General features: G+C 36.8%; 1 protein-coding gene and 2 pseudogenes across 2 annotated transcripts; 1 reads left to right on the forward strand and 2 right to left on the reverse strand.

Annotated features, from left to right (window-relative positions):
- Positions 1-4: 4 nt before the first annotated feature.
- On the reverse strand, positions 5-2,466 carry LOC107542274 (keratin, type I cytoskeletal 19 pseudogene; annotated as a pseudogene).
- A 10,824-nt stretch (positions 2,467-13,290) lies between these two features.
- ORC5 (origin recognition complex subunit 5) lies at positions 13,291-91,323 on the forward strand. 2 transcript variants are annotated; one of them, XM_016219587.2, is made up of 14 exons: positions 13,291-13,382; positions 15,895-15,987; positions 19,667-19,867; positions 23,559-23,633; positions 26,560-26,671; positions 32,039-32,169; positions 41,264-41,312; positions 41,395-41,485; positions 47,660-47,712; positions 49,347-49,459; positions 50,429-50,476; positions 63,630-63,740; positions 81,781-81,893; positions 90,535-91,323. In XM_016219587.2, the coding sequence occupies exons 1-14, from the start codon at positions 13,311-13,313 to the stop codon at positions 90,578-90,580; spliced, it is 1,308 nt and encodes a 435-aa protein (XP_016075073.2). In that variant the 5' UTR covers positions 13,291-13,310; the 3' UTR covers positions 90,581-91,323. The 2 variants fall into 2 exon arrangements, with proteins under 2 accessions (XP_016075073.2, XP_016075074.2); XM_016219588.2 differs by lacking the exons at positions 63,630-63,740; positions 81,781-81,893; positions 90,535-91,323 and adding an exon at positions 53,501-53,749.
- Positions 91,324-109,859: 18,536 nt separating this feature from the next.
- LOC107542291 (phosphoserine aminotransferase pseudogene) lies at positions 109,860-110,963 on the reverse strand (annotated as a pseudogene).
- Between the last annotated feature and the right edge of the window lie 33,216 nt (positions 110,964-144,179).

The following is a 144,179-nucleotide window of genomic DNA, read 5'->3' on the forward strand; positions in this document are numbered from 1 at the left end:
GGATTCAGCCAGTCTTGGTGGTGAGCAGGTTGTAGAAGACATCCTGGCCCTTGAGCAGGCTGCTGTAGATGGCGATCTCCTGCTCCAGCCACATCTTGAGTCCATGAGCTGCCTGTACTCCAGGTTCTGCAGCTTGATGTCAGCAAGAACATCACTCAGCTGGGCTTCGATACGGCTGATCAGTGCCTGTATCTATGCCAGTGGGGGTCCAAAGTGAGCCCCTGTTTCTGCCAGCGTGCCTTCCATGGCAGCTTTCATGCTGAGCTGAGATTGCAGCTCTATCTCCAGACCTTGGAGGGTGCTGTGCAGGTCAGTGACCTCCTTCTTCCTAATCTGCAGTTGCTCCATGTGGCCAACAAGCTTCCAGTTCAGCTCCTCATTCGAGCTAGTGAACCAGGCTTCAGCATCCTTCCAGTTCTTCTTGGCCATGACCTCATATTGCCTTCTCATGTCACGCAGGATCTTGGCTAGGTAAATGCTGGGAGCAGAATCCACCTCCATGCTGACCTGGCCACCTACCTGGCCCCTCAGAGAACTGATTTCCTTCGTTTGGTTCTTCTCCAGGTAGGCCAGCTCCTCCATCAGGCATTCAATCTGCATCTCCAGACCGGCTCTGGCCTGGGTAAGCTCATCCAGCACCCTGCTCAGGCCACTGGTGTCAGCCTCCATGCTCAGGCACAGGGTCTGCTCCATACTTGGTTAGGAAGTCATTGGCAGCAACAGGGGCATTGTCCATCTGCAGGATAACCTTGCAGTTCTCAATGGTGGCACCAAGAATCTTGTCCCGCAGGTCCTTGATGGTCTGGTAGTAGTGGCTGTATTCACGGGCTGGTTGGCCCTGCTTCTGGTACCAGTCTCGTATCTTCACCTCTAGGTCACCCTTAGCCACCTCCATGGTGCACACCTTCTCCAGGTAGGAGGCCAGGTGGTGGATGAGGTTCTGCATGGTTACCTTCTCAGCAGGAGTCTCTCTGATTTTCCTAAATATTTGACTGCAACCTTCTGACCTAATGTTTCATTTTTCTCTCATCATTTAACTTGGAATTATTGAAAACTAACCTGCCTTTTTTGTGAGCCTTGCAATTACAAACTGCAGCTGGATGACATAATATACACTTCAGAGAAATCGCCACAACAGCTCACCCTTAATCTCAGTGACTGATGCTGTATAAGCCATGCCAATAGTTTACCTGAGTGTCTGGTGATCTCATCAGAGACATTTCAAACTACAAAAGATGATTCCAGTTTTACATCTAGAAATCTTCTCAACTGACACTCTTACAAACTCAAAAATTGGTTTATAATTTGATTTTCTTTTGTTTTCATAGACATACCTCTTATTAAATACCTGATGGTATGGAATTTAACCTGTACAATCAGCCATTTGGCCCATTCTACTGCTCAAGCTCTAAGACTCCACAGACCATCTTAGAGTCCTAGGCACTTGTGTTCTTAGACAACAGGATTGGTTTAGATTATTTGTTAGCTGAGTAAGGAGGTGTTTGTGCAGTGGCCAACTCATCATGTTGCATTTATATAAACACTTCTGCAGAAGTTGAAACCCACTTAGATAAAATTAGACAGGAAGCCACCTATCTCCAAAAGTCTCTGACAAACAACCAAGTTTGACCTACTCCATGATCTTTTCAGTTGGCTTCCCCAAGGCATTGAGTCCTTCTTCCCCAATGTGGGTTACAAATTTTCCTGCTTATCTCTTTTCTAATATGCATTATAGAGATGTTTAAGCTGCTCACCCTCTGTTGTTCAATATGTCTTTTTCCCCAGGACTGGGTTCAAATATCTCCTTTTAAAACATAATCCTAACATTGGGGAACTCTTATAGCTAGGAGCAAAGCAATTGCATTCATCCTGCTGATATACATCCCTGATCAGCAGGAAGCAGCCACCAAACTCCAAACTTTCTTCGCAGTGATCATTATGATAGTTATTATCATGGTTCAGGTCCTACAGGGCACAATGACAAAAGTTAGTTTTTATTTTTTATCTCATTCTAAGTTACAGGTGTCCTGTCTTGCTGCTTCCTCCACTGTTACTGTGGTCTCTGCTTGCAAATTTACCCAGAATGCCTGCTCTAAGGCTTAGGGACCATCACAGAAGGAAGAGGTGGGCATGTGAGATTGTAAGTGCACAATAGGAGGAGAAATCTGACTTCATCGTGAAGTTAATCCACCATCTTAACTGAACCTGGACCCCATTGCCCTATTTCTCTCAAGATAGAGGAATGAACGACAAAAGTGAGGGATTTGGAACTGCAGACCATCTCAAACTGGTCCTATCCTATTTTCTAATATGATATTGAATTGCTTTTAAAAGACAACAGACTAAAACCTCAAGTCATGCAGCCAAAACATGCACAGAGGAGAGAGCTTTGACGTCCAGCTGTACCTGAAACCAAAGTCTTGCCCCTTCCCCACTCCCACCAACAGAACCATAGGACCAGGACATGACTAGAACTTGAACACAGGAACCCTCTCTGAAGTGAACTGTCCATTGTCCAGGAAGATCAGCTCTGAAGTCTCTTACCATATTTTACCACAAATGGTCAAGTTCCAAAGCTCTCCAATCGAAACCTGCCAGCACTTCCACATACCAGCCTGTTCTCCCTAACCCTTTAAAACTTGCCCTGAACTCTGGGTGAGAGAGACAGACTTGAGCCTTGCCTCCTTTCTTTTTGCCAGTTGACTTCACAGTAAAAGCTTTTCATTTTTCAAAACCCAGTGCCATAGTATTGGCTTCTATGCACTTTGGGGAGCAAGCCCAAAATGTCTTAAGCCTTTGGAAGAAAGGCAGCAAACACTGTCACTTTCAGGGTACATGTGAAAAGCTGTAGAGCTGAGAGAAGGGTAAAAGGAAAAAACCCTCTACTCCAAGGGTCAGAGCAGGAAATACTCTCCCACACAAGATCTCTCAAAGACACACTGCCGAGTTTATCTTCAATGGAGAGGAGGACAGGTTTACTGAGGAAAATCCAATTCTGAAGTTCAGGGCCTGCCTAAGACTAAAGCAGGACAGGACAGCAAAGAACATTCCCCACACTCTAATTAGAGAGGCAAAAATATGGAAAGAGACCACCTCTGAATTACAGGTACCCAGGAAAGGCCAAAAGTTGAGGATGCAGCAAGAATATTGAAAACAACAACAACCAAACAAAAACCCAAAACAAAACCTAAATGATGTCTTAGTCCATTCAGGCTGCTATAATAAAGACCACTGACTGGGTACATTATAAACAACATTTTTTCCTTGCAGTTCTGGAAGCCAGAATGTCCAAGATCAAGGCACCAGCATAGTCGAGTTCTCATAAGGGCTCTCTTCCTGGTTCATAGCTGGCATCTTTTTGCTGTAGCCTCACACAGTAAAAGGCACTTGGGATCTCTGTGGGACTCATAAGAGCACATCTTATCCAGAGGGCTCCACCCTCATGACTAATAGCTCCTAAAGGCCCCACCCTCCTAATACAATCCTATTGGACATTAGGATTTCAACATGTGAATCTTGGGAAAACATAAACATTCAGATCATAGGACTCAGTTTTCAAATATATAAGCATAAAGCTTTTAAATAGTATTTTCCTTGTAATTTTAGCTGTATATTTATTTATGTAAACTTCCCCACTCATTATTAATACCTTTCTGGTCCACTTTGTCACTTTTTTCAAGACTAAACTTTTGGATGTATTGATTCTCCTACTCAATATGTTATTTCATACATTTCTGTTTTTATCTTTATTTCTATTCCTTCTGCCCTTTGGGTTCATTCTTGCTACTTAAGTTTTACTATTTAAGTTGGACTCAGCATTAATTTCTAGATTTTAAGGCTCCATTTCCCTCTTAATACTGCTGCTTACACTGCATTCCACAGATTTCGATATTTACTATTTTTGTTCTTAAATAACTCAGTATTAAATATTTCTAAAAATCTCATTTCTTATTTAACTTATTTAAAAGCATGTTTTCAAATTCTCAAACTTATGGATATTTTTTATCTTTTAATTGCTGACATCAGTTTTGATCACATTGCAATGAGAATACCATCTTTATGAGGCCAATCCTTTAAAATTTGTTAGGTTTTGCTTTATTCCCTGGTACCTGTTGGTCGACTTAAGTAAATGTGCTGCACATGCTTACAAAGGTTAATTCTCTATATTATTTGTTGCATGGCTTTGCCTGGTAAGTCAAGCTTGTTGTTTTCCAAACCTCCTATATCCTTACAATTTTTGTGTGCTTAACCTAACAATAATTTAGAGATTCTGTTGAAGTCACCTGCTTTGGTAGTGTACTTATCAACTTTTCCTTGAATTTCCACCATTTTTTTGCATTTTATATTTTGATGTAACTTTAATAGAGTTGTTCTATACGTTGATGCATTAAAAAATTGCTGTACTTCAGGGTATATTGTATAATGACTCTCACTCTTAAAATCTATGTGACAAATATCCTTTTTAATCACTTCAATATCCCTGAATTTTTTCCAAGCATATTATGAAAACTCATATGAAAATCAATATGAGTACCAATTAGTAGATATATAAAGTCAGAAAGATCAGAATAAATGCTAATAAACAGGTGGTGTATTAGTTTTCTGTTGCTGCTGTAACAAATCACCACAGAGTTAGTGGCTTAAAAACAACACAATTTTTTTTCTTATAGTTCCGGAGGTCAGAAGTCTGAAATGAGTCTCACTGGGCTAAAATCAAGTCTTTACCAGGGCTGCATTCCTTTCTGAAGGCTGTAAGAGACAATCCATTTCCTTCCTCTTTCCAGTTTCTACAGGTTGCCTGCATTTCTTGGCTCATGTCTACCCACTTCCAGGCCAACAATGCCTCAGGCCAAACCATTTTCACAGTCACTCTCTGGTTCTCCTCTTTCTGCCTCCCTCTTCCACTAATAATGACCTATGTGATTATACTGGGCCAATATGGATAATACAGTTTCATCTCCCCATCTAAATGTCAGCTGGTAACTTTCATTCCATCTGCAACCTGAATTCCCCTTTTCCATGTTATCTAACATATTCACAGGTCCTGGAATTAGGTTGTGGCTATCTTTGGGAAGCAATTATTCTACTTATCATGGGTGGTAAATAGAAGAAGGGAAAAAGTTGGACATCGTGCTTAGATTGAATTAAAGAGAGATTTATAATAAAGTTAGAGAAAGTGCAAAAATAATATAGCAACCTGCCTAAGTATGACATGCTCTTAAATCTACTTCATGTTTTCTCCTAATATAAATATGTGAATATAGGTAATTGTTATTTATTCACTATTTATATGTTATTAAATATATTTATTTTGGAAAAAAATATTTGGTTTATTTTCAGATAATACTCTAAACAGTGTCCTCATCTATCTAGGGTGCCTTTCACAAATGTCTAATATGGTACTAAGGATGCATTACCTAATTTCTAAAGACCATGCTGGCTCTTCACATTCAAATTTCCTTGTCAGTAGATGGCCAAAGGACCTAAAGGTAACTTCACTTCAGATCAAACTGCCTGGACTTTAACCCAATTTTACTTATTTACATGTTTATTTTTTGCACAACCTTTTTTTACTTTCTTTTAGGTTTGGGGTAGTCCTCAAAGTGGCTATGACTGTGATAATCAGGCTGCTGAATAAGGATGGGATGCCACAATTAAAGACACAGAAAGCAATCATCCTTGCAACTAAAACTAAGACTCTTTGGGATTTTTTGGTAGTTTACTTAATCAGTAATGTTTCCATTTCATTAGACAGATATGTTTAAACACCTACTCTGTGCCAGAGCTCATGCCAGTCACTTGGGATAAGTAAAGTCATTAATTCAATAAATATTTATTGAGTGCCTGCTTTTGCAGAAACTGAAACTTTTCTCGGTTATTTAAATTCTTAAGACTGTTTACATTTTAATGTGGGAGACTGACAATAAACAAGGAAAATATATGGATGATGATAAGTACTATGAACCAAAATAAAGAAAAAAAATAGGAATGGCGCATAGCAGAGAGAGACTTAAAGTGAAGGCCTCTTTAATAAGATGATATTTGTGTAGAGATATGAAGGAGTTGAGTGAGTCAGCCATATGAATAAGGTTCAGAAAAAGATTCCAGGAGGAACAGTAAGTGCAGAGTCACAAAACCTGGAGAATGCCCAGCATTTTCCAGATAAAGCAATGAGGCCAATGCAGTTGAAGAGAAGTGAGTTTAAGGAAAAGAAGCAGATGTTCAGGTGAGGGTGGTAAGGTGTGAAGTGGGGAGCCGGTTCTATAATGTCTTATACATTTCAAGGATCTGGGAGGGAGGGGAGACAGAAGGATTTGAGCAGGGGGTGGAAATAGAATTATTTTCATAAAATTAGATTACCTTGCTAAAATAAAATCTTCTTGAAGTTTTCCATGTATTTTGTGGCTTACCTTTAGTTTCTATGATGCTATGACTAAGTTCCACAACTTTTACTTGAGATTTTCTTTCAGCTTGATTTTTTTCTTGTCCATCCCGCCTTCCCCCAATTTTAAAATTAAATTTATTGGGGCAACATCAGCTAATGAATAAATTTCAGGTGTACAACTTTATGACATATGATTACTTTTTAAACAATTAATTTTTACTTTATTAGTCTTGGGATGCCAGCACATCACAATGTATATCAGACTTTCAAAATGGCATTTAAAACCAATTAACCTGAGAAAGATGGCAGCAGACTGAGTGGAAGCTATACTTACACTCTCCTGGGATCAAACTGGAATTACAAGTAAAATAGAGAAAAACCATCCTGAATAATCAACTACAACTAAAGACTAGCTGGAGAGCACCCTCATAACCAAGGACCTAAAGCAGAGATTGCACAGAGACTGGTAGGAAGTATGGAGGCACCAGAGGGCTGGCTGGGCTCCCACAGGCAGCCGCTGAGGTCTGGAGAGATAGCTCAGCTGTGGGGGTTCCCACTGAGAACTCTGGGATCTAAATCCCAGGTTGGGCTCCCCAGTCAAGAGCACCAGAACTGAGAAAGGTGCCCACATAACATCTGGCTGTGAAAAGCAGCAGGGTTTCTGTCTGCCAAGGAGATATGGCTAGAAATGCAGGCACCCTCTTAAAGAGCCAATGCACAAAGTTTCAGGTGCAGTTACTGACTTTGGGCTCTAGCAGAGGGAGGGCAGAATGGACTGGAACTGTGTGAGGAGAATCTAGGGTTGTGGGCTCTGGAGACAGAGCTCAGAGGGCACCCCTCTGGATTCCTGTGCTGAGTCATTCCTGTATACTACAGATGACATCTTTCTCAGGCAGACATTTTGCTGATTTTGCCTAGGGGGGAAACAACTGCCTCACCCTGCTGGAAAACCTCTCACCCTACCCTAAGGAGTTTCTAGAGCCTGAGGCTCATTAAGAGAATCAGATTAAGCAGCCTGCAGGCAGAGGCAGGCCTCAGAGTGCTTTGAGTCTTTGCCTGACCTGCTTCTGGACCCGGGCCTTTGAATAGCAGACTTTGGTGTGTGTCTTGGTCCTGTCCAACCACATTCAGCCCCAACAGAGAAGACCTTAAGCTGAGGGTTGTTGATAGCTCCAAACAGGGTATGCAAGGACAGTCACAAACTGCGTCTGATATCAGCCTGCACCAGACAGCCTCCAAAAAGACTGAGAGTCCTAGCAGATCTACCTAATACATAGAAATAAACCCAAACAGACAGCCAAAGTGGGGAGACCAAAAAACAAGCTCCAAATGAAAGAACAAGAGAAGTCTCCAGAAAAAGAGCTAAATGAAATGGAGATAAGCAATCTATCAGATACAGAATTCAGAATACTGATTGTAATGATGCTAAACAACATGAAAAAAAGATATGGAAACTATGAAGGAAATTAAGAATGACAGAGCATAAATAAAGAATACATTGGAAGGAATAAACAGCAGATTAGAGGAAGCTGAGGATTGGATCAGCAAATTAGAATACAGGGTAGGAAAAATCACTCAATCAGAGATCTAAAAAGAAAAAAACAATTAAAACACAGGACAGTTTAAGGGAGCTGTGGGACAACATGAAACATAACACTATTTGCATCACAAGAGTGCCAGAGGAGGTTGAAAGTAAGCAAGGGCTAGAGAACCTGTTTGAAGAAATAATCGCAGAGAACTTCCCTAACCTGGTCAAGGAAAAAGTCACACAAGTTCAGGAGGCACAGAGAGTCCCAAGCAATAAGAATCCAAAGAGGCCCAAGCCCAGACCCATCATAATTAAAATGCCAAACATTCAAGACAAAGAGAGAATCTTAAAGGCAGCAAGAGAAAAGCAATCTGTTGCCTACAAAGGAGCTCCCATAAAGCTGTCAGCTGACTTCTCAGAAACTCTACAGGTCAGAAGGCAATGGCATGAAGTATTCAAAGCAATGCAAAACAAGGATCTGAAACCAAGAGTACTCTATCTAGCAAGGCTGTCATCCAAAATAGGTGGTGAAATAAAGAGCTTCCCAGACCAAAAAAAAAAAAAGGCTAAAAGAGTTTATCACCACCAAACCAGCACTGCAGGAAATATTAAAGGAACTGCTATAATTAGAAGTAAAAAGAGAGAGAGAGACATAGGCATAAAGAATTAAAATGGTAATAGATAAGTATCAATCAATAATAACCTTAAATGTAAAACAAGCCTCTACAAGTTCAAGAAGATTGAAATCATATCAAGCATCTCTGATCACAATGGTATGAAATTAGAAATCAACTACAGTAAAAACACTCAAAAACATTCAACACATGGGGGCTAAATAGCATGTTATTAAACAATGAATAAGATAAACAATGAATAAGATAAACAATGAACCAATAAGATCAAAGAAGAAATCAAAAACTTCCTGGAAACAAATGAAAATGAACCACACAACAAAGCAAAATCTACAGGACACAGAGGAAGCAATCCTAAGAGGAAAGTTCATAGCACTACAGGCCTACCTCAAAAAGCAAGAAAAAATTTTAATAAACTATCTAACCCTACAACTTAAAGAATTAGAAAGCTCCCCTGTAAAGCCATCCAGACCAGGGCTTCTGTTTGCTGGGAGTTTTTTTTATTACTGCTTCAATTTCATCAGTTATTAGCCTATTCAGGTTTTCTGATTCTTCCTGATTCAGTTTTACATGATCTCACTCATATGTGGAATCTAATAAACAAGACAGACTGAAGAACAAAATAGATCCAGAGACATAGAATCATGGAACAGACTGATGAATCTCAGTGGGAAGGCAGGGGTGGGGAGAGATTAATCAAAGAATTTATATGCACATATGCATAACCCATGGACACAGACAATGGTGTGGTAAAGGCCTGGAGGGGGGCAGATGCGGGGATGGAGGGCACCAATGGGGAAAAAAGGGGGGATACCTGTAATACTTTCAACAATAAAGGTAAATAAGTAAAAAATAATAAATAAAACCAATTAACCTGAAAGCACATTTTATCACCCTATATTTTAGGACTAAAGCTTCTATGTTTGTTTGGCAAACAAATCATTAAGTTAAAAACTAGAGGATAAGTAACAAAATATTAAAAGAGCACAGAGATTTTGTTGATAGCATTAAAAATATAGTAAAACTCAGTTTCACTTATTTTTTTTGGCTCTTAAACACTACTACAAATTGAGCTTGTTTTGTAAAATAAAATTTTCTTTTTATATTTAATTAATGTTTTAATTTTAAAACATCAAAATTGTGGTTAAAGATTCTTTTAACACATAAATACTGTACTTATTTGCTCCCTGTTTACATATTTATAAATTTGGCAATTTTCAGGACCCTTTAGAACATCCCTACTGCATAACTATTGGTGATCCATGGCTTGTGATGTATTTACTTTTTCTTTTCTATAGGAAACCATTCCTGCAATATTGTTCTTATATTCTTTAAACTAGGGCCATATGTACTGTGAGAATTCTGGGTTTATAAAATTAATTTTGATAAGTAGAAAGTCTAGTGAAATAATCTACTTGTAACTGTAGGTACTGACTTTTTCTTCAACTAAAACTTGAATTTTAATACAGCAGGCCAAACAATAGCTATTAAATGTGCTGTAGGGGATTTCAAGGAGCTTCTTAATATTGGGGTGTTTCTTGAGGATACATTCTTTCTATGAAAAATAATTATAGCACTGGAGCACCAAACATTACCTCATTTACTATTACATTTTTTAAAGGATTATTTGCAGGCTTAGCATTTAACAAATATATATTCTCTGTGGGTAGTCTAAACCAGCACTGGCTCAACTACCTATACAGAGGTGACTTCTGTATCTCCTTCTCTAGGTCAATCTTTCTAGCTCCAGATCTTAGGTTTACTCAACTTCTTTACTTGGTTATCCTGAAGACGCTTCAAATTTAATATAACAAACTCACTTTGGTCATAAAAGTAAAACTAAATTTAACCCATCAAGATAAAACTAAATCAATAAACCTCATTATTTTTTATTTAATTACTGGCAAACCTAAAATCACCTAAGTCAGAAACCTAAATGCTGTTCTCATTGGCTCACCCCTCCATCTCATTTAAGCTGTCACTGAATCTATGAAATGTATTTCTGAATTTCTCTGGATTGAGCCCCTTCCCAGTATGGTGTAATGGAAAGACTAAGGGCTTTGGGAGCCCACCATACCTAGGTTTAAGTATATAGTAATTGTGAGATTTTGAATACATTATTTAACCTTGGCTAGTTTTTCCATTTGCTAAACAAGAATAATACTCTATTATAATAGTTAAGGTTTAAATGAGATAATATATCCATCACAGTGCCTGCCACATTATGTTTAATAAACTTTAATTGCCATTCTCTTTTGCCCCTATTCCTAGCAATTTTCAACCAGTATACCACAGAACACTGGTGTGCTGCAAGAAAAATTTAAAACATGCAATACCTGGCCTTGGTCTGGTAGTTCAGTTGACTGGAGCATCGTCCCCATATGCTAATGTTGAGGGTTCAATCTCTGGTCAGGGCGCATACGAGAAGCAACCAATGAATGCATCAATAAATGGAACAGCAAACTGATGTGTGTTCCCCCCCATCCTTTTCTTCCTCTCTCTCTAAAATCAATCAATAAATTAAAAAAGCTTTTTTTTTTTTTGGAACATGCAATACCTGAATATTTAGTCAGGAGCACTGACCTCTTTTCCCTTAGATTGTTAAATTAAAAAATGATGACAACCCAACAAAAGGTGTCTGGTGTGAATGAATCAAAATTAAACCTATGTTTTTGTCACATCGGTCAGCAAAATATATATTTTTTGGTGTGCCACAGAATTTTAGTAATTAGCTTATGAGTGCCATGAGATGAAAAAGGTAAGAAAATCGCTGGTTTAAGCCATTATTGTTTGAACACTGCAATAGTCTTTTTAACAAGTCAAATTGATTTTAGAGAGGAAGGGAGAGGGGGAGAGAGAGAGAGAGAGAGAGAGAGAGAGAGAGAGAGAGAGAGAGAGAGAGAAACATCTATTTGTTGTTCCACTTATTTATACATTCATTGGGTGACTCTTTTAAGTGCCCTTCTGGGGGATTGAACCCACAACCTTGGTGTATCTGGACTATGCTCTAACCAACTGAGTTACCCAGCTGGAGTCCTGCCTAAAATATTTCATTGGCTCCTTGTGGCCTCCAAAGACATAGTCCTTTTAGCATAACATAAATTGTTCCCAACCTGACCTCCTGCGACTCACTAGTTTTTTTCTAGTCCCTGATATGGGATTGCCTGTTTGCTCCCTTTTGTCTTTTTCTTGTGTTTTTGCTCTTTTGCTTAGAATTTCTTTGGTGGTCTCACAGGTGAACCTTTTCTCTTTAGATGCAGTTTCTTGGTTTCCTCCTCTGGGAAACTTTCTTAAATCTGTCCAGGCATAAGGCACTTCCTTTCAGGTCAACAATTATTTATTGTCTGATTATTATGGATGTACCAGGAACTACAGTATATACTGAAAATGGAGCTATGAAGACAGGGTTTCCTGCTCTAATAAAGCATCTGGAGAGGGAGACCAACATTTAGATGATTAGTTATACTTTTGTTAAATGCTATAAAGATGTAGTGCTATAAAAACGTTTAACAGTCTTAAGAGGGTGGGTAAGAGCTAGCTTCCCTTAGGAAGAGATATTGAAAGATTTGATGGTCCTATTGTACCGTTTATCATTCTCTCAAAATATTTAGGCAACTGTATTTAAATTATTGCTTTAAATATATAATAAGAAATTCTAATATATTATAAGAATTCTAATATATTATAAGAAAATCATGATTATGAAAAGATCCTGTGGGTCATTAGAAACGCAAGAATCTGATCATGATGTCCACAATTTAAATCTAGGTATACCAGACACTAAGCATATAATCTTTTACTTCTAGCAATAACTCAGCTAGTGCTGTTATTATTCATGTTTTATAAATAACCAAGTTGAGATTCAAAATGAATGGTTCAGTGATTCTTCCAAGTTCTCTGTTCAGAAGTCATCAAGTAGCCCCATCCCAGGGGTTTCAGGAGCCCAAGTCCTCTTTTCACTACACACTTGTCTAATTGTTTATCTTCCCAGAATCTTCTAGTGTCTGGTTTCTGGCAGGCGTTCCAAGCATACATGCATGAGAAAGCCTTATGCTAAAGGTTGCAATATTTTCACTTGTTGCCTTCACCAACCTACACGAGGACTTCCTCCCTTAGGGAGAGGCGCTCCAAGATCTGGTTTCAGGCTTGCACCAAGACTAGCAATTCCAAGTTGCTCAATCCCATTACACTCTCTCTTTTACCACCCGCCCAGGATAACACTAATTTCCCACACCCTTCTCAAGGAAAAAAATCCGAGTCTGTCTTGCCCATGCCCCTTTACGGGTGCGGGCCTCCGCTCCACGCCGGCCTAACATTCCTCCAGGTCTAAAGTTCCCGGGTAATCAAAATTTCTAAACTTGGGACCTCAAGCAGGGAAAATCGAAGCCAGGGTTTCGCGGATCATTGGGAGCCCACAGAGCCCCCTTAGCTCTTTCAGTCCTATCGCTGTAGGGCCATCCTCGCGCCCTCTCGGCATTTGGGTGGCAAAGGCTGCGGATGGAGATGCCCAACCCGAAGCTGCAGCCTGGGCAAAAACCCTCCCTCAGGAAAGCTCTCAGAGAACCGTACCTCACCCATTGAGACTAAGGCGGGGCAAAGCTACGCGTGCGCGCTGACGTCACGCCGACGCACGTCCGCGCTGGCCCCACCCACAACCCGCCGCCGGGTTTCCGGCGGGAGCGGGCGGTGATGTGGAGGTGAAGCTGCTGCTTGCTTCGTGAGACTAGCTGGCCGGGGGCTGCGCCGTCCCCTGGTAGCCGCCAGAATGCCTCACTTGGAAAACGTGGTGCTTTGTCGCGAGTCCCAAGTGTCCACGTTGCAGTCACTATTTGGAGAGGTATTGTGGCCAAACTATCTTTTCCAAATCCCGAGGCAAACGTGTCTGTGGTCTTGCGATGTGTTCTTTTTTTTTCTTGTGTGGGTTGAGCATCTTTTGCGTTGAGGTAGGGAGCGTTGTACCGTCTATCCTACTTCACCCAAAGTAACTCGTGTTAGTCCCTTTAAAAGACCACTGCACCGGAAGCACCGGCCTGCACCGCAGGATGTTGGCACCGGACGTGTTCGTTTGCACGCGCCACACATTTGAAATGGTGTTAACCCAAGGTAGCCAGGCATCAGTTGCTTCTTATCTTCCCCAACTCAACAAGATTTTATACAGCAGGAGTGTTTGCAGATGTAACTTCGCACAATTTAGTGAGGTAGTTGGTGTAAGTCCAGTGTGGATCGGTGGTGGTTTTCAAGGTGTGGATAGGAGAGGGCCAAAGCAGTGCTTCAGGTTTGAAAATTAAGCGGCTTTTCCAGAATTGTGAAAGCCCTGAAGAAGTCTAGTCCACACTTCTAGACTCGCAGTTCAGATGCTGTTGGAGAGAAGAGGTTAAGGGTCTTCTTTGGATGGACACCCATAGGAGAGTCCTTTACATAGGCAGTAGGTAGCATTCACCAATTCAAAACTTATTTTTTATTATATTCTCACCTTTGGGGGAGGCCTTTTGATTCCTACACAGTATTTAGACTTGGAATTAATCAGACTTGGATCTTCTCTGTAAGGAGAGTAAATGAGAGTTTAGAGTTATGCTCATTATTTCACCCCCCTCCCCACTCCCCATTTTCTGGTTTGCCTGCTTAAGTCCTTTAAGTACTTTCATCCCTGGAAATGTTGGATGACAGTCTGAGGTTTAGTCATAATGCTTTCAGTTACAGTTAGCCATATTATCACTGAGCCGTTTTTTGGGTTATTCCCTATGCATTCCTTCCCTGGAGTTGATAAAACCAGGTCACTCCAGCCAGAAGTGTTCCTCCTGAAAGAGAAATATTGGCAAATAGAGATTAGCAGTGTCAACATGGTATGGACCACAGAAAGGGTTTTGTCCTTTACTCTTACTGCAAATCATGTTTAACAATATTAATACCACTTTTCCGCAAGGTGCTGTGCACGTGGGACATACAAAAAACTAGTTCATATGTTTAAGCAGATTTATTTATTTGTTCAACAACAAATATTACTGAGCACCTTCTCTGTGTCAGGCATTGTGCCAGATTCTGGTTTATTGCAGTTTATGTTAGGGAGTTCTGTGAAGGTGAAAGGTTAAATAACAACGCAAAAGTTCAATTTAATTCTAGGGAACAATAGGAAAGATGTTATGAGGTGGGATATTATTAAGCACCAAATAGCGGATGCAGACAAGTGTGGCAGGATTCCAGAAATGGAGAGTTTTAGTGTAGCTTGAAAAAATTTGCTGAAGAATGTCTTGAACTTTAAAGAATTAAAGGTGAAATATAGTATTTGTTTAGCGAGATGTTCAGCAAGTATGCGTTTAATTCTTGGGACAGAATTTTTGAGCCAGTTAATTTACAAGATTGTTACATACATTTTCAAAAATGGATTAGTGTATTAAAACATTAATTTTTAGTTTATTTAGAAATTATTTTCCTGTATAAATCTTGATTTCCAATATGTGTTGCAAAAGGAAATGTATAACTTAGTGGCCAGAATGTAATAAATGTTTATGACTATTATTGTAGTGGTATTTGATAATCATAGAGACTCTACTTTCTCATGAAAATTGCATCATTTAATTTTCTTGTAATTATTTTTAAAATGTATATCATCTCACTAGACTATGAACTCTTCCAAAGCAGATTTTGGCTTTAACTGATATTTATACTCTTCATTGCATCATTGTTTTCAGCATTTAATAGGTGTCTAATAAATGTTCATTACGTGACTGAAGCATATTTGTAGTATTGCTTTTTGCTAGGCAGCTGACTCTTAATGTACTGCAGAAGAATCTTGAAATTGATGCCCTGGCTGGGTGGCTCAGTTGGTTGGGCATTGTCCTATGCCCCCATAGGTGGCAGGTTTGATTCCTGGTTACGGCACATGCCCAGATTTCGGGATGATCCCAAGTTAGGGGCATGCAGGAGGCAGCCAATTGATGTTTCTCTCCCTCTCCTTTTCTCTTTCTCTAAAAGTCAGTTAAAAAAAAGATAAAAATGGATTATGGTCAAATTATCCTTGAAAAGTCTCTTAAATTGCCTATAAAATCTCCTTTGAAAATATAACAGTTTGTATATATAACCTGTACAATAATATAAAAGTGTGGGTATATATACTATATAATATATAAGCCAAGTATAATTTTTCAGAAATTTTAATTTCTTATCAGAGAAAGTGCTTAAGACTTGAATTCAAGTAAATTCAAAGTGTGGTGATGACGCCACTCTATACTCATTGTTAAAATAATGTGGATTGAATATTTTACTTTACCATATAAAACTTTCTTGCATGTTAATAAATATTTATTTTCTCTTTTGTATGTACAGACTGACAATCATCTTTTCTCCCCTAGAGACATCATTTCAGCCTTCCATCCATTTTTATTTATGGACATACTGCCAGTGGAAAGACCTATGTCACAAAAACTTTGTTGAAAACTTTAGAGGTAAGAATAACCCCAAGCTCAGTATTAATTGATTTGTGTTCAGAGTCCTAGAAATGGAAGGGATCTGGGAGATTATTTAGTCCCGTTTACCTTTCTCTGAAGGAATATCATCTACATAAAACATTTCTGACCAACTTTTGTTTGAATACCTTCAAAGACTATAAACTTCAGAAAGGATTGTTAGATAACTTGAGCCTTTATGTTAGAAAGTTATTTTTTATTTCATTGGCTGATAATATTTGGGAAGAACACATATGATGATAAATTCTTCACAAAATATTAAAATCTTTTTCTTTTACTTTTTTTTTAAAATTTATCTTTATTGTTGAAAGTATTACAGGTGTCCCATTTTTCCCCCCCAGTTGACCCCCTCCACCTCACTCCCACCCCTGCTCCAGGCCTTTACCCCATTATTGTGTGTGTCTATGGGTTATGCATATATGCATATAACTTCTTTGGTTAATCTCTTCCCACCCTCCACCCCCTTCCCCCTTCCCCCTTCCCCCTTCCCCCTTCCCCCTTCCCCCTTCCCTCTTCCCTCTTCCCTCTACCCCCTGAAATATGATCGTCTCTTGCATGTGTCAATGTCTCTGGACCTATTTAGTTTGTCAGATTCTTTTGTTCATTAGCTTCTTCTTAAAGAAGATCCTTCAACATTTCCTGTAGTGCTGGTCTGGTGGTGATGAACTCCTTTAGCTTTTCCTTGTCTGAGAAGCTCTTTATCTGACCTTCACTTCTAAATGATAGCTTTGCTGGATAGAGTCATCTTGGTTGTAGAAAATCTTTTTCTTTTCCATTGTTGTATTTATAATATTTATACTGATAATCCTGAAGCTCCACAGATACAAAACTGACTATCTCATCTTTACCCTGCCTTTCTTCCAATATTGCCTATCAGAGTGAATGGTGTCAATATTCACATAGTTGTCAGAACTTTCTCTTTACTCCTCTCTCATCCTTGCTCTTCCAGTAAATGGAACCAGTAAACATGTTCTACTCATTCTGCATTATTAATATCTTGACTTCATGTACCTTTAATCATAGTCATTGGTAATCAGCTTCATTTACCATTGTTTCTTCCATGTATTTCTGCAACAATCTCAGTGCAATCTGTCTTTCACCCCATACCAGTTCATGAAAATCTCACTTAAGATCATTAGGAAAATATTTAAGTGCTTTGTCTGATATATAAGACCCCAGATAAGCAGATTCAGTTTATTTTTCATAATCTCTAAGAATTTGGACTGGAGAGTCAGGCAGACTCATGTTCTTCTTCTGGATTTACCACTTAATGCTTTCCCTATCTGAAAATGGGCCAATAGTGACAACATTTGGAATTGTTGTGAGAATTAAATAAGTTAATACATGAAAAGTGCTTAGTATGGTACTTAGTATGTAATAAGCACTCAATGAAGGTTAGCTGCTATTATTAATGACTATTTCCACACCGTATGTCATGTTCTGGGCCAGGATGAGCAAACTTTTTCTTAAGGGCCAGATAGTAAATATTTTAGGCTTGTAGACCATATAGTTTCTATCACAATTACTCAACTCTGCCTTAGTGTGAAAGTAGTTGTGGACAATATCTATCTGAAGAGGTATGGCTGTGTTCTAATACAATTTTATCAAAACATGGCCAGCCTGTAGGCTGTATAGTTTCATTTTCCCAATCCTAAGCTCTAGCTCTGAGGGTGCACCTTTTATTTAGCATACTAAATTACTTATAGTTCCTGCTCTGACTTTCAGGCCTTGGCACATAATGCTCCCTTTGCTTGGAATAGCTTCCCTGTATTCACTTGCTCGCCTCTATTATGCTGTTGCTTGGCAAATGTTTATGTATTTTGCTAGATTTTCTTGTACTTATACCTTGGGAAGCCAGTCTTGACTCTCTAAGGCAGGGGTGGGGAGCCTTTTTTCTGCCAAGGCCCATTTGGATATTTATAACATCATTCTCAGGCCATACAAAATTGCCAGCTCAAAAATTAGCTATGAAAAAAGCTCCTAGATTTATTGAATTTCAAGTCCTGCCTGTTGTTGCTTTGGCAGGGCCAGACCAAATGATTTTGAGGGCCATATATGGCCCTCGGGCTGGATGTTCCCCACCCTTGCTCTAGTGTGTGTTAGATTCTCCTCTGTTGTGCAACCTAAGCATTTTGTGCTTAATTCTGTCATAATACTTAGCCCTTTTAGCTGTTTCATTGTATTTGTGTTTTGCTGGCTCAAGACTGAGTTTCTTGAGATTATCCTCATCACAAAGCACAGTGTTTGACACATATCAACTTGTGAAATTTAACCTTTGATCCCTAAAAACACCTGTGCATTTTAACAGTGTGGATGCCTGGCATTCATACCAGACTCACATCTGAGTGTACAAGATCCTGGATCAGGCATTTGCACTTAAGAACCCTGAGTATGAAGTGTCCATATATATATTTACATAAAAGCGTGAAAACTGAATAAGGAAGTTATATAGTTAAGGCATATATTTCACTTTTTAACATTATAATTTTTGCTGCTATTTAATCATTGTAATTAAATAATGACTATTAGTACTTCTGATACAAGTACACAAAGAGACCCTTAGAATATGCTGCCATGAAAGGTCATGCATAGTACACAGATGGTCATAAGCAAGACACTTATTCAGAATGGAGCGCTTGTGGCTTCTAGTTCATAAAGGAATGGGAATAAAGGAAGTCAGCAAATGATGGTAAAACTGTGCCTAAGTAAATATAATGTAGCCTTAGTTTCACCATTACTCAGAGAAAGAAAAGCGCCCTTATTGGGTGAGATTTATAGGATATCACTAAAAATAGTTATAAGTTCCATTGCTTGTGCCAGTGCTACAAGTTGTCTTCCTCTGAATGATCAGTACTGCTTTTGTTATTTCATCATGAAAATCTGTATTTGTGAGCAAGCCTTTTGTTTCCTTGTTAATTTAGGAATTACCTCCATTTTGATAGTTATCTAAATAAAGAGCTAGTTCTCAATCCTCATAGGAGGATTACTATGGTGTCTAACTCTTACATTTCTTTTTTTGATCTAGGTTCATTCATCATTAAGGACATAAAATTCTAAACGTGAAATTTCTACTAAGAATTTTAACATTCAAATGTGCTTGGGTTTCCTTATAAGAATTTTTTAGAGGAAAATACAAGTTTGCTTTGAATCCCTGTAGGAAACAAATGTCAAACTCAAATAATTGAAATGAGTTTAATGAAGAAACTATTTTACAAGGGTTGAAGAAATGTTAAGGGAACCAATAAGGGATGGTGAAGCAGTGATAGCCTTTACCTCTCCCAGACCTGAACAGGCCACAGGAGGGAGTTGCTATCAAACTCCCACAAGAACTGTAGCCTTTGACTAACGGCTACGCACCTGGGGCTGTGGCCTTTGGTGGGGCTGGAAATCAAGGAAATAAATATTCAACTTCTCTCTCTTACTACTCTCCTTTAGTCTCCTGCTGGTTCTTCCCATCGGCTGAATCCAGTCAGTGCCAAAAAATAAGAGAGAGTCTGGGTGATACAGTGTGTAATGTTCAGACTTCTGGGACACAGAGCAGGTTGGAAGATTGTGGGGTATAGGTTTAAAAGGGCAAATGGGAAATATCTAGCAGAGTTACACTTGTGTATGTATGTGTTTTTTTCTACTTACACTTTTTTTTTGTTTTTGTTTTTAGCTCCCACATGTCTTTGTGAATTGTGTTGAATGCTTTACCTTGAGGCTGCTTTTGGAACAAATTTTAAATAAGTTGAATCATCTTAGTTCTTCAGAGGATGGATGTTCTACTCAGATAACCTGTGACACATTTAATGATTTCGTTCGCTTGTTTAAACAAGTAACCGAAGCCAAAAGTCTCAAGGATCAGACAGTATATATTGTAAGTATTTAATTTCATATATTATCTCTTATTTGAAAACTGGTTTGTTTATTAGCTCATTTTCCATATATTTGTTTTGAGTCATATACAAATTTGTTTTAAGTCTCATATGCAGTGCTCTATGCAAAGTGCTTTGGGATACAAAAATGTTGTAGGTGTATTTCTTATCCAAAGGAAATTTTGGTTTAATAGAAGAGTTATGACATATAAACTGACATATGACTATATGCAGAATGTGATCTAATAACCATGAGATACAAAGTACTGACTTAGGCATATTTGGTTTAGCTTCAGGAGGTGATAACATTTGAGACAGACCGAAAAGAATGATTAGAGTGTTAATAGGATGAAACTGAGGAAGAGGGATTTCATTTGGAGGAATTATATAAGCAAATGCATACAGATGGGAATGAATGTCAAATAGTCTAGTTTTAGTGGGTTATAAGTTTGAAGGGAGAAAAAGGAAGACTAGAAAGGTAGGTGGTGGAAGATCGTTATTTCATTTTTCTAGTTAGTGAGAGAAGATAGTGACAATTTTAGAGCAACAAATGTGCTTTAGGAAGATTACTCTGAAGGCATATTGAATAGGTGGGTTGGAGGGGGTGAATGAGCGAAGGCCAGAAGAATGGTTTTGAGGCGTTTGTAGCTGTTTACATTAGAGGAAATTTGGGCCTGGACTAGAGTTGGGCATGATATGCAGAAAGGAATAAATGGAAGAGACAGCAAAAGGTCAAACTTGTCAATTGTATATGGGTTAGGTTTGTGGGGAAGGATGAATCAACTAATTTTTGGTTGGCTAAGTTTAAATTGTAGTTGTTACATCAATGTGAAAATCACCAGCAGATAGCTAAAAATGTAGAGTGTTTTACATTAGTGAATTTTTTATAATACTTTAACCTTTTTAAGAAAATGATTGTCTATGGAATTGGAATTGAATGGAGTATTCCAAGCAAAGAGGTTTATATGAGAGTACAAAGATTAGAGCGTGCCTTGTATATTCAAAGAATATCAGGGAGGTCATTGAAGCTGGAATAGTTTAAGTAAAGGGGACAGTGGTAATGTTGAGAATCAATGGAAGATTGCAAGGATAGAAGCATGTAGACTAGTGTTATGGATTGATTTGTTTCCTCCAGAAATTCATACATTGAAGTTCTAACTCCTGATACCTCAGAATATGACCTTTTTTGGAAATGGGGTCATTGCAATTCTAATTATTTAAGATGAAGTCATACTAAAGTAGTTTGGACCCCTAATTCAATATGATTGGTGTCCTTATAAAAAGGAAGTATGGAGACAGACGTGCACGTGGAAGAATGCCATGTAAAGATTGGATTTATGCTGCCATAAGCCAAGGGACTAGCAGAAGCTAGGAGATAGGCCTAGAACAGATTTTTTTCTCTAGCACTTCAGAGGAAGCACAGCCCTACCAACACCTAGATCTTGGACTTCTAGCTTCCAGAAATGTGGAACAATAAATTTCTGTTGTTTAAACCATGCTATTTTGGTGCTTCGTTATGGTAGCCCAGGAAACCAGTACAATTAGTTAATGAGGTATTTTAATAATCTAGGGAAGATATCATATTGGCTTAGACCAGCTTAGTAGCAATGGAGGTGGTAAGAAGCGGTCTGGATATATTTGAAGGTAAAGTTGACAGAATTTTCTGATAGGTTGAGTGTGGAGGAGGGAAAGAAATCAGGATGATTCAGAAGTTTGTGTGCACCTGAAAGGATGGAGTTGTCAGTATCTAAATGGAGAAAACTATAGCAAGTGGGGTCTTTCTGTGGGGAAAAGAGTAACCAGGAATTTGGTTTGCAGCATGGTAAGTCCTACAGAGATGTTGAATTGGCACTTGGACATTTGAGTTTGAGGCCAAGGGAGGTCCAATGTGGAGATGGTTTTTTTGAATTATGAACATAGAGGAGATGATGAAGAAAAAACAAGGAGATAGAAGAAGTCAGTGGTGTACCAAGAAAGGTTGGGAGAATGCAGTGTTCTAGAAGTCTTGCTAAGCTGCCTTTTCCTGGCCATTTGGCTAGAGAGAGCAGACTTTTGGGGCTTTTTTGGTCTATGCTTGTTGGCCTTTCTGTGTTACGGCTTCTTCAGCTCTACATCTGGGATATGTGAGGCGATCAAGACAACTTAGGCAGTTTACTGTCTGACATGAGTTGCCATTCCTCTGATCTGAAGTCCCTAGCTGGTCTGCTTACTTCTCTTCACCTTTCAGAACCCTGCTTCTTTTATATATAATAGTCAAGATTTTTAGTTTCACTTGGGAGAAAGAGTAGGAAAAAGTACATTTATTCCATCTTTTCGGAAGCAGAAGTCTTTTTTTTTTTTTTTTTTTTAATGCAAGTGCATAGTGAAGAATACAGCAACTGTTAGTACAGTTTGGCATCATTACCATTTTGAATTATGCTAAAGAGGCTCTAGTTTAACTTACTCTTGCTTTTGCACCACCAGTGCAAACGTCAACATGGTGAAAAAGGCAAATCATATTTTAATATTACTATGAAAATAATTTTAACCTTGCCAACCTCCCTCCCCAGGGGGCCACAGATCACCCTTCAAAAACAGTTGGTCTTTCCCTGAGGTAGGGTAGGAGGCAAGATCATTGGTGGAGAGGAATTTAAGGAACATCCACCATATCAGAAGAGGGTCATTCATGTAGGTTTGAAATATCAAAAAATATATAGGAATTTTATTAGAGAAGCGATAGAAACTGTAATATTTGAGAATGAGGAGGAATGACTGCAGAATATGTGAATGACTTCAGCAAGTAGAATTTCAAATGGGTGACATCCTCAAACAGGTTTTTAAAAAATTTTTAACTTTTTTTAATGGAAATTTTAAACATATAAAAAGAATAGTATAGTGTACCCAAATGAATCCATTACTAACATGTGGCCAGACTTTTGGGTCATCTGTACCCCATTCATTGTTCCCTGAGTCACATCATGTGATCCATTAAAATATATGTATGTACTGCATCTATCCTATATATCTCCTATATTATGTATATCATATATATGTTATTCTTAAAACTATGTACCTGTACTGTATCTCTATAGTATATGTACTATATATCTCTAAAAGATAAGTACCTTTTTAAAAAAACACAGTCCTAATAGCATTATCTTAACACTGAACAAAAATTTTATCTTTTTTAGCATGATCCTTTATCCAGTTAAATAAACAGAGTTTAGCATGCAGTTAAACTTCAAGCAAGAAGAGTTGTACATGATGAGATTCAGAATTTTCTGTGTCTTTCTCTCAGGTCAGAAAGAGCTGTAATTTTTGTTCACGGTAGACATGTTTCTTTTATCAAATGGAAGAGAAGAATGCACATGGTCGTATTTCTTAGAAACCTAAGAAAATGTCCTTAGAGCACCTTATATCATTATCTTTTTAATAGTATACCTGTAAAATAAACCTTTTTAATGGAGCTCAAAGTCACTCATTTTCTACTTAGAAATTTGAGTTAAAACATGTCATAAATAGTCCCTTTTTAACTTATTTGACCTATTTAAAATGTCTTCCACAAATGTAAATAGCAATTAAAAAATTAGTTTTTCTTTTTAACATGGAATGTTCAATTCTTGAATTGTACATTATTAATATTTATAATATTTGTAAATGTTTTGTAAAGGGCTTTGCAAATTTATATTGATGCCGCTTTTCTTTTTTTATAAGGTTCTAGACAAAGCAGAGTATCTAAGAGATATGGAAGCAAATATTTTGCCTGGGTTTCTTAGGTTGCAAGAATTGGTAAGTAATGAATGAGAGTTTTTTCCCTATGGCCTAATCAATAGATTGTGTTGTCAACTTTTTTCCTTTTGCCAATTTGATAGGTGAGAAATGACACACATCTTAATATATTAATTTGCATTTCTCTATTATGAGTGAAATTAGCATTTTTTCAAAGTTAAAGCAATTTGTGATTTGATAACAGTTCAATTTTAGCTTTTTATTTATAATTGTAAGTGACTAACCCTGCTTTCTAGTGAAAGATTTTAGGTATTTGCTAGAATAAATGGCAGTGGGCTAGACTTTGAACTTCCTGCAAAAATTTAAAAATTTTCTTTTCAGTAATTTAAGAAAATAATGATATGCCAATTCTGGATCATTTCAAATTCTATATATGGTCACTGTGTCAGAACCAGCTTTGTATTTTAATTTACAATTGTGTTGGCATTGAATGGTATTCGTACTACTCTTATTGTCATGACCTGGGAAAAGAGCATGCATCTTTCTTCATGTGTGTATGTGTCAGGTGAAAGCCAAGTATTATTACTGCAAAAACAGGGTTTTACAGTAGTTTAAATAAAGAAATTGGTGAGAGAATTCATTGTTCACCAATATCAGTTGGTATAGGAATGCTAAACTCAAAATAACTGTGGCTGTTTCTTATTAGAGTCATGTTCACAAAGCGAGCAAAGATTTTGTTTGAGCAAAGTATTGTTCATCATATTCAGTTATTATTAATTTAAATTTTTTTGGTTTTCTAATTTTTCATGAACTTATAAATTTATGTTGGTTTTATAATTTCCTAAGTGCTTTGAGAATAAATAATTTATATTTACCTGGTTTTATGGCTGTATTATTTAAGTATTAAGTAACATTATAATAAATTTAAGGATATTTAGGGATAGTGCTTAGAGTATTTCCAACTTTGAAAAGTTAAACACATTGCTCAAATTTGAGAAACTGCTAGAAGTTCAAAGAGGCTTTCCACGTGCCACTGAAACATTATGTGCCTAAGGCCGACTCCTAAAATTCACTTTTAGTGATAATTTTCTAGGGATAATATGGAAAGGACTGGAGGAGATTAAGTATAGTTCTTGGTGGCTTATCTTGGAAATTTTCTGTCACGGTCCAGCCTCTTGCAGTTTGATTAGCTCTTGGCGTTTTACTACTGAGATCAGGAATCCATCTTGTTTGAGCAATGTCTCCTCCTCTCTTTTATTATTTTGTTGTGTTTGCGTGTCCACGTCCAATATTTCCCATTGCTTTGGTCTAGAACTCCCTGTAAGGAATCCAGAGGGCATTACTGCTATCCTCTTGCCCTTCCAGGGTAGCTTGCCCCATTTTTTCCTGTCATGTCCAGTAATGGTGATTATGCGTCCCTTCACAGTAGTTAGGTGTTTTACTTTTGTTTTAGTCTTAATTAGGGAAACTGAAGAAAATTAAAAGATGTACAGTAATATTCATTCTACCAGGAAAGAGAATTGTTGTCTCACATTTCTGAATACCTGCCTGATTTTTTTTTAAATGTATTTCATTTAAGAGAAATATAGCAAAAGCATTTTCCATTTTTTATATTAAATATTTATGTGAGTAAAATGAAGTTTAAATTATGATGGTTGCTGTATATTGCAGTACTTTCAGATGAACAGATGAGAACATTACCAACTTAAAATCCTTTCAGACTGACAAATACATTTTTTTAATCTCTCAGTATTTTTAACTGATTTTATAAAATGCTTTTGAAGAATCATATCTTAAAACAAAAACAACTCAATGATTTGAATCAAAATTGTGTTTAGAGCATACTTTTTTACCCCTATAGAAATAAATTCAAGGATTCTTAAAAATTAATGAATCTATAAGACAAAAAAGCATTTGAAAGTAAAAATATTTTTCTTTCATAAAGATGCTATATTTTTTGTCAGCCAAAAGAATTTTTTCTAACTAATGAAAAGTGGAATATAAGATTATATATAAGCTAGGAATCAATAAATATTAAATTACCATCAAAGTACAGTATAATTTATGAGATAGGGCTCTAAGAATAGTTATAGAACAAAACAGCTTTCACTTTTTAGTTTTAATTATGGAAACTGAAGAAAATTAAAAGATGCGCAGTGATCTCCACTCTACCAGAAAAGAATTCTTGTTGAAGCTGCTTGTCAACTTGGGAGATGTCAAAAAGGATATGGGAAAAATTAAAATTTGTGTTGAGAATGCAGAGGTATCTATAGATAAATTCTAACTAGCATGCATAGGGCATTTGTGGCCACTCTGTAGAAAGATAACATACATGGTGGGCTGTTCTCTTAATGTTCTTTTTCTATACTAATTATAATTTCTAAATATACTTCAAAAGATCTCTGTTTACTTAACATTGGTATTTTAGATCATACTTGTTTGTGTTTTTAATGTATATGCAAAGTCAATTTTACTTAATAATTTGTGTGAAAATACCCTTTAAAAAAACTTAAGTTTTTCTAACAGTAATAATGTGGTTACATAATATGGCTTAATCTGTTTTTCTTCAACTCATATTTCTTTTTTTCTGGGTTGTTGTAGCCATTTTCATAGTGAGATGTTAAGTTTTGCCTTTTTTGTTTATTAATTGAAAGCTAATGATTTCTTTGAAAATGCCTATAAAAAGGTTTTGTCTTAATTATTTATGCAAATGTGTTTCTTAAATTCTATAAGTTGTAGCTTCATGGGTAACTGAAATGCTGATTAACCTAGAAGTTTTATGGAAATTCCAAGTAATTATGTATGAAAATATACAAGTGGATGAACTCCTTGATTAGGTTTTCTAAGTGTGGCATATTAACATGCAAATAATTTGTTATATGTTGGAACTTGGCTCAATTTACTTGAAAGTAAAATTCAAATGAAATTACTGCCCTGATTAAGATTTTTAAATGCAAAGTTACTTTTATTTCTTTTTCTTTTACAGACTGACAGAAATGTGACTGTTATCTTTCTCAGTGAAATTATTTGGGAAAAATTTCGTCCAAATACAGGATGCTTTGAGCCATTTGTCTTGTATTTCCCTGATTATAGCATAGGTAAATTTTAAAACATTATTTTGACAAGTGATATTCAATATAATAGTCTGTGGAAGATTAAGCTAGCATGTTCAGATGGGAATACTCTCATGTCTTAATCTGTTAAAGTTTACGTCCAATTTAAAATAAAATATTGCTTATGTTTCTACATTTATAGAGGTTTTATTTTGGAACTCTGAGGGGTTATTCTTGTGTAATTACTACAATTTTTTGAATAAGCACTTCTCACATATTTGTGCTAATGGTTTGTTTTCACATTTTTTAGCTAGTACGTTCAAATGTAAGTATTGCAGTTGTAACACCCATACAAATAAGAATCAGACTAGGTTGCAAAGCACGTTAAACTGAAATCTTTACTTACCATGAACTTAGCTTAAGTACTATGTAAGATGTATTTTTGATTTTGTAAATCTCATTTTTTATTATTGTAACTCTTAGAGTACCAATTACTAGCCCTTGTGTTTCTCTTTTTTTTTTGTTGGCTTGTCTTTAATCTTAAATTTTATAGATCTTGATGGTTTTATTTTTGGATAAAAACAAAAGCTTTTTGTGTTCCTGAATAGTTTTGTAGATTAATATTGGGATGTCACTATACAAATATGATACTTCTGATTCACAGAGTATAACTGTGAAGCATAAGATTGTTAGTAGGCTTTGAAAAAAATTATCATTCCTTGACCTTGGCCTCATTAACACTATCCTTCTGACCTAATCAGCTGTAAATATTCGTCGTTAAGATCAACACCTTTTTGCCTATTTTCACAAGAACAGCAATCAAAAAACACCTTCTGCGTTAACTAATTAACTGAGATTTTTAACAAAGAACCCAAGAATAGATGATTGGAGCCCTTATTTTAAATAGCTTCTCTTTCTTTTTTTTCTTTCTTCATTGCTTTTTAGAGAGAGTGGAAGAGAGAGAGAGAGAGAGACCCAGAAATATCGATGTGAGAGACATGTCGTTTGGTTGCCTTCCGCACACGCCCTGACTGGGCTGGGGATCAAGCCTGCAACTGGGTATATGCCCTTGGCCAGAATCAAACCTGGGACCCTTCAGTCTTCGGGCCAACTCTCTGACCATAGAGCAAACCGGCTGGGGCTCAATAGCTTCTCTTTCATGAAAATCACAAAATAAGAAGAGGAAACAGGTAGGAAGAAAAGAACAAATCAAAGGATCTCATTAAAAAGTTTTATTTGTACCTATGTCATTATTGTTTGAAGTTACATTTTTTCATGACCCGTTTTAGGCTTCAGTATTGAAAAATTACTTAGAATATTTAAGAAGATTATAAAAAATGCTGATTTTGTACATCTTAGTGAAGTTGGATTAAAGTGTGGTATGAATTATAGAATTTGATTAAAATTTTAAAAAGTAAAAAGATACAAAGCAGCATAGGTAGAGATAATTTAAATAACTAAAGTGATCTTGCCAATTTTATCGATTTTATTTTGAGAGAGGGAGGGAGGGAGGGAGATGGAAACACTGGCGAGAAACATCATCCTCAGCTCCTCCTGCACGCCCCCTACTGGGGATCAAGCCTGCAATCCGGGCATATACCCTGACCAGAAATCGAACTGGTAACCTCTTGGTTCCTGGGTTGATGCTCAACCACTGAGTTGCGCTGGCAGGGCAATCTTGTCAATTTTAAGAGAGTGTTGTAAGCTAATAGATTTTTGAAAAGTATATCATAATGGAGCTAAATTTAATCTGATCATTAAATTCAAGTTCCTTTTACTTTTGAAAATTTTTTTTCTTTAAGCAAAAATACCATAATCACACAAAAAGGCATTCAGAAAGGAAGCATTAATTGATAAGCCAAATTAGGGTTAGAATAAGTAAGCATGGAACCAGGGCAAGAAGATAATCTTAGTGACTAAGTCATCTAACTGTAATTTGGTACATATGTCATCTTTAGGAATACGGTGTCTGATACTGAGGATACCCCCTCCACTCAGCAGTGACACTAGGGGCAAAATTTGGAATTCTTGCTTTCTGGTCTCTGCTACAGGAAGATTGCTTGTGTTTTGGAAATGCATTTTTTTTCTTCAGGCTGATTATAATGCAGTTGATCAGGTTTTTGGTTTAGTTATTGTATCAGTTAGGATAAGTTATGCTTAATAATAACAATCTGAAAATCTCAGTGACATAATTTTCTGTCTCACCACCTTTGTGCTATTGTCCTACATTTTAATTCTACATTTATTATAAACTTCATAATACTTTATTATTTGGGCTTTAAAGAAATAAAAAGACAAGAAAAAATATCTTTTGTTGTTTATTCTACTTGAGATTTGTTGAACTTCTTGGATATATGAACGTAGAGTTTCATCAACTTAGGAAATTTTTCAGCTGTTATTTCTTCAAAAACTTAACCACCCCTTCCCCTTTTTCTGGGACTACACTATATGTATGTTAGACCGCTTGATATAGTCCAACTGAATTTCTTTTTTTGTAATATATATTTTTTTCTCTGTGTTTTATTTGGGATAGTTTTTCTTTTTGTCTTTAAAAGTTAATTTACCTTTTTTTTTTCTATAAGTGTCTAATCTGCAGTTAATCCCATTCATTCTTTTCATGCCTCATTATGCTTTATTTTCCTTCATACCCTTGAGCATATGAGCATATTTATAATAGTTATTTTAATGCTCTTATCTATTAATTCTGTTACCTCTTTTATTTTGGGTTTGTTTCTGTTGACTAATTTTTCTCTATTATGGGTATCCATTATACTTCTTCATGTGTTTCGCAATGTTTGATTGAATTATATATATATTATATTTTTGTTTTTACATGTTGGACTTTTTTCTGGTAAGGATTTAAATTACTTGAAGCTATCTATATTGGATCCTTTCAAGGCTCTTTCTAAGCTTTTTTGGAGATAGCCTCTAGAGTAGCCTTTATTCCATTACTAATTTTAGTTCTACTTTTAAGGCACAGCCCTCTGGGATCTCTTCTGAATGCTCATGCATTCAACAGAGTTTCTCCATTCTGACTAGTGGCAACATGAATGATTCACATGTGTGAACTCTGGGAACTGTTTGACTTATAGCTCTCCAATATCGTTTTTCCCTAGAAGTTGTTCTTGTTTTTAGGGGGTTTTACTCTGTTCATATACGGATTGGTATTAAACTAAGACTCAAGGGGAACCCCTATGCAGATTTCTGTAGCTCTTTCTTACATAGCTCTCTTATGTACTCTGCCCTGCAAATTCTAGCTGCCTTAGCTCCCTCTACTCTCATCTCTGTCTCTTTAACCCTGACATTAATGGATTCCTTTTGAAACTCTAAAATTACTTCTAGTTAGAAAACCTGGCAGATGGTAGGATTCATCTTATTTCTCATTAGGTATCACAACTCTGTACTCTATACTGTTATATGATGTCTGAAAATAGTTGTTTTCTATATTTTGTCTAGTATCTAGTTATTTATTACAGGATACTATTTTTGGATCCTCTTACTCTGTCATGACTAGAAGCAGAAGTTTCTCTCCTAGTTAGAAATGGTGGTTTAATGAGTACTAGTTCATACATCAGTAGTGAAATTTAACTTAAGACACCAGAAGACCAGTCAAATGTTTTTTCCTTTCCTTTACTTACTACCTGTTAGTATACTGTTTTTAGCTTCCTGTTGGAGATGGGTTATTTTTTAATAAGTTTGAGTAATCCTAGACTATTAAGCTGACATGGCTTACTTAATGTAGAGTTGTATTCTGAGATTTTGTCTGTAGCCTTTAACTGAGCTGGTTTACTTTTACAGCAATACAGTAAGATTTCTAATTCTTGTAAGACTTTCATCAGGACTGAAATGGGCCAATGGTAACATCTAATCAGCTTTCACATGTGGCACTAAGGGTCACCAGTAAGGAGTATCTAGATAGAGATGTTATGGAGGAGCTCAGGAGTACAGTCTGAGCTGGAGACTTGTTTTCCAATTTTCCTCATCCATGAACTTATACACCATCTTTTTTGCCAATATATTTTCATCTATCTGACCATTTATCCCTTCCTTCCTGCCTTTTCTCCTTCCCTCCTTCCTTTCATCTATCCAGTTATATGGAAACTTTTATATAAAAATATCTTTATCCAAGTTTTAAGGTACCCTTGGACATTTTCTGTCTATCAAATGTTTTCTCATGCATAGTTTAAAAAAAGCTTAGTGACATTAGATTTAAATTTTGCTATTAGAATATAAAAATACATAGACTCCAAAGTCAAATTTTGGCCTTTGTGTATTTTTTTCAGTAGTTGTGTCATAAAAATGCAAATAAAGTAACAGTCTTCCACCTGGAACCTGTTCATGATTATATTCTAAGCCTGAAACTAGGCTTTGGAAAAAAATTTTTTTAGATCAACTGCCCTGTTTAAAAGATCCCCTGAATATAGCTATTTCTAAATTTCTGTTTATGAATATCTATTGATAGTCCATGTACGTTATTTGATCTTGCACCTATATCTAACTCATTGTTAGGAACAAGAGAATTAGAGTGGTTAAAGTCAGGAGCTGTTGGTAAATGGCATAGTAGCCATGATAAAAATGTTCATTTAATCAGAATATTAAACAAAAGGAAATTGATATCATCAGAACATCCTATAAGAATTTTTACTTGTAAGTATTGCAAAAGTCTTAAACCTTGTAGAACTATGTTTAAAGTATCAGTCATATTCAAAGAGCTCTTAACTGAAAAGTGTAAAGAAACCATTGCACCAAGAAGTCAGAGGGAATTGCAATAAGGAATTAATTCATTACTGTAACTGGGAAATTTTGAATAATAGGTGGTGGTTTTTTCTTTTAACTGTGGTTCTACAATATGATATTTCTAGCAACATTAAATGTAAGTTTAGGACTCTAAATTTATGATACTGTATAAAGACTTTAAGATAAAAGAGAAATTAAGATACCAAGATTGTAGGAAGAAAACATTTTATCAAAAGGGGAATGACAAAGTAAGTATGACCATTTTCATTAAAATATTTATGAATTCACAAAAACTGAGCATTTTCCAGTTTGGTGGTAGTACCCCTTGTTTATGTAGTGCCTCTTCTTGTTTTTACAAGTTGATATAGTTAGTAGGCAGAATAATAAAATAGAATCTGTATTATTTTTTGTCTGTGATATTGATTTTGCCAGTTCTTGAAATTTTCTTTAGATGTCATTGTTTAATATTTGTCTTAAGCAACATTTAGTAATTTTTTTAGAACACTAGATTTATAATTGTTTTTACCTCAGTTTCAAAATTTGTATTACTTTTAAAATCTTGTAGTAGTTTTATTCTTTTATTATTGGTATTTTAAACCTTTGTTATAAAATGCTAGAAGATATAAGTAGGGTGCTGTATTAATCATTCTACATTCATTTGTGTCCTGGGAACAGGGAACCTTCAAAAGATCCTGTCCCATGATCATCCTCCAGAGTATTCAGCTGATTTTTATGCTGCTTACATTAATATTCTTCTTGGAGTTTTCTATACTGTCTGCAGGGATTTGAAAGAGCTCAGACATCTGGTGAGTGAGCATTTTGCTTTAAAAAAATGTACACCTTTTCATATTTTTCCATGTAGAAATGGTGTGTGACAGGCTGGAAGCTGAAAATTTATTCTGGAAATTTTTATTTGGCCCTTTGAGGCCAATACACCATAAGATGGAAGAAATCTGTGGGTTAGTACAAATTTTGACCTGCTTAGAAAAACTTGCATTTATCTTTAGTTAGGTCTTTTCCCTCATCCTTGGAAGTATTTTCCCCTCTTCTTTCTTTTTTTTTCTAATTACAGAAAATGTAGAATCAAATGTTAAAATCAAAATGAAGAGTAACAGAAAGATGTAAAAACTTAACAAAGAATTTCACATCTCTTTGATAAATTTGTAAGAAATATCTTTCAGGTTTTATGTATATAGTGATAGTGGCCTGGGATCTAGATAAACTTGAGAATGGTCAGAAGCTTTAATTTCAGGTCTTTCATTAGCCATTGATCTTGAGTTACTAATCTATATAAAATATTACTTTTATCATTTATAGAAAAGATTACTTAAATATTTTTAAATATTAGAACAGCTGTTTATATTTCACAGACAGTTTGGAAAATGATCATATTTAATTTTTTTCTTTGACCTTTTTACTATAATTGTGGAGATGTGAAAGAAAGGAGGTAAGAATGTCTGGTTTCCCTTTTAGAAACCTTCCATTAATAAAAAATCTTCTCTCCATGTAACAGAAAATAATAATATATCTAAGGCAGGAAAACAGTTACTTTTAAAGTGACAAATTCTATATCTCTTAGCACATTTTCTTTGCTTTGCTGTTTTTGTGTTTTGTTTTGTTTTTGCTCTGAAAAGTATTACTCAGAGGGATTCAGTGTGTGTTTGAGACAGTGTTAGGAGATAACCAAGTAAAACTTGTGTTTACATTTAGTACCTTTCAGAAATTTTAGATTTTAGGCCTTTTCTGATTTAGATGTAGATACAAGCATCTTCTGAGTAAGGAACAAACAAAAGACAACTTGTTCTAATTCAAGCTCATCAGTAACATCTCTCCAGACTTTGAATGTCTTGGATCCCTGGCACCCAAGGGAAGTGACAGCAGAGGGGTTTACAGAGAGGAGAGAAATCTCCCTCGGTGGGATAGAGTTGGGAGCAAATATTCATCCTCTGTCTGTCCTGGGAAATAACTTGCAGGTACTGTGGTTACTGCTCCTTAGCACTGATGTTCTTGAATCCGATGGGAATCTGTGCTGGTAGCCATTTAAAACTACATTATACAAGAAGGAAGAATTATTTAGGGGAACTATTTCTAGGGAAAAAAGTATAAGAGGAGAAAATATGTATATTTAAATATGGTATTTTATAAAGTCCTTTGGGTTTCACTGAGGAATGATTTTGTTTAGGGATAAGGTTATAGCTATTTTTTGTTATTGTTACATCCTGTTTCTAAACTTGATCTTCAAATATGGTCTAAGGCTTTATTACTGTTATTGATACTAATAAATATAAAAAATGGTATTTAAGCATTGGAGAAGAAAATAACATGGTGTTCTTATTTCCTCCATATGTAGAACGTAGAATACAGATTTATTTTCCTTTTTTTCTTTCAAATGGATGTTATTTGTTTCAAAGTTTGCAAGTGGCATATTTCTTGACAGTTTAATAAATCACCTGCCAAAGATTCCTTTCAGTCATCTTTTATATGTGTGTGCTTTTAAATTTGCTTTAAGCATTGGTATTTCTTTAAGTATTATATTTTGGAGGCTAGCTCTGTAGGTAGCTCAAGACAAGAAAAATAAAAGTACTACTTTGAGTATTCATTTAGGTTTGTCTTCTCTGACATTCCATGTTATTCCTAAAAAATAGTAGTTATAATTTTTAAAAAGTTCAGTTGAAGAAGTTATTTTAATACTCCTATAAATGCCAACCACAGAATAATTTGTTTTCTAAATTTTAGTTTTGCATATTTTTTAAAACATGTCACATATTAAAATTATTGTATTTCAAACTTTTTATCCCCAAATATAATTTTCTTAGAAATTATTCAATAAAATGGTTTAGCTAGAGCTTAGCAGCCTTTTAGAGTGCAGTTCCAAGTTTCTGGTGCCTGTTTTTTTGTTGTTGTTGTTGATTTGTTTGGCCTTGTGGCCAGTGGTGGTGGCTAGTGACATAGTGACAAAGAAGAGGGTGCCAAATAATTGAAGTATATATGGTAGACTGAGCAGAGGACTTAATATTAAAACACCTTAGCTTACTGCTTACCAGCTGTGTTATGTTGGGTATGATACTTCATTTTCTGTACTTTAGTTTCCTCATTTCTGAAGTGGAACTAAGAATTCATACCTCAGGTGGTTTCTATGAATGTAAAATGAGATGCTCTGTATTAAAGTGCATATAAACAAAATCTATAAAGATGTTAGGTGACATTACTGATTGCACAGTCATTTGACTAAGTATTTTAAAATACAAATAATTTCTGAGAGGATCATTGATATTTGGTGAATTATTTTAATAAAATAATATAGCTGCTTTTTATAGCCAAGACCCACCATTTCCTGGGGTTTTGATTTCATTTTTGAGCGTGGGGCTAGTTAGATGGGCCCCTGGATGTTAGAAGAGCGGGAGAAGTGGGTACTAGGCAGCAGGACTGAAGGAGCTGGCACAGAGAAGCTTTTTAAAGTACAGATAGACTTCTGATGCCTCACTCATAACTTAGTTATCTCACATGAACTGACCAACCAAGGTAATCTCTGACTACTTCAAAAGGTATCATGACATTCTCAGATCTGAAATTCTTTCATGTTTTTTTAAACAATATTTTTTGATGAGGAAGAGATTGTTCTGAAATGGTTGTAAATCTGTCCTTCATCTACCAGTGGATTCATAAAGACAGTATACACTAATGTGTTTCTGTACATATTAGTTATTTTTGCTTATTTACCATGTGATTGTTTGGTAGGAAAAAATGGTCCCTGAAGACTAAATGAAAGATTATAAAATTTTGTGAATTAAGAATCATAGTGTCTGGCTCCATAGCATATGTTCACAAGCATTATACTATACTGCCTCTTAAATAAGATCTAGCCTTTATTTTATTTTATTTTTATTTTTTTAAAATTTATCTTTATTGATTTCAGAGAGAGGAAGGGAGAGGGAGCGAGAGGGAGAAACATCATTGAAGAGAGAGTTGTTATTGATCAGCTACCTCCTGCATACCCCCAACTGGGGATCGAGCCCACAGCCTGGGCATGTGCCTCTACCTGGAATCGAACTGTGATCTCCTGGGTTGTACATTGATGCTCAACTGCTGAGCCACACCCAGCCAGGCAGACCCGGCCTTTATTGAGTGTTTACTGTGTGCTGGGTACTGTTGTAAACCTCTTACCATTATTAGTTCAATTAATTTTTTTTTTTTTTTTTAATTTATTGTTGAGAGTATTACAGGTGTCCCATTTCCCTCCACCAATTGACCCCCTCCACTTCGTTCCCACCCCCTCCTCAGGCCTTCACCCCGTTATTAACTGTGTCTATGGGTTATGCATATATGCATATAACTTCTTTGGTTAATCTCTTCCCACCCTCCACCCCCCTTCCCTCTTTCCTCTGAGATATGACTGTCTGTTGCATGTGCCAATGTCTCTGGATCTATTTAGTTTGTCAGATTCTTTTGTTCATTAGCTTCTTCTTAAAGAAGACCCTTCAACTTTTCCTGTAGTGCTGGTCTGGTGGCGATGAACTCCTTTAGCTTTTTCTTATCTGTGAAGCTCCTTATCTGACCTTCAATTCCAAATGATAGCTTTTCTGGGTAGAGCAATCTTGGTTGTAGTTCCATGTTTTTCATCACTTTGAATAGTTCTTGCCACTCCCTCTGGCCTGCAAGGTTTCTGTTGAGAAATCAGCTGACAGTCATATGGGTGCTCCCTTGTAGGTAACTAACTGCTTTTCTCTTGCTGCTTTGAAGAGTCTCTCTTTGTCTTTAACCTTTGGCATTTTAATTATATGTGTCTTGCTATGGGCCTCTTTCGGTTCCTCTTGTTGGGGACCATCTGTACTTCCTTGACTTGTAAGTCTGTTTCTTTCCCCAGGTAGGGGAAGTTTTCTGTCATTCCTTCAAATAGGTTTTCAATTTCTTGGTCTCTTTCTTCCCCTTCTGGTTCCCAATAATGTGAATGTTGGGCCTCTTGAAGTTGTCCCAGAGGCTCCTAATACTATCTTCATATTTCTGGATTCTTTTTTTTGTTTGCTCTTCTAGTTGGGTGTTTTTTGTTTCCTCTTGTTTCAAATTGCTGATTTGCTTCTCAGCGTCCTCTACTCTACTGTTGATTCCCTGTAAATTATTCTTCATTTCAGTTTGTGTACCCTTCATTTCAAATTGCTACTTTATTATGTTATCGATTTTCTCTTATTTCCCTAATAGTCAGCTTAAACATCCTTATAAACAAAATTCTGAACTCTATCTGTTAGCTTGCTTGGATCTATTTCATTTAGTTCCTCTTCTAGAGATTTCTTCTGTTCTTTCTTTTGTGACATGTTTCTTTGCCTCCACATTTTGGCTGCTTCCAGGTATTTGTATGTATTAGGTAGAGCTGCTATGTCTCCTGGAATTTGTAGAGTGGCTTTGTGTAGTAGGTGTCCTGTAGGGTCCAGTGGATCAGCCTCCCCAGTCACCTGAGCTGGGCCTTGTAGGTGCTCCCCTGTGTGGGCTGAGTGCCCAGTCCTGTTGTAGTTGAACCTTGGTTGCTGTTGGGCGTTACTGGGAGGAATTGAGCCCCCAGCCAATGGGCCGTGAGGACCAGCTGCAACTACAGCCAAAGAGCTGCTGTGCTGGAGACACCCCTGTGGAGCAGGATTTACTTTAGTGGGGCTTTGAGTGTGTCACTTGTGGATGTGGTAGGGTTGTAATCCAGCGTGGTGGAGTCTGACCACCAGGTGCACTGTCTCTGGGGCCTCCCGGGAGTTGCAAAGTCAGCCTCTGCCAGTGCCTTGCCCAGGGCCCCCCAGCATGAGCTACACAGCAATCCGTAGTTGGCTGCTACTTGTGCTGGGCTTGGAGGAGCCCAGGAGAGGCCAAGCTATGAACCAATGCAGGCTGCCACTAGTGCCAGGCCTGGGGCCGCTTATCAAGATGTATGCTGAGGCCAGCTGCTGCATGTTTTAGAGATTTTAGGAAAATCCTAAGCGTGAGGCTCGAGAGGCCACTTGCATAGAAAAGCCACTGGAAATGGCCAGGATGAGCTTGCAGGTAGGGAGGGGTGGGGCCTCCGGGAATCACCGGGTCAGGGTGAAAGGTGTGAGTCATGTGCTGGAGATTCAAATATGGCGCCTGCCTTCGGGCTCTGTGGGAGGAGGGCTCATGAAAGGAGCAATGGCCTCTGCCAGCTCTTCTGCCTTGGAGAAAGCTGCCCCTCCACCTCTTGCCCCAATCTCAGGCAGCTTAGTTCCTCCCCAAGTGTCCCAGGTTCCTTTCAAGCTGCTGCCCGGCGCTGGGGCTCAATACGGAGTGTGTCTGAGTGAGTCCATGCGTGGGACCTTTAATAGGAAAGCCTGGGACTCCCACACCCTCCAGGACCCTCAACGACAGTCCCCCCCTGGTTTCCACAGCTGGAAGTTGTGGGGATTTCTCTTCCCGGCCCTCTAGCCCTGGGCTGGGGGACTGATGTGGGGCTGGGACCCCTCACCTCTCTGGGAAACATCCGCCGCTGAGATATCCCTCCCGGGTTTAAACTGCAGCACCGGGTGTGGGTCCGCGGCGGAGTCTCCTTGATTCAGTCCGGATTTCCCACGTCTCTGCCCCTCCTACCGGTCTCGGTTCTTCTTCAGTTCCCTGGTTGTAGGACTTCTGTTCAGCTATATTTCAGGAGGTTCTGAGTGATGGTGGTTCTGTATTTTAGTTGTAATTTTGATGTGTTTGCGGGAGGCGGTGTTACCGCCTATGCGGTAACCTATGCTGTTACCTATGCTGCCACCTTGTTTCCTCCTCTGTTTTTTTCATATCATTCTGGCTTTGGGATTAAGACAGCAATATCAAGGTGGTTCTCATCTAATCATGGATTCCTTAAAAAAGGCGAGTTTTCTCAGGCTGATCAAAGAAATGGAAATCAGAGATTTAAAGCATAATTTAACTTCTCTATAAAATGGGGATAATAATAATGTCTACTTAATGGCATTATTTGGAGAATTAAATAAGTTAATGCATATAGAACACTTAGAATAGTAATACCTGGCACATAGTAAGGCCTCATTGCTTGATGAAAATTTCTATAAATTAATGTTAATGTAAAAGTTCTCAGTTCTGATTTTTGTCCTCCTAATGTTTTGAAATAAAATGTAGGTATTCTAAGAAAGGCAAGGCAGTTTAGAAATTACTTTTACTTGGTCATGGAATATGTTTTTATATTTATACTTCATTGTATATATTAATTTTCTATTGCTGCAAAATAAATTACCACAGATTTAGTGGCTTAAAACACATTTATTATTATGATTTAATTAATTTATTTTTTAATCTTCTCCAAGGATATTTTTTCCATTGCTTTTCAGAGAGAATGGAAGGGGGAGAGAGAGAGAGAGGGAGAAAGAAAGAGAGAGAGAGAGATAGACAGACGGACAGACACACACACATCAATTGGTTGTCTCCTGCACTCCCCCACATTGGGGTCAGGGATCAAGCCTGCAACTGAGGTATGTATCCTTGGCCAGAATCAAACCCAGTACCTTTCAGTCTGAGAACCGGCGCACTAACCACTGAGCAAACTGGCTAGGGCAAAAACACATTATTAGCTCAAAGTTCTGTAGGTCAGAAATCCAGGTACTGTGTTGCTGGCTTCTCTGCTCAGGATATCAAAAGGCTAAAATTAAAGTTTTGGCTGAACTGCATTCTCGTCCCGAGGATCTGGGGAAAAACCACTTCCAAGCTCATTCAGATTGTTGACAGAATTGAGTTCCTCTTAGTTGTAACAATGAAGTCTGAAGTTCCCCTGTTAGCTCTCAGCCAGCAGTCTCTCTCAGGCCTCCTAGAGATCACCCACATCCTTTGCCACATGGCCCTCTCCATCTACCAGCCAGCAAGGGCATTTTGAATTCAGAGAAACTTTGCTTTTAAAGGGCTCATGTGATTAGGTCAGACTTACCTGATCATCTCCTTATTTTAACTCTCCCATAAATAGTATGGTTTTAGGGACCTCAATTCCATCTACAAAATTCCTTCATAGCAGTGCCTAAATTAGTGTTTGATTGAATAACGGAGAAGATGTGTGTACACTTGGGGCCAGGAGTCTTGGGGTGTATCTTACAATTCTGCTTATTACAATGTACATGTATCAGATTATTTTCTAATAAATCATTTCAAATACAATAGTGAGGGCTTTCTGAAAATCTCACTAAGGGGGAATTGGAAAAGCTCCCAAATTGCCTCTCCTATCTTGTGACAACCTACTCAGTATTCATCATAGATTGTTTTGCTTCTTAAAGTAATGCAAGTTTTTCTTTGCTATATAAGCGAAATACAGGTATACCTTGGAGATAATGCAGGTTGGTTTCTAGATCACCGCAATTAAGTATTGCAGTAAAGCAAATATCGCAATAAAGGAAGTTGTAACATTTTTGCTGGCAGAGGGTCTTGCCTTCAGTTTGTAAAAAAACACAACACCTGTGAAGTGCAATAAAACTAGGGATGTCTGTATTTTCTGTCTCACCTGAATAAGGCTTTGATAACATGGCATCCTTATTGGTTTAGAAGTAAATTCCCACAACATCTCACAGATCCACAATCATAAATTCAGGCAATGGGATCTGTGCCTGTAGGCAAATTATATTTTGCTTCTGTTCCTTCAACTGACAAATGGGTATAATGAAAGTTCAAGTGTCAGGAATGAGATAACAGATGGCTATAATTAGCTCTTGATGATTATGCTCCTTTTGTTACTATTATGAGTACTAGTATTCCCTGAGCACTTGGTCATTTCTTAATAAAGTTATGCCTATCCTCCCCCTCCCCCAATTACATTAATGAGACTAGTTAAGAGTAAATTATACACTTAAATGGTAAGGAATAATGGGAAATATATGGGAGAATGTACAGTGTTTTTTACAAATTGAAGGCAAGACCCTCTGCCAGCAAAAATGTTACAACTTATAAAAAAATCATCTAAAAATTATTTCTGCTTGGGCTTTTGAATTATTTTTGTGATTTTTATTAGTACCCTTTATATTTTCATTCTTTGGGTAGTTGGGAGGGCAGTTTAAAATACCAGTGGGCTTGAATTTAGATTTCATTGTAAATAACCCCAATACAATTAAGTGGGAATTTGCTTATATTTGAGGATTAGTATAGGACAAATGGGCATAACATTGGAGAGCATATTTGAATGTTAATAGCCAAAATTATGAAAAGTATTTTGTATTTGACAAATATTTTGTTTTTAAAATTCCACTTTTTAGTAAGGACTAGCTTTTATAGGTGTACTTAAATATAGAGACTGTGTTTGGACAACTACATGTTCTCAATTTGCTTAAACTACCTTTCAGTAGAATTCATGGAAAACAACTAAGTAATTATGATTAATTAGTGCTTCTCAGACTTTAGAATACATAGAATTCCTAGTGAGATTGTTAAAACATAGATTCCTGGGTTTCATCCTCAGGATTTTGATCAAGTATGCCTGGGATGGTGCTAAGAACTTGGATTTATAACAATCTCAGGCAGTGCTCCCAGTTGAAGTTGTTTGAGTTGTACTGCACTGGGTGATGTTTAATTTATGAGAATGATCAGACCTTGGAAAGCAAAAGGTTAATTCTTTATGCTGGGGGTATTTCATCTGTGTTTTATGGTCCTTTGTGATGTAATTATGACCTATGTCATAATTTGTAATTGTGCTTTATTGTATTACTTTATATCTAGGGGCTACTACATTAGGCAGGATTTGGCCAATTAAGGAGTATTTTACATATTATTTTACTACCATTATTGATATTTGCTGTTTTATTATTGTAGTAATAAGCTATAATAACATTTTACTTTAGCAATTAAATCAAAATAAGATTACTTGAATAGTAATAAAAATTTTACCTGAAAAATAATTTCTAATTGTGGTAGATAACTACGTTTTTTGTTTGTTTACAGGCAGTACTTAATTTTCCTAAATATTGTGAACCTGTGGTTAAAGGAGAAGGTAACTATGTAATTTTATTTATTAACTTTAAAAAAAAATTGTAAGCTCTAAATTATTGAAATTTTTTTCCCCTTTGAGGTAGCAAGTGAACGTGATACTCGCAAACTCTGGAGAAATATTGAACCTCATTTGAAGAAAGCTATGCAGACTGTTTATCTCAGGGAAATATCAAGGTAATTTTTTATTTAGTATGTATACTTATATCTTTATTTGGAATATATACTAAAGTATACAAGTTTTCCTTTACCTTCTTCACACTGGGAAAAAACTCTGGAGGTCTGAATTACTTCTTGTTGTTTTGGGAAGGACAGACAATTTTTAATTGTATGTTACACAGTTTCAAATAAGGTATATATCTAATGGTTGAAAAACGTAAAAAATCTGGATAGCTACAGGAAAATCAGTTTTAACTTTTAAAAATATATTTATGTGAGATATTTGAATGGTATCATGAAAATTTGATTATTAAAGGAATATGTAAATCAAGTCATAAGTCTACATGTGTCTTTTATTAGAATTTCATAGTAATGAAACTTTAGGAGACATGGTGGCACATAGTACAGTGGGAAGAACATGGTTTTGATTTCCAGCTCAGCCATTTTCTGCCTTACAGGGTCTGAGAAGTCACCTTAAAAATGCCAGTCCCCAGCTTCCTCCTGTAACAGTCCTTAGAAGATTAAATAAAATATGTAAAAATTATTTGTGAATAATAAAGTGCTTTATGGTGTTAGATTAAGCCTAGGTTACAAAGCAATAAAGGAAATTTAAAAACATCAGTGCTGTCTGCTTTTCTCCCTTTCTAGTCAATTTTATTATTTTTCTCTCATAAATTCCTTATTCTCTAAGCTGCTTTACTAACTTTGCTTCTAATTTAATTAGCTGGTGAACGCTTAATAGTTAAAATTTACTTAAAATTTAATAGTTTCTGAATAAGTATGAACATTACAAAGATACTATTCTTCTTTTTAGTAATAAAAAATTATTGATGAGAGGTTTGGAAAGTCACAGAATAGAAAAGCTTGTGATCTGCTCTTTTAAAGGTAGAAAAAATTGGCTGTTCCTTCAGATGATTCTTATATAACAATGAATGAAAGGACTTTGTTTCTTTATAGGATAATTATGGCCACCTAAATCCAGTTCTTTCCACAGGATCCATAAGAACAGCAAATAAAACCACCTATAACCCTTTACTGCAGCATAACTAGGAGTCTATAGAGTTGACTACTGACTTCAATTTATATGTAAATAGTGAAATAACAAGTCAGCGGAGCCAGCTCTGGAGCTCAGGCTGAAGTGAAAAGTTAATCAAAGACTGCATGGAAAAGAGGAGAGGACAGTGAGGGCATGGGTTAAGATTGACTAGTAGTGGTGAAATACAGATGAAATCACTCCAGAAACAAAGCCTAACCCTGACTAGGAAAATACTGAGGACAGGTCTGAGACCCTAAGGATTAGAGTGCTGGCTACTGGAGAATCAAAAGGAAGTATCTTAAGACTGCATAGGACAAAAATTAGCATGGCAGTCCTGGGAAAGTATGTGTCTGAGGGGAAACAGGGAGGTGAATTGGAAAGACATGGCTTATTCTGGTAGCTTGGTAGTGAAGACAGAGGCAAAGGGTAGAAATTAAGGATAACACCCTCCACAATTCCTATCCCCACCTCTGTCAAACAAGAAGGTAATGACAAACTCAGAAGAGAAGCCAGTTCCTCCCAGTTAAATTGGCACTATAACTATAATAAAGAAACTGCACTTGATTAGTCTTTTTTTTTTTCTTCTTTAATCCTCACCCTTGGATATTTTTTCCATTGCTTTTCAGAGAGAGAGAAAGGGGGATGGAGAGAGAGAAATATCGATTGGCTGCCTCCCGCACTAGCCCCGACTGGGGCTGGGGATCCAGCCTGCAACCAAGATAACGTGCCCGGGATCCTTCAGTCTACGCTCTAGCCGCTAACCGGCGAGGGCTGAACTTTATTAGTCTTAAAGAAAAAGGCACTTTAGAATTAAGAAATGTACTAAGTCATCTAAAACACTCACACCTGCATTCACAGAATCATCTGTTTGGGCATTTCAAAGTGAAGAGAAAACAAAATAGAAAAGCCATGAAAAGGTTATAAGAAGAAGCAGATTATGTGAATAAAAATAATTTAGCTGATGAAATTGCCCCTTTCCCCCCAAAATAAAGCAGAGGAAGGTATAACACAATATTCCAACCTGATGTAAAAATTTTAAACCAGCATTTTCAGATACAAAAAGATACCTTAAATTAGAAATTCAACTCAGAATAAATGGCCAAAGAAGAAGTGTTTGGGAAACAAAAATTAACCAAACAGGAATAGAATTCAAGCAAAAGTAGTTACCTTAGAAATGAAAATGAAATTTTAAGATTTCTTTGGAAGAGTAGATTCAGCTGAGAATATAATAAAGGATATTGAGGAAAGGAATGAAAAACAAGAGGACAAAACTAAACGAAGATAAAAATAATCAAGTAGAATGTAATAAAATGTGATGGGCAAAGAGGATTCAATATATATATAATTAGAGTTCTTGAAGAAAGAAAACAATGGATATAAATTAAGATCTGTTCCCTAGCTGGTTAGGCTCAGTGGTTAGTGTCAGCCTGAGGACTGAAGGGTCCCGGGTTCAATTCCAATCAAGGGCATATACCTCCGTTGCAGGCTCTATCCCGTGTGCTGAAGGCAACCAATCAATGTGTCTCTGTCTCATCGATATCTCTTTCTCTCTCTCCCCCCCCCTTTCACTCTCTGAAAAGCAACGGAAAAAATATCCTTGGGTGAGGATTTAAAAAAAAAAAAAATCTAAAATGTTGCAGAAGTAAAAGAAGACCTGGCTTTGCATATTAAAGGATTTGTCTCCACTTGACCCACAATATTCAGTTCTGATACTGTCCTAGTTTGTTACCCTATAACAAATTAAATTACTACAAATTAGTATCTTAAAACAAGGCACATTAATTATCTTACCTTTCTGGATATCAGAAGTCTAAAATGGGTACATAGGGCTCATTCATTCTGGAAGCTTTTGGGGAAAACCTGTTTCTTTGCTTTTTCCAGCATATAGTGGTTACCTGCATTCCTTGGCTTGTGTTTCTTCCTCTGTCTTCAAAGCTAGCAACAGATCATTTTCTCTTCTCTCTGACCTCCTATCTTTTTCTTAGAAGAATCCTGTGATTACATTGGGCTACTCAGATAATCCAGAATAGCAGCCCCATCTCAGGATCCTCAAAAGTCCTTTTACCACATAAAGTAACATTCACAGGTTCCAGGGATTGGAGCATGGACATCTTTAGGCACTGTTTTTTTAGCCTACTGCAGAGACTTCCTTATACTTTTCACTTTAAAAATAAACATTAAAGAAAAATACTGTCTCTGAGCCTCCAGGCAGAAAGATAGGTCACGTACAAAGGAAAGTGAATCTGTAATAAAGATAACAAATGGAGCAACATTTTCAAGAAACTCAAGGAGAGAGGAAGTGTAAGGCAAAGAATTTTATATCCAGCCAATCTATCATTCAAGTATCAGGGCTATAGAAAAACAGTTTTAAACAAGTAAGAACTCAGAACACTATGCTCATAAACCCCCTCTAAAGAGTCTACTAGTGACAACATTGGTGCAACAGAGATGATTGGGGAAACTACCGAAAGGATTTTTGATGAGCACTAATTTAATTTTAGCTGAAAACTGAAATATGGGAACAAAGGTTGAAAGAATACTATATATATTACATGTTCTGACTGGATAGGAATAGCACAGTGACAAAGTTAAAAAATGCAAAAGGGGAGGGAGAGAGAAAGGGCAAAGGAGTAAAATACTCATTGATTGTTGTAAGAGAAGGGTGCCAAAGAATTCAGGTTAAAACTATATATTTTAAAAAGTATATTCAAAAAGTCTCACATCCATCCCTTTCACTGTTTTCCTAACCACATAGAATTTCTGGTCTATCCTCTATCTTTTTTCAAAAATATTCAAATATATACATATGTATCTTTATATCTGCAAAGGTATCTACTTCCCTTTGCAATTAATATATAATTTGTAATATGTTTCTTTCACAGAAAAGTATAGAGCAAAAAAATAAGCATTGCTAATCTGACCTGCCTCACTGAAGCATTCTGAAAACCTTTTTCTCTGTTGGGTGAATTACACCCATTTGTATTTGTTGATATGAAGTATATATGTTTTATTAACTTTGTCATGTTAATTTGCTGAAATTCTTTATGTGGTCATTGTCTTTTTGGGGGGAAAAAAAGTTAGGATACTTTGCATTTTTATTCCAACTGGTTACCTTTCTAGTCATATTATATATAATACCCTTAGTCCCCCCTTTTCTCACAGTGTGGCATAAAGGACCAGTGAGACTTTCCAGTAGTATATAGTAGAGAAATGGCAGTCTAAGACTGGTGATATCTACTGACCCATTTGAAAGTGTTCAAATTGCTTCAAGTTAAATGACTCCCATTCTTCCCTCCCCCAATATCCTTACCCCTTTACCCATGTAAAATAAGTTTTACTAAATTAAAAAAATAATAATAACCACATATTTCATATTTCCTAATTGAGATTAAATGCTTGGGATAAGCACAGTAAAGTCAGAGAAGGCTAGATCCTGGCTCAACAAACTGTTTTTTTTCTGTTGTTTTTTTAATGTATGTTGGTTTTATATAACTTTTATAAGCAGTTTGGACAATTATGAAAAAAGACTCCAACCTGGTTCCTAGTTTATCTTAAAATTCTAGCCTATTCAATGTCAATTAATACAAGTACTGTGACTCTGGTTCACCGCTGGAAATTAATAGTTCATATTTATTTAGAATATGGATTAACTTTTTAGTCAGCTCTCAGTTGAAACCCTAGTTCCACCACTTAGAAGCTTTGCAACCTGGTTAACCACTCCGACTCTCCGTTTTACCGTTTATAAAAGAAAAGAAATGATAATCTCATAAGTTTATGAGGATTAAATGGGATATATTAAGAGCTGGGTTCATATTAGAAATTCAGTAAATGTGTTATTTTCCTCTCTTTCCATTAAAGGTGGTCAGTTTTTCCCTGGCTGTCCTTTGAGAATTTAAATAACAACATTAAATGTGTAATTACTATATAAGAAAATCATCAATTTAAATTGTCTGAAAGAAATGTGAAAATGCCTTCTAAATCTGTGAAGCACTATCAACTGTAAGGTAGAAGAAATGACCTGTTTTGAAAGTCAGCTTGTTAGACTAGGTTTGCTCTTATATCGTTTACTATTTTGCCTATTTCCCACTTGATATATCCCCAGAATTTTCAGCTATGCTTGCAGATTTGAAAAAATAGTTTGACTTAGTATATTTAATTTTTCTGACCTGGCATTTACTTTTAAATTAGCGTTTTAAGAGCCCTGTAAGAGACTTTTAGAGTTGGAGAGGGTCCTTACAGATCATTGCATCTAATTGCCTTGGTTATTAATCCTCACCAGAGGACATGCTTTTTAAAATTGATTTTGGAGAGAGAGGAGGGGAGAGGGAGAGATTGGGAAGAGACATCGATTGGTTGTCTCCCACATGCACCCCAACTGGGGATCGAACCAAGGACCTTTCAGTGTACGGGACAATGCTCCACCCAACTGAGCCACACTGGCCAGCGCTAATTTCCTTAGTTTTTGATGAGAAGGTTATTGATTTATTTAAGGTCATACAGCTAAAACTTCAGTCTCCCAGGGCAATCTTTTCACTACACTATGGTGTGTTTCCTTATGAATTTGATTTGACATATTATCACTTCATAGTCTTAATAATATTTGGGGCTGTTTAATAGTTCTCATTGCAGGTAAGGTCACAGTGGGGCAGTGGAAATAGCATGAATTCTGCAGGCATCTACAAGGAATTCAGTTCTTAGCTCTAGTACTGACTGGCTGGATATCCTTGGGTGGCTTAACTTGTGGGGCCTCAGTTTTCTGATACAGTGATGCTTATTTTAAGTGATCATTACTGAGTTTAGAAATAGTGTATAACAGTTGTATCTAATATAGTAACTGGAACATTGGGAGTTTTACTGAGTAACAGGTAATATTTGTTGGTACTTTTTGATAGCTTTACAATTATGATCAGAGGATGAGATTTTTAAAAAAATTAACATCTGACTATTGATATCTAAGTTTATGTTGTTCTAATATACACTGTATGATTTTTGTAGAGGTACAAATGTATATTTCATGTGTACATTGTCTTGTTTAGAGGGAAATTGAATCTATTTTGTAAATAAAGTAAATTTCAGTTTTTCTAGGACTCTGTTTAAGTATGGTATATTGATTTAGTATATTTTCAACCCATTATTGCCTTTCTATTTTTTTTCAGTTCACAGTGGGAAAAGCTACAGAAAGATGACATAGATCCAGGACAAATGGAAGGTATCAAGGAAGTATTGAGACAGTTACCAGAGACCCTATTTTATTACTAGTAATCAAGATACTAAAGTTAATTCTACAGATAACATTAGTAGTGTTATAAAAGTAAATTTACTTTATAAGCTATAATGATATTTTAATTGATTTTCCTTTAAGTGAAATTCCAATTTAATATGAGGAAGTAAAGTTTGTATACCAGTTTTCTGAGTGTTGGATTATATCATGCAAAAATCAAGTAGTTTATATTTTGTTAAATGCTTTTGTTAAAACAAGTACATTACATATTTTCATTTCAGTATGTATGTCATGAGTTTTATGGAATAAAATTCAACTTTATGTTAACCCAGTTTGTAGGATACATTTCAGTTTATTATGTTTTAAAAGCTTTGTGCTTTTGTTTTCTTTAAAAAAACTACTACTTTGGATTTATCCCAATAGAACAGCTTTTACTTAAGAAAAAATAAGCGAGTATCTAAAATAGTCTTATTTAAAAAATAGATCAGGGGAACTGGTATGAAATGAAGTGGTGCTGAGATTCTGTTTTGTCTATTTTGGTTTCTCACTGCTCCAGATGCTATACAAGTGATTTTTAGTTGTGTGTTTTAATGGAAGGAAATAGATGCTAGAGTTAGAAAATCTGCAGTAATTGGTGTGCACTACTCCCTAACTGTGATCTTGAGCCCAGCTCGGTGTCCTCATCTAAAATGGGAAGAACATCTAGCTTTAAGTTACACCAGAGGTTCAGAGATGCTTAAGTAAAACACCTAGAATAGTGTCTGACATGTACTATATTTTCAGTAAATACCAGACTTCATCTTCCCTTATAAAAATCAGTGCTGCTTGAGTGACCCAGTTGTTTTATTTATCCATTCATTCAATCATTCCCTTTATGAAAGGCACTGTAGGGATACAAAAAAAAAAATTAGATATAGCTTCTTCAGTGAACAGTATAGCTTGGTAAGAAATTTAATTTCAGTATAATTAACTGTTCAATATAATTATAGGTGTAACGGGGGTGTGTGGGTGGGGAGAGATTAATCAAAGAACTTGCATGTTTATAAGCATAACCCATGGGCACAGGCATTGGTATGGGGAAAGCCTGGGGGTAGGATGGATGTGGGGTGGAGGGGATCAGTGGGGATAAAAAGGGGACATCGGTAATATTCTCAACAATAAAGATAAAGAAACTTAAAATAAAAACTGTAGGGGAAAAAAAGAAATTTAATTTCAGTATAATTAACTGTTCAATATAATAATTATAGGTGTAAAGTTATGTGGGCCATAAGTGAAAATAATAAAGTGAAAATTCATAGTAGAGACAGATTTTCCTATTTTGGTGTGGTAGAGGAGCATCAGGAAAGGTTTAATGGAGAGTGTGGCTTTAAAGGGCAGGCTGGATAGGATTTAGACTTCAGAATAGGAGGAGCCAAACAAAAATAATAGAATGAGCAAAGCATATCAGTAATAATGTTCACTACCACCACCATCATTGTCACAGCACTTTAAGCTCAAGGAGTAGGTCATTTTGACTAGCTAATGCTGTATGGAAGTCAGAAGATAAGTGAGAAAAGATAAGAGATACTTAAAATCTAAAGGTAGCCTGTTCAATACCTTCATAAAAGTTTTTCGTTGTGTAGGTCTCTCAGCGTATACTCACGTGGAACTTCCGTATTACTCTAAGTTTATTCTAATTGCTGCATATCTTGCTTCATATAATCCATCAAGAACTGACAAGAGGTTCTTCCTTAAGGTAATAATTATTTCTTTTCAATTTATTTTTAAAGATCCCATGAATAGTTTGAAATTTCTCAATACCTGTAAATTTCTAAGGGGTAGAGATTGGAATAAGAGATCGCTAAATATGTATTTAGTACTTATCCTCTAAAGGCTTTAATTTAAGATCATAACCTGAATGGGAAAAATAGTTTCATGGAAGAGTTCAGGTATACTTTATAGGTAATAATTCTAGATTTTAAAAGTGCATAAGGTTTTGTTTAAAGTATGAGTGATGGGAATAATTTTAAGGTTGCTAACTTTATTGTTCTAAAGCTTCTGTAGTGTCGTGCACTTATACATATCATTATCTAGAACATTCAGGAGCCTCTTCTGCATATACACTAGCTGAATAAATTCCATTTTAGAATTGTTTTCTTTTTGAAAAAAATAATATGCAATTTTATTTATTATTAAATGTATTTGAAAAAAATAAATGTATTTGTAATAAACTTTTATTTATTTTTTTGCCTGTGTCTCCTACCAGTCTTTTGTTGCATGAGGACAAGGACCATATTAATATTTTTTTCTATTATTGAATCCCAAGTGCTTAACTAAATGTTCTCTATCAAGATTTTTAAATATGAATTGGCAGCCTGTCATAAGGGATAAATAAAAACCCATTATCTTGAGAATTTTTGTTTTTATAAAAATAAATATGCTGTAATGAAACAATATAATATTTTTTTTTTAGGAAGTGTCACTGTTTTATTCTAAAAGCTGTTTCTTTATATACCAAAGTAATCTGTACAATCAAAATCTAAGTCAAATCAGACTAAAATATGTTGATATTTTAAGGTGATATTTTAGGTGATAAGTAGAATAAAGTAAAAACCTAAGATACATAAATTAGTATTGTCTGTGCCATGTTTTAAACAAATTCTGTTTTGTTTTTGTGGAGTACTATCTTTATTTTAATCTTAAAAATTATTTTCTTTAATTGCAGCATCATGGGAAAATCAAGAAAACCAATTTTCTAAAGAAACATGAAAAGGTATTTACATTTTAATTTCTCTAATGGGAAAAACTCATGAATTTAGGATACTATGGGAAATGGATAAATTTATGCTTTTATTAGTCATTTGGATATAAGAAGTTATTTGTATTGCTATGGTACTGTTATAATATTGTACTAGTATTTTGTTATGTTGAAGTGATTGAAGGCACATTCAAGGGAGCTGATACTAGAGATAAAAATTGACAAGTTTTTTTAGTGAATTAATAGATGAGAAAGATCACCCATGAATTTTTAATTAAACACAGGAGATTTTCTTCTTTTCCCCTTTGAAACACGCACAAAAATGACATTGAAGAAATGAAAAAGGCCCTAGCCAGTTTGGTTCCGTGTTTAGAGCATCAGCCTTTGGACTGAAGGGTCCAGGGTTCAATTCCAGCAAAGGGCACATACCTCAGTTGCAGGCTCGCCTGGTGCGTGCGGGAGGCAACGAATCGATGTGTCTCTCTCACATCAATGTTTCTCTCTCTCTCTCTCCCTTCCACTGTCTCTGAAAAAGCAATGGAAAAAATATCCTCAGGTGAGGATTTAAAAAAGAGAGAGAGAAAGAAAGGGAAAAAGGGAAGGGGAAGGGAGGGGAGGGGAGGGGAAAGAAAAAGGTAAACAAACAAAGGATTAAACAGATAAGAGATCCACAAAATATGGAATTGCATAGTAGATAGATACACAAGTGACTAAGCAGACCAGAGAGACTGAAACCTAAACCCTGATGCAAGCTGATTTGATCTGAGGAATCTGGAAGAGCTTAGGAATTGGAGGCATGAGTACCTTTGAAGGTGGAGGTGTGGGGCAAAAGGAGCATTTTTGTTCCACTTTTTACATCTAAACCACTGCTGCTTCTCTTGGCAGAAGATGGAGAAGTTTGAACTATAAACTTTGCACTGTAGAATCTGGCAGTTTTACATAGTGAATACTTCTAAATTGATAGTGTTTTCTTAGGACTTTGAAGACTGTGTGTTTTTTTCTGTCTTCTGGCTTTATTGCTTCTGCTAAAAAACCTTTTTGTTGTTGTTGTTTTAATTCTATATCTGTGTTTTCTCCAGCTGCTTTAAGTTACTTTCTCCTTTTCCTTTAGTGTTTTTACAGCTTCACTGTGGTGTGTCTGGGATTCAATTTCTTTTTACTTAGAATTAGTTGCTTTCTGAATTTGAATAATGATGTCTTTATTTAGTTCTTCTAAATTCTCGGTCATTAACTTTTCAAATATTGCCTCTCCCCCATTCTCTGTACCATGTCTTCCTGAGATACTGAGTAGACACACAGGTCTTCTCACTCTGCCCTTGTTCAAGTCATTCTCATTCTTCATTCCCTTTGGTCTCTATGCTCTATTCTGGGTAATTTCTTTAGTTCTGTGTTGAGATTTTTCTCTTCGGCTTTGTCTGTTCTGTTGTCTTTGTGTATTTATATCAACTATGTAATTTCAGTAATCTTATTTGTAATTTTTAGAAGATTTATTGGTTAATTTCAAGTTTGTTCATTTTTATACTTTATTTTAACTCTTAACACTTTTATTTATTTTAACTCTAGTTAAAATTCAATTCCCGGTCAAGGCACATGCCCAGGTTGCGGGCTCGATCCCCAGTTGGGGGCGTGCAGGAAGCTGCTGATCAATGACTCTCGTCACTGATGTTTCTCTCTCTCCCTCTCCCTTCCTCTCTCTGAAATCAATAAAGATATATATTTTTAAAAATACCTATTTTATATTCTGTATCTTATATTCAAGTATTAGAAGTCCTTGTTGGTCTAATTTCACATTTTCTATTTTTGCTGACTCTTGCATTTATTTCTTGTTCATTGAACATTCTGTTACTTTTAAGTGTTGACTCAACTTAATCTTTAGAATTTTTGAGACCTCAGGTGTGTTCCTTTAGAAAGGTTTTACATTTATTTCTGTGCAGGCACTTAGGAACACCAGTAACCTGGGATCATTTGAAATTCAGTTCTCTGAGGATTTTCATTTCAGACCACAAGGAGTGTGAATTTTGCTCCCACTTCATTGTTAGCCCTACTTTCTAGTTAAAATTCTCAGGGAAGACTTTTTTCTTCCCTTTACACAGCACCAGAGTTTGGAAGGAAATTTTTCTTAACAAATTCATTTGCTTGGGATAGGAAGATTTTTCTAGTATGTCCTTTCACTGAGACGTCTTTGATTAGGCTTTCCACCATAGGCAGATTGTTGATTTTATACCCTCTCTCTTAAACTTGTGGCTGCTTTGGATCATAAAGGATTGGTAGGAGAGAATAATTATAGCTGGAGTGGTCAGGGAGGGATTTGTGGTAGGGCTTGCATTTGAGTGGGCACTCAGGAATGGTGAGGGTTGGATATGCAGTAATGGGAGAGGAAGACATTCTAATTGAGGAAGTGAGTTAAGCCAAGAAGCAGATGTGAGGAAGTGTATGGTATATAAAAGATTAATAAAATGTAATTGGCCGTAGTGGATGGTGAATTTCAGAGAAAAGTCAATTGAGGACAAATTGCGAGAAATATCCTTACTAGTTCCTTAAGGGAAGGAAGCCCATCTGTTCACCTCTGTATCTCAGCACTTGGTGGTATTTGATGGACGTTATTTAAGAAATGAATAAATTTAATGAGTGAATGAAGAAAATTAAAGAATGAACAAAAAGCTAATAATTTTATCTTTTAGACAGAAAATCATTTAAGAAAATTGGGGAGGGAAATACATATGAGTGATGATTGAGGACTGTGAAAGAGCTGGCATTTTAGAACATCCTTGTGGAATAAGTGGATTTGTACAAATCTAGGAAAAGGACATTGTTGAGAGAGGGAACTGTCTGAGCAAAGACATCATGATGATGTCTCTAGTTCTAGATGAGCTCTATAGTTTTGACTGACTTTTATGGTAGTAGCCTCTTTTGTCTTTCATTCATGTTGTTTTAAAGTCTGAACTTAACTGAAAGCTCCCTGTGTATACTTACTAGTTTCTTTATATTTTTTTCCCCTCTCTCCCTGAAATCGTGATTTTATGCTTACTTTATGCCAAGCACTCTGCTAGATGCTACGGATATAGTGGAGAACAAAATAGCCATTGCCTCTGCCCTCATGAAGCTCTCAGTTTAATCAGCCATCAGACTTTAAAGAGCAAACCACATGAATAATTATCATAACAGTTGTTTTTAAGCTATTATATGTCTTTAATTGTGTAATTCTTTGTCCCTGTGTATCTTCAGTTGACGTTGATTTTTTTAAAGATTTTACTTTTTAATTCAATAAATAATTATGGTATCGTATCAGATTACTTGCCACTTAGTTTATGTGGAAAAGTAACAGTCTTTTTCCTCTCCTCACCCTTAGTCTCTTTCCTCACAGACAATTTCTTTTAACTGTTTCTAGTTTTAGTTTTTCTGGCATAAATATTCATAACTAAGTTTATGTTCTGTCTCTCTTTTTCTTGACACCAATTTTGATTCCATATCCTACCTCCTGAAAAGTTATTTTATTTGGTTTCCTTTTTTTTGTTTGTTTAAAATATCACAGATGTCCCTTTTTCTCCCCAATGACCCATTCCACCCTGTCCCATCCCCCTCCCCAGTCCCTCTCCCCACCATTTTCCGTGTTCTTGGGTTGTGCATATGTGCATATAAATTCTTTGGTTACACTCTCCCTCTCCACCCACCCGCCCTCCTCCATCCCTCTGACATTCTTCAGTCTGATCTATGCTTCCATGTCATTGAATCTATTCTGTTCATCTGTTTATTAAGTTCTTTAGATTCCACATATAAGCGAGACCATGTGATGTTTTTCTTTCTCTACCTGGCTTATTTGGGATATATACACCATGGAATACTACACAGCTGTAAAGAAGACGAATCTCACCCTCTGGGACAGTATTGATGGACCTGGAGAAAATTATGCTAAGTGAAATAAGCCAGGCAGAGAAAGAAAAACATCACATGATCTCGCTTATATGTGGTTTCCTCTTTTGATTCTTTCTTCTGTTTTTATAGGCCTTCATTCTCTCTAATGACCTATTTGTTGATCAAGTGAGGTATTTCTCAGACTGCCTTTTTCTCTAGGTGGGAGGCCAGTTTGCACTGAACCAAATCAGCTCAGTGAAGAAAATTAATATCAAATGCCCTATTGCTGCTAGAACACTTTAATTTTAAATTGGAAATATCTTTTCTAATTATAAAATAAAAACAAAAGTGAAAGTCAGAAAAGTATCAATAGCTTTTACAATGTGATTCTTTGTGTGTGTGTTTATTGTTTTTTTTTAAATACTTTATTGAATTTATTGGTGTGACAGTGGTTAATATGAACGTATAGGTTTTAGGTGTGGGTTTCTATGTTACAAGATCTGTATATTGCTCTGTGTGCACAACACCCAAAGTCTCATCTTCTCCCATCACCATATATTAAGACCCTCTTCACCCCAGCCCCACCCCTTTCCTTTTGCAACCACCACACTGCTGTTTGTGTCCACGAGTTTCAGTTTTGTATCCCACACATGAGTGAAATCATATGGCTCTTAGCTTTTCCTGCCTGACTTACCTCACTTGGCATAATACACAATGTGATTCTAAACCTCCATCCTCTCCCGTATTCCCAACACTTTAGGAATTTAGCTAATTTAACTAACTTCAAGTTAATTTTTACTACTTCTAAGTGTTAATGAGGACAGGGACACTAATTCCATTTAGATATCTCAACATTTACCTATTTTCTTTCTTTTCTCTAATACCATTTTATTCATTCATTATCCATTTAGCTATTCATTAAACTAACAATCCAAAGTACTAGGCATAAAAGGGTGAATAAAACATTTCCTGTTTTCAAGACATTTGTCTAGAAAAGAAAGAAAACCACATAAACAAGTTTCTTATGATGAAAATAATAAAAGCTACTCAGCACCTATAAGTCAAACCTTGTTAAAACACCTTGCTGACCAGCTATTTCGATCCAGAATGCACCAATGCGGCTGGCTACTTTTCTGCACTTCAATATTAAATGAATGCATCTGAATAAACTTAAGTGTACTTTATTTTGTCATATCTTATATTTATATTACCATACGTCAAAATTAAACATTGCATGTATTTTAATATTTATTTTATATTTTTAATATTTTTTTGAGTGTGATATGTTGTATAACATGTATCTACATGCACTGGTACTAAATAAGTTTTACACATTGTGTTTCCCTACATTTTCCCTTAGAAGAACATACTTTACATGCCATAGTGGGACTTTTTTTACTGCTGGTTACTATTTTTTGTAAAACATGATCTTTTAATTTTCCTGATAATCTGAATGGCTAATCTTTATTTGGAGCTCTCCTAGACAAAATGGAAGAGGTGCTAGTTTGTGTGCTGCATTCGGTTGAATTTTCTGTAATCCACTTTCTAGCAATTTTGAGTTATATCATGACCCGTCAATAACTTGGGAGTGGAAACACAATCTCAGCAACGTTAGGACACAGAAATGTGTATACTCGTGACCGGTCAGTAAGGTGTCTCTGCATATGATCTCATTTAATTCTCACAATGACTGAATAAATATGGTTACTATTACTATTTTCATTTTGTAGATGTGGAAACCGAGTATTAAAGAGAAATTCAAATACTTGCCCAAAGTTACATAGTTAATGTGATAGAACTAGCATCCAAATCCAGGACTGTCTGACTTCAAACCCACCATGATGTTAACCACTATTCTTGAACTCAGACAGCTGACAAATGATTAGTATTTACAGTTTTTAAAGACTCATACAAACCAATAAGAAAAAGGCAAAAATACAATTAATAAATGGATAAATGATTTTTAAAAGTAACTAGAATGTCTAACAAACGACATAATTGTCAGCCTTATTCACTAATGAAAAATGCAATTTTAAACAACAGTGAGGTATTATTTCACACTCTCAGACTGGCAAAAATGAAACATGTCTGATGATTCCAAGTGTTGGTGATAATGTGGAAGAATAAGGGCCTGAATATTCTGCAGGTTGGTGATATCTAATAAAGTTAATATGTGAATGAATGTACTTTGTATTGATCAGCATTGGCTGAGCTACACTGTTGTAAAAAAATCCCACCCACCGCCCAGTAACTTAACATAACAGGTTTATATATTGCTCATGACACAATTGAATATGAGTTGGGTGGCATTCTTTCGTCTTATGTTAAGTGATACATGGTGGCCTCCAAAGTTGCATCCAAAGGAAAAGAAGACTAAAGGATTCAATGGTTTGAAAGGCCATCTTTACAGTAACTTACATCACATTCACCCATGTGTCATTGGCTGGAACTCAAGCATATGACCTCCATCTAACTGCAAGAGAGACTGAGAAATGTAGTCTTATGTGCCCAAGAAGAAACAGTGTTGGTGAACACATAGCATTGTCTCTTCCCTGTACTTTAATTTAGCAACCCTACTTGGAGAAACTCACACATGTGCACAAAGAGAAATGTACAGGATTGTCCATCACAGTATTTGTGATAGTGATGAATTTTTAAAAGGAGATAGTGATTTGTCATAAAGTGGAAATTTGTAGGGAAGTTTAAAAACGGACTAGAGCCACGTGTGTCAATACAGATAAATCTCAAAAACGTAATGTTAAAGGAAAACAATTGATAGAGTGATATGTCCAAAATGATATCCTTTATATAAAATTTTAGATGAAGCAAACAATGCTGTGTATTTTTTTATGAATTCTTCAATTTTTAAAAAAATCATTTAAAAAATTTTTCAGTTAGTTGATACACTACAATTGACATACACCCAACTGATTAAACAGTACATAACTCACTAAATGGTCATCCCAATAAATCTTGCACCCATGTGACACCATACATAGTTATTAGAATATTACTGACTATGTTCCCTGTGCTGTACTTTATATCCCCATGATTATTCTGTAACTACTAATTTGTACTTCTTAATCACTTCACCTTTTCACCTATTCCTCCAACTCCTCTCCCATCTGGCAGTTGTCAAAATGTTCTCTGTATAAGTCTTTCAGTTCTTGTTCATTTATTTTCTTTTTTAGATTCAATTATTGATACACATTTAATGCCATTTTATTTTTTATTTTTTTGAACGTTTTTTCCTTCTTCTTAAAGAAGACCCTTTAAAACTTCATATAATACTGTTTGGTGGTTTGAACCACTTTAGCTTTTTCTTATCTAGGAAGCTCTTTATCTGTCCTTCGATTCTAAATAATAGCTTTGCTGGTTAGAGTAATCTTGGTTGTAGGTCCTTGCTTTTCATCACTTTGAGTATTTCATGCCAATTCCTTCTGGCCTGCAAAGTTTCAGTTGAGAGATCAGCTGACAGTCTTCTGGGAGTTCCCTTGTGGGTAACTGTTATTCTCTTGCTGCTTTTAAGATTCTCTCTTTAACCTTTTGCATTTTAATTACTACGTGTCTTGGTGTGGGCCTCTTTGGTTGTATCTCTGCATTTCCTGGACTTGTATGTCTATTCACAAGGTTAGGGAAGGTTTCTGTTATTTTTTCAAATAGGTTTTCAATTTCTTGCTTTCTCTCTTCTCCTTCCCGCTGTCCCATGATGCGAATGTTGGCACGCTTGAAGTTATCCCAGAGGCTCCTTAAACCATCTTCATATTTTTTGATTCTTTTTTTCTTTTTGCTTTTCTGACTGGGTGTTTTTGCTTTTCTGATTGGGCGTCATCTACTCTACTGTTGATTCCCTGTAAATTCTTCATTTCATTTAGTGTATCCTTCTTTTCTGACTGGTCCTTTTTTATGTTACTGAGATTCTCACTAAGTTCATTGAGCATCCTTATAACCAGTGTTTTAAACTCTGCATCTAGTAGATTGCTTGTCTCCATTTTGTTTAGTTCTTTTTCTGGAGTTTTGTTCTGTTCTTAAATTTAGGCCATGTTTCTTTGTCTTCTCATTTTGGTAGCTTCCCTGTGTTTGATTCTATACATTAGGTAGAGCTTCTACATCTCCCAGGCTTGGTAGAGTGGCCTAACTTGGTAGGTATTCTGTAGGGTCCAGTGGCACAGCCTCCTGGATCACCCAAACTGGGCATTCCAGGTATGCCTTCCTTTTGTAGTTGAGCCTTCATGGCCATTGACATGTTAGTGTAGGGATTTATCACCAAGTCGATCAGCTGCAAGGACTGGCTGGGACCACCAACCTCTGGATGATCAGCTGTGCAGGGCAAGACTTATTTCAGCTGGGCTCTGGTGCCTGCTGAGTTTGCCCCTTGAGAGTTTCACTGTAGAGGTGGTTGGGTGGAACTTTGACATGGTCTGAAGCTGTGCTGGCTCTGAGGCCTCCTGGGAGATGCAGATCAGGGTCAAACACTGTCTATGTTATTTCCGGGGCTACCTAGCATGAGTTACAAAGCGATCTGCAAATGGCTGCTACTTGTGCTGAGCTTGGAGTTGCCCATGCGAGGCTAAGCTGCCAAGAGAACTAAGGCCAGTTGCTGCTAGTGCTGGGCCTGGGGTCACTTAGCAAGAGGTATGGGGCACACTGAGGCCAGCTTCTGCCTGTTTGAGAGATATTAGGAAAATCTGAAGCATGAGCCAAGACTAGCCATTTCTAAAGAAAAGCAACTGGAAACATCTTGAGTGGGGCCAAAAGTTGGATGGGGCCTCAGGGAATCACCAGGGTGGGGCAAACAATTTGAGCTGGGTTGCTTGTCTCAGACAGCCTGCCTGCTGCCTCTAAGGGGAGGGCTCAGAAAAGGAACCTCTGCCAGCACTTCTGTCTGGGAGAAAGCTGCCTCCTCCCTCCAACCCCCAGCTCCTGTCCTGATGCTGGACAATTCAGTTCTTCCCCACATTTCTCTGGTGCCTTTCAAGCTGCTGCCCCAGTGCTGGAGCTCAGAGGGAATGAGTCAAGTGAATCCAAGTATGTCCATTTGCAGGCCCTTAAAGAGGAACTGCCTGGCACACCAACAGCCCTCCTTCTCAGCCACAGTCCCCACTGGTTTTTATAGCCAGAGTTATGGGAACTTTTCTTCCTGGCCCTGGATCCCTGGGTTGGGTGGCCTGGTGTGGGGTGGGATGCTTCATTCATCAGGGAGGATCTCTGTAGCTTGATATATCCCTCTGGATTTTAAACTGCCACATGTGGGTGTGGGACAAGCCTCTTCTGAGTCTATGCTCCTCCTACAAGTGTGAATGTGGCTTCTTCTTTAACTCCCTACTTGTAGGGCTTCCATTCAGCCAGATTTTAGGCACTTATGAATGATGGTGGTTCTGTAGTTTAGTTGTAATTTTTTTTTTTTAATTGATCTTTATTGTTGAAAATATTACTGGTGTCCCATCCCCCCCCCAATTGACCCCCTCCACTTCGCTCCCACCCCCTCTCCAGGCCTTCGCCCCATTATTGACTGTGTCCATGAGTTATGCTTATATGCATGTAACTTCTTTGGTTAATCTCTTCCCACCCTCCACCCCCCTTCCCTCTTTCTTCTGAAATACGATCATCTGTTGCATGGGTCAGTGTCTCTGGATCTATTTAGTTCGTCAGATCCTTCAAGACCCTTCAACATTTCTTATAGTGCTGGTCTGGTGGTGATGAACTCCTTTAACTTTTTCTTGTCTGAGAAGCTCTTTATCTGACCTTCAGTTCTAAATTATAGTTTTGCTGAGTAGAGCAATCTGGGTTGTAGTTCCATGTTTTTCTTCACTTTGAATATTTCTTGCCACTCCCTTCTGGCCTGCAAAGTTTCTGTTGAGAAATCAGCTGACAGTCATATGGGTGCTCCCTTGTAGGTAACCAACTGCTTTTCTCTTGCTGCTTTTAAGATTCTCTCTTTGTCTTTAACCTTTGGCATTTTAATTATATGTGTCTTGCTGTGGGCCTCTTTGGGTTCCTCTTGTTTGGGACTTTCTGTGCTTCCTTGACTTGTAAGTCGATTTCTTTCCCCAGGTAGGGGAAGTTTTCTGTAATTTTTTCAAATAGGTTTTCAATTTCTTGCTCCTTTTCCTCTCCTTCTGGCACCCTAATAATACAAATGTTGGACCTCTTGAAGTTGTCCCAGAGGCTCCTTATACTATCTTCATATTTCTGGGTTGTTTTTCCTTTTTGCTCTTCTGGTTAGGTGTTTCTGTTTCCTCATGTTCCAAATTGCTGATTTGATTCTCAGCATCCTCTACTGTTGATTCCCTGTAAATCATTCTTCATTTCAAATTTGTACTTTATTATATCATCGATTTTCTCAGTTGTTTTCGTAATACTCTTACTAATATGCTTGAGCATCCTTATAAACAAAATTCTGAACTCTGTATCTGTTAGCTTGCTTGGATCTATTTCATTTAGTTCCTTTTCTAGAGAATTCTTCTGTTCTTTTCTTTGTGACATGTTTCTTAGCCTCCACATTTTTGCTGCTTCCAGGTGTTTGTTTGTATGTATTAGGTAGAGCTGCTATGTCTCCTGGAATTTGTAGAGTGGCTTTATGTAGTAGGTGTCCTGTAGGGTCCAGTGGATCAGCCTCCCCAGTCACCTGAGCTGGGCCTTCTAGGTGCTCCCCTGTGTGGGCTGAGTGCACCATCATATTGTAGTTGAGCCTTGGTTGCTGTTGGCATCACTGGGAGGAATTGGCCCCCAGGCCAATTAGCTGTGAGGACCAGCTGCAACTACAGCCAAAGAGCTGCTGTGCTGGAGACACTGCTACAGAGCAGGATTTACTTTCAGTGGAGCTTTGGTGTTCACCAAGTGTGCCCCTTGAGTGTGTCACTTGTGGATGTGGTAGGGTTGTAATCCAGCGTGGTGGAGTCTCACCACCAGGTGCACTGTCTCTTCGGCCTCCTGAGAGGTGCAAAGTCAGCCTCTGCCAGTGCCTTGCCCAGGGCCACCCAGCATGAGCTACATAGCAAACCGTAGATGGCTGCTACTTGTGCTGGGGTTAGAGGAGCCCAGGAGAGGCCAAGCTATGAGCCAATGCAGGCTCCCACTAGTGCCAGGCCTGGGGCCACTTATCAAGCCATATGGGGCACACTGCTGTTTGTTTGAGAGATTTTAGGAAAGTCCTAAACATAAGGCTCGAGAGGCCACTTGCATAGACAAGCCACTGGAAATGGCCTGGATGAGCCTGCAGGTAGGGAGGGGTGGGGCCTCTGGGAATCCTCGGGTGGGGGATGAAAGGTATGAGTCATGTGCTGGAGATTCAAATATGGTGCCTGCCTTTGGGCTCTGTGGGAGGAGGGCTCGTGAAAGGAGCAATGGCCTCTGCCAGCTCTTCTGCCTTGGAGAAAGCTGCCCCTCCACCTCTTGCCCCAATCTCAGGCAGCTTAGTTCCTCCCCAAGTGTCCCAGGTTCCTTTCAAGCTGCTGCCGGCGCTGGGGCTCAAAGGGAGCGCGACTGAGTGAGTCCATGCTCGGGCCCTTAAAGTGAAAGCCTAGGAGCCCCGCACCCTCCGGGACCCTCAGTGACAGTCCCCGCTGGTTTTCACAGCTTGAAGTTGTGGGGATTTCTCTTCCTGGCCCTGGAGCCCTGGGCTGGGGGCCTGATGTGGGGCTGGGACCCCTCACTCCTCTGGGAAACCTCCACCCCCGAGATAATCCCTCCCAGGTTTAAACAGCAGGAATAGGCCGAGTCTCCTCGATTCATCCCAGATCCCCCACGTCTCTGCCCCTCCTACCGGTCTCGGTGCTGCTTCAGTTCCGTGGTTGTGGGGCTTCTGTTCAGCTAGATTTCAGGAGGTTCTGAGTGATGGTGGTTCTGTATTTCAGTTGTAATTTTGATGTGTTTGCGGGAGGCGGCGGGTGCAGCTGTCACCTACGCTGCCGTTTTGTTTCCTCCTTTCGTTGTAATTTTGATGTGGCTGTGGTAGGAGGCACGGACCCCGTTTACCTATGCCACTGTCTTGACTGGAAGTTCAGTGCTGTTTTTGTTTATGGATACATACCTATTCTAAAAACTGTCGTGAAAGTGGTAAAAACACCAAGTTCTGCATAGTGGCTTCTTTTAGGGAAAGAAAGAATGTGATATAAGAAGAGTGCAAGGGAGCTTCAACTTATCTGTAATGTTTTATTTTTTTTTGCATGTATTGCAGAATGTTATGGTTTGATAAAATTTGTGTGTATACTGTTATTTATTATATTAACTTGGAGTTTCCTTTTTAAAATAAATTTATTTATTTTTATTGATTTTGAAGAGAGGGAGAGAGAGAAAGAGAAACAAATGGATGTGAGTGATAGACATCAATGAGTTGTTTCCCGCTTGTGCCCTGACTGGGGATTGAACCCAAACTCACTACCTTTTGGTCTACGGGACCACACTCCAACCAACGAAGCCGTACGGCCAGGGCGTAATCTGTACTCTTCTAAATGTTTGAAGAAGTCAATGAGGAAAGCATGTACAAATTAACAATTGGAAAATGACTTCTAAGCTATCTTTTAGAAATAGTTGAGGTAAATACTTCATTTTGTAATTCTGAGTAAGCATTTGCCTTTATAGTCATTCTTCTTTAAAGAAATAGTTATTCCCATGCATGTAAATATAGCTTCCCATTTTATTTGCCAATATAGAGTACTTAAATTCTTACATTGCTACCAAACTTATCTTATAGAGTGGACCTTGAGCACTGCAGTTTTCTAATGACAAGAGATTGTATCACATGACTTTGTATACTATTATGAACATTTTACAGTCTTTAAACTTCTATAAATTTTTCATTGTTTTGAGCTGACAGCTTATTCATAAATTAAAACATTTTATTAGTTTTCTAAGCTAGTATTTACTATAACTGATCTTTTAGAACTATTAATGTTGAGGAAATACATTTTACAGTCTGTGGTACGAAGAGGAATGGTGAGAAGTATTAGTAAATTCTAGGCTAGGAATTGGACCTCGATCCTGCTTTTGGTTATGTGCTATCTTGACAAATGACTTGGCTAAGTCACTTAACATTTGATTACAACAGCAAAATAGGGGTGATGTTCAGGACTAGGCTGGATGACTTCTGATTCCTTTAATATTTGTTGATGCTAAGTCAGAAAATCTTGAAGAAAATGTTAAGGGATAAATCATGGTTATGTCAGGTAAAGTTTTTACGTGGAGACTGCAAGTTGGATTTTTTTAAGCATCTTTGGTTAACTATAGAATATAAATATTTTGTTACTGGGAATTTATAATACAGAAAGTGAGTCCTCTGCTGTAAGGAGAAAATCGATTTTCTTTTTTCTTACAGACAAGCAATCACCTCCTTGGACCAAAGCTGTTTCCACTAGATAGATTATTAGCAATATTATATAGTATCGTGGACAGTAGAGTTGCTCCAACAGCAAATATCTTTTCCCAGGTAAGCTTTGTGATAGGTTGTTATCTATTATCTTTATCTTTATGGAATTTTTCAGGTAGAATAGTTGGTAGAGTTCCATGCATTTAGAGTTTTGGTCAGTATGAGTTAGTTTTAACTATATAATGAACAATGTTCTTGGTAAGTAATTGAAAATTCCAAATCTTTGAAGGTATTACTGAATTTGCATACAGGTATAACTGGATAATAAAAACAGCTTAATGTTCCTGGCTTTTTTTTAAATAAAGGAATTTTAACATGAAACTATTATAATGATCTTGATTAAACAAGTGGCCTTATGATTATTGATTAATTATAATATAGAAATATAATTTAATGAAAACAAAATTTTAAAAATTTTATTTGCAAGGAAGTAGTATTATTTCCTCACATATATAACTTGCAGGTTGACAGTGCATTTTTTACAAAAATACTTTTATCTTCAGAATGATTAAGTTCTCAAATTTTTCACTAGATGGCAGCAGTAGCCTAAAAATAGGAACCATGACATATTTAATAAAGTTAAGATTTTTTTAATTGCCATTTTAAGAAACATTTACTAAAAATATAGCCTTAGTACATTTCTTAAATGGTCCAGAAAAACAATATTTATGATGTGAATGGATAGAAGGAAAAGCAAATGATGTGGCTAGTATTTTTGAAAAGCAGTCACCTGAGACATTGAGGTGAGGAATTTGTTTTGTGTATGTTTTTAGGCTGAGAAATATGTAAATAACAGCATTTACATTTAAATTCACAGCAGATAAATTTGGTCCCTGAGTGGATGTTAGACTTTGTAATCTAATGTGTGGTGATAACTTTTAATTCTTCACTTAAATCTTTGAGAATAAAATATATGTTTTCCATTTAAGTCATTGTTTAAGTTAAATAATTTTTATGTCAGCATTTATAGAAAATTTTATCTACCTTTAACTGTGTTCTTGAAGAAAGGTAATGTAGTCAGTTATTAGGCCATGCATATAACTAGCTAAATAGGTAGGTAGATTGGTAGCCCTAATGCCAATAGTTTAAAAAATCCAATTTAGTTTTAATCTGTATTACAGGGATTTTTTTTTCCCCTATATATGTTTTAAAAATGCTTTGTCTGAAAATAAAGTACTTTTTAATCAAACTTTTCATTTTATTAATAGCTTTCTACATACAATACATATATTTTTAAAATATATATATTTTTATTTATCTCAGAGAGAGGAGGGGAGAGGGAGAGAGAGACAGAAACGTCATTGATGAGATAGTCGCCACTGACCGGCCGCCTCCTGCGCCTCCTCCACTGGGGATCGAGCCTGCAGCCTGGGCTTGTGCCCTGACCGGGAATCCAACCTTGATCTGCCAGATCACAGGTCAATGCTCAACTGCTGAGCCAAGCCAGCCACGCTACTTTTTTGTTTATTTTTGCTGTTGGAATAACTGTGAAATCGGTATTATGATCGTTATTGTAAGGAATTGAGGCTTGGAGAGGCTAAATGATGTAGCCAATCAATGTGACATGTGTAAATCCTTGAGAACGAAAGCCTAGGGAGGTGAGATACTTCTAAACAGAGCAGGAAGGCATTTGTATCACATCTTATTGTACTTCTCAGGTACCCAAAAATTATCTTTGTGGGAGATACAAAGATGGATAATCAATGTTTTTCCCTTTTAGAGAGCTTATAATTTATTCAGGGGGATTAAAACATGTATTAGAAAATAATGGATGGCTGTAAATGAATGCTAGTTAGTGCTGCTGAGAAGTTTAGAGTAGAGAGATCACTTCTGGATTGGGCAGGACGAGAGAAAGATGACTGTATAGAAAAGGTGAAGAATGGAGCTGGGTTGTAGAGAATGAGTAGGATTTTTTTCCTTTAAATATTTCTGACTTATATAGTGATCCATTTCTATTACACAAAAATGAGAAAATGGGTGAATAAAAAGGAAAAATAATAGATAAAATTAGCCTTTCTTCCAGTGGACACCTTATTTCCAGTGGATAGAGTTTAGTAGACCAGATATTTATGATGGGTGGGTAATATGACCAAAGGGATAGGACTAGGAAAAAACAAGACACTTTTGTGAACCCTCACACTGGTTTAGTTGAAAGTGAATTATGTTGTGTTAGGGATAGCAGTCATTATTGCAATCTAGTATGTAGTAATACTGCCACTACCACCCATCATACCTTGTTGGTACCTTACTTAGGTAGGGCATTTTATGTTTTATAGTCTTGTCATATACTAATCTTTAAAGAAAAGGAACTGAAGCTCAGAATACCTAAGAGATCTGCCCAAGGACACATAGCAAATCACTGGTAGCATCCAGACTTGATGAAGATTTTCCCAGCAGCAGCCTTTGAGTATTGATGAACCATGCCATCTGTCTTTGTTTTCAACACTGCTTGTAATGTTGTAATTAAGAAACAAGTTAGCCTAAAATGTATCTTTATTTTTTAACCAAGTTAAATTGTTTTCCACCTTAACAATTGTGAAATTCTTTTCAATATTAACAACAGTTTTTTTATTCTTTATCTCTTCTCAGCAGTAATCAAAATGATAAATTTTGTATATTTAAAACATGGCTTTAATGAATTTATGTTCATTTGATGACAAATCATTTAGGACTTGATCTCCCTTGAGTCCCATTTAGGATACAAAGGGTGGGAGGCTACAAAGTGATGATGCAACTAACCCTAAGGAGTTGACCTTTACTTTTGGCTTGGTCAATAAAGTATCCAAGACAATCAAGTCACATATATACTGTGTGTAAGAACAAAATGTGGCAGAAATCGCATCCATAGGAAGGATATTTCTCCCCCATGCCTTATTTTCTTTTTCATTCCATTGATTCCCAGTGACCTTTACTGTTTTTTCCTTTTATTCATCCATGAAAACTATACTCTTGTCCATAGGAATGACAATTTGTATTTAACCTATGCACACATAATTTTTTAAGTGGAAAACAAAAGTGTGACCTTTGTATTAAAAGTGCTTATTCGATATGAACACTAGATGGCAATATCGTTACATTATAGTTTTTAGATAAACTAGGAAACAACTTGTTAATACTGTTTTTTGATAGAGAAAGCTGTTTGTTAATTTAGCACATTGGTTTATTTGAATAAAAGAAAATTACCTGGAGATAGTTAATTATATACATTAAAGTATGCTGTACACGCTTTCTTAAAAATATAAATAAGATTGGTAAGGTATTGTGTTACCATAAGTTTTTCCAACTGGAAGTAAATTTCTTTTTATTGGCTGTAATGTGTTTATATGTGATGATCATTTTTTTTCTATTTATTTCTTTTATATCAACTATTTTAAGGATTTATTTTGTAGTAATATGCTATTTTATAGCTTGATTTACCAGTTACATAATTATTTATAATTTCTCACATAATAAATTGATCAGATGTGTTATATATGCTCAAAATTCTCTTGAAGCAAAAGTTTATTTCCATTGCATTTCATTTAAATCTATTCTGTAATAAAGTTATAAAAATAGTGAATCTTTAAAGTTCTTAAAATTGCAATTGAGAATAATCAAATTCATAACAGTATTAGTGATAGTATTATAGTTGGTATTCTTAATTTATATATTCTTTATTAAATTTTAAATAAAATTCTACTCATTAACTTTTTAGTCTCAAAGATGAGTAAAAGACTATTAGTACATTTAACATTTTACATTAGAATAATGCTCATATTTATTAAATTAAAATACAGTTTTTAAATTTTCTTAGACTTGGAAGAAAATTTAGCCTTATACAATTTACTATAGTTTTGCAGTCATGACCCATGGGTCATTTTAAAATTTTTCATTCAAATAAAATAAATACAGTCCCATATATACCTGAACATTGTGAATGACAAAGCTTTAATTCTGGTGTTTTCATTTTTTTTTCCCCCTCTCAGCATGGATAGAATGTATAAGCTATATCACATTCAGGAAATGGCAAAGATAATTACTTTCAAAACACTTTGATCAGATATGTTATTGAAGACCATTTATCATCTTTAAAAGAAATGCTATTGAATTGGGTTTTTTCCCTCCAGATATATACTAAAACCAGGTTATGCCGTTTAACTTTATTTTCTTGAAGAAAAATAACTTACTTGCAATTTTTTGAAAGATCTATATATCTGTGATTTTCTGTATTTTCTCTTACTTATCCTTGCCCACCCCCTCCATAGTCTTGTAGTTAGGCGAAGGCAGTAGAAGTACATACAGTTCTTTAAGACTATCATCAGGTATATCACTTATTTAAAAATATTAAGCCACAATGCTTTATCTTCTCCCAGATGATGAAATTGGTGAAGAATTTATTTCTAAGATAATTACTATAGGTTTCTAAAGTGACTTTAAAAGGAGAATTCTCTCTTAAAAATTAGGGACATTTAATTACTAGTATTTATATCACATGTAATCATTGAACTTATTTAATCAGGTGGCATTTTGAAAAATTATTTTTTAAGACAATTCTCTATAATTCTATAATTTAGAAGTTTTAAAATAATACACTTATTATATTGCTATATTATAAGAAACAGTGTACTCTGAATTAATATTAGAAGTAGCTGAGAAGAGCAGCATAGTAGCTTTAAAAAATAGTTTTTTGTACCATATTGACAATTTGCTTTTTTTTTTTAGTAAGTAATGTCTAGTTTCTGAATCACTGTATATTTAATTGTATATAATTTAATAACAAAAAATTAAATTTAAATGCCTATAAATGTAATTTCATTTTTAAAAGTATAAAAAACATTCTGGAGCAAAGTATAATGTACAAATTTTTTTTTTTTTTAAATATACATTTCCATTTATAATTTCTCTGCTCCAGAACTTAAATCACGATATTGGGATATAGTTGGAGTATTTTTGTTACATCAATTTAATTTTTTAGTCATGAATCAACTTGAACTTTTCTTATAAAGGTTGCATTAATTCTAGTAGCATTTATATAATCTTATGCTCTACTCATTTGGGTGTTGGTTTATGAGCCATACAGGATATATTTAAACTAATTACTTTGATTTTTCCAAATGAATTTATCAGTCAGAAAGAATGATAATTTAGTTATTTTATCTAGGAGGGTGTTTTGAAGCATGTGCTTCATCTCTACAACAGCTGTAGGAAGATGTTTTTGCTATGCTATTAGGGCAGCCAACATTTTATTCAACCAAAAACAGATTTTTGGCATTTTTCTTCAAACATAGGTAGATGTATAGTAATTTATATAATTTTTAAATTATAGCTAGTTATGTTTATTGGTATCTTAATTAAGACTTGAAACCTAAGTTATGAACAAATAAGTAGTATATTGTACGTGGCCTATTATAAACTAAGTGGCTCTTAAAAAGTTACATGGCTGTACACTAAACCCTTGATTTTGCGGACCTTGATTTAACAGACTTTGGATTTAATGGACAAAATTTCCGATCTGTATGGCATATGTGAAAATTAACACCCTGTTAACTTTAAAGTGTTTTTAACCAAGATTTGCTTATACTTAAAGTAACAGTTGGGGTTTTTTTGTTATTAATTCACTGTTATTTTTAACAAATTTAGTGAATAGACCATATGTTAGAGAAAACACTGTAGTAATTTCATCGACATAAATATTACATATCTACATATTTAAATCCAAGAGTCACCATTTGTAAACAATGTTCAGCGAATGATTATCACAAGATCATGCTGCTTCTCATGGGGTAATTGGTTCAATTGTCCTGTGATGTGACTTTCTGCAGCCATTTTAACACATTATAGGGATGTTCCCACATGCACTAAACCACACCTCAGCCGTGTGCATTTGTTTACTCTCAGTGACTGCTGAATGCATGCATTTACTAGACCTATTCATTATAAATTTAAAATTACTGTAATACATATAGAAAACTTTTCTGTGAAATTAAGCTTTTCATAAATAATTTTAATTACACAAACATATCTGCATAATTAAAAACAGGGAAACTAATTCATCAATTTTTTAACATACTCATTTGGAAAGCCTACTTTATTATATAACAGACTTTCACCTGAATTTGTCCGTTATATCAAGGTTTTGCTATATTTCAAATACTTTATGATTAAATGTTATACTCATATCACTTTTATATACAATATTTCAAACTACTTTTCTAGATTTTTAAGCAAAAGCACTTTAACCAAATAATTCTCTATAAATGATTTTATAGACTTGGTTTATAATTATAAAACCTCTGTCTTAAAAATTAGTTTGTATATTATGTAATATTATGGTTTTATATTTTACAAATAAGTAATAACATTTATCAAATGCTAGTTCTGTAACATCAGATATCATAGTTGATGAAACACTACCCAATGTGTATTTTTATATGTTTTTATTGACTTTAGAGAGAGAGGTAAAGCCAGAGGGAGAGAAAGAAAAACATCAATAAGAGAGAGACATCGATCAGCTGCCTCCTGCATGCCCTCCACTGGGGATCGAGCCCGTAACGGGCATGCGCCCTGACCAGAATCTAACTGGCAGCCTGTCAGTGCATGGGCTGATGCTCAACCAACTGAGCCACACTGGCCACGGCTCCAGTGCATATATTGATTAATTAAGAATTTGAATCTAGTAAACACAAAGTGTAATATCTTAAAATCTAGTTACATTCATATAAAGTGATTTTAGTATGAGAATTATCTTTATAGATATTAAAGTTGGTGAACAAATGGGACAGTTTTCTTAAAAATAAATTGCTTGGATACTATCATATTAGAAAATGTGAAAAGCTATTTATTCTTTTTCAATTTCTCTGTGCTTCATTTGGCTTGTGCCAGCATTCCAGTGTGTCTGTAATATCCAACTTAAATACTTGATGCTGTTAAGGTAAATTATGTAAATCACAGAAAATATCTTGAATGCTAACATTTCTAATAATCTTGTGTGTTTTTTTTCTTAACCACAATTGAGATTGTGAGGCATTCCATTCAAAGATGCTAAAGAAGCCTTACTTGATACCTACTTCTCTGATGAATAGGTCGTAAGGGTGCTGTTTGACAGAGGTGACCCTTTTCTAGCAGCAAAGAGCCATGATGCTCAGTCTTCTCTGGGGCAATAAATTAGATTCTCAAATCTCCTACTGTCCCTGGTGTGGATACATTACTATTCTGCCATCCTATAGCTATGAGTAGGTGCCTGTTTCAGATCTTTGAAAACTGTTTTGGGATGCTTCGTATTTGAAAAGAGTAAAGTTGATCTATGATTTTTCCCTAACTGCACTTACGTTGTAAGGGATACTAATATTAATCATTGCCAAAGATAATAAGAAGGAGGGTATATTTTACTCTCTTGCCCAGGGGTAAAAAGTTGTCTTTCTTGTCTTCATTTTTAAAAGAACAGTGTTTACCCCTACTCTTTCCTAAATCTCGTGTTAAATTTCTTCAGTTTTATCACTTTGCCTTTCTAAGTCTATCAGCCCAGCAATATGCATTTTTACTAAACTCTAGAAAAATGGAACCGTTGCTTAAGGGTGACATGTAAAATACTGCATACAGAATTTTAAAATGCATAAAGTAGGCTTTCAACTTTTGAAAAAATAGTACATTGATATCTTATTTTTCTAGGCGATATTTTATAACTACCTATCTTAAAGTCTAGTATTGCTTCCAATAAATATACCAAATGTATACCTTTTATTCATATTTTTGAGGAAATGTATTTAACACCAATAAATTTTATTTGACTTGCAGATTTTTTGCTGAAAGCACAAAAAAAAGTTTGTGTGAATATGTGCTTGCACATGCCTATTTAGGAAAAGAAATACTGTCAGTATAGCAACTATTTAGGCAAATGAACACCTTAGATATAGCTTTATGACTAGAAAACGAGTTAGGGATAAATGATTTGGAAAAATCTGCATTATGGAAGTGTGCTATATTTTAAAATATTTCTAATAGAAAGAAGATTAAAACAGATGTTGATGCTTAAGGCAATGGTTTCCAATGAAAAATTGTCTTGATTCCTTGTCAGCTCACAACTCACTGGAGTTCTTGGAGATTGGCCTCACCTGCTTATACGTACGCATATTTCAGTAGCTGGTGCTTCAGAAAAGTCCTTGCCATTTCCCCTGGATGAGAAATTAGGTCCTCGGTCCCAAGTCACTATGGAACCTAATTGCCCCCTCACCTTGGATACTCTGGTGATAGCTGAATTCTTAGAATAGAAAGTAATCATGTCAGTGTAGTTAGGAGTAAGAAAGCGAACTAGGCTTATATGGAACTGCCTTATCTGTTCCCCTGGCGTCAAATGCTGTGTGTATGCTGATATTTTTTGAGTTTTGTATTTCTAGCCCTTATCCTAGCTCTGGACCCAAATTGCTAACTGAACAGTAATACCTGAATGTGTCATATCTGTCACACTGTTATATATCCCAAAACAAATTATTCCCTAAATCCTTTCCTTTTTTTCAGATTTCAAAACTAGTCATTTATTATTCATTCTTTACTAAGCATATACTTTGTGGCATGTATAATGTTAGGTGCCAGAAAAACAAAGATAATACAGTGGTACCTCGTTTTTGGAAAGTCTCTGTTGACAAACATTTTGGTTTACCAACGCCATAAACCCAAAAGGAAATGCTTCCACTTTTGAACATGCCTCGGAAATCGAACATGCCACTCGGCTTTTGCTGAGGGCAAGATCCTGAGGCCTACCTGTCAGCTGTTGATCCCTCGGTTTTCAAACATTTCAGAACCCAAACAGTCTTCTGGAACGGATTACATTTGAAAACCAAGATACCACTGTATACGGTTTCTAGTATTTAGTTTACTTAAGTGGAGAAATTATCTCTGGACCCTGTCTTTTGTTTTTACTTCATTGGTCAACAAGTCCAATCTATTTTTCCTCCTAAATACAAATGTCTCTTGAACTTACTCTTTTCTTCCCACCCCCACTGCCATTGCTTTAAATTCATGGTTTCATTATTTCTTAGGCTATTGCACCCACATCCTAACTGGTTTCTCTGTCAGCAGACACTTTTGGCCTCATTTTCTGCTTATACTTTTTAAATGAATTACATTATCTACAAAATCAAGTCCACATTCCTTAACAATTCTTATAAGGTCTTTCACAAACTGGCTGGTTTTCTGCCACTTCTTTCATTCTTCCTATACACCATTTACAATAAGCTGTTTGTTCCCTTACAGCACACCAATTTTTCTTTTGTATTGTTTTCTTTTGTGTTGTTTCTCTACCACTGATGAGCTCTCTTTTATGCTTAATGGTTTATCCCCCAAATATCACTTCTCAATGAATTCACATTTTATCTCCCTCCCTCTTAGTCATTCCTTTTGTACTCAGGTAATTGCATGTATACATATCACTAGCATAGCTCTCATGTTGTGTTGTTACCGTTTTATTTTGTTTGCCTCCCCAATACCTTGAACTCTTTGAAGGCAAAATCCTTGTCCTTCCATTTTTGTGACTTTGGCACAGTACCTTGAACGTGGAATTCACTCACTCAGTGATGTTCTATTCCCTGAAACATACAGCTGTGGTCTTTCTGGGTACTAGAGTTTTGCAGTCATTTGTGTGCTAGCAGGTTCCAGAGATGAGAGGCACTATCTTTAGTTCCTTTGTGCATAAATACACATTACATTTTTTGTCTGTCTGAGCTTATTTGAAGACTAACAGTTCATTTCCTGCCTTTTTTGAGAAATAGAAATTTCCAGAGGTGATGATTTTAGGTTTTATAGCTTTGACAGTATTTGCCTACCCCTTTCATTGCTGCACTTATCACCTCTACCTTGTATGTGTAAATATCAGTTGAACTTGCTTGTTACATGCCACATGCTCAATGAACCATCACATCGCCTGAAATCAGATCAATTGTAGTGTTTGTTGGGTTGCATGAACCTCATACACTGACATATCACACATTAAGGTTTTTTATTTAAATAATTTAATATGTTTCAGATTGTAAAGTTCCTCCAGAACAAGCAGGATAGGCTGTTTCACAAATCAGTTGACATATACCAACCTATGAAAGTATAAAAATAATGAGCATGTTAAAAATTAATTACAGTTGTAAATTGATTTTCTTTTGTTGGCAGAAAGAACATAGTTTATTAGCCTGGGAACAGGTTCACACTGTTTTAACATCAAGCACTTCCAGCTGAAGCTTGTTAGTGACTGCCTCTCAGATTAAGAAGAAAAAATCCTCTATACTGTAGTACATGAACTCCTATTGTTAAGACATAAATAATCAGCTCATCCCCTGCATGGACAAGAACAAAGAACATAATACAGAGCAAAGATTAACTAAGCAAATATTGCACAACCCCACTTAAGATGTAAATTTAAAAATATTCTATGTATAAGGAGGTTTTTCTTTTTCTTTGTGAATGCATCAGTCATGCCATAGGAGGAAATACTTAGGCTTTGAATTAGATTATTTTAAGCAAAGTAAAATAAAATATTTTGATTAGTGTCAATATGCTGCTAATATTGAAAGCTAGGGAAATACCATTTTCTTTGATAGCAAGATGCTTCAGATTTGGGGGGTTTTGTTTATTTTTAAACCAAGAACTAAGAACCAGAATTTATATTTTGAGGAAAACTGTCAGTGGAAACATGACTAAACCTTAGAGGTGAAGTCACTGACTTTTAGTACAACTTAAAAACAAAAAAAACTTCATTCAGTATTTCCTAGCACAAAATCTAAATCCTGACTTTGAAAATCTATTCTCTAAGCCACTTTTTTATTCATTTGATTTTCATTCATTTGAATTTGAACTTGGTACAATAGACAAGAAAGCAGCTGTGAAAAACAGTATATGTGCCCCTAAAATCAAAATTACTGGCAAAAGATTGTATCTTCATAGATAACAGAAACCAAGAAGGGCAGTAATAATTTTTCTACAAAGTCTTAAATTTATTTAAATAATTAAAATTATGTTAGTGTTTCAGGAAAGACTTTTTTATTGTCTTTGCTTTTAAAAATGTAGATGTTCATCCTAACTTAATTTATTTAACTATTAACATATTTATTGTGATTTATAATCATGATTTTTTTTTTGGTAAATGACCTTTAATCCACAAATATATAAGTTGTTTTGCATTGGGAGACCATTTTCAGTGTTCTCTAATAATTTCAGGTTTTAAAAAAATCATGCTTTTGTCCCCTACATCAAATTATTTATCTCTTAAATGGTTAGCCTTAAAAAACAGTAAAATTTTTGTCTAATAAAATATGCAATCTGATTTATGAAAAGTTAAATATTTAGGTTAATAAATTTCACGTTAATATTTTACTTTGGTGACATCAAAGCCATCACATATAATAACTTGTTCACAGGATTGTCCCTGGGCAGGACTTTGCCTATATTGAGATAATTCTTTATTCTTTTTGCTACGATTTCCTTTAAGTTGCTTTCTTTATCTTCAGTCTCTGTGCTGCTTGATTTCTAACCTCCAGTACATTCATGGTACCCCTTTCAGTGTGGAATGCTTCCAGAGTTGTCATTTTACTCACTTCTTCCATAAAGCTTTCTTTAGTCTGTCCCAACAACGTTACCTTTTCCCTGGGTTCTGCAGCTCCCTGTGTGGGGTACTATGAGGAATATGGGCTTTGGATTCAGATGGTATTCAAACCCAGAGTTGCTATTACCTCAATGGTCCTAAACATTTACTACTCTGAAGTTGTTTCTTCATCTGGAAAAAAGAGGTTTATTTATAGTACTTAACTCAGGGCAGGGTTGTTACGAAGACTGAAGAAACTACAGTTGATGCTTGAACAATGCAGGGGTTAGGGTTGTGGATCCACACACACGCCCAGCCCCCCAGTCAAAACTCATGTAACTTGACTCTAGAACTTAGGTACTAATAGCCTGTTGTTGACTTACTGATACCATAAACAGTTGATTAAACATTTAGTGTGTTATATGTATTATATATTGTATTCTTACAAGAAAGTAAGCTATAGAAAGTAAGCTTGTATATTGTATTCTTACAAGAAAGTAAGCTATAGAAAAAATGTTAAGAAAATCATTAGGAAGAGAAAATGCACTTATAGTATTGCACCTATTTACTGAAATGATTTGAGTATAAATGGACCTGTGTAGTAGTTCAAACCCATGTTGTAGGGTCAACTGTAACATGCCTGGCACATGTCTATATCTATAATCTATAGATAGAGGTCTGTCAATGTCTGTATCTGCTCTATAGAGCCTGGACTCAATAATAAGTTCCAATCTCTATACCACTGGTTACCCATGGTCACTGATATTAACTAGTTCCCATAGCTCTTTTTTACTCTCCCTCTGAAATTTTGTCCATACCCTTTGCTAGGTCTGAGGGAGGAGTGAGGACCAGATGACATATGTGTCCTCCTTCTGAATTTTGAAGGGCAGTAGGAAAGATAAAAGCACTGACTGTAGTCTTTATTCTAATAGTTAATAGTCTGGACAGACCACGTTCAACATTCAGCACCACCCAAAATGAGGCATTATTTTGGCTAAACATTTTTTAATATGTTAAATATTCTTAAAATTAAGTGTTAAATTTAAAATTTGGTGTTACAGCTTCAAAATTTTCTTGTAGACCTCTAGCATAGTGAATGTGCTATATTCTTTTTCATTTGGACTTTTGGATTAAGTAATTTTGAAGCATCTGTTTAAGTGCCTCAACCTATTTGTTTGGGGTGACTGACTAGGGACTGATAATGTCATTCATCCTTTTATGATGTATGTTTTCTCATCCATAAAATGAGGCATTGATTTTCAGTCCTGAGAGGCTAGCTCTGAATTTTATTTTGTAATAAGTTTTACATTGGAACATTTTACTTTTTAATAAATTTGAGTGCAGTTGGTTTTTATAGCCTACAATCAGAAACAAAACTTTCACCATTTTAAAATAAAAAGTAGAGTTTTGGAAAATATAGAACACTCAGGTTTGGATTTATATATAGTTTTGTTATAATTCTGTTCTATAGAGGTAATAAGCTGTACAAGCCACATGTTTGTAGCAACATTTGGGGCTCACAACATGAAACCAGCAGCTACAAATCTCTCTTGCAGCTGAACCAGAAGTCATAAGTAATCATCTGACTTTTTAAAAAAATCCGTAAAATCTATAAACTTTTTAAAACCCGTATCACCTCACCCCAGTAACATATCAATATGAAATAATTAACATTCTCTGATTTCCCTGCTTTAAGCAATATTTTGTCAAGTAGTTTCTTTAAAATCCCTGTAAATAAGCGTCAAAACTGTTTTATTTCTATAAGTAGATTTTCGTAATTTCATAGGTACTTAAACATTTTGAGGTAAAATTTATTCTGTCACTTATAAGGTTTTTCTTAGAGCCCTCTATATTTTGTGTATTTTATCAGTTTATGTTTTTATTGAGGTATACTTGATGTAACATTGTTAGTTTCAAGTGTATAATATGATTCCATATTTTTTATATTATGAAATGGTCATTACAGTAAGTCTAGTTAACATCCATCACCATATATAGTTATAAATTTTTTTCTTGTGTATTTTTAATTAAACATTTTTTGAGGTAATTATAAATTCACATGCCATTTTAAGAAATAATATGGGCTCTCTCCCTGTGTGCCCTTTACTCACTTTCCCTTAATGGTAACATCTTGCAAAATTGTAGTATAATATTAACAACCAGGAAGTTGATGTTGATATAGTCCACTAATCTTATTCAGATTCACCACTTTTACATGTATTCATTTGTGTATATGTTTGTGCATATTTGGTTATGTGAAATTTTATTTCGTGTGTAAGTTTGTATCTCTTCCACCACAGTCAAGATACAGACCAGTGCCATCATCTCAAGGAGCCCTCCTTTGATAAAAAAAATCCACCTTCCTTCTGCCCCTTCCCTCAATCCCTGGCAGCCATTAAATCACCACTTCTAAAATTTTGTCATTTTAAGGATGTATATAGACAGAATTATATAGTAAGTAAATTTTAAGGTTGGCTTTTTCTCATTATAATTAAATCCTGTGAGATCCATCCAAATTATTTATTGTGTATGTTAATAGTTTACTCTTTTTTATTGCTGAGTAAGTATTGCATGGTATGAATGTACCACAGTTTGCTTAAGCACTCACCCATTGAAGGACATCTGGGTTCTTTCCAGCTTTTTGGCTGTTGCAAATAAAGCTACTATGAACATTCATGTACAGGTTTTGTGTGAACATATACTTCTTTGGGATAAATGCCCAGTGATGCAATTGCTGGGTAATAAGACAATTGCATATTGAGTTTTATAAGTGCTATCAATGTTTTAGCACTTCCAGTGAAGTATGGCAGCCTTACTTCCATTTAGATCCCTTTACTTTTAGGTGTTTTAAATATTATTGTTTTTGAGTATTAGGAGGTGGTATAATTTTTAATCAAATATGATTTAGAAGAATCATGAGGAGATAGTCTCTATGGTAGAAACTCTTACCACCCATCTATCTTGCTTCTTAATGCTTAAGGTTCTTTTCTCATTGCCTTTTTGTTTGAAGAACTTCCTTTAGGTAGGACTGCTAGTGACAAATTCTTCAGTTTTTTCTTATTTGAGAATTTTTTTCTCTACTTCATTCATAAAGGATAGTTTTTTGAAAAATGTAATTCACAATTTCCATTTCTTTTTGTGAGTATTCCTGTTCAGTCCAGGGGAAGAATAAACCTATCTGGGTAGCTTTCTTTTCTGGATTGAGGATTGAAGGATTCAGAGCCGGGTCACCTTGTGATATTGGGCCGGGAGTCACAAGATTCCCTGCCTCTATATTATTCCTCCAGTTTTGGGTCCCTATGCAGCTTACCTTCCTCTTTCTACCTTGCGGAGTCCTCCTTTGGTTCTCTTATATTAGTTCCAGGGTTTATAGTTGTCCTTAGCAGGGAAGAACAGTAAATACGAATTTGTATCATCTTGTCTGGAGAAAAAGTTCTGTATTTTTTTATTCTTTCTAAACCTTCTCTTTAGGTTTTTTCTTAGTATTTGTTTATGAAATAAGTTCCAGGGTAATTCAAAGTTCAGTTGCATGAGAAGCCTGTAACTTAGTGCTAAAAAGATTTCAGCATATTCAGGTATATTTTACCATTATTTAGAGAGCTTTTCCCCAACAAAGTTAAGCCACTCTAAGATGTTAATTTTATTGGCTGTAAAATATTTCAGTTTATTCTTTCCTGGAACTGGAGCCTTTCTCTAAATCACTTTCTGCATTTGAGACCCTAACAACAGGAATGGCTACTGCAGCATATGGGAAAGAGTCTGGGCCACCTCCACCTTATGCAGGCACATGCGTATGTACAAAACCAAGACACCACTGTGAATCTGGTCCTGAATACCTTCACTGACTAAAGACTTCTGTCATGTGCCCACTGACCATATCAAACTACTTAGGTATTAATGCCAGTGTGGAGATACGGCTTCATCATATTGTCATGAACATTTAAATTTGGGCAAGGAAGTAAATCAAGTATTTTCTGTGGTCCTATTCATCTGAATGCACAGGACCTAGAGCAGTCCTCAAGCATTTCATGGATATGCAATTGCAAAAAAATAATAATTTGAAGTATTGGATAATGGAGAAGATGGCTATTCTTATACTTCTGCATGTATAGAAATAATTTTCCCAGAGTTGTGTATATTTTTCCAGAACTTTTTATTTAGATATAAATTAATATGTTTCAGAGTCACAAGGTTGACCCCATAACTTAGTCTTTGTACTTGTTTTTTTTCAGTTTTACTCTAGCAATATTTTAGTAAACTGTCAAAATACTTTGAAATTGTTGGTACATTTGTACAGTGCTTTATGGAATGTTCTCCTAAACTCTGTATTTGTGTATTGTTTTTTGTTCATATGGTAAGGTCAAGGAATAACAAATTTCTGAAACTGGTATTTTTTTTAATGTGAAAAATCACATCATAATTTAGTTACTTCATTTTGACTTAAATTTTTTTGTGTTTTAACTTTTCCTAAATGAGATCCCTTACCTCCAAATTGAGCAGGTATCTTAATATTTTGGAAATGCCTTTTGACTGCTACATTTTGAAGTGATACTGTATTCTTTGCACAATTTTCATGATTAATTTATCCATGGAATCCTGGTAAAACTGAGTGACTTCAAGGGACTGTCTGGTTCAGCTTACTGCCTTTGGAAATTTGTTGTAACTAGTGTGGTAAAAATAATAAAACTGTATGATATCTGAAAATATTCTTGAAATTTAACTTAAATCAATTAAGGGGCAGATTTTGTGTTTATGAAAAAATATGGAAGAAGAGTATTTTAGTATATTATTTGAGTTAAAGAATTGATTAAATATGAGGGTATTTGAATCACAGGAAAGTAGAAGTTATAAGAATATTATAAGGAAATGCCACTGGCAAAATAAAAGGTAATCAGTGGGTTTTTTTATATTAAAAGAAAAAGAACTACTAAAGAAACCTGCCGTTAATAATAAAGGGAGATTAATGTGTGAGTTTCAAATGACTGTTACGTTAGCAAATGAATCCCTTATAGAAAAATAGAAAGGATTGAAGTTCATGAACATATTTTGCCATAGGAAAGTATATTAACTTCTTTGTATCTCCCATTTGTTACAATTTCAGGCCTGCTTTTATCATGATTCCTACTTGTTTCTAAACTGGAAAGGACACGAGTTTATCTTGACTTTCAGTAATACTTTCCCCAAAGACTCCATTATCCCTTGACCCCCCCATCCTGTTCTGTCTCATCCCTTCATCATAAAGGTCTCAAGCGACTCATATTGTAAGAGAGATGAGCTCAAGGCCTGCATTTTATCATTACTAAGTGAACTTTTCATTAAATCTCTTAAAATCTGTTTTATCTGTGTTAATATACCTTCATTTTTCTTTTTGTTAGTATTTGATGTATCTTATTCTGTCCCTTGACTTTTAACCTTCCTGTATTCTTCTGTTCTAGATGTATCTCTTCTAAGCAGAATATAGTTGGATTTATTTTTTCAATCAGTCGATTTTTGTCTTATTTGTAATATTTAGTTAATTTGCTTATAATTACTAATGCAGTTTTGTTTATATCTGTTACTTTGCTTTATACTTTTTATTTGTCCTGTTTTTGTTTTTATTTTCTTTGGATTGATAATTTTTTATTTAGTTTTTCCCCCCTCTACTAATTTAGAAGTACATGCTTTTATTTCTGTTCTCTAAGTTGCTACTTTGAAAATTATAATGTAAGTACATATTCATAGTTAAATTACCAAAGTTGAAATTTAATGAGTACTTCTATTTTTCTCTCAGATGCCACAGGACCTTAGAACATTCATACTTTATTTTCTCCACTGCCAATTTATATATTACTGGTATATTTATCCTATTTTTAAACCCATATACATTATTTTTATTAGCTATACAGGCAAATTTATTTAGATATACTATCAGATTAACTACTTTCTCTATTCTTCATTCCTTACATTTCTGACCTTCTAAGTGGGATCACTTTCACTTGGAGGTATAGTTTAGGAATTTCCTTGAGTAAGGATCTTATGATAGCAAACCTTTGGTTGTTTTTAGTTTGGACTAATCTTTCTGATGATTTCCTGGCTACTTAATTGGCGATCAGTTTTTAAAGCAAGACTAAGCCCAGGGCTGAAGGATATATTTCTTATTGCTTGCCTAACCAGCTACCCAACTCTGAAAAGGCCCACATCCACATTTTAACCCCTTGATTCTCAAGGGAGTGTAGATTTGTTATTCTGAGGTATTAGAAACTCCATAAAATTCTTATGTAGAGAGAAGGAATGTGATTTATTTGTAGTTTTTAAGGGTTAGCAACTGTATGTGAGTCATTAATGGAACAAAGCTGTCTCTCCTGGAATCTTTAAAGACTCACTGTTAGTTTGATTAACTAGGACTTTAAGCATATCTACAGATTTGTGTATACAAATTTCATAGCAGTAACAATTTTTGCAGATATTCTTGTGAATTCAGTTATATATTTTTATCAAAGGACTATAAAGTTTTAGAAATAAGGACATGATGTAATGTCATTGCAACATTTTCTCATAAAAATGCTTTCTTACATTTAGATTACCTCTCTAGTGACCCTGCAGCTATTAACCCTGGTTGGCCATGATGATCAGCTTGATGGACCAAAATACAAATGCACAGTATCTCTAGACTTCATCAGAGCTATTGCTAGGTAAGCAGAGAGTAATTGTGAATGTAAAATGTCTTGAATTATGTAAATTATATACTAAATATAAAAATTAATGTTCTTCCTAATGTAATGTCATTAGTCATTTAAGCAAGAAAAGATAATTTTAGTGCCAAGATTGAATAAGTTTCACTGTAGAATGAACCCTCTCATCAGATTTACAAATGACATAAAATTGTGAGAATTAGCTAATATCTTAGATGGAAAAAAAATCAAGATTCTCAAAGACCTTCATAGAATGGAATAATGGTTCCATAGTAGCAAGGTAGGATTTAATGGACATTTGACTACAAAAAACTCTTATGTACTAAAACAAGGTAGAAGAGACTTGCTTAAGTTCTGAGTATTTGAGCTAACTATAAGGTTTTAAAAATCCTGGTGTCTTCTTTGAGGGATGTAATAGGTCTGACTACTATGTGTTGACATAGGCAGGTCAAATCTGGTGTGCTGTGTTGTGCTTGGAGTTTTAAGAGGGGCATCGACAAATGGGCACTTGCTGAGGAGGCAGGAGGACAGTGGTAAAATGAGAAACCATGTCATATCCCTGACCGAGGGATGGGGTGTGAGAAAAAAGCCTTATGAATGATATGGTAACCATCTCAAATATTTCAGGAGTTGTCATGTGCAAAATGGATGGAACTAATTTTGAGTAATTGTAGAGTGTTAGAAGGTCTAGGAAAGAACTATGTCTGTCAAAATGAGAGCTGTCTAAAAATGTAACGAGTTCTCACAAAGGTGTGTCTGCTGCTATGGAAAATGTACCAGCCATTTATATGAATAAATTATTTCATCTCATGGTTGCAGCTGGATAACAACCTGTTAGGACTTGTAGTAGAAGAGGTGATGTGTATGTAGACTGGCATGTGGAATAATACAATCCATAAGACAGTGCTTGCCAGCCTTTTCCTTCTAAAATCAATCATGAAAGTATTTACATTTATTTCAAAATTAATAACACATAGGCATGAAACATTACTCATGTTATGTTAAAACATGAGCCTAAAAACAGTGATTGACATTATGGATTTGCAAATCTCTAATGAATTGAAGTTCTGAAGTGTACAGGTTGGCAGCCTGTACCCTGAAGTCTCTTTTGAATTAAACGTTCTGTGATAATATGATGCAGGTATTTGAGATATTTTGATAGCATGTAGACTCTAAAACATAAAATGAGGATTTTAAAATGTGTTGTTACAGTAAAATTGGGCAAATTTTTACACAGAAGAAATTGAGCAAAAAGTTTTTGAATGCATTCAGGATGACTGTAAGGCAATAACTTTCTTTTTCCAAACAATTACATTAAAAATTCTATATCTAAGAGCCCCTATCAAAGGCATAGCTTTCAAATGAAGCATCTTTATTTCAGGGATTTTGTCATTGCTCTGAATGTGTGGGTAGTGCCCTAGCATAATCAAGAACAGGACAGAGGTCTGTGAAGCTCAGTATGGTGAATATGTAGTGATCCAAACTGAATTGGACGTGACTTGATCCACAGCATCAGCGATGTTAGACACGTGCAGAGAAACGCACTTCCATTTGCCATGTCAGAAGGGAGCAGGAATGGTAGACCTGGAATTCTGCCATAGAACTTTGCAGTTCTGTAACTTGCTTTGTTACCTTTGTTTTCTGATTCTTCCTCACTTGCTATGGGCAGTGTCCGAAGAACAACTACCTCTGTCTTCCCACATCAGCCCCCTTCCACTCTCTCATCCCCATAATACTGTGTATTTCCTTACTGCTGATTTAACCTTCCATCCGTTCCCTTTCTCCCATATCCTTCTGTCTTTTCCTATCATTCTGCCATAATGAAAACCTGATTGTTACCTGGGGATACTCCTTCCCCTGGAGTTCTCTGTAGTGGTAGCTATTTATTTCTCAAATCCCAATCAGTTGAAGGCACTTTCAGTGCCATCCTTTTATCTTGTTGCCACTTCCAGATTGTTACTAACCCCAAATTGTTGTAAAAATGTGGGCTTTTTTGATACTCATGCAGTCTGACTCTGTATCCCTATTCTCCTACGAATAATTATCATCTACCAGCTTCCCAACCATTCTACCTTCTGTACTGAAGACTGGAGCACGTGGTTCACATACTTCTTTTCAACCTAGATTCTTGACTCTATTCAAACTACAAATCCTAACATCTGTATTCACTCTGTTCAGCATTCACTGTGTTTCACAGAACAAATTAAAACCAGCAGTTGAGAACTCCTTCAACTGCCTACATTGGTGCCCATCTTCTTTCCTTCCTTTTTCAGCATGGTGGGTTTCTCTTCCTATCTAAGGTAGGTTCTTCCACCTCAGCTCTGAGTTGCATTTTCTCCATTTCCCTAGGACAATTTTTATTCTTCAGGCTATTTGTCCACTCTCTGGCACCTAACACTGTTGACTGCTCTCTCTTTCTTAAAACTCTCTTCTCTTAAAGCCCATGATTCCAATCTCTTGTTTTTCTCTTTAGTCTTTGGCTGTTTTTTCTAAGACTCATTTGCTAGCCTATACTCTCCACTCCATCTTTAAATGTCGCTGGTTCTCGAGGCTTGGGCTTTTTTTCATGTACTTTTTCCTAGTCAGTTTTAGGTATACCCATGATTTCAACACTTTATATTAATATCTTCCTAATTGTAAAGGTCAAACCTTTCTTCTAATATTCCTTACCTTTATTGGATGTTTCCCAGCTGCATCAATACATTTCTAAAACTAAACTCAAGAATTCTAACCTCTGTTTCTGCCTGCCAGCAAAAATGGAATGATCCAGCCTTCCTCCTGTGTCCTTATTTCAGCCATCAGCACTGCAGTCTGCCATCTTGCACAGGCCTGACACCAGGGATTCTTGACATTGCTCTCTCTCACACTCCTGATAATCAAGCGTTAGTCCTGCTGAGCCTATAAGTCCCACCTGTTGATCTCAAAATCATTCACTTTTATAACCTGTACTGTAATCCCTCTAAACCAACCCACCATCATCTCTTCTCTAGTAGCCTCCTAATTAGTCTTCTATCTACTTTTATCCCCTTATAATTTCTTGTCTGCACTATAGCCAAAATGATCTTATAAAAATTTAATGTCACCCTCCTACTTAAGTCTTTAATAGTTTTCCGGAACACTAAATTGGGATAAAAACAGAATCTTTGAAATAGCCAACAAGGCCCCAGTGATCTGTCCCCTGGCTTTGTGCCGTGACACATCTGGCACACACGTCTTCTCTCCTAGGTATTTGTACTTCAACCTGTCTGGCTTTTTCAGTTCTTTATAGTCACTGTTGATTCCCACCTTTGCATGTGTGTAGGACTTTCCAACTCCTCTCCTTTATCTAGCTAACTACTGTAGAAGCCTCAGATATACCATGACAACCATCCTACCCCCCCACACACAATTATACAGGTCCCATTTTCATGTTCTAATACTTATCATAGTTTTAACTAATTAATTTAATAATTAGAATTCACCTTTCTTCAGTGTAAGTCAACAAAGCTCAGAGACTGTATTTGTGTCAATCTCTGCTTTACTTCAAACGTAGCACAATGCTTTAAACTTAGTATATGCTAAATATATAAATATTGCATATTTTCCTATAGTTATTAGCAGTAAAACTTCAGGTGAAAGGGAACCATTGTGGGCTTGTCTTTTGGGGCAGCAAGAAGAAGGGAGCTAAAGAGACAGTGTAATTCCATATAGAGGCCTGGTAGAGGAGATCCCAAGGTAGTTACCAAAGGAGAGGTAGATAGGCCTAGATCCAGACACCTGTGGCAGACCATCAACAATTAGATCACAGTACACAGCCTAAATGTCCAAAATAAGGGAATGGATCAGTAATTTATTGTAAATTCTCATTTGAAAAACACTATATAGTTATTAAAAAATCTTACAGTTGAAGTATAAGAACATGGAGTTAAGTGGATAAATATGAGCTTAAATGGATAAAGTAGTTATTTATAAAGTATATACAAGGAAAACCTAAGGGAAGGGAGTAATGGTCAAAATTGTCAGTTCCTGCCAAGAAATAAGAGTCCATCTAATTTAATGATAAAGCAGTCACTTGTATCTTTATCAGGGACACTTTAGGAATCCAGTGGGGTGGAAGTCAGATTATAGTGTATTTAAATAGTATTTATAAGGAAGTTCCTCAAAACAGCAAATAGAATGCCTTCATTCATTTAACATTTATTGTGTTGTCCATTATAATCACTGTGCTAAGTTTTGAGGATATAGCAACAAGTATAACAGTTTTGCCATAAAAAGGAAGAGCGAGGATTATTACCTGCTAAAGGTGTTATGAGAGGGTCATTATTTTTTTGAAGATTTGAGCATATTTAGATAGTGATGGGAAAGGACTGCTAGAGAAAGAACGTTAATAATACAAAAGAGAGAGATTAATTTAAAGCATCATAAAGTCCTTGAAGTGGTATATTAGCATGGGATTTAGGAAGAAATAGCCTTAGATGAGGAGGAGAATCCTTTTGCATTGTAACGAGGAAAAGGTGCGTTGAGATAGAGTTGAATATCGAGCTTTGGTAGCAAGAAGTGGAGGGAACTTTGATCTGATGGTTCCTATTTTATCTGTAAAGTAGGGTGCAAAATTAAGACTAAGGCCAGAAGTGGTAGCAGTTTGAAAGAAATATGGATATTTGAAATAGCTGCTGTGAGGAATGGAAGAAAGTGCTGACAAGGAAAGCAACTTGCTGCTAGTGTTGAGGGCCCAGTTGAGGTTCCTAACCTTGAATTTACGGGGGCACCAATCTGTGAAACTTGTGATCTTCTCCAACAGCATTCCAGAAATATGCTAGGTACTGGACAGCAAAATGATATAATTGAAATAAGATTGGGGTTTTCCAGGTGAATTCAGCAAATGCTGGCTTTTGAATGCTTGAAGTGACAAACTGTGGACCCTAGGCTAGGAAGGGAAGGAAGAAAGTAAAGCCAGTAGAAGGCTAATAGTTCAGTCCCTGGCACTTAGATAGTACTCAGTAAGTATTTGTTGGTGAGGAGAACATAAAGATGTTTATGATCTGGTTATCTCAAGGTGTTCCAGATAGCTTAAAGGGAGAGATTGGGCATCAGAGGCTAGAATGTACAAATTTGTTTTTAGAGGTAGGACATTTCTGAGTTTGATCATGGATCATGAGAGTAGAAAAGAAGGCCACTGAAGGTAAAAAAGACACGTGTGCAGTGAAGTCACTAAGGTTCATGTAGATCTTGGGATGGAAAGGTAGTCGAAACTGGGTGCTGCATTATTCAGTGAGTAAGAAATGGTGATAAAGGGGCTAAAGGATGGTGAATGGAATGGTCTGAGTCTCAGAGGAGCAGAGTTTTTTTGCACAAGGACTACCTGGGGTACAGGAGAGAGTCTGACCATCATGGGAAAGAGCTAAAGAGAAGGGTTGGTTCTCATGAGGAGCCAGTGTTCAGTTAGCCTGGAAGAGGGAAAAAAAAATTCATGGAAAGGATAGAAGTCATAGAGACCCTTATTGACCAAGGAACAGTGGAAAGATTTGGACAGAGAAGCAGTAGGAGACTGGTTCTAGAAAGGGAGCACAAGATATAGAGGTAGAGAATGGGGGAAGACAGATGACTGAGACGCTTGTTGAACATTTTCCTTGGACTGTTCTTAATGTGAATAGTAGTTCTTAGTTTCCAATTTGTTTTTCCTCCGTAGTCAGTCAGTGGGAAGACACTATAAGATAACTTAAGGTTACAACTTGAAGTTGTACAGTTGCAAGTTGTCAGAAGAACGAAGCTAAAAAAAAGAATTAAAAATCAAATGGTCCACCAAAGTAAAAGGAAATAAAATAGCCCCCGTGAGAAAGAAGTATTTTGGTATTATAAAAAAATCAACAAAATGGAATAAAAAGCTAAAGCCTTAATTAAATCCTTAGCTATATACCATGTAATTAACTTGTATTAAAATATTCTAAATTCTGATTTAGGAATTACTCTTAGGCGAGTTGCCACCAACACTGTTTGTGTTTATCCTGTTTCTTTTTAGATGCTTACTTTAAAGAAAATAATTCATTTGGTTTCTATGAGAGAGAATCTTCTACAGTATATAAAAACTGTCCTCAAATCTTAATGTATTTATATGAATCTAGTATACATCTGAAGCCATGAAAAACTAGAGAAAGTACTTGCAAAGTACATAACTCCCTTTGTAAGTTAAAACTTTCTTTAAAGTGAATTGTTTGTCTCCAAGTCCTTAAAGCACAAAGTTACCTTTGGAATATGTTATGTCAAATTCTTCCATGTCTTAGAATAATATATGTGAGGGTCAGTTGGCAAGTCACCTGTTTATATTGGAGGTGGAGGGATGGTAGAGAAAGGTAGTCATACAAGTTGAGCAGCAAACGTTTTTTAAAAGAATGATCTTACATATTCAGGTCCTGGTTAATTTAGTTTTTAATAAAAAGTTTTTAATTGTATGATTCAGTTTGCTTGAGTACTTCCCAGTGGCAAAGCAGAGAAGTAGAATATAGTGAAGCTTTATAAATGAATACATTTAAATTGCTTAGTGTTTTTAAGTCAGTTCATTCTATTAAAGAAAATTTTATTGCCCAAACTCTGCTATAGTTACACAAATAGATCACTTAATAAAGTAAAGGAGTCCTACCACTAACAAATCATAGTATTTTCAGTTGTTTATGTTCTCTTCTAGTTTTAGTCCATTATACAAACATTTATCCTTAGCTGTCATAACATAATGCAATTCTGTTCACCTTTTCCCTCTTCTTTTTTTTAAGCAGTTTATGGTTTTATTGATTTTGTTTTTTTTTAGAGAGAGAGGAAGGAAAAGGGATTAGAGATAGAAACATTGATGAAAAAGAAACATTGATCAGCTGCCTGCTGCACGCCCCCTTCTGGGGATCAAGCCCAGAACCCGGGCATATGCCCTGGCCGGGAATCAACCGGTGACCTGTTGGTACATGGGATAATGTTCAGCCAACTGAGCCACACCCACCAGGCCCCCCTTTCCCCTCTTAATACTTTTCCCCTCTTAATATTGATCATTTTATATGGCTATGTAATACTCTATCAAATAATGTCTTCTAATTCCATAGTATTAGAATTTAAATTATTTTAATCTTAGCTTCTTCTAAACTCTTTTTTTCATCCAATGCCAAAGAAAAATAACATTAAAACTTAGCATTAAGTTTACTTTACCATATCACTTTAGATTTGTAACCTTAAGACCCAAAGTCATTATGGGGAAAGATGCCTGGAGAGATGTACAAATTTCACTTCCCTTTTTGCCTGTGGTTAAAAATAGCTACTATGTTTGTTTTCTTCTAAGATCCTCTAAAACACATCTTTTTTAACCAATATGATTTTTTTTTTAAAGTGATTTGTTAGTAGTACCTTGTTTCCAGTAAATTGTTGGGGGTATAAGTCGGGGGGGCGGGGGTGATCTAGAGTTGAATGAAAGAAAAACACATAAAACTAAAATAGCTTTTATGAAATATAACTATACCTTTTGTGTTTTTGTGCCTGTGATAAGATTTTTAAAAATTTTAGTACCTATTTTTTTTGTTTTATTATTGCTAGTGATAATAGGATTGTTTTGGCAGTGTTTTTATGCATTTGGAAAGGTTAAGTTCTTCAGAGAGGCACAGTTGTAATGAGACAATTAGGTATTTTTCAGTCCACCACTGGGTACCACAATAGCTATGGCATCTCATTTTAGTTATTTTTAAATGTGTTTTCATAAGCAGTATCTATAATTCCATATTCCAGATTTTAAAAAATATTTGATATGTCAGTCATTTGCTTAGAAACATTTTTAGAAAGTGTATTACAAAATGATAGACAAAAACATTAATTGATGATGGTTTAATAAATAAGAGCATGCAATTACTGAATCTTTAAAAGATTCACATGGATGAGTATTTTTGCAGAATTGAATACTTTAAGGCTTTAATTTTATACTCATCGCTAGATCATTATATCTAATTATTTTGACCATTTATTCAAATAATAAACCTCCAAGTTTGAATATTTATAGTGAAGAATGAGTTTGGAGAAAGGAAAATAATTATATGTCTTTCTCTCCCTGCTATTTTATTCTGCCTGTTACCAGAGTACAAAAATACACATTCACATCGTCTGTTGTAGCGTATTCTTGGATCATACAGATTTAGTTACAATACACACACAGGTCAGCCAGTGTTAAAAGACTGAAAAGAATGAAAGCTACAAATGGGGACAGATGAGCTATGCATTCTGTAAGATAAAACAGGTGTTTCGGAAGATAAACAGTATTCAGAAGCAAAGAAGATTTAAATACTTTTGCATCTCTAATTACTTTATTCTGGTTATTAGACAAAAAGCAAATAGCTTTCAAATGAAATCTAAACTTTCTGTAGTATAATTGAAATACAGAATGTTGAATAGTTCTAACTTTGTTTCCTTTTTTTAGAAAAGCAAACTTGATGAGGGGGAAAATAAACTTTATAAAGCAACTCTCTTCCTAGTAACATTTTGAAAAATTGTCAGTTCTATCACCACACTTTTGACAGCACTATAGGATTATTTACCATCAGTTGTGAATTATTTTGCAGGTGCTTCCCAGAATCATACATGCAAAGCTGAGCAGTCTGGGGGGTGAGGATGCTAACCTGTTATCTGTTTTTGTTTATAGGACGGTGAACTTTGACATAATAAAATACTTGTATGATTTCTTGTGAAAACAAGCTTCAAAGCCATATGGACACTGTGACAATGACTAAGCCAAGCTGTGTTCATCCAACTACTTAGCTGGCCAGGGAGAGGAGTTCTTTGGCTCTATTGGATTTGTCCAGACAGGTGCTGGCCCAGCATGGAATCTGATGAAAATACTCTGATTGGTCTGGGTGGATGTGAGCAGAAGACTATTTACCAGGGACCCTGGAGTATTTGGAAGCAACGTGTTAATTATAAACAGCAGGGCTTGAGCACAATCTGTTCTACTCTTAATGATGTTATCTTAACACTGAAATTGCCTGAAACCCATTTACTTAGGACTACATTTTGCTGCGAACCATCCCCTGCTCTTTGAAGGTGCCAGCAGCCCTTGTATATAAGCCCAGTCCTTTCACTTCCTCTCCGCAGGAGCCTCTGCAGTTGCTTGCCAAAGCAGATTTTCCTAAGGCCACTGTTTTAAAAGATCATAGTTGCAAAATATAGTAAATAGAAGTGTGTTGTTGTTTTTTAATCCAAGCTTGTATATTCGTGTCTTTCACCCTGCTTTTCTCAAAAGGCAAGGTAGTTTGATCAGATCTAGGCCAACTTTCCATCTCTAAGCCTACTCGATAACTAGTGTGCTTGTGTGAGGTTTATCTTGCAATTAACCATCCAACCTAGCTTTTTAATCCACATGATAGTTTTCTGTTTTTAATCATTGACCTTTAAAGTTCCACAATAAAATTTTTCTGTGTTATATCAGTATGAACCTTGGGACTGCTTTTCTTGTCTGTTCATATTTTTAAAGAAGCTTTCTGTTAGCATTTGAATGTTTGAAAGTTGTTCTGAGCAGATTTAAAGTGCTTAATTACAGAGCCTAGTTTAAATTTCAGTGGCATTTTATTCTTTCATTCCTTTCTTGAAGGAAAATTCTCACAATGAGCACTCCAAGGAAGCCTTTTAAAAATGTAAAGATTATCTGACACTTTCTGGATCAAAAAAACGGAAGTAGTTGTCTACTTGCATCTATTTAGAGGTAATGAGTAGAGGGAGAAGACGAATTTCTTTTTGTTTCCCTACATAAGACAGCAAGGGAAGACTTTCTTGCCCAAAGGATAGCACCCATAATGAGTGGTAGGGCACCCACAGTGAGTGGTAGAGCACCCTCACTTTGAGTCTCTTGTCACACAGAAGATGGTGAATTTTGTGTCCCACAAGATGTTTAGAGAAGCTAGCCTCAGGTGAAAGCCATGTGCATTGCAAATTCAGGCTTAGATTTCCTGCACATAGAAATCCATGTGCTGTTAAAGTAGTGAGGAAAGAGTAAAGAAATGAAATGGAGTCACTCTAGTCAAATTACCGCTAAATTACTAAAGTGAAGTAGCTTGAGGCATGAGGAGACGATGGTACCCTTGCTTTAACTAGCCTGGGAACTTACGATTTGAACTTCTCAAATGTGTATCAATGCCTGTATATGTCCTATAGATAATTCGCTGAAGAACTTCGGGAACAATGCCCATGTATCCAGGCCACCTGACACCCATATCTCCTAGCATCCTTTATCTGGACCACCAGACAAAGATTGCCATCTCGGACCAATCCAGAAGCTAAGAATGCAGGACTGATTTTTCTCTCTCAAGAATGTACTTTTTACTGTTAAGAGCTCTCAATTTTTCTCTTTTCTTTGGAACACTCTGGGTATTACCTGGTAGTGTTTCCGATTTGCAAATCTTTAGGCCCTTGAATAAAACTTTGCCATTTTTAATTTTAGCAAAGCCAGGTTCATTTATGCTTGGTTGACAGTTTGGGTAGCTGATTCGGAAAAGCAGTGCCACTTGGGGAAGTGTCAGCTCTCATAGTTTTCTATAAAGTGATAGGTCTGCTGTGCAGCCTTTTTGGATAGGCTGGGACTAGTCTCCATGTCCAGGGAAGAACTTTAGAATATCAGAGGGAGAAGAGATTGTTAAATAGAAACTGCAGAGGACAGAAAGGAGGCAGTTTCTTGTGACTCTCCATGGCTTCTCCTCTCTGTTGGCCATCTGTCCACTGCCTAGCACATTGCCTATCGCGTATGTCCCGCACTGAGCTATACTGTAAAATATTTTGTATCCTGATTTTCTCGGCCCCTGACTGGGCCATCAATCAGAACTTCACTGTTTTGTAATTTACTTTCTAATGGCTTGCTAAATAACTCACTAATTTGATTAATTTACTTAAATTAAGACTAACAGTTTAACATGGGTATTACCATTTTACAAGGGTCATCTGCAAATGAATTCTCTAATTGGAAGGTATAAATCTCCAATTAAAGGAGGGAATATAATGATGCAAATTATGCTGTTTGGTGGGTCAGATATTTTCGTTAAGGGAGAAAGTTCTTAAATTACACTCAGGATCTGTTCTACCTAGCTAAAAGTGATTTAAGTGGTGGAAGGAGAAGGTTACCAAGCTGTGGGTTTTTAGATTTTTTGTATGTGGCTGATCCTCCATTTTTAAAATGTCTTCTTTCAGTTACCATGACTCAGATATGCATAGTCAGGTAGAGACATTAATTCCTCTTCCCTCTTTCAAGTCAATTTCAATTCCTGAATTCATTGCTGAAGCAATTCCTTTTTAATAACTCTGGAGGGGATTGTGAACTAACAAGCCTCTTACTAAGTCCTAAAGTCAGAAAGGGATCAAGTACCTAGGGCAACAGTTAAGAATTAGGGCTCTGGAGTCAGACTAACTTGGATCAAATACTGGCTGTATCTCTACAGGCTGTGTGACTTTAGGCAAGTTATTGAATCTCTGTGCCTGTTTTCTCACCTGTATAATAGAGAGTAGAACTACTTTGTGGAGTTGTTTAGAGGATTAAATAAATTATATATTTAAGGCAGTAGTTCTCAACTAGGGGCAGTTTTGCTTTCCAGGGAACATTTACAATTTTTTGAGACATTTTTGTCACAACTAGATGCGAGTAGGGAGGGTAGAGGCCTGGGATGCTGCTAAACATCCTAAATGCATATCCCACAACAATTATCAGGACCAAAATGTCAATAGTGCCAAAGTTGAGAAACTCTGAGTTAGTGCTTAATAAATGTTAGATACTGTTATTTGTGGCCTAGAAAAAAAGGTGAGAGAATGTAGTAACATTCCAGCTAAAAAGAGAGGAAGTACTCTTACCTAACTACCTGTGGAAATTATTTCTTGCTTAAAATTTTGGAATTATTTAAATGGATACAGAGCCTGGTATTTTTATTTTTAGAATGGAAGGATTACCTGTGGAGTTCTAATCCACATACAGACTTCATTACTTATTTTTCAGGATCTTGTTAAATAGTCAAAACCATCAACTGAGAATGATTGAATCAGGGAACAGGTCACTGTAGAACTACATTTTTGCCCTCAAGGTGTGATGGCCAGACAATTAGTGGTGTACCTCCAGTGGATTTAGTTAACCAACTACTGTTTCATGTAATTAAGGTGGCCTGGGCATGAAAGCTCAGTAAGAAGAAGCCTCGTTAGCCCTTACAAAGTCTGAACCACTCTGCTTGTACTATACAAAGAAAAGTAAAGTAATGGACCAAATCCAGGAATAATGATGCATCCTTCATTGCATTAAGTTACTTAGTAGGTCTCTAAAATAGTAGATGAAATGCAGCAACTGCGCCGTGTGTGCAGTCAGGGCTATAGTAGTGTCCTCCCTTGCTACCTGATGCCTCACACTATTGTGTGCCATAATTGTTTGCATTTTATGCCTTTAGCCATGAACAGAGACTTGGAGGTAATTAGACCAGAGGTTGATATTATTCAGCTTCATTTCCTACACTTTGAAAGCTTCATCTGCTACAAAGTGTGAGTGCCTATCATATGTGAATAGTTTAGATAATTTTGCATGTAATTTCCGTCTGCTGACACAATTTGCTTTCAAAAATGCTTAGTAGAGCTCAAAGAAATCTTTTCTATCAAGATATCAACATTTCACTCAAATTTGCCATTAAATGCCCTGAATACACAGTTAGTGTTCCTTTTCCAGCAGTGACACATTCAAGAAGCACAGTATGAGAACTAGAAATTTGGTCGAGCAGAGAAAATTATAATCAATTCATTCACTTAACTGCATGTTGATGTGCAGTAATGATGGGAATTTTAGAAGGCATTCAGCTGTTTGAGTAAATATGGTAGCTTTGGCATGATGGAAAGAGCTTGGATTTTTTAAGTCAGTAAAGATCTGCTTGGATTTTGGATAAATCATCACTCATTTCCTTGGTCTGTGAAGGAGTTAAGAGTCTGATTTAACAGCAGTTCCCATAAAAGTATTCAATAATCATTCAACAAATACTAAGTACTGGCTGTGAGCCAGGCATTGTGTTGGATATAGCAGATACAGATTTCTGGTACTGTCAGCATTGGCAGAGCCATTCCTTGAGATAGGAAATCCTGGAGGAGGAGTTAGGTCTGTGGCATGAGGAAGATTGAGTTCAGTTTTAGACATTCTGCCCTTGGTGTCCTTATAAGATATTCAAGTAGTAATGTAAATAGATGGTTGGATTTAGGTTAGAGATCAGAGTTACTACCAAGTATAAAACGGGAGTCATCAGAGTAGAGGTGGCTATTTAGTGAGTTAAAGGTCTTAGTTCCTAATGTAGTGTCCATTGACATGGTGAGGAATAAACCATCTTGAAGTGACTAAAGAAAACATATAGAAGGTGGTTATAACTATTGCACTTCAACTGAAAGTTAATTTAAATTTTTTAAGTAACAATTCTCCACTATTTATGTAAACCTCATTCCCTTCAGTATATGAAGTAACAGTAAGAGACCGAAGCTAAGTTCCATAGAGTATATGGTCCCAAAGGGAAAAACCAACCCCACTTAGAGTTTTAATTTTGTGGAGAATGTTAGGTCCAAACACAGTTTGATCACATTTGTCTGACTTTCATAATACAGTTGAACTTTGAACAAACTGGGTTTGAATTGCACAGGTCCACTTATATGTGGTTTTTTTTCAGTATATTGGAAAATTATGTGGAGATCTGCAACAATTTGAGAAAAACTTGCAGACAGACTTCATAGCCTAGAAATACTGAAAAAATTAAGGAAAAGTTAGGTATGTCATAAATGCATAAAATATATTCCACATTTTCTCTTCCTTATGATTTTCTTAATTTCTTTAGCTTATTGTAAATATACAGTATATAATACATATAACATACAAAATGTGTGTTAATCTACTATTTATGTTATTGATAAGGTTTCCAGTCAACAGTTGGCTATTAGTAGTTAAGTTTTTGAGGAGTCAAAAGTTGTACATGGATTTTCGACTGCGTTGTTCAAACGTCAACTGTAAGAGAGGCATTATTCTGGCTCAGGTGTTTCTGGAATTTCTTAACCCTCTTTAGATTCATTGATAGGACTCATTCACTTGGAAATGAAGAGCCTCAGAGGAACTGAGATGCAATAACCCCATAAACACCCATGAGAAAGGGTGCTGAATAGAAACTCCTGCTGTTTTCTACATCAGTCTTTCTTTAATTGAGAATGTTGCTAAGTGTTAGTTCAAGTTTTGGTATACACTGTTACCTAGGTTTTCAAATGTAATGCATTCCGGAAGACTGTTTAAGTTCTGAAATGATCGAAGACCGAGGAATCAACAGCTGACAGCTAGGCCTCAGGATCTTGCACTCAGCAGAAGCCGCGTGGCATGTTCGACTTCGGAGGCGTGTTCGAAAACCGAAGCATTTCCTTCCAGGTTTATGGCGTTTGTAAACTGAAATGTTCATCAATGGAGACATTTGAAAACCAAGATACCACTGTATTTACTTCTAGTTACTATATTATTCTTGTTATTTAAAGAAAAATATAATTTTCTTTTATATTGAGAAAGAAATGACAGGTCAGGTAGAGATCAATGGCAATCATAGCAGCCTGTGAAATATGATTGGTAGGAGAATTAAGATTGACGTTTCACCAAAGATCAGGTTTTTTTTTGTTGTTTTTTTTTTAAGTATATCTTTATTGATTTCAGAGAGAGGAAAAGAGAGAGATAGAAACATCAATGATGAGAGAGTCATTGATCGCTTGCAGCCCGCAACTTGGGTATGTGCCCTGACCGGGAATCGAACCCCGATCACCTGGATCCTAGGTCGACGCTTAACCACTGAGCCATGCCTGGCCGGGCAAAAGATCAGTTTTTTAAAACATCATTTATACATAAGTAGTTGAAATGTGAAACTATATCAACATAATGAAAAACATCAAAAACTAAATCTCAAATATGTGTGGCCAATATGTCTCTTAAATGCTTATCATGATAAAATGGAAGAAGAGCAAAAGAAACTCTAAAGTGAGGAAAGAGAGTCAAACCACTTGAAGTATGGAAGGAGGAGGGCAGTGAAATACATGCTTGGCAGTGACTGCTGGTCGTACCTCCAACCCCACCCAGTATCTCTCCTTCCTTCTAAAGCATAGGAGCTGTGGCTATAAGGAGGCCAATGTCGTTGGAGCACAGGAAGCAAAAGCAGCTGTGGTAGGAGATGGGATCAGAGAGGTGATGGGGGCTAGGTCATGTGTGGCCTTGCAGGACATTGAAGAACCTTGGTTCTTGTTTTTTGGTAAATTATATTTTTAATTGAATTTATTGGGGTGACATTCATTAAATTATATAGGTTTCAGGTGTACAATTCTATAATACATCACCTGTATATTATATTGTGTGTTCACCCCAAGACCAGTCTCCCATCACCATTTACACCCCATATATCCTCTTCTACCTCCCTATCGCCCTTTCCCTCTGGTAATCACCAAGCTGTGGTCTGTTTCTATGAGGTGTTTGTTTTTGCTTACTCTCTTCACCTGTTTCACCCAGCCCCCAACCACCCTCCTTTTTAACAGCTGTCATTCTATTCTCTGAGTCTGTTTCTATTTTGTTTGTTACTTTATTTTGTTCATTAGATTCCACATGTGAGTGAAATCATATGGTACTTGTCCTTCTCTGACTGGGTTATTTCACTTAGCATTATGCTCTCCAGGTCCATTCATGGTGTTGCAAAGGATAAGATTTCCTTTTTTGCAGCTGAGTAGTATGCCACTGTGTAAATGTACCACAGTTTTTTTATCCACTCATCCATTGATGGGGCACTTGGATGCTTCCAAATCTTGGCTATTGGAAATTACACTGCAGTGAATATAGGGGTGCATATATTCTTTTGAATCAGTGTTTCAGGTTTCTTTGGCTGTATCCCAGAAGTGAGGTAACTCCATACTGTTTTTCCACAGTGTCTGTACCAATCTGCATTCCCACCAACAATGCATGGTTCCCTTTTCTTCACACCCTCACCAACACTTTGGTGTTTGTTGCTTTATTGATGGTAGCCATTCTGATAGGTGTGAAGTGATACCTCATTGTAGTTTTAATTTGCATCTCTCTGATGATTAGTGTGACATTGAGTACCTTTTCGTATATCCATTGGATATCTGTATGTCCTCTTTGGAGAAGTGTCTGTTCAGGTTCTTTGCCCATTTTTAATTGGATTGTTTTTTGGTGTTGAATTTTATAAGTTCTTTATAAATTTTGGATATTAACCCCTTATCAGATGTATCATTGGCAAATATGTTCTCCCATTCGGTGGGTTGTTTTTTCATTTTATTGATGGTTTTCTTTTTGATGTAGTCTCACTTGATTATTTTTTGTTTTCCTTGCCTGAGGCTATATATCAAAACAAATATTGCTATAAGAAATGTACAAGATTGTACTGCCTTGGTTCTTTATTTTTTTATTTTTTTTATTGATTTTAGAGAGTAAAGGAGAGAGGGAGAGAGAGAAAGGAACATCAGTGTGAGAGAGAAACAGTCAGTTGACTCCTGCATGCACCCTGACCGGAGATCAAATCCACAACCTGAGGATGTGCCCTGACCGGGAATCAAGCCGGTGATGGGATGAGACTTAACTAACTGAGCCACACTGGCCAGGGCTGCCGTGGTTCTTATTCTATGTGAGATGGGGAGAGTTTTGAGTAGAGGAGTCAAGTGATCTGGTTTTGATTGGATCCATGATCTGGCTCACTGAATGCTACATTGAGATAGGCTATCAGGGAGATGAGGGTGGAAGGAGGAAGAGCAATTAGAAGACTATTAAAATAATCCAAGTGAAAGATAATGGCAGTTCAGGAAATGGTGTTAACAGTGGAGGTGGTGAGAAGTTATTAAATTCAGGATATAATTTGAAAAAAAATGTCTAATTGGATATTGATTGTGAAAGAAAGAGTCAAGGTAGACTTCAGACTTTTTGACCTGAACATCTGGCAGAGTGGAAGGGAGAAAAGATAAGGAGTTCAGGTGTGGACATGGTAAACTGGAGATTACTATTAAGTATCTAAGTGGAGATGTCAAGGAGGCAGTTAGATAGACAGGACTGAAGTTCTGGGTAAGAAGCCCAGGCTGGAGATATCAATGTGGGATTGTCAGTATCTAAATGGAAGTATGTAATGGAACAGTGTATATAAAAGAAAAGTGGTTGGCTCTTCTGGGTTAGAAAATTTTTCCTATTAGCTCGCTGAGCTCCTGCCCTCTAGAGGGTGACTTTCCTGCCCAAGGAGTTGCTGCCAAACTGTAAGGAATCTTTTCTATGGGAAGATGGGATTCACTTAAATACTAAAATTTCAAATGTTAAATTTGTATTTCAAAAATTTCAACTGGTCCTTGCAATATTAAAAAGAAAAATGGCAGGAAAGGGGTGAGTGCATCATAAATTTAGATGTAACAATATATATCATGCCCAGCCTGCACAAAATGGCTTCTAAATACTGGGTTCACAGATAAAATATGCTCTTAAAATTTTAAAAGCCTTTGTTTTAGAGCTGTTCTTATTATAAACATTTACTTTCCGTTTTAGAAATAAATAAGATTAAATGGTGAATTTCTCCATTATATATAAAAGTTTCTTCTAAATAGATCTGTGTGGATTATTTGGTTATTAGTAACTATTTTTTCCTTCTCCACGAAATATCCATCTATCTCTTGTTGTGCTTTTACCCTAATCTTGACTCATCCACCACTGCATCCCACTCAGCAGAGGACACACTTGGAGTTGTGGCTCCAGACATTGGATTGGTTTGCACTGATTTTTCTCTTAATTTCCATTGTGAACAGCAGCAGTCATTTAGCAAGACAACTGTAGGGGGCAGAACAGAGTGAAACTGACAGGCCAGTATAATGATTGAAACTATCAATATGGTTTCATCATTATCATACAATAAGAGCTACCTGAGTAAGGAAGATGACAGAAGGTTACTGAACATATATTGTCCTTTGAGATGGAAAGTGATTTTTCTTAACCTCATATTTCTCACTGTTTATATGACAGTAATAATGATATTAACTACCACTTGCACATCTGTGTGCCTGGCACTGTAATAGACAATTCACATCTTATATAGTTTGGATTAAAAAAATGTATTCACCCAATAGCTGACAGCAGAATGCCTTTTAGGGAAGAAAATACCTTGGTGGGTAGTTAGGAGCAGAAGTTGAGAAAGAAGATGCAGAAACAGAAGATGAGATCCTAAAAGTACCCTGGAAGAAGTAAAGCAGCAGAAAGATGGCTAAACACTTCTGTATAAGAAAAAAATAATTTGTTTTTGATGCTGAGGATCAGGGCAAGAGCACCAAATAAGAGCCTGTAAGCTGGGCTCTATGGGTGGTTGGTACAGCCAAGGAGAAATTTTAAGTTATTGCTTTACAATTCAAGATGTGACCATTTTTTAGAACCCTTAAATTTTGTGTAACAGTTTGTTACATGCAATAGCCATGCTTTGGGAAAGATCATCAAAAGAGGCTGTTTCCTACAAATGGGTTGACAATAGAGTACATTTCTTTTAAAGCTTACAAAATACCAAGTGGAAACCACAAAGCTCGTTGAAGTAAGAAATTGGTTAGAAGTGACCATGAGAATATAAACCTTAAGCCCCCTCTCTCCAAACAAGGAATTCGGATACATCTTAGGTGTGACCAACCCAAGCAAAAATTCACATGCTTTATTTTTTATAACTGAATCAACTTTTGACCCTTCTGTTGATGGTAGAAATTAATAGGCCAATTTAAGATTAACTCAGCCTTTACTAGTTTGGACTCAGCCTCCTAGGATTCCTTTCCTCTCCCTCCACCCATATTGTTAGGCCCATACATAGCTGGACTCAGTTATTCATGAGCCTATTGTGCAGGCACTGGAATAGCTGAGGACAACCTAGCTGATATCATCTGACTCAGCCTTTCTTTTCACTTGGTGAGTTAGTACATCCTCTGCAGTGGATGTAGAAGATCCTCACAGGCTGTGCCCATTCTCATAGGGCTGTCTGCGTGCCTCTTCTGCAGACCTCTTTGTCCTTGATTTTTCAATCTTGTACCTTACAGGCTTCTGAGTAACCAGCCAAGCCATTCACCACTGCCCCTGAGTCTGACTGTAATCTTACCTAGGTCTGTTCTCTCTCCACATGAAGTGATGACCACTCAAAACTGTCCACTGGGCCTGGCCAGGCGTGGCTCAGCAGTTGAGCGTTGACCTAGGATCCAGGCGATCCGGGTTCGATTCCCGGTCATGGCACATGCCCAGGTTGCGGGCTCGATCCCCGGTCAGGGGCGTGCAGGAGGCGGCCGATCAGTGACTCTCTCATCATTGATGTCTCTATCTCTCTATCCCTCTCTTTCTTCTCTCTGAAATCAATAAAGATATATTTAAAAAAAAAACATAACTGTCCCCTGGGAGGATTTCCACTTACCACTGTCTTTCACTTCCACTTAGTAGGGCTCTAGTGCAACAACACACAATTTTCAGCTTTTATCAACATACAGAGCTTACCCATCCATGAAATAAAACCAACCTTTTTCGTCTTGCATCAGTTGATCATGGGGAAACCCACCATGAAGTCATAGATATTACCTGAGGAAGAGACATTGGTGCAACAGTGGATCTGGGCCACCTGTTCCTTACTTTCTTATGCTTTCTGGACCTATTTGAGGTTGATCTCTGATGTATCACTTCCATTGAAAAATTGATACCTGCTGGTGAATTGGTGGGTCTGTGAGTACCCAGTTCATCGTAATGGATAATTTCGGCCATGTGACACTTGATGTCCCATGGTTAGATGCCTAGCTTCTACCAAGACACTGTAGCATGCTGAGCGCTATTTGCTTCAGCCTGAAGGAGGGCTTTGCTACGCATCTGCTATTGAAACTTGCCAGAGGCTCCACACAGCATCCTACTCTCACAAATCTCTATTACCGTGGGACCTATTGGGTTGTATGGCCCACGAGACAAGGTTGCTTGTACCACAGCCTAGGTCCACTACAGACCTCTTTCCTGCTCTGCTCCCCACTCAGAAATAGCAGCCCTTCATATCACTTATAGATGGGTAAGAATAGTATATGTGGCCCCCAGAATCTGAAGAAGCCTATGAAGCACTGTGTTTCTTCATTAGCAATAGGATATACACATGAAATAACTTACCTTTTGAAGGGATGTCACATCATGTCCCAGACCACCAACCCCTAAAACTTCACCAATGTGGAAGGCTTCTGTATCATCATGAGGCTTATTTTCTATTCAGCACCTGGGACATGTATCATCATACCAAGGCATTCCAATTCCTTGCAAGTTCTTGCTTAATAGGCCCAATTAATAACCATGTCATCAACACAGTGGACCAATATGTTTTATGTAATATCCAGATGGTTCAGGTCCCTTTGGGTATATTGTAACAAAGAGCAGGAGAATTAGCATAACCCTGGAATTCTTATTAATTGTTCATTATATGTAAATGAGAAATGCATGTCTTTCTCCTTCCTGATGGGTATTGAAAAAAATGCATTTGCTAGATCAAAAGCTGTGTATTAAGAAAGAACATTTCAACCCTACAACAAGAAAAAGATCAGTCTACAAAAAATGACCTCTCTTGAGCCCATCAGAAAGCTCAGGTAGCAGAGCAACCAGCTCGCTGAGATCTAAGGAAAGATAGGTGACTTGAAATATAAGAAAATCAGGATATGAACATTTGTTTAACCTGCATCAGATGCTGGGTGTCATATAAGCTGGTAAAAATAATGCAGCTAAAATTTTTAACAAATTGCTAAAGACTGAGTGTGGGCACTTATGAGAATATAGAGTTCCTGGGAGATGCAGACAAAAGGTGAATTTGCATGCATTCACAGGCTCTTCTCTAGGTGTTCACAAGAGAAACTGAGGGCAGGGCAAGACACTGAAGAAATCTTCATTGTGCAGACCTGGGAGAAGGAAAACAGCTGCTGTGGAAAGGCATGAATCCCCACTCATATGTCTCTCCTACCTCCCCATGGGGAATGAAAAAAGCCATAAACTACTAGTGGAAAGGAAACAAATCTAATACACATTGGGGACACATTGCAGCTAGGGGAAAGAAACAAAAAAAATCAGTGTACCACTGGGGAAGATCAGCAAAATTGATAAACTTGTAGTCAAACCAAGAAAAAAGACACAAATAACTGTAAAACAGAAAGGATATAACCACTATCTCACAGATGTTGAAAGGAAAAAATAAAACATTATGAACAGTTCTATGCCCATAAATTTGATTATTTAAATGAAATGAACCAAATCCTTGTAAAACACAAACTACCAAAACTTAAGAAGTACAGTAATAGATAACCTGAAGAGCCATTCTTCACTGAAGAATTCTAACATTTATTTAAGGGATAAATAATAGCTATTCTACACAAATTCTTTCAGAAAATAAGAAGAAATGGGAACACTTCTCAACTCATTTTACAAGGCCAGCATTACCCTGATACTGAAACCAAAGATATAACAAGAAAACTTGCAGACCAATATCCCTCTTTAAGATAGATACAAAAATCCACAACAAAATATGAATGAATCAAAGCTGGCAAATATATAAAAATAATAATACACCATAACCAAGTGTAGTTTTCTCAAGAATGCAAGACTGATTTAAGACTCAAAATATCAATCAATATAATTCACAAGTCAATAGACTAGAGAAGAAAACCACATAACTAATAAGTAAAGAAAATCATTTGACAAAATCCAGCATCCATTTATGATTTAAAAAAAACTGAACTCCATGCAAATGAGAAATTTAAACCTCTACTTGATAAAGGGCATATGTGAAATACCTACAGCTAACATCACAGCTAATGTTGAAAGATCTAGCGCTTTCCTCCTAACATCAGGAATACGGCAAAGATCTTTACTCTCACCACTTCTATAAAATATACTCTCTCCATTCCCATTAAATATACTCCCAATAAATAAATTAAATATGCTGGAGATTCTAGCCCACGCAATAACAAAGGAAAAGGAAATAAAAATCATGCAGGTTGGAATAGAAGAAATAAAACTCATTAGTTGCAGAGACCTAATTTACTATGTAGGGAATTCCAAAGTGTCTACAAAAAAAGGCTTCTAAAAGTCATAGGTGAATTTAGCAAGGCTATAGAATACAAAGACTATACAAAAATCAATTGTAATTCTTTAAACTAGAAATGAAAAATTAGAAATTGAAATTTAAAAAATACAGTAGTACCAAAAAGCATGAAATACTTAGATGTAAAAAATGTACAAGGTTTGGCCCTGGCCAGTGTGACTTGGTTGGTTGGAACATTGTCCCATGCACTGAGGGGTGGTGGGTTCAATTCCTAGTCGGGACACGTACATATCTCACACCAATATCTCTTCCTCTGTCTCTTTTTCTTTCTCTTCCTCCCTCTCTCTAAAATCAATTTTTAAAAAGATACAAGGTTTGTATGTTGAAAACTACAAAATGATGATGATGAGAGGGCCTAAATGAATGGAGATATACACTTAAGTTTATGAACTGAAAGATTCAATATTAAGATGTCACTTCTCCCCAAATTTATGTATATATTTAATGCAATAGCATTCAAAGTTCCAGCAGGATCTTTTGGGGGAAAATTGATAAAGCTGGTTGTAAAATTTATATGGAAATGCAAAGGAAGTAGAATAGCCAAAACAATTTTTTAAAAAGCAGAAAAAAAATTGAGGATTTGCACTAACAGATTTGAAGACCAAATATAAAGCTACAGTGATTAAGATAGTGAAGTATGGTTAAATGTATATACACATAGGTCAATGGAACATAATATAGACTCCAGAAATAAACTATAACTGAATTATATTATATACTTTTTGTATATAAGCTATATATATCCATTAAATTATCTTAGCCCCTTTGTCCAGCATCAGTTGATCATAGGTGATAAGTGGATAGATAGCTAGATAAATTGATGTTTGACAAAGATGCTAAGATAATTCAGTGGAGAAAGGATAATCATTTTAATTAATGATGCTGGAACAATTGGACATCCATATGCAAAACAGAAGAACTTTAACACATAATTTGGATCATATATAAAAAATAATTCAAAATGTACTATAAATTTATATTTAAAACCTAAAACTATAAAGCTCCCAAAGGAAACATAAGAATAAATAAATCTTTGTGATCTTGGGTTAGGAAAAAATTTATTTGGACACAAAAATTGCAAACAATATAGGGGGAAAAAATGATGAATCATTTCTCATCAAAGTCTAAGATTTTTTTCTTCAGTTAACAAAGGAAAACACAAGCTGGGTGATCATATTGGCAAAATACTTAGGGCTGGTATCCCTATGTAAATAACTCAATAATAATAAAATAACTCATTAAAAATTTGACAAACAGTTTCAACAGCTACCTTATCAAAAAGATATAAATATGGCAGAAAACACATGAAAGACATTCAACATCATTAATCAGTAGGAAAATGTCAAGTTAAAACCACAGGGAGACACCACTACACAGGTATTAGATTAGCTAAAGATAGCAAGCAAACAACAACAAACTGAAAATACCAAGTGCTGACAAGGATGCAGAGCAACGAGAATTATTTTGATGTTGCTGGTAATGCCAAATGGTACAGCCACATAGGAAAAGAGTATAGCAGTTTCTTAAAAAGTTTAATATACACAAATCACACAACACAGCAACTCTACTCCTAAAGTTTATTCAAGAAAAATATCAACCAAAACAAAATAAAGCTCCAACCCCAAATACAGCTGTACTTGCATGTTTATAGTGGTTTTAATCATAATAAATAAAACAAAAGGCAAAAAAAGGGGGAGGGGAAGCATACCCTAAGTTTAAATTTCCCATTTTTATAAATTCTGCTACATTTTATTTTCTTTCTTATTTCAAGGAGATTTATTAAATTAATTCTACTGAAAAGATACATTTTTTTAAAAAACTTACAAATAACTTGTGTTATTTTTCAGGAAGAACATTTTCAAATCTAATAATTAGTGACCTTAAAACTTCTTTTAAACTGGATTTTTAAATTTTATGTATGTATGTATGTATTATTGTTGACATTATTACAGATGTCCCCATTTTCTTCCCATTTGTCTGCCTCTACCAACCCTCATCCCCTCTTCCCTCTGGCCATCACCACACTCTTGTCTGTGTCTATGGGTTATGCATGTATGTTCCTTGGCCGATCCCTTCAGCTTCTTTCATCCAGGCCCTCACTCCTCTTTCCCCTCTGACAGCTGTTAGTCTGTTCCATGTGTCCATGCCTCTGTTTCTATTTTGTTTGTCAGTTTATTTTGTTTATTAGATTCCACATATAAGTGAGATTATATGGTATCTGTCTTTCTCTGACTGGTTTATTTCACTTTGCATAATACTCTCTAAGTTCATTCACGCTGTCACGAAAAGATTTCTTCTTTTTTACAGCTGCATAGTATTCCATGGTGTAAATGTACCATAGCTTTTTGTTGTTGTTAATCCTCACCTGAAGACTTTTTCCATTGCTTTTTTAGAGAGAGTAGAAGGGATGAGGGAAGAGAGAAAGAGAGAGAAACATTGATGTGAGAGAGGGGAGCAAACCTGCTACCAAGGTATGTGCCCTTGACTGGGATTCAAACCTGTGATCCTTCGGTGTACAGGCCAGCACTCTAACCACTGAACCACACTGGCCAGGGCTACCATAGTTATTTTATCCACTCATCTGCTGATGGACACTGGGCTATTTCTAGAATTTGGCTATTGTAAATAATGCTGCTATGAACATAGGGGTGCATATATTTTTTCAAATTAGTGCTTTGGGATTCTTTGGATATATTCCCAGAATTGGGATCACTGGATCAAAAGGCACTTACATTTTTAATTTTTTGAGGAAACTCCGTACTGCTTTCTACAGTGGCTGTACCACTCTGCATTCCCACCAACACTGCAGTAGAATTCCCTTTTCTCCACATCCCTCCCAGCACTTGTTTTTGTTAATTTATTAATGGTAGCCATTCTGGCAGGTATGAGGTGATATTGTGGCTTTAATTTGTATCCCTCTGATGATTAGTGACATTGAGCATTTTTCATATGTCTATTGGCCATCTATAAGTCCTCCTTGAAGAAGTCTTTTCAATTCCTTTGTCTACTTTTTAACTGGATTGTCTTCTGGGTGTTGAGGTATTTAAGTTCTTCATATATGTTGGAAAATAACCCTTTATCAGATATATCATTGGCAAATATGTTCTCTCGTACAGTGAGTTTCCTTTTTATTTTGTTGATGGTTTCTTTTGCTGTGCAGAAGCTTTTTAGTTTGATGTAACCCCATTTGCTTATTTTTTCCTTTATTTCCCTTGCCTTAGGAGACATATTGGCAAAAATATCGCTACAAGAAATGTTTGAGATTTTACTGCCTATGTTTTGTTCTAGGATTTTTATGATTTCATACTTACATTTAAGTCTTTTATCCATTTGTTTATGGTGTAAGTTGGTGGTCTAGTATCATTTTTTTGCATGTACCTGTCCAATTTTCCCAACACCATTTATTGAAGGACTGTCTTTACTCCATTGTATATTCTTACCTTCTTTGTCAAATATTAATTGACCATATAGGCATGAGTTGATTTCTGGGCTCTCTGTTCTGTTCCATTGATCTATATGTCTGTTCTTATGTCAGTACCAGGGTGTTTTGATTACAATGTCCTTGTAGTATAGTTTGATATCAGGTATTGTGATACCTCCAGCTCTGTTCTTTCTCAAGATTGCTGAGGCTATTCAGGATCTTTTTTGGTTCCATGTAAATTTTTGGAATATTTGTTCTAGATCTGTGAAATATGCCATTAGTATTTTAATAGAAATTGTGTTGAATCTATAGATTTCTTTGGGTAGTATGGACATTTTAATGACATGAATTCTTCTAATCCATGAACATGGTATATATGCTTCCATTTATTTGTATCTTCCTCAATTTCTTTCTTCAGTGTCCTATAGTTTTCCAAGTACAGGCCTTTTACCTCCTTGATTAAATTTATTCCTAGGTACCTTATTTTTTGTTGTTGTTGCAATAGTAAATGAGGTTACTTTCTTAGTTTCTCTTTCTGATAGTTCATTATTGGTATATAAAAATGCCACCAATCTCTAAATACAAACTTTGTATATTTCCACATTACCAAATTTATTTACCAGATCCAGTAGCTTTTTGGTAGTGTCTTTAGGGTTTCCTATGTACAATATCATGTCATCTGCAAATAATGATAGTTGTACTTCCTCCTTTCCAATTTGGATGCCTTTTATTTCTTCTTCTTGCCTGATTGCTGTGGCTAAGACTTCCAGTACTATGTTGAATAAGAATGTTGAAAGCACACATCCTTGTCTTTTTCTTGATCTTAAGGGAAATGCTTTTAGTTTTTGACCATTGACTATAATGTTGGCTCTGGGTTTGTCATATATGGCCTTTATTACATTGAGGTATGTTCCCTCTATTCCCCCTTTGCTGAGAGCTTTTATCATGAATTGGTGCTGGATTTTATCAAATGCTTTTTCTGCATCTCTTGAGATGATCATGTGGTTTCTACCCTTCATTTTTTTCCTGTGGTGTATCATGCTTATTGATTTGCAAATACTGTACCAGCCTTGCATAAATACTGCAACCCAGAATAAATTTCACTTGATCATGGTATATGACCTTTTTAATGTATTGCTGGATTTGGTTTGCTAATATTTTGTTGAGGATTTTAGCATCGATGTTCATCTGGGATATTGGCCTATAATTTTCTTTTTTTACAGTGTCTTTATTTGATTTTGCAGTTAGTATAATGCTGGCCTCCTAAAATGAGCTTGGAAGTTTTCCCTCTGCTAGAGTTTCTTAGAATATTTGGTAAAATTGACCTGTGAAGCTGTTCATTTGAGGACTTTCATTTGTTGGGGGGTTTTTTTGTTTTGTTTTGTTTTTGTTTGTTTTGTTTTAGGTGTTTTAGGACTTTAATGCCCTTCACGTATTTGACATAAAATACTGATGATGGATAAACAACAGGAGCAAAGACTGTTCAGCAAGGATCTTCCAGAATCACAGTGTCACTCTGGTCAAACACGATTAATAAGAAGTCAAGTGAACAAACGCGAAAGGAGTTTAACAGAGATTGTTTAGTTTCACAGCATTACTGAAAAATAAAGAACCTACCAACCTTCTCTTCCACCTACTGAAAGAAAATAAAAGTGAATCAGGAACTTCTAAATCTTATGAAGCAGCTTCCAAAGGGAGGAAGGAAGGGAGAGACACAACTGTTGAAAACATAATGTTATAATGCACAAGGCCAAGGACTTTAACAAATTCCTGAAGTCTCTACATTTATCACTGAGAGCTGCAGTATTAGAAATATGTGTATAGAGATATAAACTATTTGGTATTAAAAACAAACCTTGCTATATAGACATATAGTATGTCACTTTTATCTCTTTATGAGAAAAATAGTGTAAAGATCTCCAATTGGCCCTTTAGCCTAGAACTCCTGAACACTCACCAGGTGATCAAGGTTGACTTGAATTAACAGCTGTGGAACCCAGGAGCCCCCATTGCTGTCATTTTTGGAAAGGATCAAGATGCAGCACCTAGCAGACTCCACCCACTCTCAACGCTAAGAGTCTGTGTCTCCAGAAACATTAACTGCACTGTGTGTAAGTCCACAGGCAAGTCTGAATACTGAGACCTAGCTAGAAAAAGTAGCAGCAAAGACACCATAAGGTGGAATCGTTAGAAAAGCTAAAGGTTTTTTTAAATGCTTTCAGTTCAAGTCAAAATTAAGGTGGCTGTTAAGTCCCATTAGCTTTGCAGAGCTGTAGATATTTTGCTGTTCTTTGAAAAAAAAAAAAAAAAAAATCTAATAAGCATGTTCCTTTGATAAAATTACCATGGTTAAGTTTTTGAAAATGTTAAGTTACTTAAAATTGTGGACATTGTTCAAGAGTAGAGTATATATTAGTTAGGATGTGTTCACAGCTGATGCATCTCCAAAATTTCATGAAGGCTGCCAGCTCCTGAACATCCTCGATCATGACGGCATTGTACAGAGAGGCCTGGATGCCTCCCACAGACCTCTGTCCTTTCAAGAAGATCATATTGAGCTCAAGGGCTTTATTGAAAAACCTCTTTTCTAAAGCATCGTCTCCCTTAGCGCTGCCAATGCAGAATGGAATATTCATCTTGCTTCTGTTCTGGGGCTCCACTGGACACACATAGAATCCTTGAGAATTATCACTGATATCATAACTCATCTGAGATTTGATGGAGCTAGGCTTCTCCAGGGCTGCCGCACCGCCATTGTTCTTAATCCACTCCAGGACCAAGCCCACGACCTAAACGCTGAAGCCGGGAGGTGTGTTGTACAAGGAGTTGTTTCTGGCCTGCACTTTGCACTCCAGGACCGAGGGGCCCTCTCTGAGGCAAACTCCAGCAGGTCGTCGCGGTGATCACCACCATGACCCCTGTAGAGCCAACGTTCTTCTGCACACCAGCAAAAATCACCCCAAACTTGGAAACGTCCGCTGGCTTGGATAGGAAGTTCGAGGGCATGTCGCAAACCAGCACTGCTCCCCTGACGTCAGGGATGAAGTCAGACTCCAGGCCATGCGCGGTCTCATTGGCGCAGTGATACACACAGGAGGCGTCGGGGCTGAGGGTCCAGGTGCTTGGGTTTAGAATTTTTGTGTAATTCCCAAGTTTAGGGTGGACGATGTTCACAGTCCCAAACTTCTTGACTTCTTCTGCGGCTTTACCTGACCAGGCTCTTGTCACCATGTAGTCGGCTCACCTTCCTACTTTCAGTCCAATCAGGTTTAAGGGGACAGCACTGAACTGGCCAGACCCACCTCCTTGCAGAAAATCCCCTCGTAGTTGTCTGGAACAGCTAGCAATTCCCGAACAAGATTGTCTGTGTTGTTAAGAATCTTAGCAAAATCTGATGACCTGTGACTCATTTCAAGAACACTAATCCCAAGGCCTTTGTAGTCTAATAATTCTTTTTGCGTCTCTAACAATACCGAGCCGGCAGCTTGGGGGAACCAGCCGGAAATTGGCCATTTGTTTTGGGGCGTCCATGGTGCTGCGACGCAGGTGGCGACTAAGCTGCTCTAGCTTGGCGAGTCTCTGTTGCTGTTTTTTAAATTGCTGCTTTAATATCACTAGCTGTAATCTGTCTATTCACCTTCTCTGATTCTTCCTGATTCAGTTCTGGAACGTTTTGTTTCTAGAAATGTATCCGTTTCTTCCAGATTGTCCAATAGTTGGAATATAGTTGTTTGTAATATTCTCTTACAATCCTTTGTATTTCTGCTGTGTCAGTTGTTACTTCTCTTTCATTTCTTATTTTATTTATTTGGGTCCTTTCTATTTTTTTCGTGATGAGTTTGCTTAAAGGTTTTTCAGTCTTGCTTATCTTTTCAAAGAACCAGCTCTTGTCATTGATCTTTTTAATTGGTGGAGTTTGTTTGTTTGTTTGTTTTTAATACTCTATTTCATTTATTTGTGTCCTGATCTTTGTTAGTCCCTTCTTTCTACTTGCTTTGGACTTTGTTGTTCATTTTTCAGTTCCTGAAAGTGTAAAGTTAGATTGTTTATTTGAGTTTTTTCTTTTGTTTCCTGAGGTAGATATGTAATGCTATGAATTTCCCTTTTAGGACTGCTTTTGCTGTGTCCTATAGATTTTGGGTTGTTGTGTTCTCATTTTCATTTGTTTCAAGGTATCGTTTGATTTCTTCTTTGATCTCACTGTTAACCCATTCATTGCTTAGTAACATGTTATTTAGCCTCCATAACTTTATGTGTTTTTCAGTTTTTTCTTATGATTGATTTCTAGTTTCATATTTTTATGAAATAAAATATGAGTAGATGATACAATTTCAGTCCTCTTAAATTTATTAAGACACGTTTTGTGTTCTAACATGTGGTCTATCCCATAAAATATTCCATGTACACTTGAACAGAATGTATATTCTGCTACTTTGGGGTGAAATGCTCTGAAGATATCAATTAAATCCATGTGATCTATAGTGTTATTTAAGGCCACTATTTCCTTGTTGATTTTCTGCCTGGAAGATCTATTCATTGATGTCTAATGGGGGTTAAAATCTCCTACTATGTATTATTGTCAGTCTCTCTCTTTATGTCCATCAAGATTTGCTTTTATATATCTGGGTACGCCAATGTTTGGTGCATAAATGTTTAACAGAGTTATATCCTCTTGTTGGATTGCTCCTTTCATCATTATGCAATGCCCTTCTTTGTCTCTTACTATAATATTTATTTTAAAGTCTATTTTGTCAGATATACGTATTGCTATGGCATTTTTTTTTCATTTGCATGAAATATCTTTTCCCATTACTTTACTTTTAGTCTGTGTGTATCTTTAGTTCAGAGGTGGGTCCATGTAGACAGCATATATATGGTTCTTGCTTTCTTATCCATTCAGCTATCCTATGCTTTTTGATTGGAGCACTTAAGCCATTACATGTAAAATGATTATTGATAGGTAAGTAATTATTGCCATTTTATTCCTCTATTTCTGTTCCTTTATGTTTGTTTCTCTTCCTCTTCCTCCTCCTTCTCCTCCTCCTCCTCCTCCAAGCAGGCCCTTTAACATTTCTTATAATACTGGTTTGGTGGTAACAAACTCCTTTAGCTTTTTCTTGTCTGGGAAGCTCTTTATTTCTCTTTCAATTTTAAATAATAGCCTTGTTGGGTAAAGTAGTCTTGGTTGTAGATCCTTGCTTTTCAGCACTTTGAATATTTCATGCCAGTCCATTCTGGCCTAAAATGTTTCTTTTGAGAGATTGGCTGGCAGTCTTATGGGAGCTCCATTGTAAGTAATTAACTGTTTTCTCTTGCTGCTTTAAAGATTCTCTCTTTGTTTTTAACCTTTGCCATTTAAATTATGTGTCTTGGTGTGATCCTCTTTGGGTTCATCTTGTTTTGGATTCTCTGTGCTTCTTGGACTTTTGTATCTTTATTCTTCACTTGATTAGGAAATTTTGATCATTACTTCTTCAAATAGATTGTCTATCCCTTGCTCTATCTCTTCTCCTTCTGGTACCCCTATAATGCAGATGTTGTTATGATTCATGTTGTCCCAAGGTACCCCTAAACTAGTCTCATTCTTTTTAATTTTATTCTTTTTGTTGCTCTGATTGGAGTTTTTCTACCTTGTCTTCTAAATTGCTGACTTTATTCTCTGCTTCATCCAATCTACTTTTTATTTCTTCTAGTGTATTCTCTCTTTTTTTTTCCTTTAATTTTTAGAGAAAGAAAGGGAGAGAGAGAAACATCAATGAGAGAAAATAGTGTATTCTTGATGTAAGACATGGTATTCTTCATTTCTCACTGGTTATTTTTATGTTTTCTATGTCCTTTTTCATGCTGCTGTAGTTCTCACTGTTTCTCGAGCATCCTGATAACCTTTCTTTTAATTCTATAGAAAGACTGCTGGCTTCTATTTCGCTTAGCTCTCTTTTCTGGAGACTTCTTTTTGTTCTTTGTGAAGTTTGTTGGATCCTGCTCCTATGTTTTTTGAAGCTGGCAACTTGATATGTCAGTTATGGGCCTCTTGGGAAAGATTATTCTGGTGCATGCCTATGTCAGATGCTGTCTGTCCCTGACCCTTGGCAACCTGTTTGAAGTTACAAGCAATCCACAGTTTGTGGTTGATTCTGCTTGGTTTGGCTTGCACAGGAAGTACCAAGCTGCACTCCAAGTCTGGCTTTTACTCTCAATGGGCCCTAGGGTGGGTCAGCAAAGGTCCCAAGACACTCCAGTACCCACCTCCCCCTGCCTTTGCCTGAGGGCTGCCTGTTAGGCTCAGTCACTGAAAGGGCCATGAAGGGGAGGTGTCATTCAGACTTCAGAGGAGGTGGTATAATCTCCTGCCCCAGAGTCACATGACTGAGTCTGTCCTGGATTTTGCCCTGACCTCAACCCCCAGTGGTCAGTCAGGTGGGGCCACCAGATCCCAGAGGATAGGTCTTCCAGAAGCTGGAAGGACATTTCTATTGGATCTCCCATGAGGGGGGAAGTGCCAGTCAGGTTCATGGTAAAATAAGGGGAATGGCCCCACCCAAGAGTCATTCACTAACATCCCGTGGGTCTTCCCAGACTTATACACCCCAGCCTATGCTGCTAACTCCTCAGCAGGGCTTAATATACACAGTGTGGGGTGGGCAGGATTCTAGATGGTGGCACTAGGGTGGGGTAATTGCTTTCTTCCAGGCTGATTGCTCTATCCAAAAACATTGACTAGGAGATAAAAGATGGCAGGGGATTGAGTGGAAGCTACACTGACACTCTCCCAGGACCAAACTGGAATTACAACTAAAATATATAAAAACCATCCTGATTATCAACTGCAACTGAAGACAAGCTGGAGAGCATCCTCATAACCAAGGAGGAAAAGTGGAGACCACATAAACACTGATAGGAAGTGTGGAGTCAAGAGACGGCTGGCTGGGCACCCACAGGCAACAGGAAGGGATATCTCAGCTGTGGGGGTTCCCACTGAGAACTCTGTGGCCTAAACCCCAGACTAGGCTTCCGAGCCAAGAGCACCAGAACTAAGAAAAGTGCCCACATAACATCTGGCTGTGAAAAGCAGCTGGGTTTCTGTCTGCCAGGGAGAGATGGCTGGAAATGCAGGCACCCTCTTAAAGAGCCAATGCACAAAGTTTCATGTGCAGCCACTCACGTTGGGCTCCAGCAGAGGGAGGGTGGAGTGGACTGGAACTGTGTGAGGAGAATCTAGGGTTGTGGGCTTGGAGATAGATCTCAGAGGGCACCCACCTGGATTCCTGTGCTGAGTCATTCCCCCATACTGCAGAGGACATCTTTCTTAGGCAGACATTTTGCTGCTTTTGCTTGGGCAGGAATCAATTGCCTCACCCTGCTGGAAAACCTCTCGCCCTACCCTAAGGAGTTTCTACAGTCTGAGGCTCATTAAGAGAATCAGATTAAGAAGCCTGCAGGCAGACACAGACATCAGAGTGCTTTGAGTCTTTGTCTGATCTGCTTCTGGACCTGGGCCTTGGAAAAGCAGACTTTGGTGTGTGTCTTGGTCCTGTTCAACCACATCCAGCCCTAGCAAAGGAGACCTCAAGCCAAGTGTTTTTGATAGCTCTAAGTAGAGTACTCAGGACCAGTCACAAATTAAATCTGACATCAGCCTGTACCAGAGACCCTCCAAAAAGATTGATATTCATAGCAGATCTGCCTAATACATAGAAACAAACCCAGACAGGCAGCCAAAATGGGGAGGCAAAAATACAAGCCCCAAATGAAAGAACAAGAGAAATCTCCAGAAAAAGAGCTAAATTAAAAGAGATAAACACTCATCAGATGTAGAGTTCAGAATACCAATTTTAAGGATGCTCAACAGCATGAAAAAAGATATGGAAACTATGAAGGAAATTAAGAATGACACAGCAGAAATAAAGAATACATTGGAAGAAATAAACAGCAGATTAGAGGAAGCTGAGGGTCGGATTAGCGAATTAGAAGACAGGGTCGAAAAAAATCACTCAATCAGAGATCCAAAAACAAAAAACAATTAAAACACATGAGGACAGTCTAAGGGAGCTGTGGGACAATATAAAACATAACAATATTTGCAGTATAGGGGTGCCAGAGGGATCAAAAGTATGCAAGGGTTAGAAAACCTGTGTGAAGAAATAATGCCAGAGAACTTCCCTAACCTAGACAAGGAAAAAGTCACACAAGTTCAGGAAGCACAGAGAATCCCAAGCAAGAAGAACCCAAAGAGGCCACCCCAGACACATCATAATTAAAATGCCAAACATTCAAGACAATGAGAAAATATTAAAGTCAGCTAGAGAAAAGCAATCTGTTACCTCCCATAAGGCTGTCAGCTGACTTCTCATCAGAAACTCTACAGGCCAAAAGGGAATGAATTGAAGTATCCAAGGTAAGGCAAAATAAGGATCTGAAACAGACTACTCTATTCAGCAAGACTATCATTCAAGATACATGGTGAAGTAGGAGCTTCCCAGACAAAAAAAAAAAAAAAGGCTAAAAGAGTTTATCACCACCAAATCAGCATTGCAGGAAATGTTCAAGAAACTGCTGTAATTAGAAGTAGAAATATATATAGAGAGAAACATAGGCATAAAGAATTAAAATGGTAATAGATAAGTATCTATTAATAATAACCTTAAATGTAAAACCAGTCTCTACAAGTTCAAGAAGATTGAGATCATATCAAGCATCTCTGATCACAATGGTATGAAATTAGAAATCAACTATAGTAAAAACACTCAAAAACATTCAAACACATGGAGGCTAAATAGCATGTTAGTAAACAATGAATGAGTTACCAAAAAGATCAAGAAAGAAATCAAAAACTTCCTGGAAACAATTGAAAATGAACACACAACAACCCAAAATCTATTGTACACAGTGAAAGGAGTCCTAAGAGGAAACTTCATTGCACTACAGGCCTACCTCAAAAAACAAGAAAAATTTTTAGTAAACTATCTAACCCTACAACTTAAAGAATTAGAAAGCTCCCCTGTGAAGCTGTCCGGACCAGGGTTTTTGTTGCTGGGAGGTTTTTTTATTGCTACTTCTATTTCATCAGTTGTTATTAGCCTATTCAGGTTTTCTGATTCTTCCTGATTCAGTTTTATATGCTCTCACTCATATGTGTAATCTAATAAACAAAATAGACTGAGGAACAAAATAGATCCAGAGATACAGAGTAAGAAATAGACATCAATCTCAGTGGGAAGGCGGGGGTGGGGGAGTGGCTGGGGAGAGATCAATCAAAGAATTTATATGCATATATGCATAACTCATGGACACAGACAATAGTGTGGTAAAGGCCTGGGCGGGGGTGAATGCAAGGTAGAGAGGATCAATGGGGGGGGAAAAGGGGGGCATATCTGTAATAGTTTTAACAATAAAGATAGATTAAAAACAAACAAAAATGTTGGCTACTGGGTTATCCGAGAATGACTCAGTATAGGGATCCTGATGGCTGTCCCCCTACATCTCTCCCCCCAGCCACTTACCTCATACTCTCCTCAGGCTTCTCTAGTTCTATCTGCCCTCCCTCCACCAGAGCTCAAGGTGAGTGGCTGTGAACAAAATTTTGCGTATTGTCCCTTTAAGAAGGTGACTGTGTCTCCAGCAGATTCCACATCTCCGTGATGGACAGAAATCCCACTGCTTTTCACAGCCAGTTGCTACGTGGGTGCCTCTTCCTGGCTCTAGTACTGTGGGCTTGTTAGTCCGGCCTGGGGTTTAGGCCCCATGCCTCTTAGTGGGAACCTCCTGCAGCTGACATATCCCTCCAGCACCTCAGCCACTGTCCGTGGGAGTGGCCCAGTCCCTTTCACATCTCCACCCTTTCTACTTGTCTCAGTGTGGCTTATTTTGCAAATTCTTGGTTATAAAACTCCTTTTCAGCTAATCCTCAGTTGGCTATTCAGGGTGATTGTTCCCAGTTTAGTTGTATTTCCAGTTTGTTCCTGGGAGGAGGTGAGTGTAAGGTCCACCTACTCTGCTGCCATCTTAAAAGTCCTTCTCTGCTATATTTTCAACAACCATGCAAGGGAAATACTATTCTTTTTATCAGTGAAGGAACTAAAGCTTTAGTGGGGTTAACAGGTATATTGAAGGCACAGCTAAATAAGATACAGAGCCAGGTTACAAACTCAAGCTGTTATATCATGACTACAATTTTGGTGATGCTAGGTTGATCAGTATTTTTTCAATAATGTTCTCTACAAACTGCATATATCACATATTGAGTCCTTGAGAATCCTAGTTAATGGGGATGTAGATACCACAAACATCAATTTCAAGGTCTCTTAGTTTACCTTTGCCAAATACTGAGTCCCGATATTTGCTTTATATTGTTTTCCAAGGAGTCCCAAAATGTTTGTGGTGAGGAGCTGGTCTGCTTCTCCTTTGAAGACTTGTCCTTGATTAGCTCAGAGAAGAACTGCAATCAACAAAGTTCTTGTACAGAGAAGGGGCAGGTGTTGCTGACAGATTTAAGCCAGGCACATCTCCTTCTCTACTGGAAATGCTTTTGGGTCATGGTGAGGGGCTGCTGCTGAAGCTTGTGACCCCACAATCATTCTTGGCTGGCTTTTCATTCTTCCAGAAAGTCATGAGCAGCCAGTAGGGACCCCGTGTGGTTCAGTTGTCATGAGAATCTGACTTTTAAATGCTGACAGTAAGAAGAAAATGCATTGAGCATAACATGCTATTTTAAAAATCTGTGACTTGTGATGCTGAGACAACATAATGGACTTATTAAGAACACAACAAGGGTTTGAAAATTATTTACTGAACCTCCTAGCCTTTTATCTGTAGATTCCCAAGCTTAATAAGAAGAATCATTAGATGTCTATATTAAACTAAAATCATCTGAAACAAAAGCCTTTTCCAAACTTGTTCTTATAAATTAATACATCTAAAAGTGTATTGGTTAAAAATACTAAGCCCATAGAAGGTCAATCGTTAGTGGTATACGGAAGGGTGAGGCGTGCTCAGTGGAGGCTGGGGCTTAGGTTAGGCCTCATGTGGGAACTAGGTTTGTAAACATGTTCTCTGGAACAAATGGTGCGTTAATGACATTTGATAATTATTCTGGTTGTAAATCAGTGTCAGCAGCAGTAAAATTAAGTTAAGCAATGCAAAGGTAGAAAATAAGCAATACAAACAATAACAGCCAACATGAGCATTTAAAAAACAGCAACAACACAAAAAGGGGCTCCCATCACATTGTTTCTCCATCTGACAGTCACTTTAAGGATCATCTAGCCATGTTCTTGATGAATTCAGAGATGTCCCTTGTAGACAGTATCTTTATAACCAAGTTCTACTGAATATATATTTGTTGAATGCAAGAAGACCCAGGAAACTATAATGCCAAAATACATGCTGAGTGATGGGGAAGAGGTAATTGACTTTGCTATCATATAGTGGCACAATGGCTGTTCACAAAGGCTATACTTGGGTCAGGGGCATGCAGTTTTGTATGGAAGACATGTAATTATAGTAGTCCCCCCTTATCTGCAGAGGATACATTCCAAGACCTCCAGTTGATGCCTGAAACTGGAGAGTACTGAACCCAGGCTCAGGTCACACACAGAGTGTGGAAGTTTTTCTGGGCTTATCAACATATAAAGTAAAAACTACTCATTCTCAAGTGGAGGCTTTCCTTAAATGGTGCTTTCTAACCCTGAGCAAAGTCTGATCTCAGTGGTGGTGGTGGTGGTAGGGTGGGAGTGGCCTCTGCCTCTGTGGAGACATTTAAAAGGACATGGAAGGTTGTGCAAGTGGAGGGCATTCCTCATTGCTGAAAAGACAATGAAGGAGTTCAAAGTGGTGTTCCATGAGACTGCCCTGGCTCACATGCCCCAGAGGGAGAGGCCTCTGTCAGCTGAAGAGCCAGTGGAGTGCATTAATTTCCTATTGCTGCTGTACCAATAACCACAAACTTAGGGTCTTAAAACACCACAAATCTACTGTCTTACAGTTCTGGAGCTAAGAAGTCTGAAATGGGTTTCACTGTGCTAAACCCTCCTGTCTGCTGGCCTGAGTTCCTTCTGGAGACTCCAGGGGACAGCCTGTGTGTTTGCCTTTTCCAGGCTCTGGAAGCTCCTGCATTCCTTACTTTGGCACCTTCCTTCACCTTTAAAGCCAACAACAGAGCATCTTCAAATCTCTCTCTGACTTGACCTCCTCTCTGTCATCACATGTTCTGTGCCTCTTCTGCCTCCCTCTTTCCCTTACAAGAACCCCTGTCATTGCACTGGGCCCACCCAGATAATCCAGGATAACTTCCCCATCTCAAGTTCCTTCACTCAGTCACATCTGCAAGGTCCCTTTTGCCATGTAAGGCAATATATTCACAGCGAATAGGATGTGGACACCTTTGGGAAGCTATTATTATGCCTAATATGAGTGCTTATGAGGACTCTTCTTTGTTAAGGAGAAAAGTAGCTATATTACCATACGCAGATATTCATCAAGCACCCACTTCTTCCACCAGGCACTGTGCAGGGCATACACAGGTGAATGGGACCTCATTCTTGCCTTCACGGAGCTGCATCTAGTAAGGATGGTGGGACCAGGATGCACACATCATGTTATGTCATGATGAAGGAAAGTGCTAAGGGGCTCAGGAGACAGAAAGGTCACATCCACTTGGGTGTCAAGGGGGGCCACCTTTCACCTGGTTGGGATAAGTGCTCTGATAGACACAAGGTGGAGGAGTAGGAAGGCAATTCACCAAGCTAGACAAAATAAACAGTTCATTGTGTGGGAACAGCATGCGAGGGAGACATGGCATGTGGCCCGGGCACTGAAGAACCGGTAAGATGTTAAAGGGGAGGAACCAGTGGAAAAAGGCTGGAGGCAAGGAACACTTTCCTCTTTAGAAGGAGTGGGGGGGACATCTGGCTGGCAGAGGAGCCTCACATAACTGGGATCACACCACTCAGTTCACCTCTCCTGTAGTGAAATAACCTTGCCCCCTGGCTTTGACCATACCGTACAACTTGTGTCACTCTGCCCTAAGTGAGCTGTTCTCTTATGTTAAGCTGCCTCCTCTCTTGGCCTTTTTAACTCGCTTCATTTTCACTATTACTTTTCTAAACCTCAAGTTCAAGAACATTTCAGTTTCTCAGGTAGTTCTGCTTTGGGTGAGATACACTTCTGGGGAACAGCCCAGCTCCATCACCTTTGGTAAGAGGCACTGGGTGTCAGGGAGTGAGAAGGTCTCACACACAGCTGTAACCAGACATGGAATTCCAAGTAGGCTCCATTCTTTACTATGTGGTTAACCCAAAGTCAGTGGTGGTGCAGTGTTCCCAGTCCAACCTTTCCCAGGACTTGGTTTTTCAAATGTGGATAAGTCAGCAGAATCAAAAAGATTTGGATAGGTATTAGGATTTTTTTAAAGGTGGGAATATATTTTCTAGAAATTTAAAGTGCATAAAAAATGACAACTTCTACCATTATCAACTTTCTTCTTTGTTAAATTAAACAGCCCAATTTTTCAAGCTGCTTGTTCTCCTTGGAATTTATCTCCAGTGATGCTGCAAAGTTAGGTGCAGGTTTTGACAATTTCCTTACTGCTTACAACCTGCAGTTCCCTGCAGAGGCCTCCTCTCCACTGCAGTCTGCCAAGTGGTTGTCACGGCGTTATTTAAACTGGAAGAATAAAGGCATTGCCTGTCATTTTCTATATTGGATGCCTTCATGCTATGGACATATCTCCATGGAGAAATCCCGTACATAAACTGCAAGCAAATGCCTGGTAACTACAAAAGCTCAATCAGGCTATTGTTAAGAGGACAAAGCATAGCACACCGAAATATGAACTCTGTTGCATGTATCCTATTTTTCAAATGTCTAGAGAAATATGAGTTCACTGCCTTTTTTATTTTCCAAATTATATTTCAACTTCCTCCCCCAAAATATATTCAACAGTTTTTAAATGGTCACATCTTTTTTGTGAATACAATTCTTATTATTACTTTATCCAGACAATAGACTGTGTAGTAAAGGAAATATATTGCTCACTACATCTATGCATATGGATAATATTTTAGATTTATTTTTAAATGATCTCAAGTACTATATATACAAACTATATTAAGCATGTTGCATTTTAAGAAATGTTTTTTATTAACAGTAAGCATAATAAAATATAAAATAATCTTTAAAAAGTAGCCTTGCCACTCTCTAATAGAAGAATAAACAACTATAGAAAGATAAGGCTTTGCCCCACATTCTGAGATCAATTCACTGGATTTCCTTTAAATGAGAATTTTCAAGGATTCCATAGCAGGCGTCTGGAGGCCTCTCCAGGAAGACATTGTGGTCAGAGTTAGCACAACACATTGGCCAACCTTGCGAACCTGCAGGCATGAAAGCTTGGGAGGGGCAGGAGAGAAGAGGGAATTCTGAAGCAGAGTCTAGACTGGTGCTCCTCCAAGCATGTCTCTCCAACTGTTGTTACATCCCCACCATGACATGAGGATAGAAAGTAAGTGTTGAAAATTTTTATAGCAATTTGAGAGTAATTATGTTTCCATTAAACTTTATAATACTGCATTATATTTTATTAATTTATTATTACTAGCATTATACGTCTATTTTAAAATTTATTTCTAGTATTTAATTTTTATTGTAATATATAAAAGTATTGGTCCATTGCAGATTGGAATTTCTTTTAAAGGTCCTTCACTGAAGATAATTAGAAGCACTGGTTGAAATAAAATTGAACTATGTAAATAAATTCATTGCTCAGGAGTGCAATCTTTGTAGAACTGAATTTAGAGTATAGAAGTACAGACTGCCCTCAGTTTGTGTATTAGATGCATCTTGAGGTATCGGGTGGGAGAGGTCATTATTTCTAAAGTGTCTTCCTACCCTGATAATGTGATTGATTCATCTATTTAATAAATATGCATGTTTAAGTGTTCCAGGTACTTAAAATACCTAGTTAATAAAATAGCAAATATGGAGTTTATGTTCTAGCGGAGGGAGATGAAGAATAAACAATAAATATAATAAGTGAGTGAATTACACAAATGTAGAACAGTAAGTAAATGATAGAAATGCAAGTTAAATGTACCAGAGTGCTAGAGTTGTTGTTGTCGGGGGTGGGGGCAGGGAGGATTTAAAATGTTATGATAAGGGTAAACCTCTTTGGGATCATGAGGGGTTAGTCACATAGCTTTATGGGGAAGAATGGTCCAGGCTGAGGGAAGAGCTTGTGCAAAGACCTGGGGGCAGGTAGCTGGGATGACGAATGAGGGAACAGCAAGGAGTAGTAGAACAGAAAGGTCAAAAGGAGGTGATAGGAGATGAAGTCAGAGAAGTAATGTGATCCCAGATCTATTAGGGCCACTGTGAGGACCTGATCTTTATAGGAAACCATAGAGCATTGTGCCTTGAGTATTAGGGTGGCATGCTTTAAAGGGCGACTCAGTCTGTTGTGTTTAGAATCATGTGATGGGAGACCAGTTAGGAGGTTATTCCAAGTGAGAGATGGCTTGGTCCCGGGTGGTAGAGGAGAGGTGGTGAGAAGTGGCAGATTCTAGTTATATTTTTATGATAGAAGTAACAGGATTTCCTGACCTAAGAGATGTAGTGTATAAGAGAAAAAGAGACATCAATTGTTTTGGTCTCAAATCTTTTTTTCTATCATTATACTCTCAGAGGTGCACTTCGTCAGAGAAACTTCCCTGAATTCAAACACTGGACTGTGGCCCCCTTTGGGCAGAGGCTGTATTTTCCCATATCTGTTTCCTTCATAAGACATGATCCTGGTTAGGTTCAAAATAAATATTTTATAGCATAAAAAAGTTATTATACTGTTATTTACACACAGGATTCATGCATGTAATTCTCCCATACATCCTTTGAGATAATTATCAGCAATAACCCCAGCACTCTATTATTACTTACTATCTATTAAAGTATCTATATCAGTATCTATATGATATTTATTCTTATTCAGTGGGTTTTACCTCCCAATGGGCATGAAAGCAGTTTGAGCTGCTGTATTGGCTAAGTTATTATTTCTGACTTTTTTTTTTTTTAATTTCCATCTCAAAGAAGCATAAGGAGATGCTTCTTTAGGAGCACTTCTCTGTCATTCAAGGTTGGGGTCCTGGTGACAGCTCAATGAGATGAGAAGATCCTTAGATGCTATCTGTTGTCAAGGTGATAGGACCTCTTGCCTTCCAGATGATCTGTTCATCAGACATGCATACCAGAGAGCTACAACTATGCCCCTTCTGAAATCTCCAATAGGACCTGAAATCTGGCCTCTTCCAAAATCTGCATTTTACCATAGGGCCCAGACATCAGCAAGCTTCTGCTTGTAGTGCCAGAACATCCTCTCATTTAAAAGCAGAATCCCATCCAGAAGAGATAAAGACACAGCTCACTGGGGGAGCTGTGCCAGGCCATGCACCAAGTCCACACATATAATTGTACTGATTGCGGTCCAGCACCTGCAAGGCCGCTTTACCATCCCAAGTGAAAGACTGGTGAGCAGCCTCCGAGTTTAGGAAACTCGCTTAGGGTCACCCAGCTAGTTGATGCAGCCAGGATTTAAATTCAGATGGTTTGATCCAAAGCTCTTTGATGTTTACCACCTCAATGTTCTGCTGTTTAACATAACATTCTATTCTGTCCTCTGAAACTCCAATCTCCCATAGAGGGAAACCCCGTGTAAAGCTATCTCTTCCAGTTTCTATAATTTACCAGTCCTGGGCATTCATCTTGACTAGATTGAACTTCAGCCAGTTCATTGTCAGCCAAGACTCCAATTTAGGCAGCCAGTGGGTAAAATACAAAAACCACCCAGTCGGAATCAGATGAAAAAAATACAGGCTGGGGTTTCTTCCATAATGATGCAGTAGGAGGTTCAGGTCCCTTGCTGATATCTTAAATACTCTCTTATTGACACTGAACATAGAGCAGAAGACACAAGAGCAGCACCCCTTCAGTGGGCCAGCATCACCACAAACCACCTTTTGGGTTTTCAGAGAGAAAGATGGATTTACAAGAGGCAAAACAAAACAGAACTCTATCCACAACACCTCAACACCTGAAATTGAATAGTGCTTGGCGATGGTAAAGGGGCACAATAAATATTAAATCAGCTAAACCCAATTCAGTTGACCCTAAACCCAATTCAGGACTCAACGTGGGAAATGAAACAGAATTGATTGAAATGGGTTTACCTGTCCCTTCTGTTCATCTCTAGCCACATCTGTCCTCCCTGTTATCTGTCCTTTCCACCTGCCCAGTCCTCAGCCGTCAGGAGTGCTGTGAGCACTAAGGAAGCCACAGGGGAAGGTGAGTGGGCAGAACATGTGGGCATCGTAAACACAAGCTTCAGGGTTTTGTCTCCTCTCACCCGGGAAGAAAGGCTCAGTCAGGAGAGAAGGATCCAGAGCAGATGTGGGGCAAGAACCCACAGATTCTGATGAGAGGGAAACAAAGAAAGAGGGGAGAGGGAGAGAATTCAGAGGGAGGGGATGTAGAGGAGGACGGGGTGGAGACATTTTAAAAAGGAGGAGGAATGGAATGAGCTGAAAGGGAAGGACCCCAGCAACAACCCAGGAAGTCTCTCCAGAATGATTTGTTCATACAGCACTATTATGCCTTCCTACTCTTTTTTCAAGTCCTCATAGAACTTAAAAATTTATAATAGATATCAAGATAAACATCTAAGAAGTCTTCTTATTTTACCTATTGAGCCTGAGTGGGATGGAGCCCCATCTGCTTCAAGCCCCACTGTATTCCTTCACAGAGCCACTAACAGGTACCTGCCCCCATCTGTACACTCCTGTGCCCCCACCCCCCAGTGAAAGACTCTCGGGGGATGGTACTGTCTCTATAAGTCTTTATATAGTCCTGCCCTTCATATAATTCCTGCCTCTGGCAGGCACTTAATAAATAAATTAAAAACCTAAGTACCATTAAAGCCAAATCTTTGAACAGACACAAGACTACATCCCGTGCGACTGCATGGATAGAAAGCTCCAAAACAGGCAAAACTAATCTGGATTTGGGAGTCAGGATTACTTTTGAGTAAGGGTAATAATGGGAGGTGGTGTGAGAGGCCTCTGAGGTAGATGATGTTCTGTTGCTTGATCTGAGTGGTACTTTTTTGTTTCCTTTGTGAAAATTATTGAGCTGTACACTTATGATTTGCACACTTTTCTGTATGTATTTATGTATGCTGCAATAAAAAGTTTACTAAAAGGAAAAATCAGATAATTAACTACTCCAGTCAGGAAACCTATCAAAAGAGATTTAGGTGGATAAGAGATTCTAATTATACAAGGAGCTGCTTCTCCTATTCTTTCTTTTGCTGAGGATAAATTAAAATAGCTTGCAAATTATATGACAAGTCTCACCAGCACTTCCTAAACATAATTACTCAGTACCATATCTTATTTCACAGCTAATCAATCATTGATCTTTAACAGGTCAACAAAAAGAAATACATCCATATGTATGTACAAATTACAATTTAATTAAGGACCTCTAAAGACTATGTTCTATATTATTGATTCCCAAAATGTTGTTACACAGGATGTAAACCAAAAGACTTTTCTACATCGGTAAGCTTCCAGGATGTCAGACACTGAAAAGTGAGTTGGGCTTCTGATTAATTGACTTTAATAATAATAATTTTATTTATATAGAGACCTTGCCAAGGCATTCAGGGAGCTGTAAAGCAACTCATAATCCATGATTAAAGCATTATTCAAGCAGTATATAACAAGCCTCCCTTCTAAAGTAAAACAAAGGGGGGAGATGGATGGGCTGAGATATGAAGGTGCAGCAGAGGGAACAAGCTGTAGATTCAATGTGGAGAGGGTGATAAATGCTTCATTAGGGAAAGAGGGGAGTTTCCTGGGATTGGTGAGGGAGTGTAATTTAACAGAGTTGAATTGAAATAGTGGCCCATAGGGAGTCAGTTCCAGCCCTGCCGAGATGTGTTCACTTCCTCCTCTCCGAGCCTGATGGAGGAACACAGGTAATAATCACATCTCTCCTGCCAGCTACATCCTATCTTTGAGCAGGATTTCTCATAATGATCCAACCAGCAGAAGTTAAGAAAATACTTATAAATTATTCCTCACTTCTTGACATTGACAAAAGATCTAGGTAATTTTCTTTTCATCAGCTCTTATTAGCAAAGTCCTGGAAAATATAAACATGTGAAAGTGACTGTGAAGGTGCCCAAGTGTGCAAGTTCTGAGAGAACAGCAGCAGGAGTAAAGAACGCGGTACATTAGTTGACATGTCCTTCCTCCTTCCTGGGCAGACCCTTCCCCAGCCCCACCTGCACTCCTCCCCCATCCCATTCACCCTGCCTACCCTTGGCTGTCCCTCTGCCTAACTCAGGACCTCTCTTGTCGCCATGGCTCCTCAATTAGTTTTTTCTTTTCCTTTTTTGTGACTTGTCACCAATGCATGGACATTATAAAAAGTGTGGAAAGCAGAGAAAGATGTAAAGGAGTAGGAAAAAATTTGTCTTTAATCCAACCATGTAAAGGCAGCTGCTTTTGAGATTTTAAAAAGTATTATATTTGTGTTTGTGTGTGTGTGTGTGTGACATATATATGAGAAAAGCATCTCCATGGATATGTACCAAAGCATTGTCAATGTTATTTCTATGTGGTGGAATGATGGTTGATATTCACTTTTATCTTTATATCTTTTTATAATATTAGAAAAAATTATATATGGAAATCTATTCGTTAAAATCAGAGAAAAAGAAATAAAGTAAAAAGAGTCAAGTAAGTTATTTTTTATTGAGCTTTGCCATGTGGTATTAAATATTACCTAGATTATCTTTTTTTAGGTGGAATGATATAACAAAATATGACTTCCAAAAAGATGATACGACAGATGCTAAAACATTTTTTAACAGGGAGCTAAATGTTGCAAGTTTAATTTGTGGTTAGCTTGGCAATCTAAGTAACAAGAAAGGAAAGATTCATTGTAGGAAAATTTAAAGTAATTAACAAAACCCACAACTGATGAGATGGGAGATTAAAAGCAATGCGGCCTCATCAGTAAGGTGATATGTGCAGTTAAAGAGAAAGGTTGAAATGAATAAAGAGAATTTTCCTCTAGCAAGAGCTGGAGCAGGGAATTCCCTATGGGTCAATTAATTTCACCAAATCCCTGGGTAAATCGAATAAAATCTTTATCTTATTCTGGGTAGCTATAATGACTAATATCTACCCAATAGACTACGATGCTGTCTATAATGAAATAAACCCCTCTTTTGTGGTATTTTTATTGAGGTTGGCTTTGTAATCATGTGCCTTTGTTTGACGAAGGCTGAAAAAGATGTTCTGGCCGGGGAAGAAGGGGAGCCAGAGTTTACTGGGAATCCTTGAGCAATGAGTGATTTATTAGTGGGTGAGGAGTCAAGTGAGAGCTAGTGCCCTGGATGGAATAAAAGAGCTTCCATTATTCAGAGAGTGCAAGAGAAGGATGGGGAGAGGCTGCGTGGAAGGCTGCCATAAGTCCAACAGAAAAGCAACTTTCTGGGAAAGAAAGCAGACATCAGGACAATGAAGGCAACCGTATTCTACTTACTGAGCAAAAACACTGACATTGGGGAGGACAGAGGATAAAAAAGGAGTCCAGAGAAAGGCAGGTTGTAAGTGCATGCGTTTTGCTTTCTGTGTGTGTGGGACTATTTCTCCTTCAGTTTGTGCCCCTCTTTTAATTGCTGATTACATCATCACCAATTTTATAGACTGTTATGTTCAAGATGAAGGATTTTTTAATAGCCTGTGACTGATGCTACAAGATTGCTGAGTCTTATTTCTTTGCGTGTGTGTACTTACCGACGGTACGTGGCATCTGAGGCTACTGCAGAAGAAAGAAAACACGAAAGAATATAAGCTGCCTTAGTCACTCGAGGAAGGGTATCAGCTGAGTAAAGCTGGGTTATCAGGTCACAAACTCAGGTCCAATTCTTGGATTACTCCAACGTGATAAGACTGTCTTTGAAGAGTGTTTATCAAACTGCAGGTTGGGAACTATCACAAAATTGTGAAATCAGTTGGGTGGATTGAGTTGCACTGTAAATCTTTTATGTGAGTCAGGGTGAAAAAGAAATGTCAAAGCTGCTATCATAGACTACATTCTTGAATAGTAGCAACTTACAAGTTAAAAAATGAAAGCATTAAAATCCCAATTCTCTGGAAAAGTATACTTTATTATAATAATTTTCCACAAGAGTTTTGTAGTAGGGAGAGCCCAGCTTGAGTTGTTTCAAACCAGACCAAAAAAGGATGTTCTCAGAAACTGCACCGAACTGGCAGGTTAAACCTTTCAGTAAAATGAGTGATGGTGAATGTATCTGTGTGTGAGCACATGTTACCTTCTGAAGCCCAGACACCTTCAATCTACATATGTTCATCTTTTGGTAATTTAGGAAATTACATGGGAGGCTAGTAGATCGTTGAACTCAAAATATTAGATAAGAAAAATATCACATATTCATTTTGGAATATGCTACTCCGGTTTTCTTTCTAGATTTACTTCACTATTTATATTTTCTGTATAGTTGTATTAAAATGAATTTCCTTCTCTGAACATAGAATCTCTGATAGTGGAGGAAGGTGGGTGACTGAGAAGCAAACTGAGTGATTGAAAGTTGCCACTTTGAGACTAAAATTTTCCTCATATGCCCTGGCCAGATGGTTCAGTTGGTTGGAGCATCATCCTATACACCAAAAGGTTGAGGGTCCGATCCCTGGTACCTGTGAGTATGGGAGGCAACTGATTGATGTTTCTCTTTCTCTCTCTCCCCCTTCCTTTCCCTCTAAAAAGAAAAACACACACGTATCCTCGGGTGAGGATTTAAAAAAAATTTGCCCCGTGTAATCCATGAAGTAGCCATTTTATAAGAGATTTTGCAACTGGCAAAATTCACACTTATAACATATATATTTGAGTATTATTTTTATTCTATTATATAGTATTTTCAGTAGAGAAAAATTTATTTTGTCCAATCAATTTTGAGTCCTGTTGAAGACAAATTTGCTTTAGAAGTACCAGAATTCTTTTATTAGGAAATTTTACACCTGGAGTCCGTGGAGGGTGAATAGCATCGTATCTTGGTGTTCATGTGCACACTCACCTGAACAGATCCATACTCTCCCCAGCCAGGTCTCTGCCCCTTTTTAGGGATGTAACCCAAGGGTTTGATGTCGACAGTAACCAGATGTAAGAAAATCAGTTATTTAAGTAATAATATATCTTTATTTTAATATACTTTTACAGATCCATACATAAAATTCCCAGAAAAACAAGGAAGCACTCAGTGAGGAAGCTGTGGGGTGAGGGATGGGGAGGGATTGAAGAAGAGAACAAGCAGTGATAAAAATCACCTGCAAGGGTTTAGCATGCAATCCCATATGGGAAGCATTTAAAAACCTCTTAAATGCTGACAATATCTCTGACAATATCTCTAACTGAAATCCTAGGCAATCAGACTTCCAGAAAGTAACATTTAAGAGCTTACACCAACAGATTGACATGTGGTTGTTGCTTTTTGAATTTTCATTTGCTGAAAATTCATCTTTCAGTCTGTTCCTCACTTAGTTGCTGGAGCTATGTAGTACTCTTTTTAATAATTAGCAATCAGATTTCTTCAAAAGAAAAAAAAATCCCTTGCAAAATTATCTTATTTTTTTTAAGTTGCTGATTAAAGAGCACTGGTTCTTGGTAAGAGTGCTGTAGATTACTTAGTAGCGCACATCTTTATTCATGAACACCCTTTGAAATTCAGTTTTGCATCTATTTTAATTTTTCTTCAAAATGAATGAAGTTATTTAAAAATGAGAATAAATACCCCATATTTAGTCCATTCAAACAATTAAAATAGTTAGAAGTGATTGTTCTTTTTGCTTAGAAAAGCTTATTGACTATCACCTAACAGTCACTCTTTGTAATTTTTTAGAATATTAAACATAATCTCTATCAAAACTCTACCTGTCATTTCACAGAATTTGACAAGCTGATATTAATATTCACATGAAATAAAAGATGACTCAGAATAGCCAAAACAATCTTGAAAAAGAAGAGCAGAATTTGAGGACACATACTTTCCAATTGCAAAACTTATTGCAAAGCTGCAAAAATCAAGACTAGCAAAAAATTAGCATATGTTTAGACATATAGGTCAACACAACAAAATTGACAGTCCAGAAACAAACCCATACATTTGTGGTCAACTGATTTTTGACAAGAGTATCAAGAGAATTAATGGAGAAAAAATTATCTATTCAACAAATGATGCTGAATATCCATGTGCAAAAAAATGAACTTGAACCCCTACTGCATGCCATATACAAAAATTAATCCCAAATTAGACTTAAATGTAAGAGCAAAAACTATGAAACTCTTAGAAGAAAATATAGAGGTAAATCTTTGTGACCTTGGATTAGGCAATTGTTACTTAGATGTCATATCCAAAGAATAAATAATAAAAGAAAAAATAGATTGATTGAACATCATCAAAATAGGAAATGTTTGTACTTCAAAGGATAGCATTCATAGAGTGAAAATACAACTCCCAGAATGGAAGAAAATATTTACAGATCATATATCTGATAAGCATTTGCTATCCAGAATAGGTAAGAAACACAGCTCAATGATAAAGGACAAATAACCTAATATTATGAGCAAAGAATTTGAATATACAGTTCTCCAAAAAAGTGAATAAAAAATTTCTCAGTATCATTGCCATTAGGTAAGTGCACATCAAAACTGCAATAAGATACCACTTCATACATATTAGGGTGTTTAATATCAAAAGATGGACAATCATAAGTATTGTTGAAGATCCGGAAAAACTGGAAACCTCTGTGCTGGTGAGAATGTAAAATTGTTCTGCTGCTTTGGAAAACAATTTGGAAGTTCTTCAAAACACTAAACATAGAGTTATAATATGTCCAAGCAATTACACTCCTAGGTTTAGATCAAGGGAGTTGAAAATATGTTCACACAAAAATTTGTACCTGAATGATTATAGCAACATTAGTCATGTTAACCAAAAAGTATAATCAATCCAAATGTCCATCAACTGATGAATGGACACAATATTGTATGTTCATACAAGGGAGGATTATTCAACTATGAAAAGAAATGGAGTGCTGATACATTCTACAGCATGGGTCAACCTGAAACCATTGTGCTAAGTGAAAGAAGCCAGACTAAAGGCTACATATGGTATGATTCCATTTGTATGAAATCTCAGAATAGCAAATCCACAGAGACAGAAAATGTATCAATGGTTGGCAGGGGCTGGAGGGAGGAAGGAATGAGGAGTGACTACTAATGAGTAAGGGATTTTCTTGAAGAGATGAAAATATTCTGGAATTAGATAGTCATGATGTTGTATATTAATACCACTGAACTGTACACTTTGAAAAGATAAATTTTATAGTATGTGAATTATATCTCAATAAAAAAGGCCCTTTAGGGGACAATTAGGAAATTTAGACATGGTCTAAATATTAAACAATATTAGGGAATAATTTCTAACTTTTGTAAGGTGAAAATAGCTATAAAAGAAGAATCATTTTTAATGCATTCTGAAATATTCAGGGATAAAGTTTATGATGTTTGCAAATGCTTTCAAATGGTTCAACAAAAGGCAAATATTTTTATATGTGTATAAGTAAAGCAAAAGTAACAAAATATTAACAATGGGTCAATCTAAGTGGTGGGTACCTGAGTGCCTACTGTACTTTTCTTTCAACTTTATTTAAAATTTTTCATATAATAAAATTGGGGGGAAAAGAAAAAAATAGTCCCTTAAAGCTTCATCATTTGTCACAAAGTAAATACCATTCTTACCTCCTTTATATGTTAGCTGTGAGAATGAAGAGATATTTTGTTAAATGCTACACAGATTTTAATGATTTTTATTTCAAAACTGCATTTTTAGAGATTGGAGTGTCCATCACCAATGAATTGTGACAAATCAAAACCATATTTTATAAGTCCATTTTCGACAAGTCTAATTCCTTTCTTTTAGAAGTTTAAGACATGCTTTATACTTAATTCATATTATTTTTAAAACACTTTCAGGGCCATTTAGGTTAGGTGATATGTAGTGAGCATCGATTATTTTGATGGCTGACATTATCTTCCAAGCTGCTGGGGGGAAAATGTATCAGGGCAGTCTTCAGAGAGTAAGAACAGAAACATTTGACATAGCTAGAAGCTCACATCATAGGATTCTTGAGAGGAACAGCACATAAATTAGTATTAGACACCTTGTAAATAGGATTGATGAGCTGACTGAATCAAGAACTAGTAAGAAGAGCCCGGCTGGGTGTGGCTCAGCGGTTGAGCATCAACCTATGATCCAGGAGATGTGGTTCGATTCTTGGTCAGGGCACATGCCCAGGTTGCGGGTGTGATCCCCGGTGTGTGTGTGTGGGGGGGGGGTGCAGGAGGCAGCTGATCAATGATGACTCTCTCATCACTGATGCTTCTATCTTTCTCTCTCCCTTCCTCTCTGAAATCAATAAAGATATATTAAAAAAAAAAAAAAAAGAACTAGTAAGAAGAGAGAGAACTTAGGCAAAATTGAGTAGAGATAAACCTCATTTAGGCTGATAAAGCAGCCCTCTTGGTGATCAAGCCCTGGAAGCCTGGTTATCCTGGACTGTGTCTCCCTGCCAGCCCATCTTCCCTTGACAGCCTCTTTCTGACCCATCCAAACATAAAACTTTTTGCCCTCGGGGAGAGGAAGCTTTGCACCTCTGTAGACACCTTTATTGTTAAAATAAAGACAAGTTTTCAACTAACGGGTTTCATCCCTTTCAATACGGACCTTTATAGACCTTAATATCCTGGCAACATATATAGTACCTGAATATACAACATCTATTCATTCACTCCATTCAGTTACCCACTCACTGGCAGGCATTGCATGGAAGCCCTGTGAGAACAAGAATCCCACTGATCTTGTTCGCCATTTTATGCCATCTGGCATAAAGTAGGTGCTCAATTAGAATTGATTGAATAAATGGGTATTATTGACTGCCAAGTATGTGGCATATCTTATGTCAGGTACTGGGGTTCCTAGGATAAATAAGACATGATCCCAGCACTTAAGGGCTTTCAAACTCTTAGAAAAAACAGCCATAAATGGATTATTATAATATTTCAAGTACAATGGAAGGGATATTATTGGGCATTTTAAGGTTACAGAAGGTAGGTAGACTTAAAAAAACAAGCAAACAAGCAAAAAAACCTTTCCAAAGCTGTGATCCATGGTTATATTAGTACTGTTAGTGACAGCGGGAGTGGTTTGTTTCATTGAAAAATTACCTCTTTTCTAATAGTGTAATTTAAACCCAGAGGCCCATGTAACCAATGTTTATACTCATTTGTACATGTTGGGCAGTTCTTAAAAAGCAAGAACAAAAATACCTGGGGATGGCCTCTTCCTTGATGATTTGTGTCTGACATTACCTTTTGGTGGGGCTCTGATCTCTTCCACAGGATGTGTTCTCTGATCAATCCTGTTCAGATTCAACTTTCACTTACATACTCTCCCTGTTTTACTAATTTGTACTAACAGACATACTACTTTGAATTGCTGTTACTTGTTTCGTAAGGATAAGGGCATTTCAAAGGATAAGGGCACCTAGTTCTTTCATTTCTGTTTCATTTCATTCTTCTTCCTTCACCATCTTTAAGTAGAATTTTGCCTAAAGCTGCTATTTCATTATGGTTGATCAAATGTGTTGACTTATGACCTACCTGATTGTTAGCAACAACAACACAATGTCACCTTTTCCTTTTCCTTTTGACTTGAGGTCTATTATAATTTCCTCTTTATAAAAAATTTCTTCCCAATTCCTCCTGTGGTATGCCCAGGCCCTCTGATCCCCCTTTGTTTCAGTGACTAAGTGGCCCAGTGAGACACTGACCAGTCAGTCAGAGATGGTACTCTGAAGCAGGACTTAGATGACATTGGTTTTGTTCTATGCTCCTGTCCCTCATCTCTCTTTCCTGAGATGTGTTCTTATTATTTCTTTCCTTCTCTTCCTAAAATGTACTCACAGGGTAGGCTCTAAAACTCAACCACAGCAACACACAAAAATTGGGAGGATTAAAAATGTCTCCTTTCCTTAGATTAACTGCAATTCAATAACCTAGCAAAGTCTTAAACTGAGGATTGAAACTCAAACCATGGGATTTCATATATTTTCTCTTGCAAGAGGGTAAAGTATTTCTGGCCAGCTTAGTTTCCTCACCCATCTCAGCACCCTTCTTAACTTACATCTAGGGTCAGCATGCTCCCAGGGGGTCGCCTGTTCATATCTGAAGTTGGCACTGGTTGTTGCCTTCTTGGTGACAACTTAATATATATGTGAAATGAAGTGGTAATTTCATTTCCTGTTTCTTGTACAAAGATGCCCAATGCACAAACTCCATCTAACAGGTTTCCACCAATAATTAGCACTCTGTAGGAAACAGACACAGGGGACTGAATAGCTTAGAGGAAAATGCCTCTGTCCCTTGAGTGTTTCCTTGAACAAAATGTTGACACATCCTTTAGGAAGAAAGGCTGAGAGGAGGGAGAGGTAAAGTTTAATGTACAACTTTCCAACTTCAACTGGGGATAAATTGGGTAAGCACTGGGATTCACCAGAATCACATCTTCTGATCATCTTGAGAAAGCAGCTTATAAGTTTAATATGATTGTAGAGATGCTCTTGCCAGGAGAACCAGGCAGTACATGTGTTGTCCTTTTTTATTGACAGCTGCAACAGCAGACCTTGAATGCATTTCAGATGATGTGATCATATTCTGTCAGACTCTATGGCTCTAGTGTAAACTCTGGGTAGATCACTTACTGACTGACTCTTCTGATAATAAAAATGTCAGCATATGAACATTTCTTTCTTTGGGAGCATAATAGAGAGACAGGCACTGAGGCAGCTCTGTGGTTGTATAAGCCAAAATACCATTATCAATCATCCATAATAACCAGAGCCACTGTGAGTGACTGTCATTTGACCCAGTGATCCCACTTCTAGGAATATATCCTAAGAAACCTGAAACACCAATCAGAAAGAAAATACGCACCCTTATGTCCATAGCAGCATTTTTCACGATAACTAAGATCTGGAAACAGCCAAAGTTCCCATCAGTAGGTGAGTGGATAAAAATATGTGGTACTTTGCACCATGGAATGCTATACAGCTGTAAAAGAGAAAGATCTCTTACCCTTTGAGACAACATGGAGGGACCTATAGAGTATTATGCTAAGCTAAATAAGCCTGTCAGAGAAGGACAAATATCACATGATTTCACTTATATGTGGAATTTAGTGAATAAAATAAACTGACAAACAAAATAGATCCAGAGACATGGAAGCATGAAACAGACTGAGGGATCTCAGAGGGAAGGGGGTGGGGTGGGAAAAGATTAACCAAAGAATTTATATGTATATAGGCATAACCCATGGACACAGACAATAGTAGAGTGAAGGCCTGGGGAGGGGGTGGGAATGGGGAAGAGGGGGGTTAATGGGGGTTAAAAGGGAATATCTATAAGACTTTCAACAATTAAGATAAATTTTTTTTTTTAAAAATGTTAGTTTGGATTCAGGTAATAGAAGTATTTAAAGTCAGAGAACTGAATCATAGGTTAGAAGTACCAAATGTCATGAACAGTCCTTGAAAGTTTCCATATGAGATACTGCTTTCTAAAAGAAACTCACATCTTAGAATAGTTATTTAATCAGAATAACATGGAAACTTCCTATGTTGATTTCTTCCAAATAACAATAATGCTTTACATACATATAGTGCAAAGATTAAGAATACAACATTGCTAATTACTAACTGTGTGACCTTGAATAAGTTTTTTAGCCTTTTGTGCCTTGGTTTCCTCATCTGTAAATTGGAATAACAGTAGCACTTACTTCCCAAGAGTCTTGTGAAAATGAGTTTATTAAGACACACTTGAAGTCCTTAAAATGGTGCCTGACCAGAGTAAGGCCTCCACAAATGTTAGCTTTTAGTACTATTTTCTTTTTCTAACTATATTCACTTGTTATTCACTATAAGCTTTGTAGTGTTAAAATATATTGATGTTGTGGTCAGTGACAGAACTAGCTTAAGCAGAGAGACAACTTACTGATTGATGGAACCCAAGGAAGTTGGACACCAAAACTGTGGGAAAGTCTCAGATGTATCTGAGTCAGGACTTGGATGCCCCCAAGACATGTTTTATTTTTCATTCCTGCCTCCTCCTGAGATCAGCTAAATTTGCCTTTCATTGTGGACTAGCTTTCTTGCCATGGATGTAACAACTTCTGATTTCAACTTAGGTTTAATTCTAATCACTTCTGACACTGATAAAGAATTGACTGCTTATTTATCATTCCCAAGTTTGAAATCCTGGAGAGGGATCCTGATTAATAGAGATTTGTAGGGGCCATTAATAAGTGGAAGCCAGGAAGTAGGGTTTTATAAAAACATGACTATCCTATTAGATATCCAGGGAGAGTGGGAAGTTGATATATATGCATTATACCAGGAAAAAATTTTTAAATTTTATTGTAGTTATAATTCACATACCATAAACTCACCCATTAAAGTGAAGAATTCAGTGGTTTTTAGTGTATTTGCAAGGTTGTGCAACCATGACTGCTATTTAATTCCATAACATTTTCTCACTCCCCCAAAGAAACTTTTACCCATTAGCAGTCACTCCTCATTCCCCTCTCTCCTAGCCCCTATCAATCACTAATCTACTTTTTATTTCTATGGATTTGCCTATTCTGGACATATCATTTAAATGAAATCATACAATATGTAGCCTTTTGTGCCAGGCTGCCTTTTTTTAGCATAATGTTTTCAAGGTTCATCTACATTGTAGCATGGATCAGTACTTTGTTCCTTTTTATAGCTCAGTGATATTCCATTAACTGGATATACCATATTTGTTTTTTCATTCTTCAGTTGATGGACATTTGGATTGATTCCAATTTGGGGCTATTATGAATAATGTTGCTATGAACATTCATATACAAATTTTTGTATTTTCAATTCTCTTGAGTCTATGTCTAGGGGTATAATTACTGGGACATATGCTAACTATGTTTAATATTTTGAGGAACTTCCCAACTGTTTTCCAAAGCAGCCGAACATCTTACATTTCCACCAGGAATATATGGGGTTTCAGTTTCTCTGCATCTTCAACACTTGTAATTGTCCATCTTTTTCATTATAGCCATTCTAACATGTGAAATAGTATCTCTTTGTGGTTTTGTTGTGTATTTCCCTAATGATTAATGAGTTTGACCATATTTTCATGTGCTTATTGGCCATTTGTATATCTTCTTTGGAGAACTCTCCATTTACATTCTTTGCTCATTTTTAAATTGGGTTATTTGTCTTTTTATTGTTGAGTTGTAAGAGTTCTTCACATACTCTGGATACTATGCCTTTATTAGATATATGATTTGCAAATATTTTTCTCCCATTCTGTGGGCTGTCTTTCACTTTCTTGATAGTGTCCTTTGAAGTAAAAAGTTTTTTATTTTGAGAACTTTCAATAGTTTCTTTTGGTGTCATATCTAAGAAACAACTGTCTAGTCTAAAGTCACAAAAATTTACCCCTATGTTTTCTTTTAAGAATTTCATAGTTGCGGCTCTAACATTTAGGCCCATGATCAATTTTGAGTTAATTTTGTTATATGGTATGAAGTAGGGATTGAACTTCATCCTTTTGTATGTGAATGCCCTGATGTCAAAGCACTATTTGTTGAAAAAACAATTCTTTCTTCCTTTGAATGATCTTGGCATCCTTGTCAGAAACCAATTGAACACAAATGCATGGGTTTATTTCTTTGTCTCAATTCTACTCCATTGCTCTATATGTCAATACCACAGTTTTGATTGCTGTAATTTTGTAGTAATATTTGAAGTGGGAAGTGTCATTCTCTACTTTACTCTTATTTTTCAGAATTGTTTTGAAAGCCAGCCCTAGCCAGTTTAGCTCAATGGTTAGAGCGTCAGCTTGTAGGCTGAAAGGTCATGGGTTTGAGTCCAGTCAGGGGCCCATACTTCAGTTGCAGGCTCAGTCTCCAGCTCCACTTGTGGGAGGCAACCAACCAATGTGTCTCTCTCACATCGATATTTCTCTCCCTCTTTCTCTCTCCCTCGCTCCCACTCTCTAAAAGAAATCAATGGAGAAAATATTCTTGGGTGAGGATTAACAACAAAAAATTGTTTTGAAAGCCAGAGGAGATTGTGATAAGGATTGTATTGAATCAGCAGGTCAATTCAATCTGTAGGAGAGCTGCCATTTTACCAATACAGTGGTTTTCAAACATCTCCGTGAACGAACATTTCCGTTTTAAAAGGCAGCAAACCCAGAAGTAAATGCTTCAGTTTTCGAACACGCCTGGAAGGTGGAACCTGCCACACGACTTCAGCTGAGCGCAAGATCCTGAGGCCTCTCTGTTGGCTGTTGATTCCTGGGTTTTCCATGCTTCAGAACTCGAACAGTCTTCCCGAACAGATTACATTAAAAAACCAAGGTACTACTGTATTAAATGTTTCAATCCATGAACATGGGTTTCTTTCCCTTTAATTAGCTTTTCTTTAATCTCTGTCAACAATATTTTGTAGTTTATAGTATGCAAGTTGTGCCCCTCCTTAATTAAACTTATTTATTATTATTTAAAAAAATTTTTTTTATTGATTTCAGAAAGAAAGGGAGAGAGAGAGAGAAACACATTGTGAGATCAATGTGAGAGAGACACATTGTTTGCTAGCCTCTGGCACATGGCCAGACCAGGGTTCAAACCTGCAACCCAGGTATGTGCCTTTACCAGGAATCAAACTGACAAGCGAGCTTTGGTGCATGGGATGATGCTCCACTCAACTGAGTCATACTGGCCAGGGGCTTGGTTAAACTTACTTTTAAATATTTTATCCTTTCTGCTGCTATTGCAAATTGAATTGTTTTATTAATTTCTCTTTTCAGATTATTGATTTCTGATGTATAGAAATACAACTGATTTTTGTATATTAATCTTGTATTCTGCAACCTTGCTGAACTCATTTATTAGCTCCGATTGTTTTTTGAAATGTGTGTGGATTCCTCATAATTTTCTATATAGAAGATCATGTCATCTGTATGATCTAAAATAGAGACTGTTTTACTTTTACCTTTCCAATCTAGATGACTTATATCTTTTTGTTGCCTAGTTTCCATGGTAGGATATATTATTGAGCACATTTTATAGATGGAAAAACTGAGATTCAGGTAAGTCACATAACTTTTTAAGGTTTCCATGTGCTTAGCTTGAGTTTTATTCCTGATTCGGTAATGACTTGCTTAATGTCCAGTTATTTCCCTGGACCTCAGTTTACCACCTGTAAACTTTAGGCATTGAACAAAGCAACTCAATAAACATTAGAAATAGTAATAAGTGCTATGAAGGATGTAAACAGGGTACTATGACAGGAGAAAATATCAGTGTGTGTTGCAGGGCAGGGCTTAGACAGAGTTGTTAGGCCTCCAACAATTCAGCTATAACCTAAAGTTTGAGAAGAAGACTTGAATTTGAAGTTCCTTCTAGGCAGAAGAAACAGCATTTGTGAAGGCTCAAAGGCAGAAAGGAATTTGACTACCTCTTACCAGACTGAAACTTAGTGAAGGCAAGAGACCTGTTTTGACTCATCAGCAAATCACTAGAGCCTAACACAATGACTGGAACATTGTAAGTGTTCATGAGATAGTTGTTGAATGAATGGATGACCAAATGAATTTATAAATCAGGTAATATGTAAGGTTTCTTTAAGTTCTGACAATCTACCTTTCTTAGTGGTTAGAGCCAAATTCCTGACTTTAAATTTACTGTGCCTAATAAGTTTACTCCAGTTCATTTTGTTCCACTCAACAGTTCATACTCAGGTTGAGGGTTTTGATTTAGCCTCTGTGCATCATCTCTGAGTTCTAGTTACTGCTAGGCCTTATAGGCACTCAAGGACCTACCTTTGTACATTTATGGCACCAATTTTGGCCTTTCTATACTTGGAATAGCATTGGTGAGAACTGATAGAGTGGGTAATATGGTGTTTCAGGGTAATGGGACAAAAGGAAGTACTTGGAAAATACCCATGGCCTTGGTGACAAGGTAGAGAAATTCTAGTTCAGTTCTGCCTTTGCTCATAATCCCAATCTCTCATCAATCAGAGTCCTAGCCTGACAATAAATCTCTGCACATCTATTACCAGTCTCAGCAACTGACCCCTGGCTTATGGACATTCACCAAAATCCCACTATGTGTGTAAATGAAGAAATCAGCTTTCCCAGGGTCTCCTTCTTGGGAATACTTCATCTTCGACCCAGGAGCATCTCTTCCCTACCACTCTTAGAAGGATTCTTCTGGCTAAGGCTGTGGCCCTGGTTCCCTGTGTTATAAATGGAGTTGACTGACAACCTGACATGCTACCTCCTTTTTGCTTCATTATAATGCACTCTAATTTTTTCCTTCCTCCTCCTCATTATTTCTAGTTTGGATTTTTCTTCCTCCTCTCGTGGTATGGTGGGTTGGATATGGACTCAGAAGTGCAGAACTGAGTTGATTATGCTCACCAGTTCTTTGTACTCTAGCATCATTAGTCTGTTCAAGGCCATCTTTTGCTTTCTTTTATTTGATAATTTTTCTGCCTTCATCCTTTCTCTTCACTCTCATTCCTCCCTTTCAAACTATTCTTAATTTACTTAGGTATGTGTGCTTAATTGAAAATAAAATCTAAAGATTTTTCACATGTGTTTTTAAAGGCAATAAATAGTATTGTGCACTGTGTTAGTTTGCTAGGGATGCCATCAAAATACCATAGACTGGGTGGCTAAAGAAGCAGAAACAGATTTTTCTCACATCTAGAGGCTAGAAGTTTAAGCTCAGTGTCAGCAGGTTTGGTTTCTTCTGAGACCTCTCTCCTTGGCTTGCAGATGTTTGCCTTCTTGCTGTGGTCCTCACATGGCCTTTCCTCTGTTCATGTACATCCCTGGTTATTTCTTTGTATGTTCTAATCTCCTCTTCTTTTAAGGACACCAGTCAGATTGGATTAAGGTACCATCCTAGTGTCCTTGTTTTAACTTACCTCCTAAAGACTGTATCTCCAAATACCATTACATTTTGAGGTCCTGGAGGTTGAACTTCAACATGTGAAATTGAGGGGGACAGAATTCAGTCCATAACATACTCTATAGCTCATTTTTTTCTCTTTCAACATTCTAAGATGTATCCATGTTACTATATGCAGTCTAGTTTGTGACTTATGGCAAATATTTCTATTATATAGAATATGCCATATTTTACTTATTCATTCCCCAAGAGATGCATCCCCTGGTTTGTCTGAAACCCTTTACTACTATGAATAATGATGTGGGCCTGTGCAAGAAGTTCTCTGGATTATGTAGCAGAAATGGGCTTGCTAGGATGCAGAATGCACACATATTAAGTATCAGTAAGTACCTCCAGATTACTTCAGAATCATCTGCAGCTGTGGTTGAGAATTCCTCTTTCCCAACATCATCATCAGCACTTAATGCCACTTTCTAATATTTTCCACTCTAATGAGCAAAAAGTTATCTTGTTTTGTTTAGCATATTTCTGACTACTAGAGATGTTGAGAATCTTTCTATGTATTTAGTAGCCAGTTAGGTTTCCACATCTGTGAATTCCTATGTAAATACTTTGTTCATTGTCCTATTTTTCTTTTTCTTTTTTAAAAATATTTCTTTATGGATTTCAGAGAGAGGAAAGGAGAGGGAGAGAGAGAGATAGAAACATCAATAATGAGAGGGTCATTGATCGGTTGCCTCTTGCATGCCCCCGACTGGGGATGGAGCCCACAACCTGGGCATGTGCCCTGACCGGGAATCAAACCCCAATCGCCTGGATCCTAGGTCGACGCTCAACCGCTGAGCCATGCCCAGCCAGGCTGTCCTATTTTTCTTGATAATATGAGTTCTTTGTATATTCTAGACATTAATCCTTGTTGGTTTCTTGCAAATACCTTTTTCCAGTCTATCACCCCTTCCATGAGAAACTTGATCTATAGTGCCCTTCATAAAGCAAGAATCTTTACTTTTGCTGTAGTATAATTCATCCATTTTCCTAATATGGTTTGGTTTCTTATGTTTAGTTTCTGAAATTCACCCTCCCTCCCACCAATATCACAAAGATATTCTTTCGCATTTTATCTTCTTAGCTTTATATTATTTAATTGGCTCTATATAGCTCACATTTATGTCTTTAACCAATTTGGAGCTTGTTTTTCAATACTCATTATTAGATAGTTACTTCTCAACACTCAGTGTCCTCTTGCCTCTTAGCCGTGTAGCCTCAGATTTTAGAGGCATATTGCTATCCATAATAAAGATTACATTTCACAGACTTTGTAGTTAAGTGAGGCCACATGACTTAGTTCTCAGCAATAAGATATAAACAAAAGTATGTGGGAAGCTGCTGGAAACATTCTTTAAGATGAAAGAGACAAGTTTCTCCTTCTCTTCCTTTGATTCTTTCTGCCACCAGCTCAGACTGCTGAAATGACAGCTGGAATATCAGCAACTATACTGAGCCACGGATGGACCTTGCAGATGGGTGCCATATGCTGTGTATGGCAGAGCAGATAGCTAGGAGACTTTGAGGATACTACGAAGTTGCAGGATCAGCCCTGCATTCTACCTCTGGACTTCTGTTACAAGAGAGAGAAATAAGCTTCCACCTTATTTAACCACTGTCACTGTGTTTTGTTTTGGGGTTTTGGTTATATATGTATAGCTAAACCTCATGCTAACTAATATAGCATAAAGTAGAGAGACAGCCTTATTTTTTTCCATGTAGTGAGCCTGTCTTTCTAAACCCACCTACATAATGACTTGTCCTTTTCCTACTAGTTGTGATGTTATCTCTACCATGTATTTAGTTCTTATATAGTCATGAATGTATCTATTGCTAGGATCCCCCCACTGTTTTATTTGTCTGCTCCTGCACCAGAAAATAAATGTATACTTTATCAAGTGTTTTTTCTCCATTTATTAAAATGATTCTTCTCATTTGCCAATGCCTGTGAGGTAACTTTAACTGTTGTAAGCAATTTATTAGTGAATATTACCCCAATACTCAACATAAAAGTCTGCAGATTATTTATTGAGTTTGTTCCATTTCCATCAATTTCTCTGATTTACATAAATGCTTCTTTTCTGATACTTGTTTCCTATCTTCCATTGAATAGATTAAAATTTTCCTGTGGTGTTTGAACATTAAACATCAATTACTATTTTATGATGGTTTATTCTAATTTATTAAATCCTCATTTATGCTTAGTTTTTCTTCATCGCTATGTATAAAAACTATGAAGTAACAAAGAAACAAAGACAAGAGGAACTTTAGCATACTACGATTTTCCTTCTCAACGCCCCCCACCACACACACAACATCCTTCCCCATCTTATAGGTATCAGCTAAGTTTTAGTTTGAATTATTATGAATACACTTTCTCTTATTTGCTTTGGCCAAGGTTTAACTAAACAAAAATAAATCTTCTGATGCTCTTTATTCACCATTTCTTGTCATATATTATCACTTCCTCCTATATTAATGTTGCTTCTCAATGGAGTACCTACTCTAAGAGTTCATTGGAAGAGAGTGTTAGTGTAGTAAACTTTCTG

The sequence above is a fragment of the Miniopterus natalensis genome, chromosome 10 (assembly GCF_054644295.1).
Source record: "Miniopterus natalensis isolate mMinNat1 chromosome 10, mMinNat1.hap1, whole genome shotgun sequence".
NCBI classification, from domain to species: Eukaryota; Metazoa; Chordata; class Mammalia; order Chiroptera; family Miniopteridae; genus Miniopterus; species Miniopterus natalensis.

Bases quoted from the DNA above. Each gene is read 5' to 3' on its own strand.
- ORC5 (XM_016219587.2), top strand. From the start codon at position 13,311: ATGCCTCACTTGGAAAACGTGGTGCTTTGTCGCGAGTCCCAAGTGTCC. The intron at 32,170-41,263 runs GTGAGTGAGCAT...GTTTGTTTACAG, and splicing joins TGAAAGAGCTCAGACATCTG to GCAGTACTTAATTTTCCTAA. The intron at 41,486-47,659 runs GTAATTTTTTAT...ATTTTTTTTCAG, and splicing joins TATCTCAGGGAAATATCAAG to TTCACAGTGGGAAAAGCTAC.